Source organism: Cottoperca gobio, chromosome 5 (assembly GCF_900634415.1).
Source record: "Cottoperca gobio chromosome 5, fCotGob3.1, whole genome shotgun sequence".
In the NCBI taxonomy this organism is placed as follows: domain Eukaryota; kingdom Metazoa; phylum Chordata; class Actinopteri; order Perciformes; family Bovichtidae; genus Cottoperca; species Cottoperca gobio.
Window position 1 is genome coordinate 24945810 of NC_041359.1, and position 140480 is coordinate 25086289.

At 41.1% G+C, this 140480-nt stretch overlaps 16 protein-coding genes, 1 long non-coding RNA gene and 1 pseudogene across 25 annotated transcripts; 3 read left to right on the top strand and 15 right to left on the bottom strand.

Moving 5' to 3' along the window:
- Positions 1-54: 54 nt before the first annotated feature.
- Positions 55-3396, bottom strand: rpl22 (ribosomal protein L22). Its single transcript, XM_029431752.1, has 4 exons — positions 3265-3396; positions 2747-2866; positions 2319-2443; positions 55-240 (listed from the first exon to the last, which is right to left on the bottom strand). Exons 1-4 carry the CDS (start codon positions 3274-3276, stop codon positions 96-98), a joined length of 402 nt encoding a protein of 133 aa, XP_029287612.1. The 5' UTR covers positions 3277-3396; the 3' UTR covers positions 55-95.
- A 4225-nt stretch (positions 3397-7621) lies between these two features.
- Positions 7622-9412, bottom strand: zpr1 (ZPR1 zinc finger). The gene has a single exon (XM_029432819.1). The coding sequence runs from the start codon at positions 9201-9203 to the stop codon at positions 7860-7862; it is 1344 nt and encodes a 447-aa protein (XP_029288679.1). The 5' UTR covers positions 9204-9412; the 3' UTR covers positions 7622-7859.
- A 514-nt stretch (positions 9413-9926) lies between these two features.
- Positions 9927-10823, top strand: LOC115007753 (uncharacterized). Its single transcript, XR_003832227.1, has 3 exons — positions 9927-10064; positions 10320-10464; positions 10746-10823. It is a non-coding gene; the product is annotated as an uncharacterized LOC115007753 (long non-coding RNA).
- Positions 10824-18786: 7963 nt separating this feature from the next.
- On the bottom strand, positions 18787-26753 carry agtrap (angiotensin II receptor-associated protein). 2 transcript variants are annotated; one of them, XM_029430636.1, is made up of 5 exons: positions 26585-26747; positions 25611-25645; positions 25165-25273; positions 23519-23729; positions 18787-19646 (listed from the first exon to the last, which is right to left on the bottom strand). In XM_029430636.1, exons 1-5 carry the CDS (start codon positions 26666-26668, stop codon positions 19522-19524), a joined length of 564 nt encoding a protein of 187 aa, XP_029286496.1. In that variant the 5' UTR covers positions 26669-26747; the 3' UTR covers positions 18787-19521. The 2 variants fall into 2 exon arrangements, with proteins under 2 accessions (XP_029286496.1, XP_029286497.1); XM_029430637.1 differs by lacking the exon at positions 18787-19646 and adding an exon at positions 19806-20878 and having other exon boundaries at positions 26585-26753.
- A 4160-nt stretch (positions 26754-30913) lies between these two features.
- Positions 30914-47667, bottom strand: draxina (dorsal inhibitory axon guidance protein a). 2 transcript variants are annotated; one of them, XM_029430697.1, is made up of 7 exons: positions 47507-47667; positions 37426-37943; positions 36687-36904; positions 33860-33980; positions 32922-33008; positions 32236-32325; positions 30914-31902 (listed from the first exon to the last, which is right to left on the bottom strand). In XM_029430697.1, the coding sequence occupies exons 2-7, from the start codon at positions 37919-37921 to the stop codon at positions 31790-31792; spliced, it is 1125 nt and encodes a 374-aa protein (XP_029286557.1). In that variant the 5' UTR covers positions 37922-37943; positions 47507-47667; the 3' UTR covers positions 30914-31789. The 2 variants fall into 2 exon arrangements, with proteins under 2 accessions (XP_029286557.1, XP_029286556.1); XM_029430696.1 differs by having other exon boundaries at positions 37426-37946.
- Positions 47668-51913: 4246 nt separating this feature from the next.
- pank4 (pantothenate kinase 4 (inactive)) lies at positions 51914-62737 on the bottom strand. Of its 3 annotated transcripts, XR_003832332.1 has the most exons (21): positions 62540-62737; positions 62008-62090; positions 61573-61781; positions 60962-61145; positions 60181-60273; positions 59945-60098; positions 59317-59498; positions 59056-59137; positions 58426-58526; positions 58179-58184; positions 57305-57460; positions 56817-56929; positions 55357-55444; positions 55021-55172; positions 54566-54621; positions 54399-54448; positions 54111-54215; positions 53926-54026; positions 53679-53747; positions 53190-53498; positions 51914-53060 (listed from the first exon to the last, which is right to left on the bottom strand). XR_003832332.1 is itself a non-coding variant. In XM_029432513.1 (20 exons), the coding sequence occupies exons 1-20, from the start codon at positions 62661-62663 to the stop codon at positions 53255-53257; spliced, it is 2352 nt and encodes a 783-aa protein (XP_029288373.1). In that variant the 5' UTR covers positions 62664-62737; the 3' UTR covers positions 51914-53254. The 3 variants fall into 3 exon arrangements, 2 of the variants coding, with proteins under 2 accessions (XP_029288373.1, XP_029288374.1); XM_029432513.1 differs by having other exon boundaries at positions 51914-53498; XM_029432514.1 differs by lacking the exon at positions 58179-58184 and having other exon boundaries at positions 51914-53498; positions 62540-62735.
- A 1462-nt stretch (positions 62738-64199) lies between these two features.
- Positions 64200-75812, bottom strand: LOC115008717 (transcription factor HES-1-like). Its single transcript, XM_029432479.1, has 3 exons — positions 75636-75812; positions 75165-75521; positions 64200-64432 (listed from the first exon to the last, which is right to left on the bottom strand). The coding sequence occupies exons 1-2, from the start codon at positions 75756-75758 to the stop codon at positions 75189-75191; spliced, it is 456 nt and encodes a 151-aa protein (XP_029288339.1). The 5' UTR covers positions 75759-75812; the 3' UTR covers positions 64200-64432; positions 75165-75188.
- On the bottom strand, positions 64419-65174 carry LOC115008716 (transcription factor HES-5-like). Its single transcript, XM_029432478.1, has 2 exons — positions 64995-65174; positions 64419-64882 (listed from the first exon to the last, which is right to left on the bottom strand). Exons 1-2 carry the CDS (start codon positions 65115-65117, stop codon positions 64457-64459), a joined length of 549 nt encoding a protein of 182 aa, XP_029288338.1. The 5' UTR covers positions 65118-65174; the 3' UTR covers positions 64419-64456.
- Positions 68341-69640, top strand: LOC115008715 (transcription factor HES-5-like). Its single transcript, XM_029432477.1, has 2 exons — positions 68341-68512; positions 68625-69640. The coding sequence occupies exons 1-2, from the start codon at positions 68390-68392 to the stop codon at positions 69048-69050; spliced, it is 549 nt and encodes a 182-aa protein (XP_029288337.1). The 5' UTR covers positions 68341-68389; the 3' UTR covers positions 69051-69640.
- Positions 75813-79663: 3851 nt separating the features above from the next.
- LOC115007809 (transcription factor HES-1-like) lies at positions 79664-85883 on the bottom strand. 2 transcript variants are annotated; one of them, XR_003832231.1, is made up of 3 exons: positions 85081-85883; positions 84519-84967; positions 79664-80578 (listed from the first exon to the last, which is right to left on the bottom strand). XR_003832231.1 is itself a non-coding variant. In XM_029430783.1 (2 exons), the coding sequence occupies exons 1-2, from the start codon at positions 85201-85203 to the stop codon at positions 84635-84637; spliced, it is 456 nt and encodes a 151-aa protein (XP_029286643.1). In that variant the 5' UTR covers positions 85204-85883; the 3' UTR covers positions 84258-84634. The 2 variants fall into 2 exon arrangements, 1 of the variants encoding a protein (XP_029286643.1); XM_029430783.1 differs by lacking the exon at positions 79664-80578 and having other exon boundaries at positions 84258-84967.
- LOC115007807 (transcription factor HES-1-like) lies at positions 80597-81238 on the bottom strand. The gene is made up of 2 exons (XM_029430781.1): positions 81116-81238; positions 80597-81002 (listed from the first exon to the last, which is right to left on the bottom strand). Exons 1-2 carry the CDS (start codon positions 81236-81238, stop codon positions 80670-80672), a joined length of 456 nt encoding a protein of 151 aa, XP_029286641.1. The 3' UTR covers positions 80597-80669.
- Positions 85884-88657: 2774 nt separating the features above from the next.
- Positions 88658-89655, bottom strand: LOC115007806 (transcription factor HES-5-like; annotated as a pseudogene).
- Positions 89656-92960: 3305 nt separating this feature from the next.
- On the bottom strand, positions 92961-93859 carry LOC115007810 (transcription factor HES-1-like). The gene is given in 3 exon segments (XM_029430784.1): positions 92961-93369; positions 93371-93442; positions 93555-93859. Coding segments are annotated over 3 exon segments (456 nt in total). The 5' UTR covers positions 93678-93859; the 3' UTR covers positions 92961-93108.
- Positions 93860-96544: 2685 nt separating this feature from the next.
- Positions 96545-97769, bottom strand: LOC115007805 (transcription factor HES-5-like). Its single transcript, XM_029430780.1, has 2 exons — positions 97565-97769; positions 96545-97452 (listed from the first exon to the last, which is right to left on the bottom strand). The coding sequence occupies exons 1-2, from the start codon at positions 97685-97687 to the stop codon at positions 97027-97029; spliced, it is 549 nt and encodes a 182-aa protein (XP_029286640.1). The 5' UTR covers positions 97688-97769; the 3' UTR covers positions 96545-97026.
- Positions 97770-99493: 1724 nt separating this feature from the next.
- On the bottom strand, positions 99494-100847 carry LOC115007808 (transcription factor HES-1-like). Its single transcript, XM_029430782.1, has 2 exons — positions 100725-100847; positions 99494-100612 (listed from the first exon to the last, which is right to left on the bottom strand). The coding sequence occupies exons 1-2, from the start codon at positions 100845-100847 to the stop codon at positions 100280-100282; spliced, it is 456 nt and encodes a 151-aa protein (XP_029286642.1). The 3' UTR covers positions 99494-100279.
- A 1079-nt stretch (positions 100848-101926) lies between these two features.
- Positions 101927-113598, bottom strand: LOC115007767 (uncharacterized). The gene is made up of 6 exons (XM_029430731.1): positions 113041-113598; positions 110148-110371; positions 109776-109878; positions 109462-109557; positions 108560-109074; positions 101927-107864 (listed from the first exon to the last, which is right to left on the bottom strand). The coding sequence occupies exons 1-6, from the start codon at positions 113080-113082 to the stop codon at positions 106427-106429; spliced, it is 2418 nt and encodes an 805-aa protein (XP_029286591.1). The 5' UTR covers positions 113083-113598; the 3' UTR covers positions 101927-106426.
- Positions 113599-116729: 3131 nt separating this feature from the next.
- On the top strand, positions 116730-126878 carry atrip (ATR interacting protein). The gene is given in 19 exon segments (XM_029431647.1): positions 116730-117029; positions 117758-118095; positions 118611-118687; positions 119306-119476; positions 119649-119761; positions 120751-120877; positions 120879-120897; positions 121061-121159; positions 121467-121569; positions 122253-122423; positions 122784-123039; positions 123218-123271; positions 123477-123658; positions 124665-124801; positions 124943-125034; positions 125229-125315; positions 125408-125486; positions 125612-125833; positions 126209-126878. Coding segments are annotated over 18 exon segments (2394 nt in total). The 5' UTR covers positions 116730-117029; position 117758; the 3' UTR covers positions 126277-126878.
- On the bottom strand, positions 120976-133776 carry LOC115008213 (tribbles homolog 2-like). 4 transcript variants are annotated; one of them, XM_029431651.1, is made up of 5 exons: positions 133242-133776; positions 130314-130592; positions 129937-130229; positions 129355-129844; positions 120976-121016 (listed from the first exon to the last, which is right to left on the bottom strand). In XM_029431651.1, exons 2-4 carry the CDS (start codon positions 130590-130592, stop codon positions 129355-129357), a joined length of 1062 nt encoding a protein of 353 aa, XP_029287511.1. In that variant the 5' UTR covers positions 133242-133776; the 3' UTR covers positions 120976-121016. The 4 variants fall into 4 exon arrangements, with proteins under 4 accessions (XP_029287511.1, XP_029287509.1, XP_029287510.1 ...); XM_029431649.1 differs by lacking the exon at positions 120976-121016 and adding an exon at positions 121030-121057 and having other exon boundaries at positions 129334-129844; XM_029431650.1 differs by lacking the exon at positions 120976-121016 and adding an exon at positions 128030-128049 and having other exon boundaries at positions 129334-129844.
- Positions 133777-140480: the final 6704 nt, after the last annotated feature.

The following is a 140480-nucleotide window of genomic DNA, read 5'->3' on the forward strand; positions in this document are numbered from 1 at the left end:
ATAAAAAAAACAGCAATACTCTGCCATTTCTTTATAAATAAATATGACAACAAATTTTCTTCTCTTTAGAAATTTTATTTAAATTGGCATGAAGTTTAATCTTCATCCTCTTCCTCTTCCTCATCCTGGTTGATCTGGAAGTAGCGCAGCTCATAGCTCTCCTTGGTGTTGGCCACGACCCTCAGCCAGTCCCTGAGGTTGTTCTTCTTCAGGTACTTCTTTGTAAGGTACTTCAAGTACCTGCAAGAGATGAGGAGAAAAGGGAAACAGTCACAGACATTAGTCAAAATTAGATAATATTTATAATTTATTAATAATTACTTTGAATCTGCACCAGGAAGTCTGCAGTGTTTAAATGTGCTCAGAAAAACAGGTGTGGAATAAAAAATGACAAATACAACTTGAGAAATATCTGATAAACCTGTAGTAATAATAATTATAATAATAATAAAGATATAATTCAAGGGTGAATCAAGTGCTATGCATTTGTATTTTGCATTATTAACTGGTAATGTTTTCCAGTCATAATATTAAGTGCTCCATTTAAGAATAAAAGTGGTAGAGTCACCCTCTGGTGGTGGTGTTCATAGCTTTCTGATACAGAATGTTTGAAGTCTTCATGCAGAATTTATTAATCTGTTTAAGTTTATGCAAATTCATGTTCAGGTGTATCGTTATAGATACACACAACATTTCGGGTACATTGATTTTGGTGACCTCTTGACTTCTTTGTATATTTTTAAATCTCACAAGTTCATTGTTGACCATCAAAGTAGCAGAACATTGGGGTGATTTTTAGGCACACCAAGGCAGAAGTTTATTATAGTCCCGTTCCCCCCCCACCCCCTCTAATATTAGTAGTACAACCACATATACACGCATGCAGTTAAAAATAGATTTTGTTTGTGGTTGATCTTACTCAATAGCAACATATCTTTCCAAAAAACACCACTATCCCATAAACTCAGACATTTTGACAGGTCACTGTAGGAAAAGCAAAAGTGTAAATAATAAAAGTGCTGCTTTGGTTTCAGTGCATGCTGGCTCACTGTAGCTGTCACGGCTTACTAGGACACTTGAAAACAACAGAGCCGTCGTCAATGTTATTAGTAACACCTGCACTTTTTCTTTCTGGACAAATCAAAGTGTCTGCTGTGAAAAAAGCCTTTATATTTTCTCTTTCCCTTCAATATAGAGTAGCTCCTGATGAAAACATTGTTCAATGCTTAGGGCACCACAAACAAAATTCCACTTCCATCGATTCAAGCTGGTGACAAGCGTCTGAAGCAAAGATCTCAAAACACTTCTAGATGTACAACCAAAACCTGCAAGATACCACCAAGAAGGTACGACACTGTCGTGGGATTTTTAAAGTTTAAAAGTAAAATGTTTAGTGTATGCATTTCTTTTACTTCCATTTTTTCTTTACCGCCTCCTGTGGACAGGCGTTTTAAAATAGCGTTTTGCTACAAACGCCAGACAGTGCATAAACTAATTTTACAATTCTAATGCTACTGTGATTTCTATATCAAATAAACATTCAGAATAGTTGCTTCCCATGATTTATGGAAATCATGTTATAACATCTTCATTACATGTGGGGTACAGGCAAAGATGGAAGTAGATTAAGTTGAGGATGTTATGTTAAACATTTTTTTAAACATTTTAGGCTGTTTTTACCTCCTCACACAGAAAATAGCTAAACACAGCTTTCATGAAGAGCTAAACCTTTTACAGCACCATTTAAAGTCTGCATGGGTGCGTTCTCCGAAGATACATTTCAGGTAGAGTATCACTATAATATAATATGATAATAAAAGCTATAACTTTATGTTTTAGACTAGTTGTGTGTTCAGTAATATTAAATGAAATTCACAACATTTTTCAATGGGATTTTGCTTTCTCCTCTCTTCCAGTTAACTGTACATGGTGGACATTCTAATCATTAAGATGCTCTCGTAGACTTGGACAAACAACCCTTTAATTAGGCATGTATGTTTCTGTCACTAAGCATGTGTGAGGCACAGTGCAGCGTCCTTTTAGAGAAAATCTATTGAAAGCAAGGAATGCCGTTACACATCAAGATGCATGCTGCAGTGTCATTTTTAATAATTCTGCTCTAAAAGAGGCGTGTTCCTTATTTCGCTCTTTAGTAAGATTTAACACACTGAAGTTACAATTATGCATTAACTACATTAACTAGTTATATGGAGGCCCTGCGCTACAGGTTTGGGAATCACTGTATTAGAACATGTAAAAACACAAATTTCAGTCACTGTATATTACAAGTCTGGTAAGTGCAGCATTGCATTTTGTACCTCTTGGAGAAGGGAACTTCAGAGTTCACTGCAATTTTACTCTTGCTTCTTTCAATGGACACCACACCACCGCCAAGGCTTCCAGCTTTGCCGTTAACCTTGATGCGCTCCTGCAGGAACTGCTCCTGCAAGTGCAGAGGACACAACAAGAGTTGGTATACATAAACCTAAACAGAACTGAAAGAATTCAATAAAAAATCATAACAAATGGTTTGATGTACAGTTAAATGTCTTACAGTAGGAACAGGTGACACATTGTGGTTGACATCTCGCTAGCTTTCATTAATGACCACACTGGATAAGTGTCCTTTCCATTCCTCCACATTGACTTAATCATAACCCATAGAGATTTCGCTGATGTGAAAGCAGAGTTTAACACTCAGGCAGCTGCTGCACTTGACAATATGTCTTTAAACTGGCCTACTCACAAAGTTGGCGGCGTCCATGATGCCATCCTCAACAGGGTGAGTGCAATCCAGGGTGAACTTCAGGATCTGCTTCTTCCTCTTCCCACCCTGCTTCCTAACCACCTGCTTCTTTTTCTGGCTCTGGAAATGAGAGGGTTACTTAAACTTACAAACAACCATCATAGCGTATGTACGTTTAAAACCAACAAAATGAACATTAAAATAACTTCAAATATCATAAGTGACTGGCAAATATGTTTCCAAGGGGTGTACGTGACACATTTTAATGTAAAGACCTCAACAGGTTTTATTACCCATAAACCCTTAGTAACGTTACCGATTGTACCGTTAGCTACCATTAGCATTATCGCTAGCCAAACGTGGCTTTAGCATTACACCGTAAACAAAGCTACAAAAAAAGGCTAAAACATTCGTGGCTGTTGTATTTCTGTACAATGACCACATACACTTCCGTGAGTGCAAAAAAAAGTTGAAGTACATCGTCTCTATACAGTTTATTTGGTCATGTTACTACTCACAATCGGGGCCATGGCGCACACATTCAGCAAAAAGGAAGGAGCGAAGGCTGCGCAGGAGCTATAATACCCAGCCGCAAAATCGATCGCATCTATTTATCTGGAATCGATTAAGCAAAGTGCAAGTATAGTGCTCTAGCTTAAATTTAAAGCTACGTCGATGCTAATTATGCGTAACTAGATAAGTAAATATAACATTTAAATAAAACACGTTGTCAATAACTCATAAATGGGTCACCAACTGTTGAAAAAGGTCAAACTTTATCTTATTTACTGGCCAACTGCGACCAATCAAAACATGTTTAGTGTTGTATGTGTAGTTTAGCTGCTGTTTCAGCAGATTGTTTGATGGATAGTTGCTTTATTTATTTTGTATTCATACATACAATTTGAAGTTACAGGAACAGTGCACAATAATAGATAAACTGATAATATAACTGATATCAAACATCTCAGTCAATATTGGTATCGCTTCATTTTACATCTCAATTTACTAATAATTTCTAAAAATGTTTCTTGTCAAGGATTATGTTGACAGACATGTTCCCAACACTTCCAATAAATCACTTCCAATTCATTATTACTTTGACCTAGGATGTCAGCTGGAAATTAAAAATTATTTAAATGTTTCTGCAAGTAAGCATACATTTCAACATAGCCTATATGGAGTATAAACCTTCCCATAATAAGATAATAATGAATTGTTATCGATTTAAACTGAGCAGTTATTTCAAAGACACATCTATTTTCCCTAATAATTAACACCAAATTACATAATGATTGGAAATTAGGCTATTTGAAGACTTGAAGTTACCCCTTATCAAATGTACATGTTCTCACATTTTTACTCTTGAATTAGATTTGGATAACACCTCTATTTTTCTAGAATTATACTATTGCTTTTATGCAACATAACAAAACTAAGCTTCATAATGTAACAAAAAACAGAGTTTACAAAGTGCTAAGAAGGCATTAAATAATGTGTAATGTGTTGCAGCAGATGAAATCATTTGCAATGCTCTAATTTCCACCTCTTTCCCTCCGGTCACCCTACCTTAGAGTTCAAGACGTAACACTAGCGTGACATTAGAAATAGAACAACTGTATTTTTAATCTCTATGGCACAGCAATATTAAATATCCCTTTTGCACTTTGGCAACACTTGGAGGCTGGCATGAGGTTAGTGCTGCCAGCTGCCTGGCGGAGGGACCCCATCGGCCTACTATTGAAGAGTTTCTGCATTGCTGTCATTCCTACTGGGGGTGGCTGATAGCACCACTGAAAGGTAAGACAGTGGCTCTCTGCTTTCTGTAGACTAGTCTACTGCATTTACAATATGATTTGTTGGCTGGATATAATGTTGGTGCTGACAATGTCTTTGATGTTATATATTTGCCGTGTTTGAATCGTGTGTTGTCACTGAATCCCCGGGCAGTCATTACACATCTGACAAGGTAAGAGACGAAGAACAAAAACAGCTTGTTTGTTCCAATTAACATCTGACTCTCTTGATCAAAGTGTTGCATGACATGTGTCTTAGTCTCTCTTTTAATTAGTGGAATATTTGGCTCTTAACACATGCTAAAGCTTAGTGATGTGATGATGTAACTTTTTGAAACTTGTCAATCAAGTGATATTCTCACAGTGTTTCATTATTCACTCTGTTTGCAGATGGCAGGAGGAATCTTCACCAACTTGGATAACCTGTGTAATGTGGACTGTACTATTGTCCATCCCCTGATGTGTCACCTGTGCCATGAGCAGTACCAGTCCCCGTGTTTGTTGGACTGCTACCACATCTTCTGTGCCCGCTGCCTGCGAGGCCGGACTAATGACAACCGTCTCAGCTGCCCCCTCTGTGGGTAAGAGAAAGCACTGGGAGGTTGATCAGGGCCAATTTAGATTATCGATCTTGAAAGCAATGATAAACCTGGTTTTTCTCCACACTTTCCAAGGAAAACTTCCTGTTTTATATGTATGCAACAAGGGGGAGAAAAATCCCTCATAGATACGAAGGTTTAAACTAAAAACGGACACCGTGTTTCATCTGCGTCGGATACCCGAGCCTGGATATCACACTCAGCCATAAATCCCCAAACAAACCGGAGATATTGTGACGCTGAGTAATGAGCAGGTGATCTCAAGCTGCTCAAACACGATTAAGCTGTTTCAATTAGTGAATCCCCTGTAGGGTCAAACACTTGTGTATAAAAAAACAAATTCTTCCCACAGGCTCCAGTTTTGGGCAGCGTCGCTCAAAGGGATTCGTTCCACATAAGTTGATTAGTACATTGGTTTGGTTCGTGCAGGAGATTTGAGGCGAATCCCATTGGTTTCAGAGAGCATCAAGTCTCTCTGGTTTTAGGCGGCTGCTCAGTGGCCCATTGCTGGCCTGGTCTGGGCAGGGCAGGCCTGAGTGGCTGGAGCAGCTGCAGGGTCATCCCGGTCTCTCATTTAGTCCTCGTCCCCAGCGGTCAATAGGGCCAGCAAGTTCCTCTAAGACCAGTCACACAGCAAACAAAGCATACTGGTATTTGGCACCAGTGCCAGCAGCTTTGGGCAATCAAGAGCAGTCACATGATACCAATCCATTTCATCCCGTATTAGGAGTGACTCATGGTTACTAGTCACCTTCATGTCTGCAGTACTAACTTTCCCCCATCAAAGCACTCAGGGATGTATAGAAAAGGACGTTTACTGCAACGTGATTATAACAGCAATCTTTTCTACTGCGTCAGAAACAATGTGACCTAGATTATTTTTTTAGAGTCCTCTTGTGTGTGAATGCAGAGAATTAAACGAGGATGAGTTCTCTGTCTCTGCATTAGCCTCACCTGCTCGTCTCATGTCCCTTTATATACAGTTTTGTTGATTTGATTCATTCATTTGCATGCAAAATAAAAAAACATACACGTTAAAAAAAGAAAACTAAATCAAGGGGCAATCAGAGAGCACACACGGCGGACGCCCACAGTAAATGGTGCACAATACTACAGAGCAGAGTCAATGAGAAACTAATGTTAGTCACACTGAGAACCGCAACATCATCCCTGATGGGCAGCTCCTGGGTTGTGATTCTGCTCGGTCACAGCTAGATCCACCCGCTCCTAAAATAGGCTTTCTGTTGAGGCTATATATGTTTGAATTCAAAATCAGATTCTTTCCACATGTCGACACTATACTATGAGCTAATTGTTGTGAATTAACTAGAATTATAAAATGACCTAAAGAAGCTACGGCTGAACCTGAGGCACATTTATCAGCTGTTTGATATGAGCTGTTGAGGTAGATCATGTGACCTAGTCAGCTGTGCTTTATTTCATAGCACAAGGTCCTGAGAAAAGAAAATCCAGGCAATCATTGGTTTTCTATGTAAATAACCCCGTGGGCTCTGCTGTCTGGGCTCAGGCTACAGGGCTCTGCTGTCTGGGCTCAGGCTACAGGGCTCAGGCTACAGGGCTCTGCTGTCTGGGCTCAGGCTACAGGGCCGCAGCTATTTCCATCAGCAGTGTAACAGCTGCTCACTCAATAACCGTAATCTAAGAATTCACTACTCTGCTATTAGTAGAACACAATAGATCCCCGTTGCTATGAAAACGAGATAAAACATGCACAGCGGGAACATTAGCATCACAGCAGCTGAATCAAAATGAGGTAAACAGCCTTCTGGTTCAGTCAAACAGGCCTGTGCAAATGTTAATGCAGCAGAAACTGGTCACAGTTCTACCTGCTGATTAATGTGCAGGATTTAAAAACAAACAAACATTTTGGGTTAACAAGAATCAGGAAGAGAAAATGAGTTGGCAACGATTTAGAAAGTCAATTAATCATTTCTGTTTTTCAAGCCCACCTCTCAAATGTGAAGATTCATTTTTAATTAACTAAACAGTTTAGTTTTCCCCTCAAAACTTAATTATGTTGAATATTGTTTGTGTTTTGGATTGATGGTGGATAAAAGAAGGAATTTGAAGATGCCACCTTGAGCTTTGGGGAATTATACTGGCAACAAAATGATTAATTATTAACCGATGAAGGAAGTACACAGTTGTTGCAGAATAAATAATTATACTAAAATGATGGTGTATAAAGTGTCATGTAGAGAAGCAGCAGCCAGACTGTAATCTGTGTTCACAGCGCAGTATACATTCTGGCTGTTCCTCAGACCAGTGCAGAGAATCAGAAACGTTGCATCTGCCAAGTCAAAGAGCAAACTATCACTTTATATCACACTTTATTTAGATGATGTCATGCTTACAGGTGTATAAAAATAAGTGCGTAGTGCTCAGAGAGAAAAAAAAACATTTTCAGAGACAACAGAGCGCCATCTTCTGGAACGCCACAAGAATGCAATAAACATGAGTTAAAGGATATATATCTTTAATAACAGCATCCGTGTGATTTACAAATCATGATACTGACGTTTAGTTTATTTTCCCTGTACATTTAGACAACTTAGAACTTCTCCCACTGAATAATACACCGATGGAAACGACCAGTATATGGAGTATTTACTTAAAATGTATGAAATGACCTGTAAAGAAAATGGAAGAAAATATGTGAGCGATGTAATAACGCTGGGTCATTTAGTTGCTGGCGGTTCATTTGTCATCTTGATAGCTACCAGTCTTCATGTCATTCAGTCCGAGGTCGTCATTCTGCTCAAACGTGCGGGTGTACTTCTCAGTGGTTATTTCAGGATCTGGATCCGGGGCGTACACATTCTGCATGTAGCTGTTCCCTGCCGGGTCGTCCAGGACGATGTGGACGGTCATTTCTCCAGCTATAATTTGATCTATCTTCTCCCCAAACGCTTTCAGCTTCTGCAGCCGGTCTGAGGTGCTACTGTCGCCGCAGATGAAGGGGTTTTTGGAGACTATCAGGTTTTTGATGTCTGTAAGCAGCCCCTCCAGAGTGGTGAACTTCCCACCCACAGCCGCCATCCCCAGCTCGAACTCCAGCTCCGGGATGTTGACGAAGCACGTATCTGACTTGAGCACATCTCGGCTCATGTCTGAAGAGTCGGTGATGCGCAGGGTGATTCTGGTGCCCATCTCCTCTGTGGCTCCACCTGACTTCACCTCGTTGGTCCGATGGCCACAGCTGTCGCAGTTAGTAGCCATGATGATGACCTCCTTGAAGTGAGGGATCTCCACGATCTTCATGTTGGTTGAGGCCGGTGCGTTGCATTCAGGGCAGTTGGTTTTAAAAGCCAAAACCTCATTTTTCATGGTTTCTATGTCGTTACCAGCCGGTTCCTCCTCCTCATCATCATCAAAATCATCCTCGGCCCTCAGCCCCAGCTGCATGTCCTGCTGGATCGTCCGGTTGAACATGGACACAGTGAGCGCCTCATCTTTTTGAGGGGCAAATGGGTTTTCAACAAAACTGTTGCCAGATGGATCCTCAATCACCAGAGTGAATTCGCTTTCAATCTCTTTTAACTTCATCAGCTTCTGGATGAACTCTGCTATTTGCTCAGCCACCTCGGGGTTAGTCACTCGCCTGACAGGTTGGTCTTGCTCCAGCCCTGCAGCTGCTCGGTCCAAGAGACCCTCGATAGTAGAAAGTGCACCTTTCTGGGTGAAGGGAGGGATTTCAAAATCCAACTCAGGAATCCTGGTAGTCGCACTGTCTGCTTTCACAACCTCCCTGTCCAAGTCCTGCTTTGTTTTGACTTTCAGGGTGTAACAGATGCCTTGGTCCTGAATCCGGCCTGCAGACTGGATTTCCGTGTTTGACCAGCTGCAGTTATCGCAGCTGAAAGAGCTCACGATGATTTCTCTGAAGAATGGTATTTTGGTGAGAAGTAAACGTGTCATACCGTTCAGGTGGCAGTTCATACACATACTCTCGATCTCAGTGGGCAGCCAGTCTTCGCCGTCTGCGCTGATTTCCTTGAAAAGGTTCTCACCTCGCACTTTCTCCTCGGAAATAACAGACATGTTTAACGTCGATATGTTTCCCTCGGTGGAGAAACTCTTCGTTCAGTCGTGTATCTTGCTGGAATATTCTCTGACAGTCCGTAAAGCGTCACCCAAACAAGCGCATGTTAGATTGTATTACGAGTATTAGTTCTCTTCCGCATTCTCTTCTTCTACGGTGGATGTGCAGTTGAGCTCACTGCTGCCCCCTCAGGTTTTCTGCGGAACTGCACACAGGGCAATCATAGAGAGATGATAGATACTTTATTTATCCCGAGGGAAATTCAGGTGTTTCATTCAGGTGTTTACAATAATTAGGAAAAAACATTACTTCCTGTTAACATATATACGCTACACATTCATACATACATATACACATGAACACAAATATTTATATGTGCATATATTATCCTTGTTTCTACTTTATTCAATTGTAGCATATTTGTATCTTCTATTTTATTTTTCTACTTACATTTTATATATTTTCCTAACGCCATTATATATTTTATGTACAGATTTGAATTGTGAATTCAAACTTGCGTTGCCTTTTAAGAAGCAGAAAATATTTGTGTGCCCCTTTTCATACATATGTGGAAAATGTTCAGTTGGGATGCTCTATTGTTGGATGGATTTTGTTATACTTGAGGTTGCTTGTGTTTTTTGTTTAAATTCTTCATATTAAAATCTAATATTTAGTGATAAATGTCATGATATTTCTCAGATTGTCTGAATATCTCTCTTTGCCACAGTTATCCATCCTTATTAAAAGGGAATAGCTCCCTCCCGCCAGAGGACCGTCTGCTGAAGTTCCTGGTCGACAACAACGCGGACGCTGAGGAGCCGGTGCAGTGTGCCAACTGTGACCAGGAGAGTAACAAACAGGTACGAATTGACAGACAGATCCACATCAATATCACCCAGAAGCAGTGACATGATAACATGACAGACATTGAACACAGGCATGACACTGCTCTTCAAGTCAGAGTTACAACTGCACACATAGCTTTGAAACTAGTGTATTCTTTATCTGTATCAAATATTGCCTTGTGTTGCTTTAAACAATATAAAATGACGTAAGCATCTTTCCACTTTTTCTATCAATTGCATTTTTGCCTTTGCTTTCGTCTCTCCTTACAGGACGCAGGGGGGATGTACTACTGTAACACTTGTAGCCAGCCACTTTGCAGCACCTGCAGGGAGTTGACTCACAAGGCCAGAATGTTTTCCCACCATGAGATTGTATCCCTGGCCAAACGCTCCAGAGCCAAACACAGGAAGTGCTGTGAGTGCCACCTGTAATTTACTCCAGAAGAATAACAGGCCAACGCGGCTTTATTACTCCAGCGTAGAAGCATGTCGTCCCGTCTGTGCTCTGCTCGACTTCCCACAGTAGTATGAAAGGCACAAGGTTAACATTTAGTGATAGATTTGTATCAGCCAGCCTGTGTTTATATTCTCACACCTCTTGTATTTGTATTTCACAAACCTGCTCATTGGAAACACAGAATAGTTTGTTTCTCACACTCCCGTGTGCTGAAGTTAAAAGACGTCTTGTCTTCACAGCTCTCCACGAGGAGCCCTACATCCTGTTCTCAACTGAGAACAAGTCTATGCTCTGCATCAAGTGCTTCAGAGACATGCAAGTGTGAGTAAAGCAGAAGCTCCTCCTCTCCTCCTCTCCCTTTCTCTCCTCTCCTCTCCTCCTCCTCTCCTCTCCTCTCCTTTTCTCTCCTCTCCTCTTTTTTTCCTCTCCTCTCCTGTCCCCTCCTCCTCTCCGTTTCTCCCCTCCCCTCTCTCCTCCTCTCCTCTCCCCTTCTCTCCCCTCCTCTCCTCTCCTCTCCTGTTCTCTCCTCTCCTCTCCTCCTCTCTTTTTTTCCTCTCCTCTCCTGTCCCCTCCTCTCCCCCTCTCCTGTTCTCTCCTCTCATTTTCTCTCCTCTCCTCCTTTTTTCCTCTCCTCTCCTGTCACCTCCTCTCCTCTCCTCCTCTCCTTTTCTCCCCTCTACTCTCCTCTCTCATCCACTCCTCCTCTCCTTCTTTTTTCCTCTCCTCTCCTGTCCCCTCCTCTCCTCTCCTCCTCTCCTTTTCTCCCCTCTCCTCCACTCCTCCTCTCCTCCTTTCTTCCTCTCCTCTCCTCTACTGTCATGTCCTCTCCTCTCCTCCTCTCCTTTTCTCCCCTCTCCTCCTTTCTTCCTCTCCTCTCCTCTCCTCCTTTCTTCCTCTCCTCTCCTCTCCTGTCCTCTCCTCTCCTCCTTTCTTCCTCTCCTCTCCTCTCCTCCTCTCCTCCTCTCCTCCTCCCCTCCTCTCCTCCTCCCCTCCTCTCCTCTCCTCTCCTCTCCTCCTCCCCTCCTCTCCTCTCCTCTCCTCCCCTCTCCCCTCCCCTCTCCCCTCCTCCCCTCCTCCCCTCCTCTCCTCTCCTCTCCTCCCCTCTCCTCTCTTTTCCTGTCCTCCTCTCCTCCACTCCTCCTTTCTTCCTCTCCTGTCCTCCTCTCCTCCCCTCCCCTCCCCTCTCCTCTCTTCTCCTCCCCTCCTCTCCTCCTCCCCTCCTCTCCTCTCCTCTCTCTCTCTCTCCTCCTCCTCCCCTCCTCTCCTCCTCCACTCCTCTCATACTCTCCTCCTCCCCTCTCCTCCTCCCCTCCTCTCCTCCTCCTCTCCTCTCCTCTCCTTTCCTGTCCTCCTCCCCTCCCCTCCCCTCTCCTCTCTCCTCCTCCCCTCCTCTCCTCTCCTCTCCTCTCCTCCCCTCCCCTCCCCTCCCCTCTCTTCTCCTCCCCTCCTCCTCTCCTCTCCTCTCCTCCCCTCCTCCTCTCCTCCCCTCCCCTCTCCTCTCTCCTCCTCCCCTCCTCTCCTCTCCTCTCCTCTCCTCCCCTCTCCTCTCCTCTCCTCTCCTCCCCTCCCCTCCCCTCTTTAATTTCACTGCAAGGAGTCAAACTAATCTAATACTAAACTAAACAATTTCTGCCTAAACGTGTTTATTTATTCTGCTGCATCTCCTGCAATGAAATGTAACTACAATTTGAAATCATCACTGTTCACCGCCCCCCAGGAGGATGAGCAGGTTGCTAGTTCTTCCGTCTGTCTCCCAGTAACACAACATGGCAGCTTTAGTGCTTTTGGATCGCAGCTCATGTTTACATGTTTAAAAAAAGAGGTACTCTGAGGTGTTGAACGTGCAGCTGGTGCGGCACAATGTTGTGTTTATGCATATGAAAGTGTGCGAGATTGTCGCTGTTGCCGCAGCAGTAATAGAATTTCCATTCATGCTTTCTAAAGAGGCCCGCGAGGCGCTACTACACACTCAAACAAATGGCGAGGCTCTTACCTCAAGGACTCTCGGCTCCACCGCCTGCACAGTTGAGGACAATAGACCATTCAAGCTCACCGGAGTTACTGTTTCGCAATAATGTAATCCATCAGGGAGCAGGAACCTCGACTGCACGACTTCAATACTTTATGTAGATTACTGAGGAACACTTGTTTTCACTTTGGGTTTGGGTGAAATATGGAAATCAGGTGTTTTTACATTCCAGGTGCACGCAGCGTTATCACTCTCATTACTCCGTTATATGTTGCACGGAGACAAACATGGAGATGTGTCATGCTGCCAACATCTCTGTCGTTTCAAATGAAGTGCTGAGTTTTGGAAAGTTCTTCTCATTGAAGAGGATGAAGATGTTTGGCTCCGTGAATATGCTCAGTGGAGCGGAACATGTGGCATGTGGGAAGATGCATGCAATACATAAAAGATACATAGAAGAAGGAGGAGGAGGAGGAGGAGGAGGAGGAGGAGGAGGAGAAGAAGGAGGAGGAAGAAGAGTACATCTGGAGAAGACGAATTCTTTCCTCCGTCTTCCGGCCTAATAATTATGACTCCAGCCTACGACTCTTCTGATCCTTCTCCTACTCTCGTATCCGCTCTCATCTCATCTCTTCTCCTTCTTCTCTTTCTTCTTCTCCTCGCTTCTTCTTCTCCTATTCCTTCTCTTGCGCCTGACTTCCTCTCCGTCCCGTCCTGCCTACCTCCTTCTTCTCCTCCTTCTCCTCATTCTTCTTCTCCTATCTCCGCCTTACTTCTCCTTCGTCTCCTCTTCTTCTTCTCCTTCTCCTCCTTCTTCTCCTCCTTCTTCCCTTTCTTCTCCTCCCTTCTTCTTCCTTCCTCCTTCTTTCTCCTTTCTTCTCCTTTCTTCTTCCCTCCTCCTCCTTCCCTCCATCTTCTCCTTCTTCTCTCTCCTCCTTCCTTCTTCTCCCCTTCTCTTCTTCTTCTCCCTTCTTCGCCTTCTCCTCCTTCTTCTCTCCTCTCTCTCTCTTCTTCTCTCCTCTTCGCTCTCCTCCTTCTGCTCCTCCTTTTCTTCTTCTTCCTCCTTCTCTCTCCTCCTTCTCCTTCTTTCTCCTCCTTCTTCTTCTCCGTCCTCCTTCTTCTTCTTCCCTTCTCCTCCTCTCCTCCTTCTTCTCCTTCTTCTCCTTCTTCTCCTCCTTCTTCTTCTCTCCTCCTTCTTCCTCCTTCTACTCCTTCCCTCTTCGCTCCTTCTCTCTCTCCTCCCCTCCTTCTTCTCCTCCCTCCTCTCTCCTCTTCTCCTCTTCCCTCCTTCTACCTCTCTTCTCCCCTTCTTCTATCTCTTCTCCTCCTTCTTCTCTCCCTTCTTCTTCTTCTCCTTCTCCTCCTCTTCTTCTCCTTCTCTCCTTCCTCTCTCCTCTCCTCTTCTCCTCTTCTCTCTCCTTTTCCTCCTCCTCCTCTCTTCTCCTCTCCTTCTCCTTCTCCTCCTCTTCTTCTCCTCCTCTCCTCCTCTTCCTCCTCTCCTCCTCCTTCTTCTTCTCCTCCTTCTCATCTTTTTCTCCTCCTTCTTCTCTCCTCTTCTCTCCTCTTCTCTTCTTCCTCCTTCTTCTTCTTCTTCTTCTGCCTTCTTCTCCCTTCTCCTTTTCCCTCTCCTCCTCTTCTTCTCCTTCTTCCCTTCTCTCTTCTTCCTCCCCTCTCCTTCTCCGTCTCCTTCTCCTCTCCCTTCTTCTCCTCCTTCTTTCTCTTCCTTCTTCCTCCTTCTTTTCTCCCCTTCTCTTCTCTCCTCCTTCTCCTCCTTCTCCTCTCTCCTCCTTCTCTCTTCTCTCTCCCCCCTCTTTTCTCCTCTCTCCTCTGATCCTCCTTCCTCACTTCTCTCCTCCTTCCCCCCTGCTCTCCTCCTTCTTCTCCTCTCCTTCTCCTCCTCCTCCTTCTCCTCCTCCTCCCCCCTCTTCTTCTCCTCCTTCTCCTCCTCCTTCTCCTTCTTCATTCTCCTATCCTTACTCTCCTCCTTCTTATCCCCTTACGTCTCCTCCTCCTTGCTTCTCCTTCTCCTTCTCCCGTCTTCTCCGCCGCCTTCGCCTCCTTCTCCTTCTCCTCTTCTTCTCCTTCTCCTTCGTTCCTCTACTCCTGCCTTCTCCTTCTTCTCCCTTTTCTTCTCTCTCCTTCTTCTTCTCCTCGCTCCTTCCTCTCCTCCTTCTCCTTCTCAGTCTTCTTCCTCCTCCTTCTTCTCCTTCTCCATTCTCAGCTCCTTCTTCTCTCCTTCTTCTCCTCCTCCTTCTTCTTCTCCGTCTTCTTATCTTCTCCTCCTCCTTCTCCTTCGTTCTCCTCCTTCGTCTTCGCCTTTCGCTCCTTCTTCTTGTCTCCTTCTTCCATTCTCCTTCTTCTCCTTCGCCCTTTCTTCTTCTTCGTCCTTCTCCGCCTCCTTCTGTCTCCTTCTTCCTTCTCCTGCCTTACTTCTTCTCACTTCTTCTTCGCCTCCTTCTTCCTCTCCTTCATCCTTCTTCTCCTCCTTCGCCTCTCTCTCTTCTTCTTCTCCTCCTTCTTCTTCTACCTTCTTCTTCTCTCCTCCTTCATTCCTCTCCTTCTCCTCGACTTCTTTCGCTCCTCCTTCTTCTCCTCCTCTTCTTCTTCTCCCCCCTCTTTTCGCCTCCTCATTCTCCTCCTTCTCCTTCTTCTCCTCTTCCCCGCCTTCTCCCTTCTTCTCCTCCTCCTTCTCTCGCTGCCTCCCCCTCGTCTTCTCCTCCTCCTCGCAGTCTCCGTCTCTCTCCCTTCATCAGTCTTCTCTCCTCCTTCTTCTCCTCTTCTTCTTCTCCTCCTGCTTCTCTTCTCGCCTCTCTCTCCTTCATTCGCTTCTCCTGGCTGCCTTCCGGCCGCTTCTCCTGTCTTCCTTCCTCCTTCTTCTTCTCCAGCTCTTCTCCTCCTCCTCTTCTTATCCTTCGTCCTTCTCCTTCTTCTCCGCCTTCTTCTCCTACTCTTACTCCTATCCTTCTTCCCTCGCTTCTTCGTCCTTCTTCCTCCTTCTCCTTCTCGCCGTCTCCTTCTTGCATTCCCGCCTTCGGCGTCTCCGCCTTCTCCTTCTTCTTCTGTCATGCTCCTCCTCCTTCTTCTTCTCCTTCTCCTCCTTCTCCTTCTTCTCCTCCTCCTTCTTCCCTCCTTCTTCTTCTCCTCCTTCTTCTCTCTCCTCACTCCTCCTATCGTTCTCCGCCTCCTGCTCCTCCGTTCTGCTCCTCTTTCTCCTGTCTTCTGCGCCTCCCCCCTCTTCTTTTCCTCTCCTTCTCCTTACGCCTCCCTTCTCCTTCTTCTCCTCCTCCGTCTTCTCACTCCTCTTCTGCTCCTCTTCTTCTTCTCCTTCTTCTCCGCCTTCTTCTCCTCGTCTCCTTTTTCTCTTCTTCTCCTTCTTTCTCCGTTTCGTGTTTTCTTCTTCCGTCTCTTCTTCTCCTCCTTCTCCTCCTTCCCTCTCTTCCTCTCCTCCTTCTTCTCCCTTCTCCTCCTCCCCCTCCTCCTTCTTCTTCTTCTCCTCCCCCTCTCCTCCTCCTCCTCCTTCTCTCTCTCTTCTCTCGCTCCTTCTGCTCCTCCTCCTCTCCTCTTTGCCGATTCTTCTCCTTCTTTCTCGCTTCTCCTCCTTCTTCTCCTCCCCGTTCTTCTCCTCCCTCCTTCTCTCCCCTCTCCCTTCTTTCTCTCCTCCTCCTCCTCTTCGCTCTTCTCCGCCTTCTTCTTCTTCTCCTTCTCTCCGCCCCCCTCTCCTCCTCCCTTCTTCGTCTCTCCTTCTCCTCCTCCTTTCTCTCTCCTTTTCTTCTCCTTCTTCTTCTTCTTCCTCCTCTTCTCCTCCTCCTTCTTCTCTCCTCCTCCTGCTTCCCCTCTTCTCCTTCTTCTCCTCCTCCTTCTCCTCCTCCTTTATCCCGCTCCTCTTTCTTCTGTCGTCCTCTCCTTCTTCGCTCGTCTTCCCTTCTTCGCTCACTTCTTCTCCTTCTCCTTTCGTCTTCTGCCTCCTCGTCTTTCTCCTTCTCCTCCTCCCCTCCTTCGCTTCTTTTCCGTCCTCCGTTCTTCTCCTTCTTCTCCTCCTTCCTCTCTCCTCCTTCTCCTTCTCCTCCGTTCTCCTCTCTTCTCCTCTTCTTCTTCTCTACTTTCGCCTTCCTCTCCTGCTTCTCCTCTCTTTTTCTCCTCTCTTCTCACTTCCCTGTCTCTCTCTCTCCTCTCTTCTCTCTCTCTCTTCGTCTCCTCCTCCTCTGCGAGGCTTTTCATCGGCAAGTTTCTCGCCTCGTCTAAGCCGCCCCTATGTCCGCCGGCCGGCTTTCCCGAACTCTGTGGGTACTCTGCTCTCTCGTTACCCTTTTTCCTGCAAACCGTCTTTCCTTTCCGTTTCTCCATTTCCCCATCTCCACTTTCTTTTTTGTTAAGCAACATCCTTTTCTCGCACACCTTTGCCACCCAACACTCTTTCACTCGCACATCTTCCTCTTGTAATCTTAACTCGACGTCAGTAGCAGGAACAGTCTGTGTCTTTATAATGCATCAGAGCAGGAGACATTGAGTTGCCTTGTTCGAGGATATACCCACAGGACGAAGATGTTCTTGTTATGTTAGATATTTTATAACTTAACCTCTACCCGTGTACGGGCCCGCCGGCGGGCCCAGCAGGAGTTTTATTGCGCCTGTACATGTACATTTTATATTTTTTTTTGGAAAGCTTAGAATCTGTCTATTTTAATATGGAGATGAAAATCACAACAGCGGTACAATCAGCTCCTCAAACTAGCAAGTACACTCAAAATCAAAATCATAACTTTGAGCCCACTTACCTATAAAGCCTCATAAATATCCTCTTTTTAGCAATATGTTGAAAAGGACGCTCCTAAGGCATTGCCAGAGGTCCACACGTTCGTCTCCGGGAAAAAGATATCCACTGTGAACATCGTCACATCGATAAAAATCCATGAACAGGTGTTGCAATCTGTGAAATCAGCTGATCGATTTGTACATTGTGTGATCATAAACAGTCATAACTTAATATCTCGTGCTCTCATCACGATTCAGACACGTCCTGGTTTTAGCGCGGGCTCTCAGCGTTAGATTGACACTTCATTTGAGCCAATCGGAGCTTCGATGGGTCTTTTACAACCTTCATGAGCCAATGAGTGTCAACTTGATAAGAAAGTGCCCACCCACTTCTTTTGTTACAAACTGACCCTGGACCAGCTCAGCGTCCTGGTGGCGCGCGCATCGTAAAGAAAACGAGCGCCTCTTTCGTTAGATGTGTCACTTCCCATGGTTTGTTTTTTCAAAATAAAATGTATTATTTATTGTACAGAAAAAAAATACAAAAAAACATAAAATATTAGAAACAAATGTGTTTATACTTCACTTACTCTGTGTGATTACTACTAACAGGAATATGGGTATCTAATAGTTATTTATAAATAAATAAAAATAATATTTATTTATAAATATAATATGTACATGTACATGTACATGTACATATTGCACAGTTGGTGTACGCCTGGTGTTTTTATAATTTTTAACTGAAATTTGGTGGTGAACTTGATAACACTATGTTTCTATTGTGTATTTCAGCTCGGGACTACCAGCTATACCCATCTTCAGACATTTTTTTCAACAAAGAGTGTATTTTCTTCAAATTCAGTGTATTCAGACCACTATTACTCAGTGCCAGAAGCACTTGGAGTGATTCTTCACTGTTTTGCAAGAACAAAACGAGAGTTATCTTTTGAATGAGACCAAAATCATGCAGCTGGTGCAAATGGTTGAAGAGCAGCTTTCAATTTACTTTGGGTATGTCGTTTGTAGGTATTTTCAGCCAATCAAAATAAGAGAAATTGTTCAAGCTTTACTTTTTCATAGTAAAATATATTTCAGTAATCACAGGACACAGTTTGGTTTAATTTAAGATCCTTGTGAATTGTCATTTCACGCCCACAGTGTTCCTAACAGTGTTACTAACCACTTTCCGCTTATGTCATGTAAGTCATCATCATTTCAAAACAGGAACTCCAAATTGAAAAAAAAATAAAAAATCTAAATGATGCAATCAGTTCGGAAAATCCACCCTGCAGCCGCAGTGTCCGCCACGCTCTAACCGCCGTCACAACTGTGTAATTTACACACTTTATTCAGTGTTGAATGAATCTCTGTGCTGCTGCGTTCAACGTTTCAAACCCTTCATGTAACATTTGTGACGTCTCGTATCTGCCGTTAATCAGATCAACAGCATCACAGGCTGCAAACAAACAAGTCTTACACTCCCTTCACTTTCATGACAAGAACTTAAATGTCATGTTAAATGGTTTGAAACTTAAATTCTTACAAAAATCTTCATATTTCTTTTGTTTTTTCTCAAAGAAACTTTAGTTTTTTAATGAAATTGTTCCTAGTTACAGACATTAGTAGTCCTAATATGGACATTGCATAGATCAGCATCAAGATAAGTGTCCTTCTTGCTCAGTAACTTCACAGCTCTGTTGAGTTGTTCAAAAGGCACAAGGTGGCTTCTGCAGCACGACATTGAACATTCAGTTCTCTTGTGTTTGCCTTGTAGCAAAAGAGTAATTGGAAAACAATAATTACATACAAGGAGAATGTACTAATGTACAGATCACACAGAGAAACAGACTCTTCATGTCTGTACGCGAGACATTTGTAAAAATGACTCACTTGGAAAAAAGTAAACGGACAAAACTGCTGCAGACAACAGTTCCTTCCAACGCCTCTCTACTAAATATAGTAGGCAGTAACAGTAGCACAGCACGGGAGTGGTAGCAGTGTTTCCTCTATTTATTTAGCAGGGATGTGCCAGCTCAGCAAAACACATTACAACCTTTGAAGAAAACATTTAAAATGTGTTTTAATTACGCCACGTTTCATTCTGAAGCCCAAACAGAGCTGATGATTTACCATAATATAAATTATTCAATTTGATGTCAGTGCAATCTGCAGCAGACCGACTGTACAAAACACGGCAACAAAATGTGAAATCGATTGTAAAAGCCCCCCGGAGCGCCGTGCTGCTGCATGAAAAGGAGGAGAAACACTGCCGAGTTCACCGCCTGCTTCTCTCAGTACGTGCGGACTGCAGGTTTAATGTCCTGGGCCTGGTTGAAGGGGTTCGCCGAAGGGGGAGGATCATCCTGTTGGTCAATGGACTGGTAGGCCTCTCTGTTTCGTGATACAGAGGGGAAACCTGCAGAGACAAGCCAAAAGTCTTCAACACACACACACACACACACACACACACACCCCCCTGCCATGCAAATATTTTATTCATAATCACATCTGCTTAGAAACACTGCCCCTAATCATGTTGCAAGGAATCCTTAAAAAACTTTAACTTCTTTTGTTGATTTTTTTTCACACACACACACACACACCCACACACACACACACACACACACACACACACACACACACAGTCTAAAACCCTGTGTGAGTGTCGCCGTCTCCTCTTACATCCACTACTGTCTGACTATCTGCTTGTTCTGCGGCTGATTAAAGATGAATTGACCACAAGAACCGGCCGCCATCAATGATCTGAAAATGAGCCTTAAAAATAAATCTCTTCTAATACGTGTAGACAATGCAAAACCAGTGCATGCAAGTTCCTTGGTGCTTTACACTTCATGATGAATGAACTGAAGACTGAAAGGACTCCCTATGATCCTCTGAAGCAAACAGCCAGAATAACAAAGTGGAGGTTCAAAGACCGGCTCACCCACAGTCCTATAACTGTGACAAACACGCACATATTTATGCTAATCAAACAAGCACTTTCATTCCAGAGGGTGTGGATGATTTGCAAAATGATATATTAATTGTACTTATACTTCACAACTGTGGAGTTTATAATGTTATTTTATTTAAAAGCATAAAAATACTAAAAGAAGACCTTCAATAACTCACTCTGTGTGCATTTCAAAAACACATTCATTGTCTATTATAACTTTTTAATTAGGCTTATTTGTGCACCATCATGCAGCTCTGCTTTAAATATATGCAAACAGAATACACAAACACAAATGAGGCGTCTGGAGAGTAATATGAATAATACATGTGCAAACTTTCAGAAACATATAAACACATATAATACAACAGGATACAAACACACTGGAGTGACACACACAGATATGGGGGGGTGTGGGGGGGGGGGTACTGAGGAGGACTGACAGATGAATTAATATAAATAATTATAAATAGAGAAAGATGGACAACAGAACATTAACAAGATAATAATTGGGAAAGTGTTTTGTCCTGCAGCCTGATTTGTAAATCTTACTTCCTGTGTGGGAGAGGACGGAAGAGGATGATTGGAGAAGAGAATAAGTAAAAAGGAAGAAGCCGGGAATCAATAGCGGCGGCCAATAAAGGCACTGTCAGCACTATCCGTGGTGCATCGACTGTCCACAGAGGTCTCTAAGTCTGAGAGGTCAAAGGTCAGCAGTGGAGAAGAGAAGAGACACAAGACAAACAGTCATAACAGGAAATAATGACAACACAAAATGTTCACATGACAAGAAGTGTGACAGCAAGCGGACTGAGGGTGGGAATGACGACATGCGAGAACAGAACAGGGAAATGTGGCGTTGACTCATTCTTACACAAGGATTTCACTTTAGTTGGTTGTGTGACAACAAGCCAGCTGAGAGTATTTAGGGGAAATGCACTGTAGGAAATTAACAGTTTGCTAAGCCCCGCCCTCCCTCAGTTACCGCCTGTCGAGTTTGACCAACTATTGCATTTGAAACATCCATCTTCCTTTGTCTGAGTTAAGCCTTTACCAATCTACTACAATGCTAGTTTATATAAAGAACATAGGGATGACTGTGGGGGGAATACTACACAGTGAATGTGCTAACCCTAACCCCACAAAACAATGTGTTTAGCTAACGATGAGCTAACTAAAGTGGATAACGTTACTTTCTACTGTAGTTACTAAGCTAGTTAGCTGGGCATGCTAACGTGTGTAGCTTACATTAGAGCAGACAAACACACAGTTTAATTCATTATTTGTTGTTTGCTTGCTCTGAACACAGCTTCATGCACACTGCTTCAGCATGTGGAGGAATCGGCTGACAGACGTGACATGCAGACAATGTTCAGAGGAAGTATTTAATGAAATGTCAATTTAAAGTTAGTCTGACAGCCTCTATCGCATTGTATAAAATATAAATAATAAACCCCGAGTGATTTAAAGCAGCATAAGAGTGCCGCCAATCAACTAGTCACTCACATGCACATGATTGCCTGGTTCTCAGAGTGCTTGGTGCAGCGGGGAACCATGTTAATGCCAGCTATGCAATCAGACAGCAATTAAAACACACATTGTCTGAAACTGACAGTAGCAGCATTCATTAGTCACCACGCAGCCAATCACAGTCTAATGGATGTACCTGCTGTGTGTCTGTGACGTTAAAGTAAAACCACAGAGAGAGCAGATTCATCAACATTCAATTATCCTCCAAATCAGGAGACTGCAGTGTTGCTCGCAATGCAGGAGAAAATTCATTACTTTTCCCCGAGCGTCGAGTAATACATTACTATTTCAGTTGGTGGTATGACACTTAATATTAAATTAAACTGGTTTATTTTTGTTCTTCTTTTCTTTATGAAAGCAAGAAAAGCTCACGACCTCAAAGCTCTCGTATGAATCCATTTGCACTGCGAACATCGAATCATAAACTACAAGTGATGAATACAACCATGTTTGGTTAATCCATATAGATGAAGCCATGAGTACCATTTTCAAGGATTTAAGAGTCCAGCAGACGTCACAGCTCAGTGGGGTTTCTGATGGAAAAGCTCTCAGCAGAGCAAAGTCGCCAAATCAATGGCCACACACAGTTAATCACAGAACACATCTCGAGTATCTCCTGACCAGTCGATGGAAGAAGTGTACTTATCATTTGTTTGCCCACAAGAAGTTATATATATTTAATCAAATATATTTAATCAATATATATAGATAAGAGATAGATAGAATAGAGATATATTGATTAGGATAGATATATAGATCTAGAGGAGATAGATATAGAGATATATAGAGAAATAGAGATATTTAAAATATATAGATATAATCAAATATATATATATATATAAATATAGATTATTTATATTATATATATATATATATCTATATATAAAAATATGAGGATTTAAGGAAATATATATAAGTGAGTAAGTTTGTATCTGTAGTAACTTTTATATATATTTAATAAATAGACGATTATTTAATTAAATATATATATTTGATTAAATATATATATTTAATTAAATATGTATAATTAACTATATATATATATATATATATTTAATTAAATATATATATACACATATAAATATATTTATTTAATTATATATATTCACACACTCACTCAATGACAAAATATCTATTTCTGTGCACAAACATGGCGCTCTGGTACAGACTCTGGTGTAGATCATTAGTTCTTCTGCCTGCATGGCTTTAATATGTTCCTGCATGCAGCGTACACTGGTGGCCAGCATGACACACAAATGTTATAAACAACTCGTGGAGAAATGATTTCCTTGCCCGGGCCGAACTGCAGCTCAGATATTTTGCCGTATTTAAAGTCTTGTGACTGAAACTAATTAGTTTGACTGTGGGATCATCTGCCAGTGGTTTAGCACAATCTTCCCCCAGTGTGCTGCTCTTGACAGGCCTTTCATGACAAACGGCATAAAACAACATAGAGAGGATCTCAAAGCGCCTCTGGACACATCACACCATACCTCACACGCTGGGTGGGAAACCTCAGATATTTTTCAGTGGTTCTGAAATGATACTTGATACTTGATACTCGCTCAATGAGAGTTATTTTCTGTGTCATCTGCTCCTCAAAAGGGAATTATATCACATTTTGGTGACTTATTATATAATAAATTCAGTTTCTGCTGTAAGAATCTTAATTTTGGAAGTGTTTTAAATTCCTGTTGCCATCTTTATCAGGGCGTAACACCTGTGCATGCTCTTGGTTGCACGTCCTCAAATGTCTGCAAACTCGCAACTACGGACTTGTACTTGACTCATCTTGCAGCACTTACCAAAGTTAACGTTGTAATCTCCTCCACGCTCGCGGTACATTTGGTAGACGAAGAAGCAGGACGCAGGTTTGAGCAGCAGGCTGAGGATGGCCATTCCTGCGCTGAAGCGAAATACGTTTCTTCCTCCCTCTGCTGCGAAGTCATTCAGCGGGTAAAAGATCCCAAAATGGACGATGTCGGTCAATATCGTCACGACCATCCCCATCAGAAACTTGAGAAGAACAAAAGGATAAAGACGTCTTAATGGACATGGATGGAGCGTCGGGCTTTTGGACTTACTGTGAGTATGGAAGTGCCAACACACCACAGGGAAAGTTTCCATGCAGCATATTGTGTATGGAAAATGAAGTCAGAAATCTCAGAGGGGGAAATTAAGTGGTGCCAGGAAGTAAGAATGAAAAATGCGATAAATAAGATAGAAAACACAGCTTCTCTGTTGCCTTTATTTTACAGCCAAATCCATATTATGGGCTGAGACATCATTTCCCAAAAGCCATAAATGAGACATTGAAATGGCGACACTTGAGAAAGTGAAGCCTGGAGTTAATATTAATATTAATAATGTTGAACCACAAAGAATCCTGTGATTTCATTCTTTCCTTTCCCACTTTGGCCAGCATTTCCTGAAGGACCAGTGGACTAAAGTGGAGTAAAAGGCTCCCCTGTGGCTCCTTCCCAAAGGCAATGACAGTCAGAATCCATTACTGTCAAAGGTGTCATTGAAAGAGACAGTAGACAGCTATTTCTCTCTTGACCCTCCAGCTGCAGAGTGTTTGTTTGGCAGGTAACACCTTCAGAGCCGGCACGGCAGTCTGGGCCAGTTACACAAACACAGACTACGGTTCAGATTGAACTAATAGTGGACATCTTAATTCTTTCGTAGCACAAATCGTTTGTTCTGATCGGTCTTATGTCTTGAAATCTGGAAAGAATATATTATATTTATAGATCACATGCAAAACCACACTTTTATCAAAATCAGAAAAATGCTAATATTGCATCTTTAATATGAGATATTTTCTTTGTATACTGCATATGTGTGCATATATTTGATAATTAACTATTTTCAAAGGACTTGCCATGACTTCTGGGTAAAGTTTTTAAAACTAGACAACGTGGCTGACCGAGCTGCTCAACATTTTACTGGGATAAACCCAGCGGAGAGTGTAACAATGCAAACAAAACTACGAGGAGCATAAAGTCTCCTGTAGCAGAGCTGCGAGGCTGCAATGTGGCAGAGCTCAGTGTGTCTGCTGCCAACTCATCTTACTCATCTTACTCATTTCCCTCAAAGATGAGCCATGTTTTCCTCTTTTTTTGTCATTTGGTGCAGGAACTATTTTGCCTTAAAATAGTGAGTCTTTATTTTTGCATTAGATCAATTTAAAATCTAAATGAAGCTTGACCTAAAGCGACAGAGCAGTCTCAAACATGTGTGTGAAACAGGCACCATGAAAGCCACGGTTACTCTGCTCTGTGCCGAATCAAAAGGAAGCTTCTTTCTTGTCAAAGGGATGCTCACAGATGTCCTAGATTCCACAGACAAATAGGTTAGCACAGATACGCATGGCTGTGCCTATAGTTAGACTCCTGTACGCCTCACATGATGTTAGCTTTGCAGCCTGCGTGCAGGAATCAAGACTCACCATGAGCACGGCATCGATCGAGTCCCTCTGTGCGATGGCCCAGACTCCGACAGCTAAAACACCGAAGTTCCCCCAAGCAAAGGAGAGAGGCAGCCACGCCATGCAGCCCCTGCAGAACACACAGTTCATACCGACACACATCAAGAATAGTAACAATTTAAGCACTTTTAGAGTACAGAATAAAATGTACAGATGAAGGTACAAGTGCAACATAAAAGAGGAATACACACGTATGAGACGTGGAGGTGAAAGAGTAGGCCTGAATCAAGACTGTAAATCAATCTGTGTGTGTTCGTGTGTGTTCGTGTGTGTTCGTGTGTGTTCGTGTGTGTTCGTGTGTGTTCGTGTGTGTTTGTGTGTGTTCGTGTGTGTGTTTGTGTGTGTGTTTGTGCCAGAAGAGGAGAGAAATTCCTCGGGTTTGTGAAGAAACCTGTGCTCACACTCACCATACTGTAAGCAGCCAGTGCACCAGTACTATGGCCTGGGACAGACAACAAAAGACAAGAAAGAAACATAGGATTGTGAAGGATCTTTTTTTAATATGTGTTCTACTTGTGGTCGAGGACACTTCAGGCAATCCACGGACAATTACAAACGTTCAGTCGATTAATAATTTATCAACTAAAACTCCAAACATGCAGTTGCTCCAGCTTCTCCTCAGTTTCAGAGTAAATCAAATATCTTTGGGATTTGGAAGTGAGTCAGAAATCACAGTGCGAGTCCTTTACAGTTTCATATCTTCTTATTTATTACTTTCACATCACATGTTTAAGTCTTACGTTACTGAACTTTGAACAAGAGTTTTTCAAACTACTTTTAAACCTTTTACAAAAATAGTATCAAGGCATAATTTAATTTAATTTAATTTAATGTGGGCAACAGCTAACTTATGTTCCTTACAGAAAAGTCACCGCCTCTAATTAAATATTAAGTCTTAAACTGAATTTAAAAATTAATGACAGGATATTATTTGGTTCATGTGATGAAGTATTTTAACTTCCAGTGGCAAATTCACTGCATTAGTTTGTGTTTGATCTTTGTCAAAGCTGTACTCTGTATATGGAGTTCATTTATATTTTCTGAGCAGATTCATCACAATGTTTGTGTTTTATAACATCCAATAATGTGATTTACTGTCCCCAGGCCTCATCACTGACAGCATACCTGTGTGGTCTCAACATATTAACATATTTTTGGAGGATACATCTCCTAAATGACTCAATTAACACAAAATAAACAGCAACATTAATACATTTCACCAGTTCACTGTGACGTGTGTGTGTGGCACACTGAGGGGTTACCAAAGAGACTTGAGCAACAAAGTTGACATCATCACATCATTTAACACCCGGATGAAAATAAAAACACTGCACACAAACACACTTCCAACATAACAATGTAGTAATAACCGCAAACTCACCTTTAGATTTATGGCAGGGATTTCCATAACGGGCAGATCTTCTTTTATCCGCTTCACTGCTTCAACTTGTTGAGGAGGCTGCATGAAGAGCTGCTGCACGACTGTTTCTCACACAAACTTCTTCCAAAACTCCTCCTTCCTTCAGATCAGCCTGCAAACACAAACCATGTGACAGCAGCCTGACTGCCTCCCATGTGACTCGGCACTCGGCACCCTCCCCCCCCCCTGCACCATGCACTCTGCACCCCCCCCTCCCCCGCACCTCCCGCTCCCGCTTTTACCACATGGGCATCACAGCCAGTGGTTCACTATGAATGATCAGGAATGTAGCATGTCTACTTGAATATAAAAAAAATAAAAAAATAAACTGCTGAGTGTCTATAACAGATAACAAGATAGAAAATACAAAATGTATATTTAAAAGTTAGAGGATATTGTTATGTTTATTTCACTATTTTAACATGTCAGTTGAGTAAGCATAGCATAGCATAACTTAACACAGCATAACTTAACACAGCATAGCATAGCATAGCATAACATAGCATAGCATAACTTAACACAGCATAGCATAGCATAACTTAACACAGCATAACTTAACACAGCATAGCATAGCATAGCATAACATAGCATAGCATAACTTAACACAGCATAACTTAACACAGCATAGCATAGCATAGCATAACATAGCATAGCATAACTTAACACAGCATAACTTAACACAGCATAGCATAGCATAGCATAACATAGCATAGCATAACTTAACACAGCATAGCATAGCATAACTTAACACAGCATAGCATAGCATAACTTAACACAGCATAGCATAGCATAACTTAACACAGCATAACTTAACACAGCATAGCATAGCATAGCATAACATAGCATAGCATACACTTCAGCAGCAGTGTGATGATTTGAAGAGTCTCACTGTGACTCGTGGAGGCTTCTGATACAATCAAAGGCAGTTATTTGTATTTATATTAAATACCTTTAAATCTATGCAACCAGTCAGACATCATTTTTGATATTAACAAGTTAGAAAAGTCTCTAAAATAATATTTAGACCGTGTACCTCTTCATCATCTGTAATGTTAATTTCAAAAGAAACATTTAAATTGGTAAAGCAGTCAGCTCCATAAGGAAGATTAGCCCTTTAAATGAGGATATGATGCACCGTAACTAACAATGCTAACAAAGCAATGCTAACATGCTAGCAGGTGTAATGTTTATCACATGCACCTTCTTAGCTTAGCGTGTTAACATGCTAGCAGTTGCTAATTAAACATAAAGTACAGTTGATACAGAAGAAAATAACAGTTTATCATGTGTTTGGTCACAAACCAAAGTATTGGACATGTTACATATTTGAGTTAAAGGTAGAGCAGGCGATTTTAATCTTCACGGTCCGCTAGCCGTACGTCCCCCGGCTCAGTCATGGGAAACAAACAAAGTGTCTCCGACACAACACTATTCCAGCCGATCAGCAGCATGGGGTGTTTGTGATCGTGCACAGGGGGAAGGATGTATGAAGAGAAGTGTGGGTGAATCTGAAGGGGGGGATTTGTTTGAGTGTTGAGTTCATATATCAACAATCTTCTTCAGAATCGCTTACTGCGCCTTTAATGGAGCACCAAAGTCAGTCCACCTCTGGGGGACATGAATGTCTGTACACAACGTCATGTGGTCCATGCAGTAGTTGTTAAAGACTAGTACTTTTGCTTTGCTGTTCTGTTCCATCACACAGTATGCACTTTGTATGTCTCAACAGACATGAACTGTAGCACCATAAGTAGCTACAATATCAGTGTAAACTGGTAAAGTTGTAACTAAACAATGATTATTGCAGCAACGTCTCCTTCATCATCGCTGCATCCAAGGAAATCTCACTTTGTGGACAAATGTGTGTTTCCAGAGTCAATTCTGCACAGAAATAAGTTTTGTTTATGTCTTGGTTGGTAAAGAAGTTGATAACAAGCTGCTCTGAAGTCGTGCTGTGCTTTGGCAGCTTGTTTGTGACATTTAGAAATGTAATTAGATGTTTGCTCATCCAAAGATACTGTATCTATCCTTCTACTACTGCCCAGTTCACCGTGAAATCGAATATGGATTCATGGTCCCAGAGGATGGCTTCTACTGATTCATCGGGACCCCCTGCCTGGTCTTTTTGTCTTGTGCCACAGTGAAGTAAAACAAATGTATTCTTCGTGTCCTCAGGATAAACAAAGTGATCTTATCTTTTACTGTCTTGCTATCACTCATCTCTGACATTTCTTGCCGACCTCGTCGCCGCTGCGTGTTGGAAATGTGTTGTTTCATTCGACCCTTGAACTCCCTGGACGAGAGCAGGCCGATCTTTAAAATGTAAGACTCCCTTTGTGGTAATTATTTTCTCATTCCTCCCGTGCATCTTATACCTTAAAGCAGATGATTTATTGTGCGCCTCCAGCACGGCAGATGGCCCCTGCACTCCTACTTTGCAGTGTGAACCCTGACCTCCGACCCCTGACTCAAGATGCGTCTCTCTGATTGAAGTATTTCTGCTTTCAAACACCAAATGTAGCCGTTCTTGCACGCAGAGGCGAATGTGTATGCATGCATGTGTGTGTGTGTGTCACACATTTGCAAAGTGACAAATGTGTGACATGTTGTTTAATTTGAGGGGAAGTGTCTTTTACCATTAGAGGAAAAACAATTATTGGATGTAATTGCAAATAAATGATCTCATTTACATCTTAAGCAGCTGTGACAGACCTGACTCGTGAATGTAAAGCTCGAGCACATCACATTTAATTTGTATCTATTTTCAATACTTCATCACATGACGTATAGTCTGTTTTGTTTCCTGCAGCTTTGTTTACTCTCATGTAAATTGTTCTGACTGTTGTACCTGTGTTCCCTGATATGGAAAAGTTGGGTTAAGAAAGCAACTTTGGTAATTACTCCATGAAATCCTCGGGTAGAAGAGCCTTTGTGGTGGCGATGTGACGCTCGGGCGGGACGAGGCCGTGTGTAATCTATCACTCGGTTGGCTGGTGGCCAGGTCTCAACAGGGCGCTCCAGCAGAGCACTCTGTCGGAGGTAACTATTAAAAATACATCACCACTGCCTTTATGCTGTAGCCGTAAATCAGGATGGCACAATCACGGTCCGACTGAGCTGGTGGTTAGGAAAGAAAAACGAGTGTTACTTTCTCCCTATGATCAAATATTGATAGATTCTCACAGAGCCTGTGTGTTCGGATCGGAGACACGCGGAGTGTTATTGCTTGCACTTGCTCTAATGTGTCGTAAGCTTCGCGTTAAAAGCTTTTGACACAGTTCAGGCGAGTTTGGAGATAATGAGCTTCAAAGAATCTGGAGAAGGTTTAAAATCCTTCCTGGTTTTTATTCCTCTGAAGCTTCTCAAAGAATAATTTCTCTCTCTCAAAGGAAGCAAAGCATTGAATCTCTCTTCAGAACTTCCTGATGCTCATTTACCTGCTCGTAGAAAGTAACTGATTACATTTAGTGTGAAGGTACTTTAAGTATTTACATTTTCAACCCATATAAAGGTATTCTTTACTGTCCACACTGTAAATCTCACCTATAGTGTTTATATGTATTACTCCTGCGTGCTGCACATATACATTTATTTTACTTGCTGTTTATTATTATTTAATATTCATACTACCACTATTTGTACATCGCTCTGCACTCCACTGGTTTTGCACTTCTGATTAGATGCTTAACTAAATTTAATGAAGTTGAATCTTATATAAAATGTCTCCACTTTTCACTCCACTACATTATCAGACAGCTGTCGTTACTTTTCAGATTAAAATTTTACATCCAATATTTCACACGCATTTATAAACTCGCGACCTCGCAAAATGATCCTGTGACCTTTTAGAGAGGCCCGACCCAGAGGTTGGGCACCATTGGAGGATATAAACTAGTTTCCTTCGAGCGGCTGCAGCAGTAAAATGCTGCTTTCACATTGATGCATCAGTATTAACAATCTAATAATGTAATATATCAGTGACAGGCATTCTTCTGCACAAAACATTTACTTAAACATTTTTTTTTTATAGTATATTTTGCAGATAATGTTACTTTACTTTAACCCAAGGAGGATTTTGAATGCAGGACTTTTATTTGCATTAATTTTATTGCAACAGGATCACTTGTTTTTTATATGTAACCTATATTAAATTAAGAAATATTACAAATATTTGTGTTTTTAAGACCCGGAAATGTGCTTTTAGGACAAAAACAAACATTTGTAATACATAATAGTGTCTGATATAGATGGAGGTTAATGGTGCAAATAAAAGCAGGTTTACACAACATGTTTAACCTAGTAAGTGTTTAATCATGAAAACAAAAGACGGACAAACACAATATCTGGACAAACATGTTTACAGTATAAATAAAACATGTAAAGGGTCAAACAAGCATCTTTGTTTATCGTTCTACTGTTAAGTACATTTGAAGTGGTGTCAATTTAACAAAATGTTGTCGGCAATTCAAACACTTGCATATTTACAACACAGGACGGCAGACCGGGTTCAAACAGCTTCTACAAATCATTTTCAGCCTCAGAGCTCACACACAAATTTAAAAAGTCATGTTGAATCTAATTCCTCTGAGTGACAGCTTACTTGACTGAATTTGAACGACCCTGAACCAATAAAAGCATCTGTTTAGGACTCCGAGCAAAGAAATGCGACACTAAAAATGATTTGTAAACGTTGTTTGACTCGGATCAGAAGGACGGAGACTATCAGCTGCAGGAGAAACTCGTAAAATCCAAATGAAACCAACAGTCACCATAATTGAGATGAACATCAACACACACACTGAGATGTTTACATATTTCACTCAGCGATGTGTTGCCAGCCAAGTGAATCTTTTATACCAATTAAAAACCATTGCTCATCGTGGACTGAGTGTGTGTGGTGATGCTGGAGTGACGGCTGAATTAAAACTGATTTAGAAAAGTGCTGAAAGGTGGTGGTTTGCCATGTGGAAGTATATCCAGTCGAGTCACCTGTTGAGTTTTAAATGAACAGATGTTGTTTTAGATGTTTTACATCGATATGAAACACCAGCAGGCCGTCACCTTTCAGCACTTAGCGGCTTGTTAACATGTGATGTCTTTGAGAGGGGTCATGATGACATTTTTCCTGCTCCTCCTTCAAGCTCCTCCATCTTGTCCTCCACCTCCTCAGATAGTGATGAAGCCTCCTTGGTCACTGCTGACAGACTCTGGCACCACGCAGCGACCCCTCCTCCTGGTCACGCGCCGCTTACGGTGGAATTTAGCGTAACAACGAAGCCCTGAAAGACGATAAATAACCAGAGAAAGGTGGATAAATAGTTTTACATTCATTTAAGGATGACGTAAACAGCTGAATCTGCGATAAAAGGTAAGAATGTATTAATCCACATAAATGTGCTGACACGAAACTAAAAACTAACCCCGGAGTGAAATCAGCTCCAATAGCACATAAACAATCTTTCTGAACTCAAGTTATCTTAATATGTAAAGCTCTTTGAAAAGTCTTCTTCCCAGTCATGTTCTGTGTAGAAATATGAATGACTTAAGTGAACTGTAACCGTTTCTCTACTGACGCAGGACGAGTGCAGTCGGATCACGTTCTGCTGACTCACCTTCCTCACACATGCAGTCATCGTAGCATTTGTTGTTGAGGCCTCTGTTGTGAGGTTTACACTCGTGTTGTCTCAAGTCACAACACGAACCTTTAACGGAACAAACACATTATACATTCAATAACCACACTCGTGTGAAAGGTCGACAAAGACATTGCAAGTTCCTCAAGATCTTAAAGGCCCCTCAATCAGCTTCTTACTGTGAGCGATGATGTGCTGCACGAAAGCAAAATGATCTAACAATTTAGGTCAGAGGTGCAGGGGGTCGCGTAACCTTCGGTTGATAAAATAATAAAAATAATTATTCAAATTTTTTTTCTCACAAATTTAAATGTGTTTAAATTACACATTAACATGAATCCAACATATTGTAGCGAACGGATAAATGGAGGAAGACGACTTTCAGTCATCCGCTCCCGACACACGCGCACACACACACCTACAGTCAGAGACAGAGCGGAGGAAAGGAGGGTTGTTGGTGATGTAGCAAATCAGCTGAAAGTCTAAGGATGTTTTTGAAAATTGTTCACTGCCCTTAAATAAATAAACATTTACTGATGTCACATTATGATTCCTGGTTGTTGAAGTCACTATCTTGCAAAGTATAAAAATAGTGACTTGTGACTTGGATATTTGTGCAGTGGAGCATCTTCTGCATTATTGTTCCGTGTGATGCAGAGACCGACCTGGGAGACAGTCCAGGTGGTGGTCACATGGCTCGATGGCGTCTACAGTCACATTTCCACTGCTCAGGTTCTTACTCCGCCTCTTGTCTGCAGCAGGAAAATAAAAGAAAGAAAACAGTTTGATCCTGAAGGCGTCGGATCGATGCACAGCCTCAAACAAACACATTGATTTGTCGATCAGATACAAAATGATGCTTCATGCCAGATATTTACTGGTGAAGCCTTTTCTGTTTGTACAAGAACACATCTTTCACTGGAACAGAGATAATGTTATATGCTTAATGTTTACTATATATAATAAGGAGCAATGATCTTATGACAGATATGGAGAGAAATTAAGATTTTTCCTAAACCAGAAAGTCAAACTGGTCACATGTTCAGTCGTCATTTGCTACTTAGGTTCCTATAAAGTGGCATTGACGTGCGACTACAAAGCTAAAGAGTTTAATTGCTCACAGTTGCACTTAAAGTATTTTAGATATTGAACGGGTGTGTGTTTGGTTCAATTGAAGTGTCAATAATGTAGTTTAGAGCCGTGCTTGTATTACTCAAAGTTGGTCTGTCTTTACAAATTTCTCATAAACTATTGCACGTCTGCACAAACATTCATGATCCCCAGATGGTGAATCCCACAGACGCTGGTGATCTTTCCTCAAGCTCCACCAATATCTCAACAACTATTGGATGGATTGCTGTGAAATTCTGTCCAGACATTCACGGGCTCATGAGAACAAATCATAATAACTTTGATCTTTCATCTAGAGACACCATCAGGTCACACTATGACCTGCAAAACTAATGACATTCCCATCAGCCTCAGCTTCACTTCAGCACAGCAACAAGATGGTGATCAAGCTTTAAACCTGCTAAACATAAACATACCAGCGTTGTTATTATCGATAATGAGCTGCATAGTTACAGTTACAGCTGAAACTAACCTTTCTTCCTGGAGGACGGCCAGACGTCCACAGGTTTCATGTCCTCGTAGTCTGTCCAATCAAAGAGCGCCATGTCCAACGTTGGCATCACCTCTCCTTGTCCTTTTCCCCTTCCAGACCTCTGAAAAAGGAAACATAACTTGAAGTTTTTGGCTACGATTTGTTTTTTTTTTCTCTGATATTGTGACAGCTCTAAGTGACAACTTACATTTTAAACTGTTATTTAATCCACATTTCAGTGGGAGCATTTGCGTACCTGCTAAACTCACAACAAATCCAAACAGAACTGATGAAGATGTGTATTAAAGCGAATGTTACATTTGATGCTTTCCAGCATACGAGCTGATAAATGTTCAGTTGCTACAGCTCCAGCAGCAGATGACTCGGGTTTAATTAGTTGTTTTCAGTGCTGCGGGTAAACACTTACAGGAAGCTCTTAATGAAACATATTTCACTCGTGTTTTGACGAGCAGCAGTAATGTTTCATTGATTCATAAAAGGCCCGCACACACAGAGAGAAGCAGAGCTTTAAAAAACAATCGATTGTTAACAGAGAAAATGACACGACCTGGAATACAAATGTATACATCACATCATTTATATTGTTAAAAAACAACACACAGATGTATAGATTGAAGCTCATCACACACACAACCACAGTTTGTTTCTCAGCTGCAGGCGACTGATGCAGCTGCAAGTGATTTTAGTTTGGTGACATGTTTAAATATATGCAACTAAACCTCATTTTGGATTAATAACAAGTATTTTCTTCGCTTTTTATTATACAGATTTAAGTTACAGTAATATGTTTTTAGTCTCTCCTTGGGTATTTCTCCCCGGTTCTTATTATATTTTTGTTGTACCATCAGTTACCGTCCTTTAAAAGTAAATAGTTATACCTTATGTCTTATACATTGATTTCAGCATCGCCGTGCTCTCGTAGTGTTATTGATCCTGGTTATATCACGGTCTCATTCTATATATTTATATACGTTCCAAGAAAATCTATTTGCCATCCAAAGCAACCCAAACGACTCTTTCTGATCTTCAACCTAATTTGTCAAAGTTCCAGGCGACTAAAAGTACTTGATTAAAGTTAATAAAAGATCTCGTTCATGGTTTAAAGGATCCAACGTTGAGATACAAACTGACGTCTGTGATGTTAAAGTCGCTTGTGTCTAAAGCCAATCTTTGGAAAAATGTGAACAAAAGAAATCTTGTTCTGCACAACTGACCTTTCCTCTCGCCCAAATCCTTGATCCCAAAATGTCACATCATCAACAACCAGGCGGAGTGCTGACTGTATTCATGTTCCCGGGGGATACATCGTTTATTATACTGATACTGAATGTCGTATTTTCTCTTGTGAAAGCTTTGGACCGATCCATCAATTCACATCAAAGTAGCAGAGTCATAAAATATTGTCATTCAGATGAGTGTTTGATGACATTGCTATAAAACAAAACTCCTTTGTGGAGGCTCATGCATAACCTTCTGCAATAAAAACCATAAAAATGTTCCCACTGTCATGTTCCTCGTACTGCGGGAGCCAAATAGAAACGTCAGACAGTATAATTAAGTCAGCACGTCTCTTGAGGAATACCCTGTCCATGAAAGACATCCATCAAAAAAATAAGAATCCACCTCCTCGTGGAAACGGATCCATACTTGTTTCCTTTGGCTCTCAGGAAATATCAATTAGATTAATTGCAGGGGGCTACGTACGGGTGCTCAGCTGCTCATTAAACCATCAACACAAGATCGAACATTAATTAAGGAGCCTCGCCGCGTGCTCGCACCACTTCAAGGCTCTTCTGTGGTCATTATTGCTTCCTCGTTACTGGTGACTATTGTCCCTGAGCTCAAAATGTATTCTTCATCACTGGACTGGTGTTTTAATTGAAGACGCTTCCAAGCCCATCAAAAACAGTAATGGACCCATAATAATAATTAAACTCCTTTCAGAAGAACGTCGTCAATCAAAACTCCAGTCCAGTGATTCGGTCTCTTTCTTTTTGTTTATGTAATTTCCACTAATTAAACACGTCCGTTTAAACACAATCCATGAGTTTTATCTCTGGCAACATCTTCACTGTGTTGTCTTGAGCGGCACACAAAGCGACTGTCAATCAAACAGCGTCGGGGATCCTGTAACTAAGGCGGATATTTCCCATGGACGCCCTCCAAGCTGTCGGGTGTTTGTAACAGCAGCTGTGACAAGTGTTCACGCAGTGGCTCATATCTATTGACATCAGCTTCCATCTTGTCTTTAAAGAGCCTCGTTTGTAACGGCTCCATGATTGAAGGAGGCTTGAGAAAACATGTGTTATTGTTTCCCCTCTGTAAATGCTGTTTATGCATACTGTTGAAGCATCCTGCTGGGAGAGTGTGACAGGTGGTGAGCGGTGCCTCACGCGCTCCGGCAGATCTTTCAGCACATGTGGCCACAGTTGGATACAAAAAAAAAAGGCTCTCCGTGCTCACATACATTTTGTCCTGCCATGGTTTTAATAAAGGAACAGGAAGGTAGTAGAAAATGTGCTGCTGGACTCTGAACTGCGTGATTTTGATCCCAGAGGCGTCGTTGTATTATACAGAACGCGGCTCTATCTGTCATCCACACTGACCAGGAGCCGGTAGCTTTGGCCTGCTGGAGGATATGTTTCACATGCAGCACTTTCAGCTCCACGCTGTAGAAGGTGTCATTTCCAAGATGAGCTATGAGGTTTGCAGCATAAACCCCCCCCCCCCCACATCGCACTCTGGAGTCCCACTGAGGCACAACAGACGCAGCCTTTAATAAGCACTTGGGTTTCGTTTGGGTTACCTGGGGTTTGGTGGAGGCCGGGGGCAGCGTTGGGGGATGCTCGTTCATCACCGTGGTAACCATGGAGGAGCCGGAGCCAAAGACGGCGGCGATGGGGGAGGGGGCTTCACTGGGCGGGGTCATGCTGAGGGAGGGGGAGGCGGCGGAGGAGGAGGGAGGATCCTCCAACAGATCTCTGTCCTTAAACGCAGAGCTGAGCTCGGGCTCTGGAAGAAACCCTGGACACACAGAAAGAGAAAACATTAACACACTCAATGTGTGTAGCAACAAGCTCCCTTTAGTAGCCTAACTGGAGCTTTTGATTGTTTTAAATGATCTTCCTCAGATGGACTTTGCCTGCTTGTCATTGAAGGTCGTGGTGAGATTGTTGCTTTCTGTCTCTGACATGTCCGCCACCACTGCGGTACATTGGAGGCGGATGGAATTGAACTTGTGGCGCTCACAGCACAGTCTCAATAATCCACAGGCCTCGCTGTGTGACGCCTGCAGGACATTGTTTATGGATAGCATTGCATTAATGATGCGAGCGCCATCAGATCTATTCTAGTCCTGACAGCAAGCACAATCAAAACTTTCATCTTTGGTCACGTATACTGCTGTTGATATGGAAACAGGAAGTGTTTAATGAGTGCCGCCTCGTCATCGCCTTAATCATTAAAACAAAGATAATTGACGAACATATTAAGTCATAGTTTTCGTTAAGGAGCCGTACACTGCTCTGGATTAGTTGACAGCTCACCTTTTCCATGCCGCTCTTTGTCGCGCCTGCTCCCTTGTCTCCTGTGTTCAAAATGGTGTCCATGCCCATTCCCGTGTCCATGCCCCCTTCCCTTGCGTGTCCCCAGCAGCTGGTTTTCCCGGCCCTGGGACGGACTCTTCATACTCATTCGAACTCTGTCTCTGTCCCTGCCCGGGCCCATCTCCAGTCTCACTGGGCTCAAACTCTCCAGGCCCATGCCATCATCCTCGGGCCTGGCCAGGGGGTGCAGGGGTCTGTGGGAGAGCAGCCCGGCACCACTTTTGGCAGCGCGGGCCCCCTGGCCCCCGTGCCCGCCGCGCTCCCTGCTGTACCGGTGGCCCTGCGGACCTTGCAGAGGATGCTGAAGGGCGTTGCTGCCACCTGCTGAGGTCTGTGCCTGTCTCCTCTTGCCGTGAGGAGCTCCGGGCTCAGCGCTGTGCGACAGTGTCAGGGCGGCGAACAGGAACGCCAGGAGGAGACTCCAGGAGAGAGACATGGTCTGTACAGCCCAACGCCACCTGCTGGGAAGAGGAAACTCATCTCAATACTGCTCACAATATGCTCGTAGTTAGATTAACTGACAGGAAACCTTAGGTAGATTTGATCATACAGACATCTTTCATTCAGGAGGATTTGTTGCTTACTTCTTAAATTACATGAACTGTGTGTATTTTGTAATTTGTGCACGTTTGCATGATGAAATAAGCATTTAGCTCGAAACAACACGACGCCTTTCAGAGCATGGCTGTGAACTGTTTATGTACGGTGTGTATTCAGCGTTTTATCAGGAGAAGAACCTACAGCTGTTTACCCACGTGCTGACAGCAAGCCAGAAGCTTCATTCAAACAAGTAGAATCTTTTAATGAGATATTAAAGAACAACAAATTAGCAGAAGGCTGTACTCTTCTCCCTCCAAAGGGCGTCTGCAGCTAACTTTGACACTCAATGCAGAAGCCTTATCTGAAATCACAGAAGTCTCTGGTTTTGTGTTCACTCCGCTGCATTCATTCATCCCATCAACCTTCCCACACATTCACACTACATCACTCCCAGCTTCCTGAGTGGGCCCATTCATCTGGACTTGGTGGGTTTGAAGAAGCGATAAAGAGGTGGACAGACACTTTGCAGAAATGACTTCCATACCTTCCCTTTCACCTTCATGCCTTACTTAGTATGAGATACACATCCTTCATCGCTGCCTATTCAGTGGTCTCGAAAGCCCTCCAAGCGAACCTTTCATTACATAAGTCAACACATCTGTGAGCTGTGAAATATGAGGTTGTGTGTACACCTTGTACAAACGTGAATACAATGATGGTGCTGAGTGGAAGAAATGTTCCTTCTTTATTCCCATCTGAAGCTTCTTTACAGTCAAGGTTCAATTTAAAATTGATTTGATGTCTCTAAAGGTTTATTTGCATTCATAATGACATCAGATGTACATGTATTTTGAATGTTTTTAGCATTATGAAGACACAAAGAGAGAGATCTATCTTGTCTACGGTTATTTTTGGTTCCTTATATGAAGTCCATTGATCAGTCATGTGACTTATAGAACGCCATAATACTACACAAAACAATATTATCATCATTTTGTGTAAAGATAATCGATATTTACTATTATTTAGTAATTATCAACAGCTTACAATGCTGAAAAGAAGGTTAAAGGTTTAATGCAGAAGCTCACACAGTGTGCAATCTCAAAATCCCAATGTTCTGGCATTTGGTATTGACAACACTACGTACGAGATAAGGGAACACCAGTTCTTCTCATTCATGTCGTGTAAGATCACACGTTGTGCTGTTGTTGCTAAACATGATTTGCTTTGTTTAGTCCTCCACTTTAATATGCCGAGATAATCCATCGACACAGACACACACAACGGCATTATGGTGCCGTGGCAGGCGACTCCTTTCTTTTAAAAGACAAACGGCGGTGCGAGGAATACAGAAAATCAATGAGGGAGAAGTATTGAGCTGCTGGTGATGGTGTGTGTGTGTGTGTGTGTGTGTGTGTGTGTGTGTGTGTGTGTGTGTGTGTGTGTGTGTGTGTGTGTGTGTGTGTGTGTGTGTGTGTGCGCGCGCAGGGGGCTTGATAAGGTCTCAGCTCTTTCATCACAATGACACACACCAAGTTGAATCCACACATCTTTTGGGGTTTATAGTCGGTTATTTAGCTGTTTCTAAAAACAGGAGCGAGGCGGCAGGTTGTGTGTGTGTGTGTGTGTGTGTATGTGTGTGTGTGTGTGCGCGCTGGGTGGAGTGGATGCTGGTGATGTCGGGGGAAATTTGCAGTGCGAGTGCAGGCAGCGCCGTGAGGGATTTAGAGGCAGACAGTGTTGGCTGGCCTCTGGGAGTTCGACCAGCTGTGCAGTTTGCAAACAAAAGTGTGAGGCTGGCTGCTGAGGTGAGACCTTTATCTCCACACAGGCCTTGAGAGAGTCGGGAGGGGGGACGGGGGGGGAGGGCGGTCGGACGTGTCACGCACAAAAGTGTTTAGCCAGGATTACACTCTCTGTCTGTTTGACACATGAGGTGCTGCTACTGGACCCTGTACAGCCGAAAGGCTCATTTAATTTATGAAAACAAAGAAGATATCCAAACTTAAGTGAGGGGAGGGGCAGTGAAGATAGAGGATAGTCTGAGGGATCACATGACGTTCCTCTCCGATATATAGCTGAAGAATACGTCGACATTATGGGAGATACGCTTATTTGCTTGCCTGCACAGAGTTAGATGAGAAGATTGACTCCACTCTCAAGTCTGTTCTGTGAATATGAAGCTGGTTAGCTTAGCTTAGCATAAAGACTGGAAACAGGGGGAAACTGCTAGCCTGCCTCTTTTCAAATAAAATCCGCCTACCAACACCACTGAAGCTCAGTAATCAACGCGTTACATCTCCTTCCTCCATCTCCACAAAAGCGTAAAAGGTTTTCAGTGTACTCCGGTCAGAACTGCTAACTCCCCCAACATCTTGTAAAATATCACATTTGGGGAGATGTGTCAAACTTCTGAACATTCAGGCCCGCTTCATGCAGCTGTCAGGTGTGTGGAGGTGAGGCAGTTAGCTGTGTTTGGACTTCAGTCAACTGAGTGCAACACTATAAATGCCTTGCAGGAAAATGTGCATGTTATCCTGATATTTAAACGATATGACATCACACCCCTCTCGATCTATGACAGCCTGCGGTTCAGCCCGCCGTCTGTTGGGAGCAATTATTTAACACCTTTGCTTTCCAACGTGCATAAACACATCGAACACATTAGTTATGTTCTAACATAGCTTGTTTCTATACTTATGTTTCGCACACATTAAATAAGATAAAGTGTGTTAATCATTGAGCTTTAAACATGCTCGCTGTTTCCCTGTGTCTTTATGCTAAGCTAAGCTAACCAGCTAAGCTGTACTGACATGAGAGTGGTATTGTTCTTCTCATCTGACTCTGAATCTTGAACTATAATAGAAACACAAGATAAATAAATCTACCCTTTGAGTATGAAATACTGAGAGATTTTAATCTTTAATATTCCTTTCATGTCAGTTTATTGTAAGATTTGGGAGATGTTTCTTTAGTCAGAGGAAGAAAAAGCAGATCCATGTATTTCTTAACACTTGAAATGCAGAAATAGAATCAACAGAGGTGGAAGTTTCAAAAATTAAACTTTCCGATGTGACACCTCCATAGAAACAGAAGGCAGCATGTGTCACCCCCATCACATCTAAGGGCTGAATAGACCTGTGAAAGACAAGGCAGGGGGGGGGGGGGTGCCCTGGGGGGGGGTGCCCTGTTTTCCTCTCTCAGACTTTCATGCGCCGCTAACAGGTGGCCCTTTGAGGAGACGCAGGACGGGGACGATAAAGGAGCACTCTGGGTGGCATTCCGGGTTTTAAGCGCAGTCTCTTGTGTGTGATAAACAACCTCTGCGAACAACACAGCCTCCTGCCAGAGTGTGTATTATACACGGTGTGTTGTAGGGAGGGCACAGCAGGGCGAGCATCTGCTGCTGAGGCGATGCGAGGCCAATCCAGTAACTGACGAGTCTCATTCCCAAAGGAGATGATCGGCAACGTTGAAACTGTGACGCAAAGTGTTCCGAAAAACTGGACTTAAGCGTTCATGGCTTTAAGGGTGTAAGAATATATTATACACAAACACAATGTTGATGCCAAAGTTTGGGTTATTTCTGAACTCTTTCTAATATTTATTGTTGTAGAAAAATAAATCTAGATTTGTTTTAATAATAAGCTTTAATAATAATAATAATAATAATAATAAGCTTTAATAATAATAAGCTTTAATAATAATAATAAGATTTAATAATAATAAGCTTTAATAATAATAATAATAATAATCTTTAATAATAATAATAATAAGCTTTATTAATAATAATAATAATAATAATAATAATAATAATAATAATAATAATAATAACAAGCTTTAATAATAATAATAATAAGCTTTAATAATAATAATAATAATAATAATAATAAGCTTTAATAATAATAATAATAATAATAATAAGCTTTAATAATAATAATAAGCTTTAATAATAATAAGCTTTAATAATAATAATAAGATTTAATAATAATAAGCTTTAATAATAATAATAATAATAATCTTTAATAATAATAATAATAATAAGCTTTATTAATAATAATAATAATAATAATAATAATAATAACAAGCTTTAATAATAATAATAATAAGCTTTAATAATAATAATAATAATAATAATAATAATAAGCTTTAATAATAATAATAATAATAATAATAAGCTTTAATAATAATAATAAGCTTTAATAATAATAAGCTTTAATAATAATAATAATCTTTAATAATAAGCTATAATAATAATAATCTTTAGTAATAAGCTATAATAATAATAATAATAATCTTTAATAATAAGCTTTAATAATAATAATAATAATAATAATAACAAGCTTTAATAATAATAATAATCTTTAATAATAATAAGCTTTATTAATAATAATAATAATAATAATAATAATAATAATCTTTAATAATAATAATAATAATAATAATATTTAATAATAATAATAATCTTTCATAATAATAATAAGCTTTAATAATAATAAGCTTTAATAATAATAATAATAATAATAATAATAATCTTTAATAATAATAATAATAATAATAATAATAATCTTTAATAATAATAATCTTTAATAATAATAATAATCTTTAATAATAATAATCTTTAATAATAATAATAATAATCTTTAATAATAATAATAATAATAATAATAATAAGCTTTAATAATAATAATAAGCTTTATTTGTATAGCACCTTTCATACAAGAATTGCAGCCAAAGTGCTTCACATCAAAACATAAAAATGAGTACAAAATGATACATTTACAGTACAATCATAGTGTTGATATAAATGTGAAATAGCATTAAACATAATATTAAATAGCAGAATAAAAATAGTAAAAGTGGAAAAGGCTAATATATAGTAGATGAGATAAAATAGCAGCTTTAATAAAAGCATTTAATGAGTTTAAAGTGGCATAAAGTAGCAGATTGTATAACATATCACCATTAAAATGCTGAAGTAAAGAGATATGTTTTTAGAGAGCTTGCCTCCCTAATGTCTGCAGGTTTTTAATAATTAGATCTTTTAATTTGATATTTAGAAAAGAAAAGTTGAGACATTGTTTTTCCCCTGAAAAATTAATGTAGAGCCTTTTCAGATATAAATGTTTGACTTCAATATGATGCACTCTGAGGAACAATAAACTGTCAAGCAACATTAGCTGAGAGTCTCTTTCAATTCAGCCTAATTTTATCAATTGTTTTAAATAATCCATGTACTGAAAACATACAAAAATATTGTGACAACATTAATTAAACATGGATCAACCAATAATATGCAGTGAAACAAATACATCAAGATGCATAATGTTCATTTCAGCTTTTAACATCATAATTAATCCCATTATAGCAGCACCATCATGACTTTACAGCCACATACATGTCCGTACAGGCAAATGGAAGTAGTGGTTATATAATGAAATAAATATGTGCATGTGTGTGTGTTTAAGCGTGCACCCTCTGGTGTTTGCAGTGTATTTAGGCGTGTCTAGAATCACATTTTCTCTATGAAGTGGAGAGGATGCTTGTGATGTCAGGGGAAATTTACAGTGCAGAAGTAATTGAGTAAAAAACAAACAAATAAAGGTTTTTGAAAGTTCTTGGACAACTTTATATCTCACTTTGCCCTTGTAGGTCAGGATTGTTCTCAGATCTTGAGTTTGTAATGTTGAGTTCATGGATGTCTGAGCTCAGCAACGTAAGGAGAGAAAATACGAAGCGCAATATAAAATATAATTAAATCCTAAAAATCAATTCAAATTTGTTTTAGGAAAGCCGGAGCAGAGGAGCTAAAATTGTGTTACGGTAGTTTACATTTAGTTGGAAACACAGTATATGTGTGTCTGCCAGAAGCTTTTACAAGCACCGCTTATACAGTGTGAGACGGCCACCAGGGAGACATGAATCAGAGCCGAGTGTGATACGTATAAACTGATAGGTAATCTTGCAAGAAATTGCAAAGAGGGCTGGATGATTAAGATCTGATGAGATCAGAGACCTCTCCCCAGTCTGTGATCAATCGGCCCGTCCCTCTGTGGCACACTAGTTATAAAAATATACTTAACAGCGAGTGGACCCAGATCTGAGGAAGGTGAGAGAGGAAAAGCAGCGAGGCGACTCTGCTATTAAACTGCTGTGTGTGTGTGTGTGTGTGTGTGTGTGTGTGTGTGTGTGTGTGTGTGTGTGTGTGTGTGTGTGTGTGTGTGTGGGTGTGTGTGTGCATCCTTTAGCTTCACCTGCTGTGACACCAAACCTCCAGGAGCCATCTGCTCCTGTTGTTTTATCTCTCATAGCAACCAGCAGGGCCATAAGGATCCAGCAAACAAAGGCTCCAGGAACAGGCTGTTGAAGCAGAGCCGTCATGTCAGGCAGAGGCCACCTTCAACACTTTCTTCTTCTGCTGGCCACATACGGAGATCACACGTTTAAAGGAATAGCTCCAAATTTTTGGCAGCAGATATGAAGCCAGAAGCCAATTAGCGTAGCTTAGCATAAAGAAACAGGTGTGAAACAGCTCCGCCCAAAGGTGACAAACATCTACCTACCAGCTCCTGTAAAGTTCAATTAACACGCTTCATCTCATTTGTTTATTCTGCACAAATGCCATGTATGTGCCAGACTATTTCTCCAGGAAGTAACAGTTTAGCACGCAGGTCACTGTGGGAGTGTGAGGCTGCCGCTGCACAGGGACGAGCTAAAGATCTCCTTTCAGCCGCATGGTTCACCGAGCGGCAGCTTATATATCCGTTCTAAACGGACATGGCGGATAACGAGAAGAAAAAAACGCAGGATTTAATACAAGAGTCACAAAGAAAAATAAACTTGTTATGTGATGTGACACAAATGCAATCCAGCTTTGCTCCAAACAGAGGCATCCCTCTGTCTTAAAGTAATGATGCCGAATATCTGATGCATAAACACTTACTTTATATCTCTCAGCTGCGAGAAAATACTTTGTCGCACCACCAAATTATCATAAATATCATCTCAATAACAAGCACCCAAATTATAGCTCCAGTTAGTGCTTCTGCATAATAAACACCTCTGCCAGGCTGCAGTTAACGCCATAAAACTTCATTTCCTCAAGGGCCAATACCGCTGAATTCAGCAATAGAAAAGTGTTTTGTCTCCCACAATCCTCCACAAACAATATCGCTGGTATCCACACGTCAACTGGGAGGTTTGTTTTGCTTCTTTTTAGGTGTGTATTGGATGGCAAAGGCCCTTGGAAGCAACACGGAGTGATGAAAAAAACAAGAGCCATAAGGAAGGTCCATCTGTCAGCAAGTGAGCCGGAGCAAGAGAGCAGGGAGACACCAAATGATTCAGTGGGACTTTGGTTGCAGGTACAACAGATGTGGGGCGAGAGCAGAACATTGTCACTGATGCATGGTTACATCAGTGACATCCTGCGACGTGGGCCCCCTTATCTCCTGTTGAAGTGCACTGAGGCCTGCACACACACACACACACACACACACACACACACACACACACACACACACACACACACACACACACACACACACACTCAGAGGCAATCAATGCATGAACACAAATACGCACTCACAGCGGGGAAACCTCCTCCAGACACTCACATCCAGGCATCTTCCAAAAATGCTGTGAGACACAAACAGCACCAGAGGTGTCCCACAGAGAAGAGAGAGAATGAGAGAGACAAAAGGGAGAAGGAGGAGGAAGGGGGTGGCAGGAGAGGAGAAAATAAGATGTAATGTGGAGCGAGAGGAGAGGGAGAAAGAAAGGAGAGAAAGGAAAGCGGGAGAGAGAGAGAGAGAGGAAGGATTTATCCTGTCTTAATTGGAACAAAGTGTTGGTGGCATCTTTCATTTCGTGGCAGATAAGGACACCAGCGGAAACACACAACAATAAAACAACAAAGCTTTGGCTCCAGAAACCAACAACAAACTTGTTCTTTGCTAACCCATGAAATCTGGACACCTGGGTCTGTGTTTGGACGCTCCGCATGGGAACAGTTTGACCGGTCAGCGGGGGAAACACTCCTGTTTAGAGATGATCAAGTGAAGCATGTAAACGCATTATATGAACCCAAAGTTTCTCCCCCCTCCCTGCTCTCCTTTGGTGGAAGCGAGCGGCGTTGACTGCCTGCCAATGTTGAAAGAGTCTTGATCAAACAGATGCAGCCACGCTTGGCAGTGACGTTCAAGGCCAGTTTCACACCACAGTGGAGAGACTGGATGGATGTTCAGCCATGTAGCCTTTTGGCAGAAACTCAGAATAAAAAAAATTGATTTGCTTTGTGGAACTGACTGAAAATGAAACTTTGATTTTTTTAAAGGTGGTTTGAATCCTTATTTGACACTTTTATTCTGGAAATTCTATATTTTGTAGATGAATTATGAAAATTAAGATGATTTCATGCACTTTTTGCAGTGAAATACTCAATTAATTTCCACTTGAACATCAAATGATGTCCTTAGGATATCTTTTAATTTTCATATGAATCACTTATGAGTGAATCTGAGCTTTGTTTGGGCCCGAGGTCGACTCACTGTGAGGTCCCTGCACACTCCTGATCACTGTAATGCTTCCCTGCTGATTGACTTGCTATTAATTAACACAAACTCCTTAATGTGAGTCCACAAATATTGTTCCTTTGCAGCCCTCTTTCACTTTTAATTGCATGGTGTCACACTGAGACTCCCAACTTTAATCTCCCTCTTTCTCCCCCCCCTCCTTCCTTTATCTCTTTCTCATGCACACACACACACACACACACACACACACACACACACACAGTCTTTGGTGTGCAGTGAGCAACAATGAGCTGTCAAGAAGAGATAATGGCTGCAATCATTTCTGATTCTCCTCACCATTTATCCAGTAAATTCCTTGGTGATGTTGATTTGATGTTAAAGCTTGACAGCAGCAGGAAACACAAAAGTTCAATAGATTGTCGGGTTAACTCGGTTTTTCCGGTATCAAACCAAATCTAATGTTCCGCTTACGAACAGTCACTCTTGCTCTCAATCATTTGTGTTGATCGACACTCTCTGCAAAGTCAAACGCGCATTTTCTTTTATCAGTAACTGGGGACAAATCCATCTATATTAATTAAGTTATTAACTTTTGTGACATTATTAAGATTATGAGATTGATGCGTTTCCACACGCAGATGGAAATCATGGCAATTTTAACAAACCTATAATATTAATGAGGATTCTCGTCAATTGCAGCAGCAGGACTGAGAACTATAGACAATCTATTGTAAGAGTAACATAAAATAAGGTACTATGTGGTACAGACACCTATAATATGCCATCAATTAAAATAAAGTCACTGCAAACTAATTTGAGCATCACAGAAACACCCCAAACCCCTTCAGGGACAATAAAGAAACGATACTAGGGGGTTTTTTCGTCCGCACAAAACGCTAATAACCAACCCCGGCACTTGCAATTCGTGTATAAAGATAATTCCTTACCCGCGTTTGTTTGTTGTTGTTGCTTTCCTTTGTTGTTGCTTTATGTTTTTAATAGCAGCTCATATGGCTGCAGGCTGACAGCGGACAGGACCGACACACAGCAGCTCTCCTCCGCGTGCACCCCGGGATGTGCCGAGCATCCGGACTGTCTGCTGCTGCTTATGAGGAGGAGAGTCACCACCTGCTCCGAGTGCGCGCTCCCGAGGGCGCGTCCGTGTCAGGGCTGGCTGCTTGTCTCTCGGCGAGGTGTTGTGTTGCTATATTGCTGCAAGTATCAGGACTTTATGTTGATTTTTATGGAGGGAGAAACCAAGATAGCAGAGGCCGGAAGTGATCAGAATTGAGTTTTTTATAAGTGATCCATCGAGAGTTTCCACAGCCGGTCAACACTGTCACATGAGACGTCCACAGTATCTGCATGTCCACGATGTCCTGGTCCAAGAAGAACTTTACAGAATCAATTTCATTCTACAAACATTTGCTCTGAATGGGTAAAATCCATGTAGTTTTTTTTATCTAAATCTCTTTTTATTAAAGGTTAGGTCTGCATCATGTAGTTCTTTAAAGAGATTTAGCATCGGTCTAACATTGTTGGAGAGTTTTAGAAGAAAAAAAAGATCAAAATCGATGCTGCAGAACCAGACATATTGGCGATTTACTTTCTTTTTTTATTCCACGCATTTTCTTCCTTATCAAAACCTGGTGCCTACATTACCAACAATGCAACTCGACCGCTGTTAGTGCAGCGATGTCCTTACAGAAGTGTTTTTGTACCAGCCCTACCAGGATTTCTTTAGAGATACTAACAAACATTTCCACTTCCCAACCAAACCAGAAGGTTACTGAGTTACTGGGATTTATCTTGTTTTATTTATTCACTTCACAGTTCAATTGTGGGTTTTGTTTCCCAACATGAAGGTTTAAACCAGGGGTGTCAAACTCATTTTAGTTCAGGGGCCACATACAGCCCAATTTGATCTCAAGTGGGCCGGACCAGTAAAACCAGACCATAATAACCTATAAATACGAAAGAATTCAAAGTACATTCTGAAAATGTTCCCATTTAATGAACAACCTGTAATTTCAACAATATTAAGCCTCAGTTTATCCTTTCAGGTGTGCATTACAACGTACAGATCACAGTGTGTCTACAAAGAAAGGCTCACAACATTTAGTGTCTAGAACAATGTAGTATTTTATTTTATGATCAAAACTTGTCTAGAAATGATTTTAAATGTACACTCATTTCCACATCTGTGTAGTAATCCTGACACACCGTACAAAGTAAAGTGGGAACTATTAAGGAAGAAGGTCATTTTTACACTTTGCAAAGTCATCCTGCGGGCCGGATTGGACCCTCTGGTGGGCCGGTTTTGGCCCCCGGGCCGTATGTTTGACACCCCTGGTCTAAACGGTGTTTCAACACCTTCTCTACACGACCTGGAATACAATTCAAATTGCTAATATTCACAGTATGAATAAATAATTACCTCAGTCTCCTCAGTGGTACCTACGACCCTGAATACAAGACTTTTAGGATGAAGTAGGATGACAAACTGTATCACCCAACATCAGTGATGGACCTCACTAACGCGCTCTTTCACCCAACATCAGTGATGGACCTCACTAACGCGCTCTTTTATTGTCATTGCACATTTTCTGTGCAGCTCCTATCACTCTACACATGCTCGCACGCTCACACAACATACCTGCCACACAGATAAATAATAATAACTTTATAAAGATAGAATTGCATTTAAATACTATTGCAGTTTAAGTCGTGTGGTGTGATGTGTGGGGAGGATGTTAGGGGAGGATGGCGGTGGGGGAGGATAGTGTTTTGGGGGAGAAGCTGATTTTGAGCCTCCTTCCAGATGGCAGCAGAGAGAAGAGACGGGGAAGTCTTGTGGCTGAATGGGAGAAAAATCCCTGCAGCCAGATCCCAAAGTCTGGTGGAAAGCCTTCCTGGAGGGTGGAGGGCGCAGCAGGGTCACCGCAGCAGGTTAATGCCTTCAGCCTTGAAACGAGATGTTCCACAATCACATATAATGTCTGGGTGTCCACATACGTTTTACTTGTATGAGAGAAAAATAAATGTATTTAATGTGTTTATTCCTCCTCATGGCAACAGAAATAAAGGAAGACGCGTGGGTTGGGCTGTGTGGACGTCCTCTGCACTGAAGCCCTGTAGCTGCATTCTTCATGGCCTGTTCTGTCTTGATCTTACAGTCGGTTGGCTGCAGAGCGCCGGCAAGACTAATTCTAAATCTGCTCTATGAGCCTGTTGTGTGTCAACAGACTTAATGCTTTTATATTTGGAGAATAAAGAGTATGGATCACTCGAGGGAATTGGTTGACATTTAGAATTTTACTCTCTTTTTTTTGTTCTGTGTCCGCCTCTTGTTAGCATTATTGAACCAAATGAAAGAAGCTTTATACTCGTTTGGTTCACAAACAATGTTGACATGCCACTTAGTGAAGTGTGAGAGCAGCACAGTCTGCTGAAGGAAGATAACAGACGTTTAAAATGCCTTTTGAAATGTGAACAGTGTTCAAACATCATATGAATCATAATGAAGGAATTCAACTTGCACACTGACGGTTTATTTGAATAACAGACATAAAAGGTTTTATTGTTTATCTGTGTTTTTACGTTATAAAACTTCTAAAGGAGGTTATTTTGCACGCTGATGCTGGAGTGAGTATTCCTGGTACTCAGCAACACATTGAAGTTTCCACGTTTCTCTTCATGCTCGCTGTCTGTCGGGAGAATTTGAGCAAGATATCAACAGCTCTGTAAAGTACACGATGGCCTTTGAATAGGACCCCTGCAGCTCCTGTGAGACTGAAAAAGCCTTCTTTTCCCCCCCCCCAGAGATCATGATGGGAGTCGGTGTCAGTGGAACACATACTGGGAAGAAATTGAAACGTATCCTCACAGGTCTGGGTTCTGCAGCATCGCCAGGTACGATCAGGAGCTGCAGGTAACCCAGTTATTCTCCATTGGACAGGCAGACGGGGGGAGTTTGTTTCAATAGATCAGTGAATCCCAACCTTACGAGGAAACATTGTGGAGTAGCTCAATTAAAAACAAAAACATTACTTCAAATTCTGACATGGTACAAATAAATCCACATATTTAAGATAGAGGAAAATAAACAAAGCAGGATTATAAATTGGTGTGAGGATAATCGAAAGCCATCTGGAAGTGATGGAACATGCAGCAACCGGACCGAACCTGCTGAAACCCCGGGGTTGCTGCGTCTCGCGAGTTAATGTTAATAACATCAACCTCAGCACTGAAATAGATACTGCAGAAAGAGAGGAATGTGTATTTTTAAAGGCCGTTTAAGCATTTTGACTCTCACACCTGACATTATCTGAACGTCCCAGTGCAGTAAGCTCCACCCGTATAACACATTAAGAATAACATTTGTAAGGAGAAAGCTCCTACAAATGACCCAGGACAAGATTAACATATCGTATTTACATGTATCTAAAAAGAGGCGATACACACAAGTACCGTATTGTATGTTTCAGGTCACATGACCAATCAAATTGATGTTATTGTTACTCTGAATCCACAAAAGGTTCAGCTGGTGTTGAATTCAAAGCTCGAGGTGAAAAAAAACCCTCTTTTGAAATCATTGTTTACTGTAACTACAGTAATTAGTGTTATGCAAACAGTTACAGTCAATGCTGCACTGTTTTCTCAGGGCCGGGGGTATCACAGTGTTGTGAGACTTGCCTGTAATTGGAAAGTTATAGTGAAAAGCAATGCAAGGAGCGGTTTGTCCCACTGCAGCTGCAGAGAGAGTCTGTTGAACTGTAACTTTGTGCCTGCTCACGTGCTCTGTGCATTTAAAAGGGGAAGTATTTATGCAGAGTGTCAGTGTGGATGTGAACTGAATACTGACGTTCTTGTGCAGCACCTGAGACTTCTGGGAAACGCAAAACGACTGCAAACGTTTGTAATCGTCTTGCGTCTCTTCGGGGGTCCTTCGTCTCGTAATGAGTCCATGAGTGTGCTGAGAAACAGTAAGTAACAACACGCAGACACAAAACCAGGGCAGAGCTTACATGTTATACATAGATGTCGCTAAACCCATGAGGGTGCCATGCAGAACTGGTGTGTGTGTGTGTGTGTTTTGGCAGTCAGAGTGATGAGGAATAGGAAAAGCGGGAGGACCCCCTGCCAGGCCTCCTCATGCATTATCAGCCCACAGCTCCTCAGCAGGCATCAACCAGCACATTCCAGGGTGTCGAGCCTTTTTACCGCCAGGAGCAGGTTGGGGTTTTCTTTTTTTTATTTTATATACGAGACAACTTTCAGCTCCTCTTATTCTGCACGGCTGCAAACTCCCCCGACACATGCAGCCATAAACACACACACAAAAAGGAATAAAATACAGGTTTCCACCATTTAATTAAAATCGATTGTCAAGAGAGAACACAAAAGTGTGCTTGGTGTGTTTAACTGAAATGATGCAAATTTGTGTGACACACACACAGAGAGACAGACACACAAACGCATACACACACAGAGACACAGAGACAGACAGACACACACACAGAGACACAGACACACACACACAGAGACAGACAGACAGACACACACACACACACTTGTATATAACATATACAGTATGTACATATGACAAATACAATATTGCGATGTGAGTAACTTTAGGAAACATGTTCACACCAAGGCAAGGCTTTTAAAATCCTACAACGATGAAGTCACCAACAGTCTGCCACTTCACAATCACACAGTGTTTGATGTTTCCAACTCTGCTGCAGAATTATTGCATTTCTTTTCTTTCTTTAACAGCGTCTACAGGATTACAGTTTGCACATGCCAGGTGACTACGGTCACTCCCTGGCCGGCTGCGTGACAAGATGTGATGCTTTGACCATTAAAACCGTTTGAATCTATATTTAACCTGAAATATGCAGCGTTAACTGTGACACCAAGCACCTTCGTAAAGATTTGAGAAGTAATGGCTTTACAAACACAGTAGAATACTGCCACCTCGTGGAAGAACACGACTCATTCTCTTTGTGACAAAGTGCTCAAACATTTCCCCTGATGTCATCTTCACAAGGATTCATTTCTTAATCTCAATTCATTCACTGGCAGTAATAAAACATGAAAGAAAAAAGGGGTCTTTGACGTGAGACTGCTGGGAAAGAAAGTATATATTTGTGTTGTACTTTACCTCCGACGGGAATTAAAAGCAATGCGAGTGAATGATGCTTTCATCACATCGGCCTCAAGGCACATTAAATACACTTTGTGTAAAAAGTGTTTCAGCTCAAAGCTGTAATGAGTCCTGCGGCTCGAACACACACCAGCCGCAGGATCCTCGGCTCACGTCTGCACAGCGTTGGCAGCATGTCCACGACAGATGCTAAATTAAATGCAGGTTTTTCATTGATCTTGATCCGTTCACCGAACACGGCCGGCGATGACGTCACATGGAAACACTGGATAATGTCAGTCAGTGATGATTGCAGCAAATGAACTGATCTTACAGGGTTATTGGACAGAGACCTGAAACCAGCGTTAAAATCAACAATGTTTTAAAACGAAATGTAAAACCTCCCAATTAACGATCACCTCTATTTTATAATTAGTCATCCAATCAGTCGTTCACTTAGTGGCGGTCTACGACCATCTTACATTCAGAGCTAATCCGTTCCGGTTGCTCGATTTCCGACGTTCCGCTCCGACGCGGGTTCTGTCGCTCATGAGGGCGTCAGCGCCTCACAGTGGAGGTCGGGAGCCGGTACCTCGTACTTGAAGACCACGCTGAACAGCTTTCCTCCCAGACGGTCGGCCAGCCACGAGTTCTTTATGACGGCCATTTTGAGGCTCTCGCAGCTGAGCATGGCGTAGTAGTTGGTGTGAATGGCTCGGCCCATTCCTTCGATGATCACCAGGTCGATCTTCCGCTCCCGCACCACCATCGCCAGCACTTTGTCCAGACGGCTGGGAAAGGGCAGAGACGGAGAGCACAGTGTTTTTGCTTTTAACAGAGTACATCTTACAAACTCTTCCCCGGGGGGTTACATCTCCGGCTTTTAAACAGTGCAAATGTGCAGCCTAAACTCGACTCTTCCACTCCAGGGTGATAACTGCGAGCAGCAGCACTCCCTTTTAAAAACCAACCTCAGATCCAGGCAGGGTGAACTGGAGCCACTCTGAACCAACGTCAGCCTGTCCTCCGTCAGACCGGCGCTGCAACAAACACACCGCAGGTCACCAAACGTTCTAAAAGCTTTCTACGTGTGAAATCATGAAACCAGACAGAAAACTGCGTCTTAGAAAGCTACTCGGGAAAGAGAAGCTTTCTGTGTGATAGCAGATCATCAGCTGTGGTCTCATGTTGTACAGGTTACATCCCATGAATGCTCACTGAATCACTGGATCCATAGCAGCGATGCTTTCGGTCAATATCTGCAGTTCCCCGTTCGTTACGTCGTTTAAAGCCGGACCGGAGTTGCTGGCCAACACAACCTGAGGGCAGACGGAGAGAAGAGTCGCGTTAGCATTTTTAATCAAACAAGTTATTATTGAAATGATGGCGTTATAGTTCCTCACCTCTGTTCCTCGAGAGAGAAGCTCTCTGACAAAAGGCATCACCCCTAGAATGATGTCTACTCCACTATTATCTACGAAAAACAAGGCACACTTGTGAGGAGGACCCTGCAAGACAAAACCAGGAGGGATCGTAAGCACAAATCTTAAAGAGCACACACATCACAGACACATGATCGCGAGTAAAGGAGGTATTACAGAGCGCCAAGGAGCTGTGCTTTTCTCTTCGTGCTGACCGCTTTTGATAAAACCTCCCACCAACAATGCTACGATGAAGAGAAAGAGTCTGACCTTTAGTCTCTCGAACCACTGGTCGTAGGAATCAACAAGCCACGGCCGCTCTGAGGAGGAAAAGAAGAACAGAAAGAAATCAGTCTGAGGATCGACCGAGTCGTTCCAGAACCTCCCTCAATATCCAACGACAACGTTCAAGAAGGGAAAGAGAAATACTTGGAAACCTTCCAACTGTCGTTTAGCCTGCTCGAAGCCGAACTCGGGATCAGATTCGAGGACGCTGCACGACATCAAAACAAAAATAAGCAAAAGTAAGACAGTGTGAAAATCACAACACCAAACATGTTTCAATTCAGCAGACGATGCATTCCTGTGACTCTCTGAGAACGGGCTCGAAGCTTCAGAGAGCAACAGAAACATGTTACAGAATCCTTGGGATGAAGGTCCATCCTGCAGCGAGGTGAACTTATAGAACATGTGATACCACCACAGCAGGAGAAACTCCATGTTCAGCGCTGGAGAACATCCTCGACTTGTTTTGTATCAAATGAATTAACATTAAAAGGCTCATAACTAAATCTGTTCTTGGAAGCACGAGAGTACGAGACATGCAACCCGAGCCTCTCCCAGTCCCCACACTGCGCTGCTCACGGGGTATAAATCCATTTACTCTACTCACTCGGACACGGCCTTGGCTCCCCAGTCGAAGACGTTGCCAGCCAGGACGCCCCTGACCAGAGCAAACTGCCTCTGCTCCCAGCTCAACTCCTCCAAGGACTTCACTGCCTTCTGGTAGTACTTCAGAGCCATGTCATTCTCCGTCTGCTTGATCTTCACCAGAACACAGATATGATGCAGTAATCCGAAGCATTCAGAGACGTGAGAAAATGTGATTGTGAGAATATGTTTGGTGAGGTAAATAAATTGTGACTGAATGAAAACATAATGCGATCAGTGAGGGCCACAGCAGCTGGACGAAGACAAACACAGAATAAAAGGTTGATAGAGTTCAGACCTTGGAGTAGGGATCAGGAAAGTTGAACTCATTTAAACAGTGTTCCCTCGTGTCTAACAGACTTCTGACAGTGAGGGATCCATAAGCACTAGGTGAAAAGAGAAGCACTCTACATTAGCCGGAGAGAAAAACAAACACACAACGGGGCCGGTGCAGTCGATGCGTCGTACTTTACACATGCTTTCACACGAAAAACCTTTTCGAACTCTGTAGGACATGCAGATCTGGTTTCTAAAGGTCTTGCTCGGTTTGTTTGACAGCTTACATTGTTCTGATATCTAGGGTCGTAAAGGAATAACAGTATCACAGTCACAGGACAGCGCAGGAAGGAAGCAGATATCATATCGTGGATATTTGCTGATTTAAGGTAAAAAACCTGAAATAAGTGTGTGTGAGTTAAAGTTACAGACAGGAGCACATGTTAACTGTCAATAATGAAAGGACAATATTTGTTGTTTATTTTTCATGCAGTAGTTAATTTAACATGCTATAGTGCTGCCAACATGTTTGTTTTGTTTTTAAATAAAAGGTTTTAATTTTTGTTTAATAAAATGTTGATCTCATTCCTTTAAGGATCATTGTAACTAATAATAATGTATTCTTATTATTAATATAATTATTACTATTAATAATAATGTATTCTTATTATTAATACAATTATTATTACTATTAATAATAATGTATTCTTATTAATACAATTATTATTACTATTAATAATAATGTATTCTTATTATTAATATAATTATTATTACTGTTAATAATAATAATAATGTAGCATTAATAATAAAAATATTATTGTTATTAATAATAATACAATTATTCTTAATAATAATATAAATATTATTGTTATTAATAATAATAACCATAGTGTATTATTATTAACATTATTATTATTATTATTATTACTACTAATACAAATATTATTATTAATAATAATAATAATAAATGATCAATAATAATATAAATATTATTGTTAATAATAATAATGTATTCTTATTATTAATAAAAGTATTATTACTACTAATAATAATAAATTATTAATAATAATATCAATATTACTGTTATTCATAATAATAACCATAATTAATTATTATTTCTAATAAAATTATTATTATTATTATTATTAATAATAATATATTATTGTTATTATTATTATAATAATAATAATAATAATAATAATAATAATATATACAAATATATACCATATACTGTGATATTTCTATCATACCGTTACAACCCTACTGATATCTCTGCAGTTTGATCGACACACAGAACACTGCGCTGCACCCGACCCCTAAAAACTGAACCAGTAAAGAAACTTCCCTTTTGTATTACAGCAGGTGTGAAAACATGAAACTAAAGCAGACGTTGAAGAAAAGACTTGAGGTTGAATTTACTAAAAGCAACTTCTGGATCAAACAGAAACATGTTGTATGCAAAGAAACAAACGCAGTCCTCACAAAGGCTGGTGGCGGAGGGTCTGAAGCTTGTGTCTGTATTTCTGACGGAACTTCTCGGCTCGCTCGGCGGCCTCCGGCATGTCAGGCTGGCTCGCTACGGCTCTCTTAACCACCTGCTCCGAAGAAACAAGAGCATTAAAATCAGCCACGTTCACAACCTCTGCCACACAATTCATATGAAAAGCTGACTCGTAAAACACCAAATGTAGCGTTTCTGGTCTTATTTAGTGTCAGTGATGTCGGGGTTAACTGAACATAGATGACGTGAGGTGATATCAAACTTTTGTATGCCGCAAAATTAATGTAGCTTGATTGCAAAAACACTTTACTGTAAGCGATCAATCGTAAATGCAACATCTCATCTCAAAGAGCTTCTTCCTTAAGCCACCATGTCGTCCAGAGCAGGGGGCGGAGATTAAAGTTCAAACGACACGTTGTCATTTCAGACTCTGCTATTGTATTTTCCGAAACATGAACCGCCATCCTACCCCGTCTAGCGCCTCCTCGAAGCAGAAGAGCCAGTATTCGCGGGCCGGAGCGTCCTCTATGAGGTCCACGGTGTCGGGAATATAAGATGAAGCGTCCTGCAGCAGCGGCAGATTCACCAGCTTCCTCTCCAGGCGGTCCATCTCCAACATGTCAAACTAGAACACAACAAAGACACAGAGAAGATTCGTCTGTCTTGCACATGAACTCAGACTGCTCAAGTTCCAGCTCGTCAAAGCCTACTCCAGCTGACTGAATATTCACCCTGGTAGGTTTCACTCGTGTTCGGATTTTATTTATTTATTTGGACAACAAAATAAAGCAGAAAGGAAGAAACAGGGAATGTTCTAGCAAGATTTACAACTACAAGCTAGTGGAAGCCAGCAGATTCATTAATTGTGGGACACAATCAATAGTCCATTAGAGAACAAACGACATCGATAGAAGGATTCCTGAGTGCCAAGTCACCAAAGATGAGCTAATATTTCATTTGCGGTCCTGCATCACACTTTGCACTAATGAAAACTAAGCAGCAAACAAAAGGCAGGGATTTCAGTGGTGCGAGTGGATTCAAGTGCGTCTAATGTTAACAGAGGTTAACGGCTGCTGAAGCTCTACGGAGGCCTGCATGCTCAAAGCATCACACCGAGGAACCAAAAAGCAAAGTGGCTGTAAAACACTTCTTGATTTCACCCAAAACAGCAGCAAGATCTTAAGAAAAACCAGAGCTAAGCTAATAAAAACCTGCAGTGAACAGAGTGAATGACACTGAAACATGAAACACTGAAGCGTCTACAGCTAGAGGACACGGCGCTGTGAGCAGGAGCCACATGGCATCAAACCAGAGCACACAAGGGAAGCAGACGAGATACTTACGGAAAACTGAAGGAGAGGGTTAGGTAGACAGAGGAGTGTGTGGAGAGGAAATGAAAAGAAAGATTAATGAATGTCTTTGTATGTTCATGGATTCAACGAGGACAGCGGTGATGGTGCAACCAAAAGAAGATTTAAAAGTGAAATAAGGACCAATGAACCGGCAGCATAGTGAAAAGAGTTGCACGGTTTAAGTGGCACTTTGTGGTGCATGACACAGCTTCACCCGCTGCTTCCTCTGCAGACTCACCGTTCCACTACGTGCACGTTGCATGGGATTCATATCTGGAGAAACGCTCATCAGGCCGGAGCTTCCCGCATAATTCTCACCCCAACTGTACTGGTTTGGATCTAAAGGGGTACAAGATGCAATTATATATTTATGGTTTAAAATAATGTGCATAAGGTTAGTATTTTAAAATATATAGGGCCAAGTAGTAGTAGTAGTAGTAGTATAATATATATATATATATATATATATATATATATATATATATATTATATTATATATATATATATATATAATATTATATTATATATATATATATATATATATATATATATATATATATATATATATATATATATATATATATATATATATATATATACATATATATATATACATACACACACATATATACACACACATATATATATATATATATATATAAAAATTCTAAAATATATATAGAAATATATATTAAAAAAAATATATATATATATATGACTTAAATAATGTGTGAAAATTACAGTAATTAGTGAAATATTTTTTTCTTCATATACTGTCAGTCTAATATTTATCAATATATACAAAAATGATTGAGTATAACAGAATAACAATAATGAAATAAATAAGCATTTGTGTGTTTTTCCTTACTGTCCTCCTCTGCTCCTTTAAGAAATGCTCCAATGGCTCCGAGATAACCTTCATGTCTGAGGAACAAGGCCTGAACTTCACCCTGCAACAAAAATAAAAACAGAAATCTGGGTTGTAGGTGAAACACTTACAAGTTCAGCTGATAACAAAGTTCAGGACTAAACTGAGATACATCGGCGATAAGGAAACGGGAAAAGGAGGACCAAGACACTTTGTAAGGTGGATAGTTTGGTTTTGGGTGAGCAGAGGAAGAGGCCTTGCCTTGGTGAAGAAGTTAATGCTGTAGGTGATTGTGTGCATGGTGACCGGGTGTCCTCTAATGAAGAAGCCTCCAAAGTACACTCGGGACAGGTTGTGGAGCTTGGCATACAGACAGGCCAGCTGTCCGATGTCGTTGCTGATCATATGGAGTAAGCTCTTGGCCATGTCTTCTTTAGAAAACTCTACAATTCAGAAGAGTTATACAAAACATGCAACAGGTCAAATATCCACATCACAAAACCAAACGAGACATTTAGTTACTCAGAACTCTTTCAGTCGTCGAAATTAGATTTCAATTAGGAAGATATCAAAATCCTGTTCCATATTTATATTCATAACTTGCTTTACATTTGCTTTGAAGTGTCTGGTAATAAAAAAACACAGCACGTGGAGAGAGCGAAGCTGTTTCGGAACCGGGCCAGAGGTCATCAGCTCACGTCCAAATCAAGTGTTGCAATAAAACTGGAAAATATTAACACATCACAGAGACTATGAAACATGCTCTGGATATCTTTCTCATTTTATTTACACTTAAAGCGAAACTCAATCAATTGAATGAACTCTACAAACCCTTTCATAAAGTTTGTCTGTGCAGTCTTATTACACTAACTTTACATGTATGCGTCACCTTTGTCAGCAGTAGCAGACTTTCCAAAACTGCTCGCAATAAGATCTCCAGTCAAACCCAAACACCCGTAAGATCCTCCGTAGATATCTTTCACCAGCATGTCCACGCTTGTGTGCTGCCCTTTCGAGGCCATTTGTAGCAACTCGTCAAATCTCTACGGGAGAGAAAAGGGTACAATGAGAAGCCGACAGCGATTACAGTCCGACGGTTAAACTAGAGCAACTTATTTTGGATACCTTTGTTTTTGTGAGCAAGGCTCCGAGGCCCCAGAACGTCCCTCCGCCGATTGAGCTTCCTCCTATCCGCTCAAATGTGTCCTCCGATTCAACCTGTCGAAGAGGGAGAGAGCGAGAAGTTCACTGTCGTGTGAATCGAATGTAGTGAGAGCAGAAGACCCGGGTTAATACAAACGTCAGGCATTTTAACATAATACACACGACTCGCAGTCAAATGTAGACATTTCATTTAAAATGTGTGTGTCCTCTTTCTTTGTATTTAAAAACACAGAAAACACATTTGGGGGAGAACCCTCATTTTCAGAGGTGCAAATGCAGACACAATAAAATAGCAATAAAAGAAGAACACATGGGATACATCACTTAAAACAAAACACGACACAACAAGCACAAACTGTCTGTTGAGCCAAACTGATGACGGATCTTTGGAGCAAAGGATTAAAGAAATATTTGACAATTTTCTACGTTAATCATCAAAGAATTGCAACAAAGATATGCACCGACTGATGCACACTGTCGACTGTTTTGATTTGCTTTCCTGCCAACAAGATACATGTATATAAAATATATGAATATAAACAATGAAGTGTTGTGCACAGACTATGTAAAGATGTATTCAAGACAATATCTACGCTGATACAAATACATCTTTGATGAGCCGTCTTTGTATAAATGACTTAAACAATTAATGGATTATCAAAATAACAAATGGACTACTCGACATGTCAGCTGAGATCTACGTTTCTAAACCACTGACAAACCTTTATCCATCGGTTATTACCTTGACTATGGACACGCCAGAGCCGATGTTTACGAGCAGGTAGGGGAAGATGTCAGGCTGAGTCGTCTGAAAGCGGAACTCTGAGTCGGCGTGCTTGGCGAACACGAAAGCCTCGTGGGGTATGTTCCTCAGCACAAAGTTACAGCCCTTGATGAGGCAGGTCATCTCATCTTCTTTGTCCACTCTGCCACAACGCAGCACATAAAGAGTCCATTAGATTGAAACAATCGTTCCCCCTTTGAGGGGATTTATCAGACTAACGTTTAGCTGGAAAGACAGCATATGGTTCTTAATGTGCAGAACACAGGAAGTCAACCGTGATGTCAAAGCTCTGTTGCTCTCACTCGATGATGGTTAGCAAACAAAGTGCTGCAATAGATATTTTCCAGAACAGTCTTTATCACAGTAAAGTGGGTAGTGGTCACAGGAAGAGGACAGGATATTGCTTTGTGTGTGTCAATCAGTTACATCAAGGGCAGAGTTCATTTCAACTGAAGTCATTGGAGATGTGCCAGATACTTGCCTCCCTTTCCTCTTTTAGTTTGTACATGCATTGTCTACAGTAGAGCAACAACAGATACCTTTCACAGCTGGTCTGCATGTATACTCACTTGAGTCCGAGTTTCCTCTCAATGAGTTCTTTGAACTTGTGCGCCCCTCCACCTGTGGCTTTGATAACTTTGGTGTCCGTGTTGACCAGGTGGTCTTTGATGAAGTCCAAGCATGTTTCAATGTAGGCATTTTCAAACTTGATAAAGTGCAGGCGTGCAGTGACCTCTTCCTGCACGGATATTTCATAGAGATTGTCACTGGTAGCCTCCTGGGGACACAGATGAGATGGAAACTCAAAAGAAAAAAGGGTGAATGCTTCATTATGTCCCGTTATTGACATTGTTGTCTTGTTGATTTAGCTAGCATATGTTGGTGGAGGTATTGTGGCATAAACAAAAGCAGGCTAGAATGCAGTTTTATGGGATGTGGTAAAACATGGCACGATATGAGGACACCACAGCTTGTACAGAAACTAGTGTAAAACAAGTCATTACCTTTGTGGTGTGGTCGAAAGATCGTACTTTGGCCACCTTGTGTTGCACAGTTGAGTAGTAGGCGAGCTTTGTGAGAGATCCACCTGTTCAAGCCAAACAGCATGGACAATGTCCGATAACAAACCCGTCACACAGCAGAAGCTAGCAGTCAAACCTATGCGTTAAACAAGTGGCAAAAGCTAGATATCTAAACAGAGACGACAGAAACCTTAACACAGGTTAGCTAGCTAGCAGCTAACATCAACGCTGCTGCACTTGAAAAGTTGGCCAGATTTGTTTGGCAGACATCCCTTTTGTCAGATAAAGATAATCCTGAAGCCTCATGAGACTTCCACCTTCAAGGCAAACAGACTTCCTGGCAAACAAACTCAATTTAGACATGAATTCAAGCGGCTAACGTTAGCTTTGTCTTGTTTACTTTCACTTAAAGTCATGTGTTTTCATAGAATCAGGCTGCGGCAAAGCTGGAGATTAGCTACATTTGCGCAAAAGTGACAGAAAAGAAGAAGATTAAAATGATATTCCCAGGTACCTATGTCTATTGCAAATCGCTTTGCGTTTTCCAAATTGCGGAATATTTCGTCTGGCGGAAGAGTAATGCTTTTATCCATCGTATGAGTACTTGAGCTGCTGTCAAGTCGAGCAAATTCCGCCATGGTTGGGAACGATCTGACGCTGCGTGCGTACGTGCGTACGTGCGCGCCCCTCGACGTCCTATCAGCATCCACGTTCACTGTGAGGCGCGTGAGTTTCCTGTAAACAATATTAGAAACTGCAATATTGTGGGTATTTGAGGTGTAGGCCCTAGTAGGTGCAGTATATAAAAACATTTGTACATTTATTCTCTTATTGTTGTCAATGTGCTCATACTATTATAAATGCAAAGCATATAACCTTTTCTTAGATAGAAAACAAACTGTTTTCAATAAACCACTTCAGTTTAGTTTAAGTTTATTTGCTCAATGTAAAAATACACAAACATAATAAATATAATAAATAATATACAGTGCAGGAAGAGGCATAAACCACCTGGGCTTATTTGAAGCCTCCACCTAAACAATGTTATAGACTTATTTAGGTTTTGGCTTCTGAAACAGGACTTAGAGAGTATTAGAGAGAATTAGTATTATTGTAGCTGAGTTGTTTTGACTCTTAAACATTAACTCTTTCACAAGCAGTAGCTCATTTCATGTCAGAACGTCTGCTGTGCAGCCACACTTGAAGCCTGCTGAACTTGATTGTTTAATTCCAGCAGCGTTCCCAAAGTTTACAGAAGTACTGAATATGTCAGGTTGTTTGTTTGTAGAAATGATGCACACGATCTGTAACATATTTGATTGAAAAATATAAAGTCTTGGGTTTAAATTGCCTATTTCACCCAACATAAAGCTTCAATAAAAAATATGTGATACTGAAATAAGATGTTTGTTTTACTAACCTTAAAGCTACTAAAGGGGAAAACAAAATAGAAAACTTTATTTTAATTTAAATTAAATAAATAGAGTAAATCAGCTATGCATGTGTTCAATGGCCCTTACATAAACTAAGCACTAGAGGGTAGTGCTTTGCCATAATAGAAAGATAAAGTGCCCTCTGTGTTGACGACACACTGAGGGATGGAGACACTATCAACAGCCATACAACACATTGCAATCTTGTTACATTTGCCCAATAAATAATGTAATCCCTGCATTGTCGTTGCATTCAGATGAGGTTGTTCACTTGTAGTGTAAAGGAAGAAATGACACGGCTCAAGAATTAGTTGATGTTTTTTATTCAAGACTATTGAATGGGTCACATCATAGAGGCACTCGTGGTGATGATGCGTCACGGTAAACACTTGTAGTCCAAGACGATGTACTCAAATAGAGTAGAGTTAACAGCTTCATAGTCTTTTCTTTACAAAACACAGGATATCGTTTAGTACAAGCTAAACATGGCAAAGCAACTCTCTAGCAATGAGAGGAAATAACTTTCAGATAAACATTTGCACTGTTGACACAACAGAACATGTTGATGACAGAACAGATGACTTCAAACCCAACATGGGTCGATAATCCTTCACATAGTAAAGAGTAAATCAAGCGCATCAAAAAAGGAAACAGTGCTGTCACTGGCTCAATGTTGGTACAGAAGACGTACAGGACTTTAAGGCAGGTGTCATAATGCTGCCCAATATTTGACAACATTTGATTGTATTGATAAATCAATAAGATAATATATGGTATTCATAGAATACACATTTATGCAACTCAATGTTTTCCAAAAACAATATTTCATTTTCTTTGAAAATCGATTCCCAAAGGTTTATGGAAATGTCCTATACGGTCTTTGTACTGCACTTTGTACAGACACCTCCTATTACATTACAGAAACATATGTCTGATAAAAACTTTTGACCAATATGATCATCTCAGTTTGTCTGGTAGTAACTCTGGTGTGTAGGTCTCTACCACGGCCTCCAGGGGGCGCTGTTGACTGCACTCTTCTCTTTGGTGATGCTGGTCTGGACTGTGGAGCTCAGAAGAGAGAAGTCAGCCTCTCTCAGGTTCTTCTCAGAGGAAGCCTGCAGCTTGTTGAAGTGGTTCAGCAGTCTTCTCTGGGACTGTGTCTTCACCTGCTCTTTGGACAGGAAGTGTGTCACCTCTTGGACACACCTGGAGTAGCCCTGATTGACGGCTGCTGAGTCCACAGCTTGATGCTGCTGCTGCTGCAGTCGTCTGAGCACACAAACGGTCATCTCCAGGATGTCTGCTTTCTCCAGCTTGTTGTCTGGCTGCTGTTTGAGGAACTCTGGACCCAGCAGAGACTTGAGCTGCTCAATGCTGCTGTTGATTCTCTCTCTGCGTAACTTCTCCACCACAGGCTTTCTGAGCTGCAGAAAGAAGAAGAAAGTCATTAATAACTTATTCTGGAGTCTAGTGTTAGCGTGAGCAAAGACAACGTCTCATTAACAATATTTAAATCTTCTTGAATCTTCAGTTTACCTTGTGGGTCAGAGTGAGATGCTCCTGAGAACTGGTCATTGCTGCAGTGGTTGTAGGTGCCATGTCTGGATCTCTGTGCTGTAGAGGTCTCTGTAGAGAGAATCTGATCTCTGCTGGCTTCATCCCTCCTATTTATAGTCCCACATCTCCATATGAATGTGTGGGTCTGGGTCTGACTGCACTTTCTCACAGTCTCAGCCAATCAGAGAGCTCATTGAGACAATAAGAGATGCAGCACACTTAATGCTGTTATTGCCTGGGGGACAATGTTTAAATCCCAGGGGAACAGGTGGAGGACAGGGGGGGGTGATGGAGAGACCCACAGAGCTCTGTGTGAATCTGGGAAAGTGGTGACCCTGTAGAGAACAGATCTGCTGCCTGATGCTGGGATCAATGACTGACTGAGCACACGCTCATCATCCCATCACACACGTTGGACACTGACAGGGAAATTGTCCTCAATATTAAAAACACCTTTATACTTTTAAGTATTGTTGCATTTGCGCCATTAAATAGAAAATCAGACCTTAATAAGTTGACCGTGTTAAAAAAAAGACCTAAAAACATCAAGCTTTAAATAGTTAAAGCCAACATTATTAGGAACAGGTACCACGTGATTTTTAAGCAAACGCAATCTTAATTTCTTCATTCAAGAAATCACAATTGTGACTAGTTCATACAAGCTTAGTTCATATATTGTGATGAGAAGATCACAAGTCTTTCAGCTGACCGTCGTCCAGAGGAAATAGATGTGCCTTCTGTCCTGGGACAAGTTGTTCCAGGGAGTGAGGAGTTAGTCAGGGTTTCCCACACACTGTGATCAGTTTGAATGCCTCACTGGCGGCTATCGGCCCTTTGTTGAGAAAAAAGGCAGAACTTGGCGGCAAAAACCATCTGGAGGAACACAACGACAGCGGCTAAGTTGTACGTCCAAAAAGTGAAGGGGGATTTGAATGGAAAGTTGGTCGTAGGTAAAAGGTTCAAGGAACACCAAATAAAACTCAACAACAAAAAGGTCTTCCTTGTCTTTTGTCAGTTAGTTCAAATTAGTCCATTTAGAGGTTTCTTAAAACACATGGAATTCAAACAAAGGTGTATGTATGTCCAAACATGAAGCAAGTCTTTATAGCTCGTGTTGTAAGGGCAACACTGCGCTGGGAGCTTGGCATCCATCAATAGAATAAATGAAATGGCTTTGACATTGATATAATGACCTGATAAGCAGAGGGGAAATTAAGTTGGCAAAAGTGAGAGAGTTTGGACCAGAAAGAGACTGTGAAAGAAAATACAGAAGAAGAAAAAGATAGTAAGGAGGGGAAAAGTGTGCCAACTCCCCTTGGAGAATAGTCAGGTGCTGGTGGGGTTGAGGATGCTAATCACACTGAACTGTGACTCTGCTCTCGCGGCTTTCCCACACTCTGTCCATTGACGGAGCTCCCACTCAACAATAGACATGTGCCTTGTTAAATGCTAATTCATCCCCACACAAGCAGCTCCCAGCACTCCCCCGAGGCTGAAGTTTGTTGTTTAGACACTCTCTTCAATTAGGAGAGACGAGAGCAGGAGAAACAGACACAAACATTTAGACGGGGAATGTAATCTAACAACCAATCAACTAAATGTGTCTGTGTGCAGATTTAGGGCTTTAAACCACATATTTTAAATAAGCAGTATATAAGCATTTAATAACTGGTTTTAACATACTATAATGTAATTGTAAGCTGATCAAATGAAATATTTGAGTGTTTATTAATGTACAGTATTTGTCACCAATTATAATTTCTCCTGTAAAGACAGATTTTACGTGATTACAACCATCCATCCATCGTCTACCGCTGATCTGGGGTCGGGTCGCGATTACAACCTTGTTACTATTTTATTTCTCTATTATCTGTTTATTGTGCAGCCTCCATAGTTGTACACACATATATTAATAAACACTTACATATGCCATTTATTAAATGTTTATATGCTACTTATAAATGCTAAATAGGGGAGGGGGGGGGGGGGGCATAAAGTGTTATCATATCTTCTTTTTTCAAAGATCGAGGTGCTTTTTTTTTTTATGTTTTAATTTTACATTTCAAAAATGATAACTATAATACTGTAGCACTATAATTCAATATATAAAACCGATTTGATAACTTGGCACCTTTGTATTTTAATCAAAATGTTGTTGGATTTATTTTACTTAAAGATAAACCTCTACATTTTCATTTCCACAGTGGCTCATTTTTCAAACTGTGTAAATACATAAACATTGAAAATAGAATTGAAATGCACGTATTGTAAAGTTTAGTGAGTAAACATGTAAAATTCAGTAGTAAAGAAGTCCTGCCCCCCCTCAGACGTCTTTGTCTGATCTACCTCTATTGTCCCTCTGGGGCTCTGTGAGTGAGTTTTCCCTGCTTTCCCACACTCTGTCCATTCACTGCTTTGAAGAACAAAGGAAGTGTGTCTGGTTGCACATCACATTAATTATGGAGTCAGTTTACGAGCGGTGTCTCGCTGCTTCTCAATGGACATTCCTGTCATCAAGACTCGTCATTACCAGGCTTTTGTAAAATGTCTATCAGGAATGCAGACATGCTAAGGATTAATGAACATTCAAAAGCTATCCCCCCCCCCCCCCCCCCCCCGCACCCCCCACCCCCCTCCTTTACATTCAAATTGTTCCTCTGCATTCCAGGCTGTTTATTTTGACGGGAAGGATAAATAGGGTGTCTATTCCTGAATTGATCATGTGCTGGTTAGGCTGCGAAAAGACTATGAATTTGAAGTTAAAGCTTATTTTTTAATAGCCAGCAATTAAATTGTATTTGAAACATGATCAAACCAACTTCATCCAGCTGCTGATAAGGAGATTTGTATTTGAAACATATAGTTCCACTGCATCCAGGATAGGGTTATCGTCTTACAGTTTATTATGACTACAACTACAGATTCAGCAACATTAACAGACCCCCCAGTTAAGACCAAGCAAGCAAGATACATACTGTTTATGCAATATATAGTGTTATATATGATACATTAGTTTTATATAAAACATAATGCATGTTCAGTTTTAGACAAATGTAACATGATTTCATGTGTGATGGGATGATGAGCGTGTGCTCAGTCAGTCATTGATCCCAGCATCAGGCAGCAGATCTGTTCTCTACAGGGTCACCACTTTCCCAGATTCACACAGAGCTCTGTGAGTCTCTCCATCACCCCCCCTGTCCTCCACCTGTTCCCCTGGGATCTAACCATTGTCCTCCAGGCAATAAAACCATTCAGCGTGCTGCATCTCTCATTGTCTCACCAAGCTCTCTGATTGGCTGAGAGTGTGAGAAAGTGCAGTCAGACCCAGACCCACACATTCATATGGAGATGTGGGACTATAAATAGGAGGGATGAAGCCAGCAGAGATCAGATTCTCTCTACAGAGACCTCTACAGCACAGAGATCCAGACATGGCACCTACAACCACTGCAGCAATGACCAGTTCTCAGGAGCATCTCACTCTGACCCACAAGGTAAACTGAAGATTCAAGAAGATTTAAATATTGTTAATGAGACGTTGTCTTTGCTCATGCTAACACTAGACTCCAGAATAAGTTATTAATGACTTTCTTCTTCTTTCTGCAGCTCAGAAAGCCTGTGGTGGAGAAGTTACGCAGAGAGAGAATCAACAGCAGCATTGAGCAGCTCAAGTCTCTCCTGGGTCCAGAGTTCCTCAAACAGCAGCCAGACTCCAAGCTGGAGAAAGCAGACATCCTGGAGATGACCGTTTGTGTCCTCAGACGACTGCAGCAGCAGCAGCATCAAGCTCTGGACTCAGCAGCCGTCAATCAGGGCTACTCCAGGTGTGTCCAAGAGGTGACACACTTCCTGTCCAAAGAGCAGGTGAAGACACCGTCCCAGAGAAGACTGCTGAACCACTTCAACAAGCTGCAGGCTTCCTCTGAGAAGAACCTGAGAGAGGCTGACTTCTCTCTTCTGAGCTCCACAGTCCAGACCAGCATCACCAAAGAGAAGAGTGCAGTCAACAGCTCCGTCTGGAGGCCATGGTAGAGACCCAAGGACTTGTACAAAACTGAAGATCATGAGTGAAACGAGCAATTGTACTTGTACTCTTGGACTTTTAACCTCGTCCTCATTCGACGGTACTCTCATTTTGAAGAGTTATTGCGTAATACTGCAAAGTTTTATTACCTTTTGCAAAGGTCACATTCTGTGTTTCTGTGATATTTGCAGGTTGGCTACTGTTTAGTATTTCACAGGTAGTCACTTATTCAGGTGTTACCCTGTGAAGAAAACATTATTGTTCCCAAAGGGAATGCCTCTATAATGTCAGTAACACTGACATATGTCTCTACCTTTTCTCCAATCAGGAGACAGTAAATCATGGTGAGCATGTTTCTGATTTATATGTGATGTTCACATACTCTGTTTATTGAAATGTCCTTTCTGATATATCTGTAAACGTTTGAATTGTCTGCATTTTTATCAGATGGATTTTGTGTAATCACTAAGACAAATGTGCTGCTTATTAACTCTGTGAGTGACAGCACTCATACCTTCAATGAAGGTCTAAATGTTTGGAAAATGTCTCGATCTGAATGTATCTCTTCAAGCCAAGTGAAGCATTAAAACAATCACAAAAACAATGAAACAGTTGTTTTCTCATGTTTTTGTCACCTACTCATGTAAATGACTGAAAAGCAGCAGACACTGAAGCCACTACATATTTAAACTGTATTTTAAAACACGTATAGATAGCTGAGTAACATCACCTGTTGGTTCAACGTACGTTTGCTCTTTGTTACACAGTGATTCCACATCTTGAAACATATGATGGACAATGAGCCAGATCAGGAAAACCCTTCAGCTCAGGGTTCATGTTTCACACCAACATAATGTCACCACGCCTGTAACTATGTGAATGAACACAAAGATATCAGCTGTCTGACACGTCAGGTGGTGATGCACTGGAGATGTGAGGAATGCAAAGACCATAGAATACGATTCCCTTTATGTTCACACACGTCATTCAGTGAACTGTCCTTTATGCAAACATCTGAATTCATTATGTTCATCTGCTCACGTTCACGTTCTCCTTTGATTTGTCTCCTGCCTGAACACGTGTGGTGGTCAGTGGTGGAACAAGATAGATAGATGGATACTTTAGGCATCCAGTAGCTTAGAAGATATATAACATATAACATTACACATCTGCCCCCCCCCCCCCCCCCTCCCTCCATTAAAAAGTAAGTAAAAATACAAATAAGCAATACAGGCTTTTATAAATAATTAGAAAAGTCCACTGCAATATTGATCACTGTTTATGTTTTATGGTTTGCAAGTTTGAAGTGTTTGAAGTGTTTAGATCTAAGGAACAATACCACAGTGTTATAAAATAAATGTCCTGCATTTCAAATGTTGCTTCAGTAAAACTTCCAAAGTATGAGCATCAAATCTGCGTAAAGTACCAAAAGTAAAAGTATGATTTCAGAATAATATAGCACATATTATATTACTGGATTATAATTAGTGATGCAATCATGTGTTGCAGCTGGTAGGCGGAGCTTATTTGAACTAATGTATATATCGAATGGTTACTTAAACTACTATACTATAATATTAAATCACATTTGTTTTGTTATTAATCTGAATCTGCAAAGTAACTAAAGTTGTTAGTGAAAAGCACAACAATTCAAAAATTGTACTGGAGTAAATGTACTTAGTTACATCTCACCGCTGGGGGGTGGTGACAGTTCACTGCTCAGTGTAATTACCCTACAGAGCAGCACTGAGCTGATGAAGTTCTGAACATGAAGAGTGTTGAAGATGTATTCCCCAAAGATCATTTCAATGAGACATGAATTGAATTTCTTACATATTTATTTTTCTTGAAGTCTGCAAAAGCAACAAAACAAATTTCAATCCACTTTGGATGAGTAAAAATAAAAATGGTGAATAAAACAAAATATGCATACATGGCATACACAAAACAATAACAAATCCCTTTTCAGAAGAAAGGCTGGTGTTTGATACATTATACCTTGAAACAAGGCAGTAAGACACTGTATGCAAACTGCAATCACACAATATTGGCCTGTACAACATGTTCACGGGAAGAATAGGTGAATATCGCTTTGTTTGGCTTAAAGTGTTTAGCAGATTTCACTGCAGTTAATCAATATATATATTTGAAGATTAAATTAAATCCTTTAAAACTTTTTGGTCCTAACTAAATCCTGCATAGTTAAAAGACCGGATTTACATTCTGTGGTCTTGTTCAAACAACAACTTTAAACCACGAGAATCATAAATCTCACAAATAGCAGCACGACATGTTTTAACGAGTGAGCTACGGACTCTTGTTCTGAGAGAGTGACCTCTTCACCTCTGAATCCAATGCTTTCTTTCTTCCTCTGGCTTCTGTTGCAGCTCCAATGAAACCACATCATACAAATGTTCTGCTCATCACAATGCAAAGAAATGCATTTCTCTACAATCAACAGATGGACACAGAGATGCAGCACCAGACATCTGTGCTTCACAAATCAATAAACTGCATTCTTTTAATGCAATTTTGGTGATTTCCTAAAGTCCATTCCTCCTTGTCTTTAAAAGCACAGAGGAGCCAAGTCTTCCTCTTCATCGGGAAACAGACGCAAAATGTCCCTTGAATATTTGGAGTAGCCGTTGTGTGACAGCAGGGCTTTTCTCAATGTGAGCAGGGACTTTGTTTTCTCCACGATGTCTGAGACGGGGATCCCATTCTGCAGGTGTTCTCCAATCAGAGCCTTCAGCTTCTCCACTCCGGTGCTGCATTTCCTCTCCAGCATGTGGAGTTTACACCTGAGAGAAACAAAGTCATCGAGTTTAGTCAAATGAACTTAATGAAATAAAAGCTTTTTACAGAACAACTTCAGAATTTAGTTTGTGGAAATGAAGCTTTTGCTTACCTAAAGAGCTGCTCCTTCACGCTGTCTTGGAGAGCGAGGTCTGCGTAGAGAGCCATTTCAAGGTTTGCTTCTTGCTGTGGGAAGTTCTGTCGTTGCTTGAGAAGGTTCGGAGGAAGTCTCTGATGACATCTGCGTCTGCTGCTCTGCATTTATGCGGTTCGTCCTGCGCTCTTTTGGCTTTTTCAGCCAATCAGAAGGCTCAGAGTTCATGACAATAGAGTGGATTTAATGCCTGTCACACAGAACAGGTGGGATGCTTTATCTTTATGCAATACATCAGTGAGGTCAGTGGGAAAAGGTTTTTCCTGAGGTGTACACGGGATAGTTTGGAATTTGTGATGCTTAGAGTTGGACACTGATTATAATTTGAAATAGCAAAGATCTTTTAATGACACCAATCTAGTGAAAAAGATAAAAGAATAACACTTTTCTAGTTAAAGTAAACAACATTGTAATTGTAATCTGACAAATGTCCTGTCTTGCATTGAAACATATTTAAAATTGAACTGTTAATGTTAATTTTACTTGACAAAAAACGTCTAATAACCTCTCTAAATAAAACAATAATATACCATATAACTATAGACATTCTTTTTATTAATTTATAATAAAATCTGTAGTCATGTTTTTCAGTTTTATTGGGACTGTGTGTGTCTCAGCAGTGAGTTACAGCTAAAGCAGATGGTTTGTCTGTGAAGTGGCTTTGGGCCTGAGAACAGTCCTGAGGCTTTGTGGGAGCAGACACACTTCTATTGTGTGCGCAGCTGAGCAGCCTGCATTCAGAAGTGTGGGAAGCCGTGTGTCGCTGTGGCTCCAAGCTCCAGAGAGAGAGGAGGGCGTGTGACCGGGGCACGTTCAGCCTTGTGCAGGGAGCTGTGGGAGCTCAGAGGAGGGGACCCGGGAAACCTGAGCCCCCTACACAGACAGCCGACAGACACACAGACAGATGGAGGAGATAAGCAGGAAGGTAAACCCACCTGAACTTGATTACAGCTTGCAGTTGTTTTAGTGTGCTAGAATAATGAACAAACACAGCATTTAAAAAACATTTACCACAGACGATAAAACTAAATGTATACACCTCTCAGCTGTTGGCCTTACACTTAGATCTTCCCCTTCCATTGATACCTTCAAGACCTAAAGACTTTCTTTAACCTTCTTACTTTTCATCATGAAATAAGATAAGATGAGAACTTTATTCATCCCATACCAGGAAATTCAATTCACAGCCCAAGAGTCAAAGAAGTAAATGGAAAAAAGTGATTAAATCAAAATAAAACACGCTAAAATAAATGTTGTTTGTGTTATTATCTTATTTATGTCTGTGTTATTATGTGATTGTTTTTGTATTTTAATCTCTTTGTAAAGTCCTTTGGTCAACATTTGTTGCTCTAAAAATAAACTTGACTTATTTAAATCAAAAGGATTAAGTAAAGGTAAAAAGAGAAATGACATGTCAGTGATCATAATGTAAGAATGTTTATGATTCTGCTCGGTTGTTTCCCCGACTCGGACTGCAAGGAATCTGTGTGTGACACTGTGCAGAGTGTGTCTGCATCGCTGCAACAGCAATGCAGACACTCTCTGCACAACATCAGGAGGATACGTCCTCCACTGACTCAGAAGGCGACAAAGGTTCTGGTCCAGGCTCTTGTCATCTCACTGACGACTGCAACTCCCTCCTGGCTGAACTACATGTGCCATCCGACCTTCATTTCTATATGTTGCACTTACATAGTTTTGGTTTATTTGAAGCTGTTGTTCTGCACTTAAATGATTTCACCTATTTGAAGCTGATGTACTTGCAAGATTCTTGCTGTTCGGAGTTGTATCCTCGTGATTGTTTGCACTTATTGTGGCTTTGGACAAAAGCGTCGGCTAAATGAACTGTGATAGTGGAGAAGAACTTGGCTGATACTCCATTAGCTTTGGATTGATGGTGGTTGACACTAATTCACTTGTTAATACTCATTCCCATTCTCATTCTCATGGCTAATTGGATTTACCAATACATAACTAGTAAGTTTGTGTGTTCTCTTCATAACTCAATTACAAATGTATATATTAGTATTATTAATTACTTTTATTGTATGCACTATATCTTTATGTAAATGAGGCAAGCATGTTTAAAGGATGTTAGAAACAGTTATCTGCATCTCTTGTTGTGTTTCACAGATGTTGTATCAGCAGTGGGTGGGTTGAGGGTTCTTATAATAAGGAATGTATTGTAATGGGGCCAATATGTAATCGCAGCAAACATGTCATTCAGAGTGGAGAGGGAAAGTTCGACTCTAACTTTTATCATAAATTATTTCAACATTATTAAAAGGCTTTGAGACAAAACAACGTGAGAAGACAACATGTGTAACTGGCAGTGTTTGTTTATTTGAAAAGTCACAATGAAGCATGAAAGCTCCAACTAGAGGTGATGATTCATCACAACAACAACTTGTAGATTTCTACAGGACACACTGTACTCAGAGAGTAGAGGAACAACTGTCTTTATAAAAGACAAACGTTTTTTAAAAACTGACCTTAAAACAGATCAGAAAGTTAAGATCACAGTGGGACGAAAGCAGGTTAATAACTGCTAAATACATGCATGTTCATTAAAGAACAAGATAGTCACTGGAAATAGTGACAGTGTGACATTAAGCAAACCTTTTAGAAAAAAGAAGAAGAAACGTTTAGATCTTACAACAGATCAGTTTTGAGGAATCACATAGATTAAAGTCCATTAGAACATGCAGTGAGGAATAAAAGTGTCACAGGACAATTGTGACATTAAGCAAAACTTTTAGAAACAACAGAATAAACATTTGGATCTAACAACAGATCAGTTTTGAGTCGTTTTCATCAAAATGAGGTAAAGTCCTCTTTGACAATATGTCCATAAAAAGAACAGTTAAAGTTTCTGATCAAAACGATCAATAACAATGAAAAGATTACAAATGTAACCACAGCACTGTATTCTGACAGTACATGAAATACACTGAGGTATAATAATAACTGCTGATGCAATCAGATTTGGTTCATGCAACATGCATGACATGATGTTCTCTTTCTTAACCTGAGAGATATTGTTGCTGATGTTTCCTCAGGAAAACAACACAAAACACAACCTTCTGTACAAACAGAAGAACAAGTTCATAAAGAATTCAGAAGAATTCACTTCCAGTAATCTTTGACCAATATGATCATCTCAGTTTGTCTGGTAGTAACTCTGGTGTGTAGGTCTCTACCACGGCCTCCAGGGGGCGCTGTTGACTGCACTCTTCTCTTTGGTGATGCTGGTCTGGACTGTGGAGCTCAGAAGAGAGAAGTCAGCCTCTCTCAGGTTCTTCTCAGATGAAGCCTGCAGCTTGTTGAAGTGGTTCAGCAGTCTTCTCTGCTTTTGATTCTGCTGCTGCAGCTGTGTCAGGACACAGACGGTCATCTCCAGGATGTCTGCTTTCTCCAGCTTGTTGTCTGGCTGCTGTTTGAGGAACTCTGGACCCAGGAGAGACTTGAGCTGCTCAATGCTGCTGTTGATTCTCTCTCTGCGTAACTTCTCCACCACAGGCTTTCTGAGCTGCAGAAAGAAGAAGAAAGTCATTAATAAACTTATTCTGGAGTCTAGTGTTAGCAGTGAGCAAAGACAACGTCTCATTAACAATATTTAAATCTTCTTGAATCTTCAGTTTACCTTGTGGGTCAGAGTGAGATGCTCCTGAGAACTGGTCATTGCTGCAGTGGTTGTAGGTGCCATGTCTGGATCTCTGTGCTGTAGAGGTCTCTGTAGAGAGAATCTGATCTCTGCTGGCTTCATCCCTCCTATTTATAGTCCCACATCTCCATATGAATGTGTGGGTCTGGGTCTGACTGCACTTTCTCACAGTCTCAGCCAATCACGAGAGCTCGGTGGCACAATAGGGGATGCAGCCCACTTACTGCTGTTATTGCCTGGGGGACAATGTTTAAATCCCAGGGGAACAGGTGGAGGACAGGGGGGGTGATGGAGAGACCCACAGAGCTCTGTGTGATTCTGGGAAAGTGGTGACCCTGTAGAGAGCAGATCTGCTGCCTGATGCTGGGATCAATGACTGACTGAGCACACGCTCATCATCCCATCATCACATTGTGATGTAATGTTTTAATTTCAAATATGATAAAAATAGGTCTTGCAAAAGTAGCACATCATATCTCTCTATTTTGAATAGATCATTTAGTTAGATGTCTTTTCATTTTCAAACTCTTATCTTTTCACACATTTAAAAATAATGTAATGATCATTTATGGCAAAAACATGTATAGAAACACAGTAAACACAACAATCATGCTGCTGTCCAGATGTAGAAGAGTCTTTTGACACGTGCCTTGTCGTCAGTGTGAGTAACAAGTTGAGCTCAGTTTCCCACACTGACTCCATGTATGGTGTGGTCAATGAACCACAAAGGGACTTCTCTGACAGATGCTGGCTGTGTGTCGTTATAGTTACTGAGTCTGACATCACCGACCATCTGGAGGGAAAGGACACCATTGGCTGTTTCTGTGTTTGTAATGCTTGACTTGTTGGTAAACAATCTGGCATCAAGTGTTAGTAAAATAATGTATCATCTTATTTTTTTAGTTTCCAATCATTATCATACATTGTGAACCTCCAGTAATAATCTCGTCTCATTATTGATCATCAATTGGACCAAACTTCAGCTCCTCACATGAGGGTGGGAGGTGTCCTGGAGGGCAGCTGTTTCCTGAAGTGTGCCAAATCCCTTTGGAGAATTATTTAGCTGCTGGTGGGGTGGATGGATGTCATTCACACTCAACTCTGCCCTCCAGAGTTTTCCCACACTCTGTCCATTAGCAGAAAGTAGGCATGTGCCCCTCCACAAATGGACCTTTTGGAGGATCCTTTGCATAAGCAGTGTGCTCCACCAACAGTAGAGGGTGGGGCCCCCAAAATAAAAACAATTATCCATTATAGAGAAAAGTGGGTCCTTAAGCAATATGTTAAAAACATGTTTAAATTAAATTACTTAACACTTAAGAGACATTAATAACTACATAAAATTGTAATAAGCCAAAATCTTAGTGTAACTTGATCGGGAACTGAACATTAATTAGTCTTTTTGTCTATTCAGGTCATAATTAATGTGACAGGAAGTGGACACTTGTGCCAAGTTGTCTAATTAGAGTCAACAATTTAAGATAGAAGATGGTTCTTCAAAACTTGTAGTGACTTAAAGTAGTAGGGGGCTAGATAGAACAGCACCTGAGGAAAAATTAGGCGACGAGACAAATGTACATTTAGCCACGACGGCAGCGACGCTAACCCATCATCGGTTAACAGTTTACCGTTAACGGTGAACTTTGCTCAGGTGTAACGTTAGCCATTAGTCTGGCTGCTCCACCCCCACAGACCGGATCCTCTGCCACCATACATGTGATTTATAGACTAACAAATGGAAGCGAGTATATCTAAACATTTCCTCTGTTTCTTTAATTAACGCAAAACGTAGACAAACAGAGACTGATTCGCATCTCTAAAAACGTGTTTTACCGTTAACGTTAGCTTAACGTTAAAGGGATTTAAAAAAATAAAAATAAGATGACATAGCTGGTAAAATAAAACACCAAAAGATGGTCTTTAAAACTTTTGTGACCAAACTTTTATACCAGTATTAGGGAGGATAGGTAAAGTTTGGTAAACCAAATTATTAGAGGACGAGCAAATGTAAATAATGAAGACTTTTGGCCGAAGATGAACAGTCAACGGCTAACAGTCAACCCCGTCAACGGCTAACACAGTCAACCCCGTCAACGGCTAACACAGTCAACGCCGTCAACGGCTAACACAGTCAACGCCGTCAACGGCTAACACAGTCAACGCAGTCAACGGCTAACACAGTCAACGCCGTCAACGGCTAACACAGTCAACGCAGTCAACGGCTAACACAGTCAACGCAGTCAACGGCTAACACAGTCAACCCCGTCAACGGCTAACACAGTCAACGCAGTCAACGGCTAACACAGTCAACGCCGTCAACGGCTAACACAGTCAACGCAGTCAACGGCTAACACAGTCAACGCCGTCAACGGCTAACACAGTCAACGCAGTCAACGGCTAACACAGTCAACGCCGTCAACGGCTAACACAGTCAACGCAGTCAACGGCTAACGTTTGTACAGTGCAGTCCGTCAGCACGGCTCCTCCATCCTTAAAGACTGGGTCTGCTGCTCTGTTTGGACTCCTACCACCATACCGATCATTTTTGGACCAACCAACTAAAGCAAGTCTATCTAATGTATATAAATCTAATGTTTATACAAAAGACCGACGGACTGTTTCTACTGTTAATGGATTCAACGAACATCTTCACTGAACGTTGAAGAACCAAACCGGCCAGACTGCAGTAGCTGTTCTCCCGCCACGGTTCATCATCGAGCCTCCTTCCCTTCAAGTTTCAGTGGTGAGCATCAATTTGGTAATTGTTTCCCGCTAGATTGTCATCCTACACTATGGCATTAGATTATTATTGTTTTACATTGCACCCAACTGTCGCTGTCCGTGGTTTTGAATAATGAATTATAAATAGTGTTGGGAAAAGTATTCAGATGTTTAAGGAAGGTAAGGGTATGAACAATTGTAATCTGAAGAGTAACTAAAGCTATTAGACGAGTGTAGTAAAAGTATAACCTGTATAAAGTGAAAATACTAGGGTATAGTCAATTTAATTGGTACTTGAGTACAGTACTTTATTAAATGTACTTTGTTACATTCCAACACTGCTAATAAGACCTTAATGAGTTGTGAATGCTGGCAAGAAGTGTTTTGTTTTCTGAAGTATGTCGGAGTTTAATTTAGTTGTCTAGTGTTATTTAGTAAGACTATTAGTAGTTCTGCTTTGCTCTGTGACAGTTCTGGCCTACTGGTCTAGATATTTCTGCCTTAAACAGGCTGTTAGAATATAAACTATATGGGCTGAGTCAGTTATCTGTTTCAAGTGTTCAAAGCCCAAGAATCATGTGGTGGTAATTCTGAGGAACAGCAGTAAGTGAAATGAACCAACTCCTTCGGTTAACGTGCAGGAAGTAATCGACAGAAACTTTGTCACAAACTGTACTAAAAGTTTCGGCTTTCTCTAGATTAAATACACATATAAGTAGTAATGCTGATGGTTACAATCAGAGGAACAGTTGCAACCATAGGCGTAAGTCAAAACAAGTTAAAATGTTAAGAGGCAGAGGTTCTTTTAATCTCTGTCCCTTCAGGGCAAAGGTCTGGATCTATTGTCCCACAGGACTCTGTGAGTGAGGTTCCTCTGGTTTCCCACACTCTGCTCTTTCACTGGAGGAACAATAGAAGTGTGTATCATTATGCATCACTTTAGATACAATATCTGACCTCTTTTAAAGCGGGACATTGTTAACTTTAAAGTCTTTACATTGAAAATGATGTCAAAATAATGATGCAGGAAAAGTGTCTTTAAAATGTAGTTTGATAACTTGACTTTCTCCGTACAGAGTGACATAACATTGTAGGTTCCTCTTTGTTAAGTATTGTAATTGAACCACTTTAGTTTTACACAACAGGTATGTTATGGATTAACTATTACCTGTGTGCTGATTTGTATCATGAGTTGTTCATTAAAGTTAGGAAAGATGATGGAGACCTATATATTAATGTAAAATGAGAACATGAGAACAACATTTTCAGTTTGCAGTGTTTGTTTATTCAACAAGGCACAATGAGCCACATGAAAGCTCCAACTAGAGGTGATGATTCATCACAACAACAACTTGTAGATCTCTACAAGACACACTGTACTCAGAGAGTAGAGGAACAACTGTCTTTATAAAAGACAAAAGATTTACAATATTTGAGGACACAGTACTCACTGTCCTTTTGAGATTAGTTTTCCCAAATGGATTAAAACATTTTCAATTAATGAACAAACACAACAGTAAAAACTGACCTTACAACAGGTCACATCATTCTTAATAAGCATTCAATTCAATTGATTCTAAACATATAAGAATTACATTGTCACTGGAAAAGCGTGAAAGCGTGACATTTAACAAACCTTTTACAGTAAAGGATACACATATTGATCTTAAAACAGATCATCTTTCAATAATCACATGAAGTGAAGGGAAGTCAACTGTGGCAACATGTCCGTACAAAGAACAGTTAAGTTTCTGATCAAAATGATCAATTCTAATTAAGAGGTAACAAATCTCCCCATTACATAATATTTACCAACACATGACTTACAGTGAGGAATAAAAGTGTCACAGGACAATTGTGACATTAAGCAAAACTTTTAGAAACAACAGAATAAACATTTGGATCTAACAACAGATCAGTTTTGAGTCGTTTTCATCAAAATGAGGTAAAGTCCTCTTTGACAATATGTCCATAAAAAGAACAGTTAAAGTTTCTGATCAAAACGATCAATAACAATGAAAAGATTACAAATGTAACCACAGCACTGTATTCTGACAGTACATGAAATACACTGAGGTATAATAATAACTGCTGATGCAATCAGATTTGGTTCATGCAACATGCATGACATGATGTTCTCTTTCTTAACCTGAAAGATATTGTTGCTGATGTTTCCTCAGGAAAACAACACAAAACACAACCTTCTGTACAAACAGAAGAATTCACTTCCAGTAATCTTTGACCAATATGATCATCTCAGTTTGTCTGGTAGTAACTCTGGTGTGTAGGTCTCTACCACGGCCTCCAGGGGGCGCTGTTGACTGCACTCTTCTCTTTGGTGATGCTGGTCTGGACTGTGGAGCTCAGAAGAGAGAAGTCAGCCTCTCTCAGGTTCTTCTCAGAGGAAGCCTGCAGCTTGTTGAAGTGGTTCAGCAGTCTTCTCTGCTTTTGATTCTGCTGTTGCAGCTGTGTCAGGACACAGACGGTCATCTCCAGGATGTCTGCTTTCTCCAGCTTGTTGTCTGGCTGCTGTTTGAGGAACTCTGGACCCAGGAGAGACTTGAGCTGCTCAATGCTGCTGTTGATTCTCTCTCTGCGTAACTTCTCCACCACAGGCTTTCTGAGCTGCAGAAAGAAGAAGAAAGTCATTAATAAACTTATTCTGGAGTCTAGTGTTAGCATGAGCAAAGACAACGTCTCATTAACAATATTTAAATCTTCTTGAATCTTCAGTTTACCTTGTGGGTCAGAGTGAGATGCTCCTGAGAACTGGTCATTGCTGCAGTGGTTGTAGGTGCCATGTCTGGATCTCTGTGCTGTAGAGGTCTCTGTAGAGAGAATCTGATCTCTGCTGGCTTCATCCCTCCTATTTATAGTCCCACATCTCCATATGAATGTGTGGGTCTGGGTCTAGTTGCACTTTCTCACAGTCTCAGCCAATCAGAGAGCTTGGTGGCACAATAAGGCATGTGGAGCAGGCGAGCTGCAACATGCTGTTATTGCCTTGGGGACAATGGTTAGATCTCAGGGGAACAGGTGGAGGACAGGGGGGGTGATGGAGAGACTCACAGAGCTCTGTGTGATTCTGGGAAAGTGGTGACCCTGTAGAGAACAGATCTGCTGCCTGATGCTGGGATCAATGACTGACTGAGCACACGCTCATCATCCCTTTACAGACGTTGGACACTGGCAATTAATTGCATCTTGGGTAAAAAGTACTGTATAACTCGCATTTAACTACACAAAATAATCAGTGGAAATAGATATTTGCATCTAAATGCTTTCGGCATGTGGCATTCATATAATTTTCCAAACTAGTTTATTTTTGATTAATTCCGATACAATTTTACTTTTTACTAAAAAATGTATCATAATTAAAATATTCTTTATTTAGAAAGTCAATTATTTCATGTTTTAATAAGACTTTAATGCTATAATTAAACATTTGAGGACCAGAATCATTCTGCTGTCCAGCTGCAGCACATTCTTGTGACTTGTGTCTTGTCGTCAGTGTGGGTAGAAAGTTGGTCTCAGTTTCCCACACTGACTTGAATGCGGTGGTCAGTGAACAACAAAGGGACTTTGAATGGAGCCTTTGTGACTGATACTGGACGTGTGTTGTAGTAGAAACAGAGCCTGACGTCACCAACCATCTGGAGGGAAAGGACACCATTGGTTGACTCTGACTTTATAATAACGGGCCGGCTAAATTTATTTGGCAAGTTTTTTTCACCAGCAAGTCAAGATCTCAGCTCTATAGATGAGGGTGGGAGGTTAAGGCAGCTGTTTCCTGAAGTGTGCCAAATCCCTTTAGAGAATAATCTGCTGCTCGTGGGGTTGAGGATCATAATCATGCTAAACTGTGTTCTCCAGAGTTTTCCCACACTGTCCATTAAAAAGAATTAAGCTGTGTGCCTAAATCCAAGCTCTTGAATAACCGATTTTAACATATGGTGACCAATAAACTGTTTTTAATTTCTTATCTGTAGAATTCAAAACATTTATTTATTAATTATATATGAAGTAAACATTGGTTGTGTTGGAAACCAGCGCAGAAATAATGTATTGTATGTTATTTAAAATGAGAAAAACCTGTATTGTTAATATCACAATATACACTGAGGTCAACATGTGACCTATGACAACATATGACAACTTGGCTGTTGTCATATTCTGTCTGCAAAACACTGACCTGTGTGGTATCAACACTGAACAATGTTCTCCTTCCCACTGTCTTGTTTTCTGCCGCAAAGTATCATAAGATTGTAATCTTGAAACAATTCCCAATAACATTTTAGTTTTACATTTCACCTAACTGACAGAAACTCATATGTAGAACGACTTTGCGGGGCAATGGTTTTCATCACCGCAAGAAAGCTTTATAAAACATTTATCCATGAATTGAAACGGATTAAGAACTTTGCATTTTTGGGAGCCAGTCTCCTTTAATCTCTGTCTCTTCAGGGCAAAGGTCTGGATCTATTGTCCCACAGGGCTCTGTGAGTGAGGTTCCTCTGGTTTCCCACACTGCTCCTTTCACTGGAGGAACAATAGAAGTGTGCCTCATTATGCATCACTTTAGATACAATATCTGACCTCTTTAAAGTGGATTTCTTTTTCTTTTTTCTTTTTTTACATTAAAACATTTGCACCTGACAGTTATACCAAAACCCAAAAAATATTTTGAAATGTATATTTTATGACTTGATTTAATGCAAATATGTCACAGAATTTCATGAAAATTCAGAATGAAACCACCTAAAAAAAAAAGTATTTCATATTGATTCCCAGTGAAGTGGTACAGTATGTTGTATGACAGCTCTGTGGTGCAGTCGTTAGTAGTGTTGCTTCATAGTGAGGGGTTCTATGTTTGAGCCTGCTGGAGCCTTTATGTGTGTAGTTTGGTTGTTCTCCCTGTGCCTGCGGGAGTTTTCTCAGGATGCTTCTACTTCCTCCCACAGTTCAAAGATATGCAGGTTCAGTAAACTGGTGACTCTAAATTACCCAAACATGGTAATAGTTTTCTATCCACGAGAACCTCTATAACAAGCGCTTATAGCTGATGGATGGTGTTTTATAGATAGACAAATACAGTCATACAAATGTGGAATGGTTATAGAGAACTCTTATCAATGAAGTGAAAAAACTCACGTTATTATCGTCATGACGAGTTTAGGTATAAGGAGAAATAACCCATGAGAACAACATTTTCAGTTTGCAGTGTTTGTTTATTCAACAAGGCACAATGAGCCACATGAAAGCTCCAACTAGAGGTGATGATTCATCACAACAACAACTTGTAGATTTCTACAAGACACACTGTACTCAGAGAGTAGAGGAACAACTGTCTTTATAAAAGACAAAAGATTTACAATATTTGAGGACACAGTACTCGCTGTCCTTTTGAGATTAGTTTTCCCAAATGGATTAAAACATTTTCAATTATTGAACAAAAAACAAAATGGTAAAAACTGACCTTACAACAGGTCACATCATTCTTAATAAGCATTCAATTCAATTGATTCTAAACATATAAGAATTACATTGTCACTGGAAAAGCGTGACATTTAACAAACCTTTTACAGTAAAGGATACACATATTGATCTTAAAACAGATCATCTTTCAATAATCACATGAAGTGAAGGGAAGTCAACTGTGGCAACATGTCCGTACAAAGAACAGTTAAGTTTGTGATCAAAATGATCAATTCTAATTAAGAGGTAACAAATCTCCCCATTACATAATATTTACCAACACATGACTTACAGTGAGGAATAAAAGTGTCACAGGACAATTGTGACATTAAGCAAAACTTTTAGAAACAACAGAATAAACATTTGGATCTAACAACAGATCAGTTTTGAGTTGTTTTCATCAAAATGAGGTAAAGTCCTCTTTGACAATATGTCCATAAAAAGAACAGTTAAAGTTTCTGATCAAAACGATCAATAACAATGAAAAGATTACAAATGTAACCACAGCACTGTATTCTGACAGTACATGAAATACACTGAGCTATAATAATAACTGCTGATGCAATCAGATTTGGTTCATGCAACATGCATGACATGATGTTCTCTTTCTTAACCTGAAAGATATTGTTGCTGATGTTTCCTCAGGAAAACAACACAAAACACAACCTTCTGTACAAACAGAAGAACAAGTTCATAAAGAATTCAGAAGAATTCACTTCCAGTAATCTTTGACCAATATGATCATCTCAGTTTGTCTGGTAGTAACTCTGGTGTGTAGGTCTCTACCACGGCCTCCAGGGGGCGCTGTTGACTGCACTCTTCTCTTTGGTGATGCTGGTCTGGACTGTGGAGCTCAGAAGAGAGAAGTCAGCCTCTCTCAGGTTCTTCTCAGAGGAAGCCTGCAGCTTGTTGAAGTGGTTCAGCAGTCTTCTCTGCTTTTGATTCTGCTGCTGCAGCTGTGTCAGGACACAAACGGTCATCTCCAGGATGTCTGCTTTCTCCAGCTTGTTGTCTGGCTGCTGTTTGAGGAACTCTGGACCCAGCAGAGACTTGAGCTGCTCAATGCTGCTGTTGATTCTCTCTCTGCGTAACTTCTCCACCACAGGCTTTCTGAGCTGCAGAAAGAAGAAGAAAGTCATTAATAAACTTATTCTGGAGTCTAGTGTTAGCATGAGCAAAGACAACGTCTCATTAACAATATTTAAATCTTCTTGAATCTTCAGTTTACCTTGTGGGTCAGAGTGAGATGCTCCTGAGAACTGGTCATTGCTGCAGTGGTTGTAGGTGCCATGTCTGGATCTCTGTGCTGTAGAGGTCTCTGTAGAGAGAATCTGATCTCTGCTGGCTTCATCCCTCCTATTTATAGTCCCACATCTCCATATGAATGTGTGGGTCTGGGTCTGACTGCACTTTCTCACAGTCTCAGCCAATCAGAGAGCTCGGTGGCACAATAGGGGATGCAGCCCACTTACTGCTGTTATTGCCTGGGGGACAATGTTTAAATCCCAGGGGAACAGGTGGAGGACAGGGGGGGTGATGGAGAGACCCACAGAGCTCTGTGTGATTCTGGGAAAGTGGTGACCCTGTAGAGAACAGATCTGCTGCCTGATGCTGGGATCAATGACTGACTGAGCACACGCTCATCATCCCATCATCACATTGTGATGTAATGTTTTAATTTCAAATATGATAAAAATAGGTCTTGCAAAAGTAGCACATCATATCTCTCTATTTTGAATAGATCATTTAGTTAGATGTCTTTTCATTTTCAAACTCTTATCTTTTCACACATTTAAAAATAATGTAATGATCATTTATGGCAAAAACATGTATAGAAACACATAAACACAACAATCATGCTGCTGTCCAGATGTAGAAGAGTCTTTTGACACGTGCCTTGTCGTCAGTGTGAGTAACAAGTTGAGCTCAGTTTCCCACACTGACTCCATGTATGGTGTGGTCAATGAACCACAAAGGGACTTCTCTGACAGATGCTGGCTGTGTGTCGTTATAGTTACTGAGTCTGACATCACCGACCATCTGGAGGGAAAGGACACCATTGGCTGTTTCTGTGTTTGTAATATTTGACTTGTTGGTAAACAATCTGGCATCAAGTGTTAGTAAAATAATGTATCATCTTATTTTTTTAGTTTCCAATCATTATCATACATTGTGAACCTCCAGTAATAATCTCGTCTCATTATTGATCATCAATTGGACCAAACTTCAGCTCCTCACATGAGGGTGGGAGGTGTCCTGGAGGGCAGCTGTTTCCTGAAGTGTGCCAAATCCCTTTGGAGAATTATTTAGCTGCTGGTGGGGTGGATGGATGTCATTCACACTCAACTCTGCCCTCCAGAGTTTTCCCACACTCTGTCCATTAGCAGAAAGTAGGCATGTGCCCCTCCACAAATAGACCCTATGAGGATTTGGTGCCCAATCAGTGTGCTCCACCAACGGTAGAGGACGCCCCCCCCCCCAATAAATGTATGTGATAAAGAGCCAAGTGTCCAGACCGGTTTAGAGTTTGAAAAGTCAAGTGTATATAGTATTAAGGATATGAACACTAAAAGTAGTAACACATAAAGTTCATACCTTGAAAAATGTGGAACTGTAATAAACTGCTGTATAAATGCAGCCAAAAGTACAAGTTAAAGTACTAAAAAGTAAAAGGTTTCTATCAAAAGTAAAAGGTACAGTACATTATGATAGATCTTTATGCTTTTTGGACCCAGAAACCGCACTGAACGTCAACATTATAGGTTCCAGTAAGATTTGATGCCATTATGCAATATTTTCATTTGATCAGAAATAATAGACTGACAGACGCAAAATGCCACAATCTACATCATTTAATCATTGTTCATTCTCCTTTTGGAATCAAACAAGCCAGTTACCTCATTTCTAAGTAAGGTTAAATTCTCGCTTAAATTAAATTCGTATAATCCTATTTATCATCGAGCAGGCACACGAGAACATTTTCTGGAACGTGTGTTCATCAGTTTAAGGTACTTGATATTTTAAACATTTTTGTATGACAGCTTTCTCTTGAATAGATTAATTTGATTCAGGCTATACCTGCGGAGGAGATATGCTTCTCTTTGTTTGGTTGTTTGCTAATTATAGTCACCAGTGGTGTTCTTTGTTTCAGCCTTGCGTCTGAGTAAAGACCCATTTCAGTCAGTTTATCACAATTTGCTGAAAGGTAAAGTTTTTTGTGTACATCTAATACCTTCATAGCTCGTTAACAACCTCTGTTTTAGTTGCAATTAAATGCAACGCATCACTAAGTATCAGACATTTCTCTCTATAATAATTGTATGCACTCTCCTTTTCTTATGGGGATACTACTGCCCATGCTTAATAGGGGTTTGCCACTGTAGCAGATGTTAAGTTGCAGACAAACAAACAAAAGCGACATAACAATAATAATAATAATAATAATAATAATAAAGAGCCGGAAGAACATTGTTTGTGAATGCTGCCAGTGTCCACAACATTTAACCAAATTATTCGGTTAACTTACGTAGTGTAATTAAAATAAAAAAAATGAAACTACATGCTAAAAAATGTATGCCAATGCTGATTTATTTCAGAGGAACAGTTACAACCATAGGCGTAAGTCAAAACAAGTTAAAATGTTAAGAGGCAGAGGTTCTTTTAATCTCTGTCCCTTCAGGGCAAAGGTCTGGATCTATTGTCCCACAGGACTCTGTGAGTGAGGTTCCTCTGGTTTCCCACACTCTGCTCTTTCACTGGAGGAACAATAGAAGTGTGTATCATTATGCATCACTTTAGATACAATATCTGACCTCTTTTAAAGCGGGACATTGTTAACTTTAAAGTTTTTACATTAAAACCCCTGAAACTAAAATTATGCCAAAATAATGATGCAGGAAATGGTCTTTAAAATGTATTTTTTCTTATGTAGTTGGATGACTTAACTTTCTCCATGTAAACAAAGGGACGGAATTATTAATGAAACTTCATCAAAAATATGAATTGAAAGACATTCCTATGCTATGTTTAAAACTAATAGATGTATGGATAAACGATTATTGTGTGAGCTCAATTGTATCATAATCCGTCAATCAAAGGTAGAAATAATAATGGATGTAGCTGTATGAATTAAGTTAAAATGAAAAAAACAATGACATGAAAACACAACATTTTCAGTTTGATTTGTTTATTCAACAAGGCACAATGAGCCACATGAAAGCTCCAACTAGAGGTGATGATTCATCACAACAACAACTTGTAGATTTCTACAAGACACACTGTACTCAGAGAGTAGAGGAACAACTGTCTTTATAAAAGACAAAAGATTTACAATATTTGAGGACACAGTACTCACTGTCCTTTTGCACTTAATATACAAAAAGATAGTAAAAAACTGACCTTACAACAGGTCATATGTTTATGAATAACCATTAAATACACTCTAAAAATGTTAGAATTACATTGTCACTGTAAAACTGTAACAATGGGACATTTAACAAACCTTTTACAGTAAAGGATACACATATTGATCTTAAAACAGATCATCTTTCAATAATCACATGAAGTGAAGGGAAGTCAACTGTGGCAACATGTCCGTACAAAGAACAGTTAAGTTTCTGATCAAAATGATCAATTCTAATTAAGAGGTAACAAATCTCCCCATTACATAATATTTACCAACACATGACTTACAGTGAGGAATAAAAGTGTCACAGGACAATTGTGACATTAAGCAAAACTTTTAGAAACAACAGAATAAACATTTGGATCTAACAACAGATCAGTTTTGAGTTGTTTTCATCAAAATGAGGTAAAGTCCTCTTTGACAATATGTCCATAAAAAGAACAGTTAAAGTTTCTGATCAAAACGATCAATAACAATGAAAAGATTACAAATGTAACCACAGCACTGTATTCTGACAGTACATGAAATACACTGAGCTATAATAATAACTGCTGATGCAATCAGATTTGGTTCATGCAACATGCATGACATGATGTTCTCTTTCTTAACCTGAAAGATATTGTTGCTGATGTTTCCTCAGGAAAACAACACAAAACACAACCTTCTGTACAAACAGAAGAACAAGTTCATAAAGAATTCAGAAGAATTCACTTCCAGTAATCTTTGACCAATATGATCATCTCAGTTTGTCTGGTAGTAACTCTGGTGTGTAGGTCTCTACCACGGCCTCCAGGGGGCGCTGTTGACTGCACTCTTCTCTTTGGTGATGCTGGTCTGGACTGTGGAGCTCAGAAGAGAGAAGTCAGCCTCTCTCAGGTTCTTCTCAGAGGAAGCCTGCAGCTTGTTGAAGTGGTTCAGCAGTCTTCTCTGGGACGGTGTCTTCACCTGCTCTTTGGACAGGAAGTGTGTCACCTCTTGGACACACCTGGAGTAGCCCTGATTGACGGCTGCTGAGTCCACAGCTTGATGCTGCTGCTGCTGCAGTCGTCTGAGCACACAAACGGTCATCTCCAGGATGTCTGCTTTCTCCAGCTTGTTGTCTGGCTGCTGTTTGAGGAACTCTGGACCCAGGAGAGACTTGAGCTGCTCAATGCTGCTGTTGATTCTCTCTCTGCGTAACTTCTCCACCACAGGCTTTCTGAGCTGCAGAAAGAAGAAGAACTGGTCATTGCTGCAGTGGTTGTAGGTGCCATGTCTGGATCTCTGTGCTGTAGAGGTCTCTGTAGAGAGAATCTGATCTCTGCTGGCTTCATCCCTCCTATTTATAGTCCCACATCTCCATATGAATGTGTGGGTCTGGGTCTGACTGCACTTTCTCACAGTCTCAGCCAATCAGAGAGCTCGGTGAGGACAATAAGGGATGCCACACGCCGAATGATTTTATTGATATGAGGGCAATGGTTAGATCTCAGGGGAACAGGTGGAGGACAGGGGGGGGTGATGGAGAGACTCACAGAGCTCTGTGTGCATCTGGGAAAGTGGTGACCCTGTAGAGAGCAGATCTGCTGCCTGATGCTGGGATCAATGACTGACTGAGCACACGCTCATCATCCCATCACACATGTTGGACACTGGACAATTATTTTAATACTATTGTAGAAAGTACCGTATAACTTACATGTTGCAAAATTAAATAATCGTTGGAAATATATTTTTAGTCTTAATTATTTTATTTGTGTTGCAACCTAAAATATTGCAAGTACCATTGCATCATTCATCATTTATTTTATTTTAATAATTAATTTAAAGTTTTCTTAAAATAAAATTAGTCCTATATCTTAACTTTAAATGATCAAATAATGTTTGTTTTTTTAATGTAATTATATTCTTTAGGTATTAAAGAGTGATGACCATGATGTTTTTAAAAACGTATAATAATCGCTTGGCCGTCCAGCTGCAGCACATTCTTGTGACTTGTGTCTTGTCGTCAGTGTGGGTAGAAAGTTGGTCTCAGTTTCCCACACTGACTTGAATGCGGTGGTCAGTGAACAACAAAGGGACTTTGAATGGAGCCTTTGTGACTGATACTGGACGTGTGTTGTAGTAGAAACAGAGCCTGACGTCACCAACCATCTGGAGGGAAAGGACACCATTGGTTGACTCTGACTTTATAATAACGGGCCGGCTAAATTTATTTGGCAAGTTTTTTTTCACCAGCAAGTCAAGATCTCAAGCTCTATAGATGAGGGTGGGAGGTTGAGGCAGCTGTTTCCTGAAGTGTGCCAAATCCCTTTAGAGAATAATCTGCTGCTCGTGGGGTTGAGGATCATAATCATGCTAAACTGTGTTCTCCAGAGTTTTCCCACACTGTCCATTAAAAAGAATTAAGCTGTGTGCCTAAATCCAAGCTCTTGAATAACCGATTTTAACATATGGTGACCAATAAACTGTTTTTAATTTCTTATCTGTACAAATTAAAACATTTAAATTATTATCCGTACAAATCAAACATTTAATATCAAACTCTTCATCAAGTAAAAATGTGCTGTATTGGAAAGCAGCGCAGAATTGACATGTCATTCAAATATCTGAAAGTCCTGTATTGTTAATATGAGATCAACACTGAGGTCAGCATGTGATACTTGCTGTTGTCATATTCTGTCTGCAGTTAAACACTGACCTGTGTGGTGTCAACACTGAACAATGTTTTATTTTGCTTTGACTTGTTTTCAGTCAAAACATTTTGTAAGCCTATAATCTTGAAATAAACCAAATATTTAACATTTTAAACTCCCGATAACAATCTAGCTTTACAGTTTATCCTCATAGAAACTTATAATACTACTTTTTCAGAACATTTTTAAAAATCAAAATAAGAAAACTTAAAAAAGAATGTCTATGATTTGAAACAGATTAAGGACTTCTGCACGTTTGGGAGCCAGTCTCCTTTAATCTCTGTCCCTTCAGGGCAAAGGTCTGGATCTATTGTCCCACAGGACTCTGTGAGTGAGGTTCCTCTGGTTTCCCACACTCTGCTCTTTCACTGGAGGAACAATAGAAGTGTGTATCATTATGCATCACTTTAGATACAATAGTCTGACCTCTTTAAAGAGGAAAATTATTTACTCAAAAACAATTCCACATCAAAACATCTGAAACTGACCTTTACACCTAAATCATGCTGCCAAGTAAAATATTTTTTAAACTTATAATTTTGATATGATTTGATGACTTAACTTAATGCAAATAAGTTACCCAATTTCATGAAAGCTCTGAATGAAACTACATCAAAATGTACCACATTTAGATTGACAGTAAGCTGACATGTTAAGTGGAAGCGCGGTGGTGCAGTTAGCCCTGTCGCCTCACGGCAAAAAGGTTCTGCGTTTGACCCTGGCTAGAACCTTTCTCTGTGTTTGCATGTTTTTTCCAGGTGCTCTGGCTCCCAGCCTTTCTAACAGTTTGAAGACTTTCAGGTTAAGTTAACTGGTGACTCTAAATGACCCAGACTTAGTAATGGTTGTCTGTCTCTACGTGTCAGCCCTGTGATTGATTGGCGACCCGTGCAGAGGGTGTACGGTACCTGTCTCTCGCAAAGCATGCTGGGATCGGATCCAGCCCGCTGCGACCTCTAGGACAAGCGGTTAAAGCTAATGGACAGATGGTATTTCAAAGATAGAAATGTACTGTGTCATACAAAGGTGGGATGGCTATTAGAACTTTATCAAGAAATTGAGAAAGATAAAGACTTTCCATCATCATGAGGTCAGGTATCAGGAAAAATAACGTGAGAGCAATTTACAGTTTGGTTTGTTTGTTTATTCAACAAGGCACAATGAGCCACATGAAAGCTCCAACTAGAGGTGATGATTCATCACAACAACAACTTGTAGATCTCTACAAGACACACTGTACTCAGAGAGTAGAGGAACAACTGTCTTTATAAAAGACAAAAGATTTACAATATTTGAGGACACAGTACTCACTGTCCTTTTGAGATTAGTTTTCCCAAATGGATTAAAACATTTTCAATTAATGAACAAACACAACAGTAAAAACTGACCTTACAACAGGTCACATCATTCTTAATAAGCATTCAATTCAATTGATTCTAAACATATAAGAATTACATTGTCACTGGAAAAGCGTGAAAGCGTGACATTTAACAAACCTTTTACAGTAAAGGATACACATATTGATCTTAAAACAGATCATCTTTCAATAATCACATGAAGTGAAGGGAAGTCAACTGTGGCAACATGTCCGTACAAAGAACAGTTAAGTTTGTGATCAAAATGATCAATTCTAATTAAGAGGTAACAAATCTCCCCATTACATAATATTTACCAACACATGACTTACAGTGAGGAATAAAAGTGTCACAGGACAATTGTGACATTAAGCAAAACTTTTAGAAACAACAGAATAAACATTTGGATCTAACAACAGATCAGTTTTGAGTCGTTTTCATCAAAATGAGGTAAAGTCCTCTTTGACAATATGTCCATAAAAAGAACAGTTAAAGTTTCTGATCAAAACGATCAATAACAATGAAAAGATTACAAATGTAACCACAGCACTGTATTCTGACAGTACATGAAATACACTGAGGTATAATAATAACTGCTGATGCAATCAGATTTGGTTCATGCAACATGCATGACATGATGTTCTCTTTCTTAACCTGAAGATATTGTTGCTGATGTTTCCTCAGGAAAACAACACAAAACACAACCTTCTGTACAAACAGAAGAACAAGTTCATAAAGAATTCAGAAGAATTCACTTCCAGTAATCTTTGACCAATATGATCATCTCAGTTTGTCTGGTAGTAACTCTGGTGTGTAGGTCTCTACCACGGCCTCCAGGGGGCGCTGTTGACTGCACTCTTCTCTTTGGTGATGCTGGTCTGGACTGTGGAGCTCAGAAGAGAGAAGTCAGCCTCTCTCAGGTTCTTCTCAGATGAAGCCTGCAGCTTGTTGAAGTGGTTCAGAAGTCTTCTCTGCTTTTGATTCTGCTGTTGCAGCTGTGTCAGGACACAGACGGTCATCTCCAGGATGTCTGCTTTCTCCAGCTTGTTGTCTGGCTGCTGTTTGAGGAACTCTGGACCCAGGCAGAGACTTGAGCTGCTCAATGCTGCTGTTGATTCTCTCTCTGCGTAACTTCTCCACCACAGGCTTTCTGAGCTGCAGAAAGAAGAAGAAAGTCATTAATAACTTATTCTGGAGTCTAGTGTTAGCATGAGCAAAGACAACGTCTCATTAACAATATTTAAATCTTCTTGAATCTTCAGTTTACCTTGTGGGTCAGAGTGAGATGCTCCTGAGAACTGGTCATTGCTGCAGTGGTTGTAGGTGCCATGTCTGGATCTCTGTGCTGTAGAGGTCTCTGTAGAGAGAATCTGATCTCTGCTGGCTTCATCCCTCCTATTTATAGTCCCACATCTCCATATGAATGTGTGGGTCTGGGTCTGACTGCACTTTCTCACAGTCTCAGCCAATCAGAGAGCTCGGTGGCACAATAGGGGATGCAGCCCACTTACTGCTGTTATTGCCTGGGGGACAATGTTTAAATCCCAGGGGAACAGGTGGAGGACAGGGGGGGTGATGGAGAGACCCACATAGCTCTGTGTGAATCTGGGAAAGTGGTGACCCTGTAGAGAACAGATCTGCTGCCTGATGCTGGGATCAATGACTGACTGAGCACACGCTCATCATCCCATCACACACGTTGGACACTAACAATTATTTAATACATTGTAGAAAGTACCGTATAACTGACCTATTATTACATTTCCTAATTGTTGGAAATAGATTTTTTTTTGTCTAAATGATTTTGTTGTGTTGCAACCTAAAATCTAGTAAATGCCATTTATGATCTATTTTTTCTTAATAATTTAAATAATTTTTAAAAATTCAAATCAAGTCTTTTTTCCAGATTTTTTTTTTTTAAATGTTCTTTTAGAAATGTAATTATATTCTTTAGGTATTAAAGAGTGATGACCATGATGTTTTTAAAAACGTATAATAATCGCTTGGCCGTCCAGCTGCAGCACATTCTTGTGACTTGTGTCTTGTCGTCAGTGTGGGTAGAAAGTTGGTCTCAGTTTCCCACACTGACTTGAATGCGGTGGTCAGTGAACAACAAAGGGACTTTGAATGGAGCCTTTGTGACTGATACTGGACGTGTGTTGTAGTAGAAACAGAGCCTGACGTCACCAACCATCTGGAGGGAAAGGACACCATTGGTTGACTCTGACTTTATAATAACGGGCCGGCTAAATTTATTTGGCAAGTTTTTTTTCACCAGCAAGTCAAGATCTCAGCTCTATAGATGAGGGTGGGAGGTTGAGGCAGCTGTTTCCTGAAGTGTGCCAAATCCCTTTAGAGAATAATCTGCTGCTCGTGGGGTTGAGGATCATAATCATGCTAAACTGTGTTCTCCAGAGTTTTCCCACACTGTCCATTAAAAAGAATTAAGCTGTCGTGCCTAAATCCAAGCTCTTGAATAACCGATTTTAACATATGGTGACCAATAAACTGTTTTTAATTTCTTATCTGTAGAATTCAAAACATTTATTTATTAATTATATATGAAGTAAACATTGGTTGTGTTGGAAACCAGCGCAGAAATAATGTATTGTATGTTATTTAAAATGAGAAAAACCTGTATTGTTAATATCACAATATACACTGAGGTCAACATGTGACCTATGACAACATATGACAACTTGGCTGTTGTCATATTCTGTCTGCAAAACACTGACCTGTGTGGTATCAACACTGAACAATGTTCTCCTTCCCACTGTTCTTGTTTTCTGCCGCAAAGTATCATAAGATTGTAATCTTGAAACAATTCCCAATAACATTTTAGTTTTACATTTCACCTAACTGACAGAAACTCATATGTAGAACGACTTTGCGGGGCAATGGTTTTCATCACCGCAAGAAAGCTTTATAAAACATTTATCCATGAATTGAAACGGATTAAGAACTTTGCATTTTTGGGAGCCAGTCTCCTTTAATCTCTGTCTCTTCAGGGCAAAGGTCTGGATCTATTGTCCCACAGGGCTCTGTGAGTGAGGTTCCTCTGGTTTCCCACACTGCTCCTTTCACTGGAGGAACAATAGAAGTGTGCCTCATTATGCATCACTTTAGATACAATATCTGACCTCTTTAAAGTGGATTTCTTTTTCTTTAACATTTTACATTAAACCACCTGCACGTGACAGTTGTACCAAAAGTGTTTTGCCTCAAAGAAACATCTTGAAATATACATTTTCTCATTTGATGTTATGACTTGACTTCATGCAAATAAGTGACCTAACTTCCTGAAAGATTTCAATGAATCCACCTACAAAATGATTGCAGTTAGATTGAAAGTAAACTTGTTTGCTAATTAGCAGCATGGTGGTTCAGTGGTTAGAATTCACAGCAACAGGGTTACTTGTTTAAACCTGCTGGGACCTTTGGGAGTGAATGGACTCCGGCCCCTTGTGACCCTCTGGATAAGTGATTATAGCTGATGAAAGGATGGATGATATTTCAAGGACAGATAATTACTGCCGTGGCTTAATTTATTCTTGATATTAGTCATTTTAAGGTGGATGAAGATGGAGAACTCTATCAAATATGTTAGAAACAAATTATGAAAATATATATTTTTTCATCATAACGAGGGTCGGTATATGTAAAGAACCTCAAGAGAACAACATTTTCAGTTTGCAGTGTTTGTTTATTCAACAAGGCACAATGAGCCACATGAAAGCTCCAACTAGAGGTGATGATTCATCACAACAACAACTTGTAGATTTCTACAAGACACACTGTACTCAGAGAGTAGAGGAACAACTGTCTTTATAAAAGACAAAAGATTTACAATATTTGAGGACACAGTACTCACTGTCCTTTTGAGATTAAGTTTTCCCAAATGGATTAAAACATTTTCAATTAATGAACAAACACAACAGTAAAAACTGACCTTACAACAGGTCACATCATTCTTAATAAGCATTCAATTCAATTGATTCTAAACATATAAGAATTACATTGTCACTGGAAAAGCGTGAAAGCGTGACATTTAACAAACCTTTTACAGTAAAGGATACACATATTGATCTTAAAACAGATCATCTTTCAATAATCACATGAAGTGAAGGGAAGTCAACTGTGGCAACATGTCCGTACAAAGAACAGTTAAGTTTGTGATCAAAATGATCAATTCTAATTAAGAGGTAACAAATCTCCCCATTACATAATATTTACCAACACATGACTTACAGTAGAGGAATAAAAGTGTCACAGGACAATTGTGACATTAAGCAAAACTTTTAGAAACAACAGAATAAACATTTGGATCTAACAACAGATCAGTTTTGAGTCGTTTTCATCAAAATGAGGTAAAGTCCTCTTTGACAATATGTCCATAAAAAGAACAGTTAAAGTTTCTGATCAAAACGATCAATAACAATGAAAAGATTACAAATGTAACCACAGCACTGTATTCTGACAGTACATGAAATACACTGAGGTATAATAATAACTGCTGATGCAATCAGATTTGGTTCATGCAACATGCATGACATGATGTTCTCTTTCTTAACCTGAAAGATATTGTTGCTGATGTTTCCTCAGGAAAACAACACAAAACACAACCTTCTGTACAAACAGAAGAACAAGTTCATAAAGAATTCAGAAGAATTCACTTCCAGTAATCTTTGACCAATATGATCATCTCAGTTTGTCTGGTAGTAACTCTGGTGTGTAGGTCTCTACCACGGCCTCCAGGGGGCGCTGTTGACTGCACTCTTCTCTTTGGTGATGCTGGTCTGGACTGTGGAGCTCAGAAGAGAGAAGTCAGCCTCTCTCAGGTTCTTCTCAGAGGAAGCCTGCAGCTTGTTGAAGTGGTTCAGCAGTCTTCTCTGGGACGGTGTCTTCACCTGCTCTTTGGACAGGAAGTGTGTCACCTCTTGGACACACCTGGAGTAGCCCTGATTGACGGCTGCTGAGTCCACAGCTTGATGCTGCTGCTGCTGCAGTCGTCTGAGCACACAAACGGTCATCTCCAGGATGTCTGCTTTCTCCAGCTTGTTGTCTGGCTGCTGTTTGAGGAACTCTGGACCCAGGAGAGACTTGAGCTGCTCAATGCTGCTGTTGATTCTCTCTCTGCGTAACTTCTCCACCACAGGCTTTCTGAGCTGCAGAAAGAAGAAGAAAGTCATTAATAACTTATTCTGGAGTCTAGTGTTAGCATGAGCAAAGACAACGTCTCATTAACAATATTTAAATCTTCTTGAATCTTCAGTTTACCTTGTGGGTCAGAGTGAGATGCTCCTGAGAACTGGTCATTGCTGCAGTGGTTGTAGGTGCCATGTCTGGATCTCTGTGCTGTAGAGGTCTCTGTAGAGAGAATCTGATCTCTGCTGGCTTCATCCCTCCTATTTATAGTCCCACATCTCCATATGAATGTGTGGGTCTGGGTCTGACTGCACTTTCTCACAGTCTCAGCCAATCAGAGAGCTCGGTGGCACAATAGAGGATGCCACACGCCAAATGGTTTTATTGATATGGGGGCAATGGTTAGATCTCAGGGGAACAGGTGGAGGACAGGGGGGGGTGATGGAGAGACTCACAGAGCTCTGTGTGAATCTGGGAAAGTGGTGACCCTGTAGAGAACAGATCTGCTGCCTGATGCTGGGATCAATGACTGACTGAGCACACGCTCATCATATTTACCCTTTAACCCAAATGATTCAGTCTAATTTTACACATCCAACTATTACATTACATTTCACTATCATCTAATAATGAGTTCAAAGTATTCTTTCTACAGGGTTGTACTGTACACACATTTATACAAATGTCTTCTTCTAACAGACTTTTATCAGTGCTGTAATTCCAAACAACATTAGATTTTATTTTTATCATTTATGTTTAAACTGAGACAAAGTAATCCTGAGGTCCAGATGTAGCAGGTGGCTGGTCGTTGGTGTGAGTAGAAAGTTGGTCTCAGCTTCCCACACTAAGTCTTTGCATGATGTGGTCAGTACACAACAAAAAGTACTCTGAAAGGAGCTTTTGTGACAGACGCTGGTTGTGTGTTATAATAGCCGCAGAGCCTGACTTCACCAGCCATCTGGTGGGAAAGAACCCCGTTGGTTGTCTCCAAGGTTTCCATTTTAATTTTTTATAAATACAATACAATACAAGTGTACGCAATCATACTGAATTCTACTGACAATTTCAACTTGTAACTGCACACATGTTGAATATCCAGTGAAATTAGAGTCTTTATATCATTTACTGGATCAAACGCTCGGCTCTTAATCTGAGTGTGGGGGGGTTTAGACAGATGTTTTCTGAAGTGTGCCAAATCCCTCTGGACAATAGTCGGCTACCAATCAAAGTGTTCTGTGACTCAGTTCTCCAGAGCATTCCCACACTCAGTCCACTGTCGAATGTTCACTGGAAGTGCCATGTTACAACAGGACTTTCTTTGGCTCGAGCAGAAGACATGCTTCTTTTTATTCCCGTTTATATTTTTATCTAACATGTTGCAATATGTAACGTTCCAACCGTTTGTGATCTCTTATTTTAAACCATAACAATTCCTGTTCCACTTGATCAACTGTCAGTATGTTCACAGTATTCACAGTGGACATACTTTATGAGCATTGTTTGAAACAAATAAGCATGTTAATATTTTAATACCACCATAATTCCCTCTTAACTTCTGTCTCTATAGGACAGAGGTCGCCATCTATTGTCCCGGTGGGGCTCTGTGAGTGAGTGTCCTCTGGTTTCCCACACTCTGTCTTTACACTGCTTTCACTTTCGGATCAATACCAGTGTGTCTCAGCACGTATCACATCACACACTACCTACAAGTGTGACCTCTCGTTGGAGGGAACATTTCACTTTAAACGTGTCAAATTCCAACAGCTTGAACTGACAATTGCTCCAAAATCATGACTCAGCAGAAGTTTTTATCACTGAAACATAATAAGAAGTGCATGTCTCCACTTGGTTTGGTGACTTGTGATTCCACACTGCATTTGATGTCAGTTCATTAAAATGTCAACTTTACTTGGCTTTGGTTTTAAATTCAAATATATTTATGTGTACTTGATGGTCCTCTATCAATGACAAAATGCTTGTGGAATTTATTCTTCATCACAATTTAGCTATACATTCCAACAAATAAAACATGGATAGAAACGCAGCTGTTTTGATGATGTTTTTTATTATTTATTATAACAAATTCAATGAAAAAGTATAAACTTTTCCACTGGAGGCAGGTAAATGTGATGACACATCACAACAATCACTTGGTAACATGCACACTGGATCAGTCGTCTTTACAAAAGACACACACAGTATGACATTTATCATCACTCAGTCCTAAATAAGACATGATTCAAAATGGAAATGATCTGCACTTTATAACAAAAGTGAAGGCGAAAAAACAGACCTTTGGAACAGATCAGGTTAATAGAATCACAAACTGATTCAAGTAGATTAAAACCCAAGTAAGTCAAATATATATTTCACAAAGAAATATAGCACAGCAATCAGAAGCAAACCTTTACACACAAGGATCAATCATACACATTGATCCAATAACCGATCAATGTTGAGTGATCAATTATTATATCAGGTCCATTTTGACAAAAACATCCACACAGTGGACAATTGGAATATCAACATGATCACTGGCAATGAATTAGTTTACACATACCACCACACAGTGATGTACACTTGTGCACACTAGTTACATTTTATTTGAGTCATGAAACATATAGTGATGATGCTCTTTCTAAATGTGAAAGAGTGTTTCCATATTTCACTTTTCCTTAGGAAATGTTGTTCTCAAAAATAAAGTTCAAAATACACCTACAAGTATTTAAACAGGCTTCTGTTCATACAGAAGAACAAGTCCTCAAATTCAGAAGAATTCACTTCCAGTAATCTTTGACCAATATGATCATCTCAGTTTGTCTGGTAGTAACTCTGGTGTGTAGGTCTCTACCACGGCCTCCAGGGGGCGCTGTTGACTGCACTCTTCTCTTTGGTGATGCTGGTCTGGACTGTGGAGCTCAGAAGAGAGAAGTCAGCCTCTCTCAGGTTCTTCTCAGAGGAAGCCTGCAGCTTGTTGAAGTGGTTCAGCAGTCTTCTCTGCTTTTGATTCTGCTGTTGCAGCTGTGTCAGGACACAGACGGTCATCTCCAGGATGTCTGCTTTCTCCAGCTTGTTGTCTGGCTGCTGTTTGAGGAACTCTGGACCCAGGAGAGACTTGAGCTGCTCAATGCTGCTGTTGATTCTCTCTCTGCGTAACTTCTCCACCACAGGCTTTCTGAGCTGCAGAAAGAAGAAGAAAGTCATTAATAACTTATTCTGGAGTCTAGTGTTAGCGTGAGCAAAGACAACGTCTCATTAACAATATTTAAATCTTCTTGAATCTTCAGTTTACCTTGTGGGTCAGAGTGAGATGCTCCTGAGAACTGGTCATTGCTGCAGTGGTTGTAGGTGCCATGTCTGGATCTCTGTGCTGAAGAGGTCTCTGTAGAGAGAATCTGATCTCTGCTGGCTTCATCCCTCCTATTTATAGTCCCACATCTCCATATGAATGTGTGGGTCTGGGTCTGACTGCACTTTCTCACAGTTTTTAGCCAATCACAGCAGAAGAAAAGGGAACGCTGATCTGCCACTTGCTCAATAGTCATGTTAGAAGGGGACAATAGTGAGATCTCAGGGGAACAGATGGAGGTTAGGATCAATGAGTAATGCATCACACATGTGCAGTGAACCATAGACTTTATATACAGTAACTGCATGACTTACAAGTAACTAAATAAATCAGTGGACAATTGATTGGTCAGCAGTATGTCCCTGTAGGATACAATACTATTGAAAATGAAGGTGGTATCACTTAGTTGATTGAAAGTGTAATGACTAAACGTATATCAGCAGAAATATAAACCACATTTTTCTATGAACATAAAGTATCATGTGGACAAGTGTTTTGTAATAATTACTCTGAAACAGATGAGGCCGGGTTTCCTTTCGATACCACAACATTCCTTCTCGTCCCCCGCCTCTTCAGGGCAGAGGTCTTGATCTTTTGTCCCTTTGGGGGTCTCTGTGAGCCCCTTTTCCCAGGTTTCCCACACTCTTGTCTATTCCCTGCTTTCAGGAGGATCAATACAAGTGTGTCTCGTTGTGTGAGGCCAAATGTGTGGCCCTCTGAACCCCCCCCCCCCCCCCCCACTGAGTTTGTTGACTACTTATGACCCACTGCATTTAAAAATGTCATAAATCAATTAAATACAAGTACTTAATGAAAAGACAATCATCACCATGTAAAGTTTCTACTGCATCTCTATTAACGGAGTTTTCTCAGCCATCTCATGACTTATTTAATGAATGGTTAATACATGAATGATCCAATGTGTGTTAACGTATGATGAACTCCTGCAGGTTCAGACTATAGAACTCTTCATATACTGTAAATAATTTGGCCTCAATTTATAATTTATTACTGCAATAAATTAATTTGACTACTCAAAACATTTATGAATAAATTAAATACCCTGAAGTTTACTGCAAATATATGAACATGAAGATGTCAGCAATGTCTTGTTAACTTATCAATGAAAACACAAAACCACCATGTCATAGCTAATTAAAATCTCTTTATTACAATCACATGTACATCATCATATTCCAAAAAGCTTGCTGTTGTGAAACGTACCCTTGCACAGACAGATGGAGGTGGTTTTGCAGGCTGGATGGAGGGATTGTCAGATGGAGTGAAACAAGTGTTCCTCAGCAGCAAGTGTCTCCGCTCCAGTGTGCTTTTAATTTCACATCCCATGAGGACAGCAGCGCTATTTTCAGCCCTCAGTGTCCTTGTGTAACGTCAGCAAAGAGAGTGAAGGCGGGGGCGGGTGGGAAAGAAAAATTCTTTCTTCGTCATCCATTATTCAGACTGTTTGAGTCACAGCCGGGAGAGAGGGAAAACGTGGAAACAAACCCATTCCACCTATTTTCTCTCTGACTCTGAGTGTTTAAAGTGTTTTAAACAAACAGTTTTACATTTCTGTAAATCATCTTGTTCTCTGCCTTCAGCCGGGTCACATGAGAAGATGGATATCAGTTTCCAAGGCCCAGGACTAGCTTAGCTCGGCACAAAGACTGGAGGCAATAGGGAAACTGCTAGCCTAGCTCAATCTTTTAGCAACTCCTAAACAGTCTGATGAAACTAATCAATTGCTTAGGTCTGGCAACTCCACTATGAGGACAGAACTTTTAGATCATGCACAGCTTAGCCTGGTTCAAGAATCAATTCTCACATCTCCGATTGTTCAGAGAATATGGCGGGTTTTGTGAGGGACTGCTATTTCCATGGTTAAAAAAATAAATAACAGAGCTCATCAGAGTTTTGAAAATTAACAATTAAATTAAGCGATGTTTGTAGCTGTCCAGGTTAACTCAAATTAATTAAAAAGAAAAAGGCCTTTTGTGTTTGACAGAGAGACTTGGACTTTGGACTCCATCTTTACGCAGTTAGCAAATTATTGGATCGATGACTAGCTTGTTAGCTAGCAGGATAACATATACATCAGACAGCTTTGGAGCTGTTTGTTTTCTTTTTCTTGATACACTGACTTTTTATGTAGTTTTGTCATCAGGTCAAAAACTTAATTTGGCCAATACTTCATACTTAGATGTTTACCAATACCTGCTAAACATCAGCATGCTAATGTTGTCATTATGAGCATGTTACCATATTGACATTAGCATGTAGCTCAGAGCACTGCTAACTCCTGCTTCCACTCTTTGTGGAACTAAGCAAACACAAATACTGTATCACAACTTGTCCTTTTAAACCTTCTACACCGGTTCAATAATTGAGCTTAAACATTGAACAACCGTTGTTCAATGTTTTGTATTCTTGCTAAGCTATGCAAAAGAAGTCATGTTCTCTGTGCTGGACACAGAGATGAAACTGATCATCTGAAACATCGGACTCTCGGGGCAGACGGAGAACAAGAAGATTCATCTAAAATGTTGTAGTGCTCCTTTAAGCATTAGAGCGTCAATGAGCCTACTCATATTTAATGGATGCCACATTTAACATTCAGAACAAACTGAACTACTTTCCATGAATTTTGACAATATTGTGAGTGTTGAACATACTAATACTACAATGTTAATCTCTGTGCTGTATATACAGCCTCCATAACTCACCTATAAACCTACAGAACAAACCACTGGAGGTGTCTGATGGCATCAGCATGTTCTGCTAACTCCAACCATCTGCACTTTCTGACAAAATCAATATGTACATGTCATAGTGACACAAAACAACAGTAAAATTCAATTTAGCCATTTAAAGAGACAATAATATTCACATTTTGTTCACTCTTTGAAAATGGTAAATCAAAGTTTCACCAGCTTTTAAGTAAATTAAGTAGATTTTAAAGATCATAAAACTGTTCACATTGGTTTTGTAACCACAACAAGAAAAATATTGAAATATGTCCAACACAATGACAATAAACTTATTTTTTCCTCCATAAATCACTATGATAGTTTCTAAAGAAAACATCAACACAGTCGTTCTATCTACAGTCGTTCCACTGACCTCGGTCCCTGGTACAGAAAGGTAGGGAAAACGTTTCGTATAAAAACGATGTGCAAAAAGTTGTTTTCTTAGGTCCCTCTCATGGAAAACAATGTAAAGAAATAATGTAAATATCTACATAACCGTTGCTCTTGCCATTTTAGATTCTAGGATTACTGTGCACTTGCGGTGACTCGTCACATTTGTGCATCTGTTTGATTTAAAACGAGTTACTGCATTCGATGGACACCTGACAGGAAGTGCACACACCACTGTCATTGTAAAACTAGCTTGAGGTATTATTGCACATTTTCCCGAACTACAGATCTGGAATCAGGAGATTTCAGATTTACTCACACTTTTGGTGGAATGTCAAAGCTGACTTGAGCGCTGTCTGTCCTGACTGTACAGACACTGCAGCAGTCTGGACAACCTAAAGTTGACTTGTGGTTTATCTTCTTTTCTTTGAAATTGTCTCCACACAGTCAACGCATCACTGTAGATTTCAGTAAACATGCATAAGCTGTTACCTGGGAAGGTAGATCTGTAAACATCCTGCCAACAGTAAAGACACCAGCAGGAACAGGGAGCCATGGACCACGAAGGGCCAAAAATGCTATGCTGCATTCACGCCATGTCAGCAGAACAGTAACAATGGGAGAAAAAACCCCTTGTTGTTAGGACTTCACGCATTATGGTGCTTTCTTTTCAAAGAGCTGTAGAATGCATGGTACTCATGCCCATGAGCAAGATGTATTAGATGGATTGTTCTGTGTGGTTGTGGTTTCACAGCTCCAGCCGTGTTTACAGTGTCAACCAGCTGTTTGTCATCTGTTGTTACCTCAATCAATTATATCAGTGTTAATAGTGGATCTTATTTAGTTGTAACTGACATTGCAAACATTTTGCGACTGTTTGTCTTTTCACCATCAGAAATCTGAAATGCCTGATCCCTCCGATTTAGAATTACAACTAAGAGTTTGGCGTGAGCGTGTTTTCTAAGTACGCTCTGAAAAATATGACGTGATTGCGGCATAAACTCCACGCAAAACACAACAGTAGCTGATCTTTACATGAAGCCGTGGTCACAAACCTCCGCGGCACATGGTTCCCCCTCCCTGATCAACACGGTTTCACTAGTGTTTCACAACCAAGTAAATCAGGTCGCGTTTTTCATTTTCCGTTACAAAAGCTCCCACCGACTGATATTTTAATTGTAAACAGAGTTTCTATAAAAACCATTCAGGATTTGGTATCAAATCTCAGTTGTCATTGTCTGCATTGCTACAGTTGATGTGTTCGGTGGCCCTGATGTCAAAGTCGTATGTGATTTATCATTAGTGCACAGCCAGGTTCATCAAGCAGAACAGTATTGCTCCCCGAAATCTCATGGTCTGTTTGAAGATTTGAGTCTGAACCCAAATGTTTGTAATTTTGTAAAAGATTCTGTGAAGTAAATGTAGCATAAGATGTAGCATGAAACACATGATGCAAACATACACGCTCATCTGACCTTGTTCGGTTGTTTGTCTTCACAAGCGTCATGCACTGACACACATTTTGTCCGGCGTGCTGTACAGTGGTCACACACCCACACATAAAGCTATCAGTTGAGGTGATGTACAGCAATGACAGTGAGGTTCCCTTTCTCGCACACATTCATTAAAGGAACAGTCCGACATTTCCGTCTTTCCCAGAGTCATATGAGAAGATGGATATCAGTTTCATCTTTGTGCTTCATGGACCGAGATGAAGAGGACCCTGTTCTGGTAAAAAGAGTCTCAAAGAGGACAGAGACAGCAGGATGGAAGACAGACAGTGCACACCGTGTACTTACAGTCTGTACGTTGGTTTGACATGAATTAAACCAATCAAAGCCAGGTGTGCCTGCACTGTGTGCATTGCTATTCAGATTGCGTAATCTACAATTATAATAATCAAAACTCTATTGTTTTCCGATGCAATCCACTGGGGGCTCGCTCTAAAAGAGAACTGACTGGAAACCTCCAGAGGCTGCAGCCTGCCGGTGAGGCGTAATGCAGCTGCAGAAACGCTGCCGTTAAAAACAACACTTGTGTACTCATCATGACACAATTAGTGCTATTTACACAGCATGGGCGCTGGGAGTGAAAATGACAACTGTGTCGGTCTGAAACTTACAATGACAGTTGCGCTTTGCTGTGTGTCGCTTTGCGCCAGGTGTAAGATAGGGCCCTACATAACTAAGACCCTTACAGACCAAAGCAGCTACGCAGATGCATCAAGTAGAATCCAACTGTTCGTTTGGTCAGACAATTTGGAAGTTATTGTAAGTGTATTTTTAGTTATAGATTAAGATGTACTAGCATTTACCCCCTGCTTCCAGTCTTTGTGCTTAGCTTGGCTAAACATGTCCTGGATCTCTGTACTGGACACACAAAGATGAAACTGATATTCATATTTTCATTGTCTTTAGAAAATACAGAGGAATCATTAATATGTCGTATTGTTAGCTTAACATCACACACACTCATACAGAGTTACAGTAAGACATGGTGCCCATGCAATTAGACGGTGGTGACCGTCAGCAGGGAGCTGGTACACAGCATGTCCTCCTGGTTGTTCAGCCTGGTCCCATGAGTCAGGAGCTCCTCTACTGTCGTCCAGTCATCCAACAGCTTCCTGTTCCTCAGACGACTCAGCTTCCTCTGACTCATCTCCAGGACCGTGTTGCACCTCCCTTCTGCAAAAGCTCCACCTCTGCTGTCCAGCACACCTCTGTCTCCAACAGAGACTCCTCCTCCTCCAGCAATGGCTCCTCCCCTGATAATGGCGTCTCGTATTGTCGCTCCTCTGGCCTGCAGCTGCTGCTGCCTCTGCTCACGGGCCAATAGGAAGTGTTCCCTTCTCTCCATTCTACTCCAGTAACGACCCATCAGCATGTCAGTATTGGTCTCCTCATCTGTGCTCATTCCACTGCGTTCATCCGCCAGCTGAGACGCCCGGTCTCTCAGGAGCTGGTTCCTGGAGATCCGTGAGGTTGTGTTGGATTTGGAGTTTGGGTTAAGTTTTGGCTGAAAACCAGAACTGGGATTTGGGCTTGAACTTGCATTTATGTGTCCTATCTTTGCATCCCATCCAAAAGCACAGCCAGCCCCTGTGTGGCCCTCCAGGGTACTGTAGAGACCTCTGCCTCCCCCACCACCCAGGGACTGACGGATGGCTGGTTTTGGCCAGGTGTCGTTGACATCTCCAGTCTGAGGAGGGTGGACCAAACTCTGGAGGTGCTGCTGCTCCCTGGCTCGGCTCCTCCCCAGCTCCTGCTGCCTCTCTCGGTCCATCTCTTCTTGAATTTGTGCCTCCCTCTCCCTCTCCAGCTCTTTCTCATGCATTTGCCTTTTTTGTTCCAGTTCCCTCTCAATCTCTCTGTCCATTTCTGTCACCAGTTGCTCAGGCATCAAGCTTCTTTCTTGCGAGTGCCACCAGTCATGGGGAGCGAGCTGAGCATTAGTGTTGTTGTCGTAGCATCGCTCATGGGTGTTGGCACCCCTGATATGCCCCAGAGCGGTGGGGTGTTGTTGTGGTGGGAGGGCCAGGCCTCCTGGGTGAGAAGCCAACACAGCAGCCACTAGCTCAGCTTCCTCTGGCAGGCCGGATGGCAGGACGTTATGTGGCGGCACACCTCCGCAGTGGTGCAGGGTTTCTGCGCAGTAGGAGGGGGAAGCTGGGTGGCTTGCCCGACGGCGGTACTCCTGCTGAGGAGTGCGATGGTGCAGAGTTCGGCTTCTCCTCAGCATCCCCATTGAACTGGAGCCCTCGTGGTGCTGCTGCATGGGTACTAGTGCTCTCCGGTGGCTGGAGGGGGTGCTGCAGGTGGAGAGGACCGGGGCAGTCATTCGTGATACTGCAGCATGGGCGTGGGAGGGGTTGAACAGGGCTCCACTGCTGGAGCTGTGACGGTTCAGACAGGGCCGGTCAGCTTTATGGAACTGGACCGATGAAACCCTGAAAATAAAAACGGTAAAGTCAACAAACAAACAGCAATGACGCATGTTTGAAGACATAGATCAGAGCAGAAATGTTCCATCTATCAAACACATCAACTTCAGATAGATATACAAGTTCCTCCATAGCACAAAGCTATGACATTCTTTACTCATGTGTTAGGTGTTCTTGTTAAAGCCCCACACATTTTAGCTTCAAACATTTGTTGTTTGCTTGTGTTAACATCTTTTTAAAATGTGTTTAAACCATAGAAAAACTGTTTGAGGCTGGTGTAAATTGGGAATGTAGTGATGTTTTAAATTGGTTTAAATGAGGGACTAAACTGTACTTAAACTTTAAGAGTTACAGGGCTGTTACTTTGGGACAAATAATATTCATTTATAAGTGAAACAGATGCAGAAAACATTTGATACATTTCCCAGTGTAACTGCCGTCTTATTTCTCCTCAACGTTGTTACTAAACCACTGACTGAGCCATATTTTCTCAACAGGTGTCATTGATTGTTACCATGGAAACATGGTGTTGGGTGGCTAAATCTTTAGGCTTTTACTAAGTATTTTTATTTGTGTGCAACCAATACTCATATTAGACAAGTCTAACGGCAGAACTGTGTCTGTACAGCCTCAGATGATGTTGCTATGAAATATCTTCTAACTACTATTTTTGCCGGGGCAGTTATTCTACCAGCTCCTACCTGAAAAGTCCACGTGGTGGGAGATCCATGATGGGCCCAGTGCCCTCGTCCATCTCGAGCTGCAGGCGCTGACACTGAGGCTGCATGGTCAGCGCCTCAGGGATGGCCTCCAGCAGCTCACGGTGGCTCTTGGGGCAGCTGTCACGCCGCTCCCGCCTCTCGCAGGGTTCGCCCTGATGTTGCAGTCTGGCGTTGTACAGCCGCATTCGCTTCTCCAGCAGCCTCTGGAAGTGCCTGAATTCCCCGGTGCTCACGCTGTAGAAGCCCGAGTCGCTGAGCTCCGAGGAAATAAAGGACTCAGAGGAAGGAGAGCCGCCGCCTCCGAAGCCCCCACAACCCCCCGGGGCGAGGGCCCCATGTGAATGACAGTCCTCCAGGCCTCCTTCCTCAGTCTCCAGCCCCGAGAGGTCCCCCTGGTGGAGGGAGCCGTCAGTCCAGCCCAAACCGCTGTCTAGCTCATGGTGGAGGGGCAGGAAGCCCAGCGGCTTCTCCAACATGAAGTCCTCGTCATCCGTCTGCAACAAGAGGCATCTTCAGTACCAGGGTCATTCACACACTAACACACTAAATAACTGCAACACAACGCACTGCCACACCCTCTGCACATTAAGCCAGCTGCACTTCAGTTAATCATAAGATTAATATCTGCAGGATAACTGAAATTAAAGTCTTCTTGTACAAGGAACATTTGAATTAAGCTAATAAATGTTTGTTTCAATGTATATTGATATTGATGTTTGCTTTCTAAAGAGTAATAGAACAATTGCAAACACTCTCCATCTCAGTTTCTGTCATTTCTACTCAGAACGGGAAAGGCATTATTTGGAATAAGTACTGAAACTTCAGTATCTTAATTGGTACAATTATTGAAACTATTGGACACACAGCACAGTTTTGATTACCTGACTGTGGCAGCCGTTAGGTTCTTCTAAGTTTGCATTGCAGCATCCCATCAGGCAGTTCTGTCCCTTTGGTCCACGACCAGTCAGTTCTGGATCCTGAGGGATGAAAAACAACACGAAGCTTCTGTATGTTAATGAAATGTTTATTTCTCACTAATTGCAGGAATTCTTTGTCAATCTGCACCAAACTGACACTGACGCTGAGGCCAGACTGACATCCCATTTTGTTTTGCAGATTGAAGCAATCTGAACGTATTAACATTTATATTCAATGTGTGTGTGTGTGTGTGGGGGGGGGGCGTTCTTAATGTCACCTGATGGCCCATGTCCACAGTGTCCCGTGGGGAGCTGGACAGGTAGCTGTACCGTCCTCCTTCACAGTGATCTTGTGGCAGAGACAGATGGCTGTAATAATGTCTGGGACAGACGACAAGAACACATAATTAAGACCTCTTAATAAACTCCTTTTGTCCATCATTTCTATTGATCACGATAACTTCATGCTCACTAACTTCATTGCTGATTTCTAAGGCATCAGATTTTTCTTTAAAAACGTTTTGTAGTTTGTGTAAAGGACACAGTTTTAACAGCAAAACTCAAAAACAAGAACCAGGTTGTGAAAATGTTAAACAGCAGCTCTTTAAGATGTACACATCCACATCACATTGTCTTTTATGTGTGTGTACCTGTCCTGGTAGGAGGGGCTGGAGGCGTTGTGCCCCGCCCCCATCAGTGGGAGTGGCAGGTTAAGATGCTGCAGGTTGAGGGGGAGGGGCTCCCAGATTCCCCTGTCTGCCTCGGTGCCACACCCCCTCTGACCCTTGATCTGCATGGTGATTGGACGCTGACTGGCTGCCAGGATCCGCAGAGCATCCCGCTGGCTCAGGTTTGCAAGACTCCGCCCACTCAACTGAGACGAGCAGAGAGAGTAAGAGAAGCGATGTCATGTTAGAAAACACCTGCCTCTACCCACATTCAGCAGACACAGAGCGAGATGATCATCCCACTCGAGTCGTGTGTGTCCACCTGATGAATTTAAGTTCTGGTTGGTCTCCACCAAGATGCACAGATAACGCTTCTGATACACCAATCACAAGTCTGTGTAATAGATGCATTCCTTTGATTATAAATGTGTTTATAGAAATATGTTATGGTTAGTTGTTGCTGCAGTGGTGCTAACGTCAGTTAAGTTCAGCAGGTGTCTCTCACCTTGAGCATGAAAGTATGAGCTTAAAGATGCTAAAGAAAGCTCCTGAGAGTTGCAGAGACACTTTACCCATCAATTTGATGTTAATCATTTAAAGCTGGGGTAGGCAATTTATCCAACTGTAAAAAAATGACAGGCCTCCCTTCAAAACCACTCCCCCAAAACACATGTGTACTGCTGGAGGGCGAGTCGACGAGATAGCAATGGGGCGCACAGCACATTATTGTCAAGGCTAACTGTATCCAACTACCTCATGTCTCATTCACATGTAAGAATAATTATAATGAACGTAAACTAGTCAAGCTAGCATGTTAGTATCTGAACATTTTGTCTGCCTGTCGTTGGGGAAGACTGCAATGAATGCTTGTCAGAGCATTTGATTTATTGAAAATAAAAATTAACAAAATGGTCAACAATTATGTTTCTGACAAAGAGCTGCAGCAGCACTCCGCCTGCTGAATATGCATCATTAGTATTAGTGTCGGCTAGAGTAGGTAAACACAAGATATGTACAGTTGTTGATAAACTTATAAATCATTGAGCAGGATGGTTTATAACAATATTGAAATTGTTATATGATTTTTGCATCAGTTTAATTAATTGAATCCTAAATTAACTCCAGAGACGGTATGCCAGAAAAGTGAAGCCAATATGGAAGCGCCTTAAACCTGCATTCCCTCTAACGGCCAGCAGGGGCAACTCCTCCGGGTGCAAAAAGAAGTCCAGTTTTAAAGAACTCTATGAACTCTTCTCACTTGATTTATTACCTCAGTAAACATTTACAAGATGAGTTTATGGTCTCAATTGTAGTTTCAAGTGTAATTCAATACAGTATGATGTTCATTTAGTAAAGTATGCTCCCGTTTAGAGTAAAATAGACGATTAAGCAGGGTGTGCTTTTGGGCGTGGCTACCTTGTGATTGACTGGTCGCTCCCACAGAGTTGTTTTCGTCTTACAACTTCAACTCTTTCACAGTGTGCTTTCAGTTCATGAAATTTAATTGTGGTCCCCTAAAAATGACATGTTTAGCTTTCAGTTGTACTTTGCTCCACCCTCTCGTGTCACTTCTGGTTGCAAAAAACCAAGATGGCGACAGTAACCCCAATGCTGTCATAGTAATTTCATGAGGGTTGTCTGAGTTTGGGCTTGAGGACGTATAACAGAAAGGCTGCGGTGGAGTTTTAAAGATATGGCTGTTTACCAGGCAAGGAGGGTCTAAATATTAAGATACTATCCAGTTGCATTATGGGAAATTTGAGATCAATTGCTGTGGGAGTTTGACTGATACTAAGGACTAAAAGTCGACATATCTCAGCCTCTGCTGCACCACTGCCTTCTAAATCTGTCCCTCACAAGGCCAACAACTTTATGGAAGTAACAGAGTGAATCACTAAAGGAATGTCCTAATCCAGCCATGCATTGTGGGAAAACAGCAGCAATGATACTACGATTAAATTTTAGTTTGCGCGCTGCCATTTTAACTGCACTTCTAGTCTTTTTTGTGTGTGTGTGTGTGTGTGTGTTCGTTCGTGTGTGTGTGTGTGTGTGTGTGTGTGTGAACACACTACAGACTGAAAACTCTGAATTAGTCGACATTATGCAACTGGGTCACAAGACACAGCTCCGTCTGCACACAGATGGTGGATTTATTCCAATATGACAACAGTCGAATTTTGAGCCATTCAAATAAAATATGACGAATGTGAACATGGTGTCCATGTTTCCACTAAAGGGTTAACACCTACGAGCTAGCATCAGTCTCATCCTGCTTCACAGGCGCACACACACACACACAAATATACACACACACACACACACACACACACACACACACACACACACACAGCTCAGCAGCATTCAAATAAGACGCATGAACAGTATTGTTAACTCCAGCACATCATAACCATGAGTCACCTTCCGCTACATTCAACCAGACACACACAGAAACACACACACACAAAGATAGCATGAGCTGAGAAGCACAAAATGGCACCTGTGTGTGGATACAGAGGACGGCAGCTGAACGACTGAGCTGTCAGCAGATGGAGATGACGAAAATGAACCATATTCTTGCACCCAGCATGAAAATTCAACATATTAACCAAAATAAATGGACATAAAATGTTTGAGATTTAAACACACAGAAATTAGGTTTGTCATTCACACACACACACACACACACACACAAATGCAGAGTCGTGCAGAAATAATGAAATTATACCATTTTCCGTCTACATCGATACACACACACACACACACACACATACCTGAATGCCTCCTACAGAGCTCAGTTCTATCTTCTTTAAAAGAGACGTCATGAAACAGTCATAGCATCGTTTATAACATTGTGGAAAGGTCTTTGGACACTTACCGTTTGGTCACCCATCCACGGTCCAGAGAGCCAGCAGCCCATCGTCACGGCAACAGAGGACAGCTGCCTTGGTTCCTGTAAAAATCAACGATGCTGCTGCTTCCTCCAGCAGATCGTCTCCTCCTCCTCCTCCTCCTCACTCTCCGTCAATCTCTCCTCAGCGTGCCTTTCACTATCACTCTCTCCTCAGCATCTGTCCTCTCCCCACTATCCTCCACCCTTTTTCTTCTCTTCTATATTTGCGTCTTTCTTTCTTTTTTCATATATTTCTTTAGCGTCTCTGTCCTTGCCCCTCCCCCCCCTTCACAGCTCCAGGTTTTAACATCCTGCACTAACGCACACGCACACTCATGCATGCATGCAGCTCTACAAACATAAAAATATGCGCAGGCTGACGTTCAGAGACAGAGAGGGAAACACACGCAGTCACACAGTGATGATGGTGTCTCATTGGTGGCCTGTTCAGGGTCATCAGCCAATCAGATGCAGTGGTCACCCTCTGGATGTCTTCCTCTCTGACTGAAGCTCCTCATGAAGCCTCGACGTGTGCAGGAGGGGAGCCTGTGCTGCAGTGATACACACAGTAACAGAGGGAACACACCATCCAACTATCTATTTTTTAGCTATTCATCCAGGATCCTCCAGCAGATGCTGCTCAAGGCATGCTGGGAGATGTAGTCCCTCATTTCTACAAGAGGTCTTCTCCTTCAGATATGGTCCAGAATCTTTGAGAATTTCAGTCTGCACAAATTAATTAAAAGAGAAAGAGTGATCCGATCTGGAAAGGACCAGAGGACAGTTAGACCTGATCTACACAGACCTGAGGAGACCTGGTGCTTTCACACTGGCAGTTTAGTCCAGATCCATTGAAACGGCCGGAGCTATATGAAGCTTTCGGACTTTCTTTCTGTGTTTCCCGAAAAAGAAACCTTGGGCATTGAACTCAGCAAGCACAGTGATAGAGCATCTGGTGGTTTGTAGGAGTTATAGCAGCTGATAATAACTGAGGCCAAAGCCCTTTAACTAATCACTGCTTTTAAAGGTTCGGTCCCATGAGTTGGCAATAAAAGTCTTAATAAAACTACTTAGCTAATTTCTATCTACAATTGTGCTGCAGGAAAATTCACATTATATTGTGCAATTTGCTGGAATGTTCACAGAGCCTACATTGCCAGTATTTTTGTCGATATGAAACACTAACATACAATAGTGGTCCTATGTCAACTGTAGGCTCGTGTATTTTGGTCGTTGGCTAGAAGGGAGAAGCTGCTTTTGTCTTATTATTGTCCAAATTGGCTTATTGTTTCAGCCACGCCCCCTTTATGGCAATCTGCAATTCTGAATTGAATGCCATCAGGTTAATGTAAAGGTTGCCGTAACGAGGTTAAACATAAAATGCACGTCTAAGACTACTTTAATAAATGTATTATTCTAACCATCTCTAATGCACAAATAAAGAAAATCAGTTTCATAAAAGCATGTTGAGGTATGTCCCCTTGCAGTGGGACAAAGGTGTGGTAAAAGAGGTTTGTCAGAATAGGACCACTCTCTCTCTCTGTCTCTCTCATCTCTCATCTCTCATCTCTCACTCTCTCTGTTACAGGCATAGCAACAGTAAATGAAGGAGGGCGGGGCTTAGGTGTGAATGGTTAATTGAGCGGATTGCGTTGTCAACTCGGGAGTTTGAACTCAAGTTTAACTTGCCATGTTTCAACTTGGTGACTCCCAATTGAAAAAGGGTAATATCTGTATGTGAGTATCACATCACAGGAGACATCCTGTCTACCTTAATGCAGACGTGCGTGATGATCGCGTGTGTCTTGTGGCTGATGAAGATGATGATGATGATGATGATGATGGGTGCATCTGGATGCCTGTCGCTGAGCTCTGCCATTTCTGTTCTGAAGTATGGAGGCGGAGAGAGAGTGAGCATGTGTTACACACACACACACACACACACACAGACACACACAGACACACTCAGCTGCGACACACAGACCTGTCTGTCTAAAAATGGAAAGCACTCTTGCTGTTGCTGAGAAGCCACAAGACGCTTCTATATGTGGAGAGTGTTCATACAGGGAATCATATTAACATCCATCAGCTCATGACATGACGCAGATAAAAACAGCGGCCGCTGATGTCAGATTACATGACTGATGATTTAAGTGCACGATGAATTAACTTCCTTTTTTCTTTTCACGCGGGACATGTCCCCCTTACTTTTCAAAATCCAACGGTTGTATGGGGCATGGCCTTGTGGCTATGTAGTGTGACCATGTTGCTATGGAGGTCTAACACAAAGTGGGCTAAGAATAAGGTGGGTATAGGAGTTTTTAGTGTGAGGTTGCCAGGCAACCAGCAGAGACCCCAAGAAGGTACTGCACCTGGCAAAACAATAGTCCCGCACATAACCCCCTGTAAAACCACAACGTGTCATTCTTACACAAACAGCATATAATGTGTTAATAATTAGAGATGATGCTAGGTGGGCTTTCTGCATCGCTCTATACTTCCTATTGTAAACCTTTGCACATTCCTGCACAAAACTCTACTTTTATTTTCTCTCACTATGTTTATTGTTATGCACCAAAATAACAGAGCAGATTCTGTGTATGTGAATACTTCCACTTGGCAATAAAAGACTTTCCCCTTTTCAGTCTTTGTGCTAAGAAAAGATAACCAGCTGCTGTATTTATCATACAAGTGATGAGATACACACATTCACACTCAAGAAATCTTGTTTATAAACTCCATTTTTCACACGCTGCCTGTGGCTCAGAGTTGGGGGGTCCTTCTTTGAATCATTTCCTTGTGATTTGCTGCTAATAAGACTTTAATGAAATATCTGTCTCGGTGTTGTATATGTTCCTGCATCAGATTACCTAAATATAGCACAAGGCTATGGTCCTAATCACCCCCTGCAGAGGGGTTTTGAGCTCCTATCTTCAGGTCGTAGATACAGAGTGCCTGCTCAGAAGATGTGATCTCTTGCATATGTACTGTTTGTCTCTGTCATTTGTCTAGAATGTTGCATTATGTGATTATGTTTATTTATAATGAATGTGTTTGCATACCTGGCTGCAACCAAATTTTGCCTGGTGGGATTATAACATTTGACTTGACTTGACAACACGTTTTGGCTTTTACCCATACTATTTTTTTTGACATTCCCAAAGTACATGAGTGTGTTCCACATTTGTGTAGATGAAAATGTACTTTTAGTCTTAGGAGAATTAAAGAATCTGACTATATTCCTCCCACATAATCTTTTGAATTCCACATTCTGGAGCATGTGGTTGCTTGTTGCAGGCCCTACTTTACATGTATTATACCAGTCATTTTAGGATATTTCCATCTTGGGATCTGTCTCATATTTATATCTAATATACAGAGTAGATATTCCTCTGCATATTAACAAATGTGTAACACAGTGTCACAATCATTCCATCTGGAAATTGTATCTCTTTCCCAAATGTTATATCTTGCAGAAATGTTGGTTTGTATCATATTCTTTATTTACTTTGTGAAGACTTTTGATTTTGCCCATGTGTAAATCTCCTCTAAGCCTTGAGCTCTTTTTACCCCGTTTCTCCGCGCGTTTAGTACAGTTTGTCTCTAACAGGGACCTGTACAGCAACCAGCCCAGCTCATGGTCGCCTATGATTGGTCGGACTGTCAGAGCTACACTCTGATTGGTCAGAATGTCAGCGGCACCGAAGCGTGCGGAACAACACACTTTAATCCTGACAACTTCGTGTTGTTTAGCTGTTGGCTACCGTTTAACCCATTTAACTGTTTAATTTAGCGCTGAGGCACAGTTTGAAGGAACACCTCTAACGTTATTTTCATGAAGTGTTAACTGACATTTAAACATATTGTGACGGAGGGAGCTGTGCTAGCTTAAAAGGTACATTCTCCATTGGAATCACAGCTAACGCTATCGTTTTAGCTAACGGCTAACAAGAGCAACACCACCAGGAGACAAGGTAACAGATGACCCAGAGGAGTTAACGTTGGACACTTAACGTCTAGTTAACTATTCAATGGCTTGTTTACGTTTTGCAAGAAAACTGCAGTCACTTTGGTCTCATCAGAGCTGGACCAAACTACAAACCATCACTGTTTCCATTCCTGCTGAGTATTTACCAAAGTCCTCATCCATGTTAATGTTGAGTTCCTTCCTTCCAGCCATTAGCCGCCTTATTATTATTATTATTATTATTATTATTATTATTAAAATTAACTTGCAGAGATCCGAAACTAAATTTTGAATTGCCTTTGGTTAAAGTGATCTCCTGGCTCTCTGATATTCAACTTGTTATGAGTTCATATTAACTAACTACTTGATTGTTTCTGAATTAAAGCCATTTTTTTATACTACATTTAGTCTTTGGCCACTGTTTTTTAAGACAAAGTAGTCCCATGTGCCCAAAGATGATATGGTTAGTGTAATCACAGTAACATGTGAGTATTGTATTTTTGCTGAATCCATCATTTTATGATTTAAGAAAAAAGTATTCCTGTGACTGACCTTATATCTTTATCATCTCATGGACTTCCAAATAAGCATACAAACAATTAAGTTGCATAACGCTGAGAATTTTTTGCCAACTAGAACTGATTTCCTGTTCTGACACGCTTGATAAATACAAATTCTGATGCTAAGCAGTTGTTTGTAGTTAGTTACCTGTCTGTCTCTCTTACTCCCCCAAAGCATGAACTGCCCCCCCACCAAGCGCCTTCGAGGCCAGGATGTAGTGTCGACGATGGCCTTTGATGACCCGTTTGGGGATGATGAGGACTTCACCCAGGACGACTTGAATGAGATTGATACCATCGCCTCGCAGGCCATCACTTCAGCTGTCACACCTGGGCTTGGGTCTAAACCAGGGACCAAAGCCATGGAGCTGGCCCGCGGGTCGGCCCGGCCGCCGTCTACAGGACAGAGCAAACCTGTGTGCAGAGACACAACCAATCAGAGCAGAGAGAACACGTTTGGGTTCAGCGGCAGCAACAGAGGGAATTTTGGGATACCAGGCAGAGAGCCTCTCGGTGAGTTCAGCGCAGAACTGATTGCTGAAAGTTTAACTGCGTTTATCTTTTGTCCTTTAAATACCGCTGATCATTTTAGAATCATTCATCAGTCAGTGTTTACGAAGCTACAGTTTTCTGTAGAAATATTGTTACCGTTGCAGACTTGAGCAGCGGAGAAAATAAGCCACATAATCACATTAGGAAAAGAACAATGTTTTGGCTCAGCGTCTGTTACAATGCGTTTGTTCCTCTGTATGTGACAAAGAGCCAATTTGGGTTTGAAGCATGCAAATTGTAATAGCCGCAAATAAGTGTTGTGTCCTTTGAGAATTCACAAACATAGATGCTGATATATTTCAGTTCCTAATACAAAATACTTGACAAGAATGTCTTCATAAAGATAAAGAACAAAGATCAGTGGCTGTGTGTTGTCACAGTAAACTCGTACGCTGTCAGCTCGGGAACTTGTGCATCATTCTGCATTTCTTTTGTGTTGAACGTGTTGACAAAGTTCTGTTGTTTTGTGTGTTCAGGTAACAGGCAGCAGCGGTTTGGGTCGGACACAGACGACAGTCTCCTGGAGGCTCAGCATGCAGAGCTGAAGAGGAAGGTGAGACCCAATGGTTTCTCAATTTATAAAACTTTAAAGAAATGTAATTTAATATTGCATTTGCATATTTATTTTAAATACATTTTCATGTTTTAAGTTTTCTGGGACTTCATGTTTCTTTTGTTGTGCAGGGGTCTTAGTTCAGATAAGATACAACTGTATTTATCTCGAGGGAAACAAAACACTTTGTATTAAATTAAAAAAGAAACAGTTTAATAGTATTATATTTTCACTTAATGTGTTAGTATATCTATTCTAACTATATAATTTTCCCTTTTTGATATTGCTCTGCATGCTTAGAAACAATTTAGATAACTTGACTGATGACTGTTCCACTGCTTGTTACAGTAATTTAACTATTTACAACACATAAAAATGTGCATATTGATATGAAAACGTCTGAATCTAACCATACATCTGTTGTCAGCTTTTAGTACTTGACAGTGTTTGTCGGTTACGGACACATTTCAGTCTGAACCAAATGAGTGTTGAAGTTTGATGCCCAGACCTAGAAGGTCAATGTAAAGATGGAAGCTGTAAAGCAGAGGAGACTTGGACTTGTACCAGCTGAGAATAGACTCCGGATGAACAGGTCCTGATGAATGTGTATGTTATTAGCTGAAGGAGGTGGAGGAGGAGATTGTGTTGAAGAGCGGGGAGATCCGGGTCCTCAGGGACTCTCTGAAAGGAGCTCAGCAGGAGAAGGAGACCCAGAGGCAAAACCAGATCCTGCTGGAGACCCAGAAACGGAAAGAGCATAGCGACAGGGAGAAGGAGCTCAACAGGAAGGTGAGGAGCTGAAACACAAACCCACACGTAGATATTTAAATGCTATAGTACATAGGTCTTCACCCCTCCCACCCTACCCCTGTCGCACAGACCTCTTCAAGCCTCTTCTATACAATATATACAGGAGGGGGTCCTCAGAATAACACTATAATGTCACGTTCTCCGTGTTCAGGTTCAATCTCTGCAGTCAGAGCTGCAGTTTAAAGAAGCTGAGATCAATGAGATGAAAACCAAGCTGCTCAGTTCAGACAAAAACAAGACCGCCTCTCCTCTGCCTCGCAGCAGGTCAGTCATCATCAGAGTTACTCAAAACTCATTTGATAATCAATGAAATGTTTTGTATTCTTTATATTTTTCTCTGTTTTATATCATTGTAAACTGCATGTCCCTGGGCATCTCTTGGTCGGGCAAAACAACATTTGAAAACGATAAGATTTTGTGGAGTGTATAGTTTAGAGCAGGAGCGGGGGGGGACCTTTTTCATGTCAAGGGCCATTTTATTTTAAACATTAAACACTTTTTTATTTCACTTTTCTTTTATGCTAAATGCAAAATAGCAACTTTTGTATCCTGTATCTTCTGTTTTATCAGAAATCCTTTATTAGTCCCACAACGGGGACATTTATCTTGTTACAGCAAAAGAACATATGAAGTAAAAAGGCAGAACACAATAATTAAATAGAATAAAACATAAGTACCAAGTGGTTAATATAAAATAAAGTGAGTATTGCACATGGCAGTGATAACTGCACAGCAGTCTGTTCTTGGTGTGGGGGTCTACCTCTCTATCTCTCCATGTTTGTATGTTCCGCTCTGCAGAGAGCTGCTTGTTGGGCCAAACTTTATCCAAACACTCGTCCTCTCAGCTCGTGCAGTTTGACATGTTTCGTGATGTAATGACGCTCGAGATAATTTCTCCTGGAAAGTGCAACATCCCACATCCAGCTTTCTCTGTTTCACACTCGCCACGCTGCGTTCACTGATGTCAACGACAGTCTCGCTTAAAATTGAAGTTTTTTGACATGACATGACCACGTGATGACACGTTCCGCTCGTGTTGTGTATAGGCCATGCCATGCTTGGAATATGAAACCTTCAATAACCGGTGGCATAACATGCATCCCTGTTGGACCGCAATTGTTCTAAACATACCCTTTGTGTATCTTTACAACCATTCAATGAAAGATCCAGGCCGATCCAAACCTTAGTCATAATGTACCATCTTACGAATACGTTCTGTGTCTCAGACTAGCTCACCTCTAATCTCTCAACAGTCCTAAAGTGTTGAGCTTTCTCGGCCAGTTGCATCATGGGAGCGGTGGCGGGTCCTCCTCTCCAATGGGAAACGGCTTCATCACCAAGGAGACGTTTGGAGCCCACGTCCCATCCAAAATGACACCAAGTGAAGACACGGAGAGACGGTGTGTCACGTGATGAAGATGATTGCAATTGTGGTGGTGGAACAGGTGTGTTGAGGATCCACCACATTTTTTATTAACGTGTGTGTGTGTGTGTGTGTGTGTGTGTGTGTGTGTGTGTGTGTGTGTGTGTGTGTGTGTGTGTGTGTGTGTGTGTGTGTGTCAGCAGACCGAGGGTCATCCAGCAGCAGATCTGGTGACAGGCAGGACGTGTCCCGCCCAGACCCCTTCCTGTCCGTCAGACCTGCACACCTGCAGCACCGAGGTCAGTCTGCAGTGCTGCTTCATAAGAGTTAGTGGAAAGTTTACAGTTTAACTGTAATGTCTTTGGCATAAGGGAACATTTTAACTTTCCCCCCCATAGAGTTTCTTTGTGGTATTATTGTTGGCGCCGCTGTCGCAAAGACGACCAGAACCAGTAATCACAGTACACGCCACCCACAGGCAGTCTCTCCCTGCGGCAACCGACACTTTTGCTTTATGCCAATGAATGTACAAAGATGTCACCAATAGGAAATAAGCCTTTGACGTCATGTGACGACTTTTAGAGCTGTGTGTGTGTTGTCCCTCAGGTGGCGTCCTGCTTGGATTGTTGCTACAGCAGCCTTTGTCTCCCAGCAGCCTCGGCCTGTCTCACCTGCTGTCTATGAGTCTGACTGACATCCACCTGACAAGGTAAACGACCGGCACTGTAGCCATGACAATATGGGCGCTAATGGAGTGTGTAATATGTGTAATACAGCACTGTTGTAGTTCGAGGGAAGGTATTTACAGAAGTAACATCAAAGAGAAACAGAAATATTTCTATGTCTGTTGTGGCAGAATAAATGTGGGCCAGGTAGTGCTCCCTCCTCCCTCATCACCCCTGAGCAAGGTATGTAGGGTGGTGATCGCCTAGTGGTCTCGTGGTCTGGCTTCCAAATACAATATTGTGAGTTCAATACGAGGGCTGCCACCAGTGTGCCCCTGAGCAACACACTTACCCCTCTGGACCTGTAATGTAATGTGTAACCCCCCAGCTACGACAGTAAAGCAGCACAGTGGCCAACAAATCAAACAAAAGAGGATTCATGCTCATTTAAAATCTACATCACCAACAATAACACACCAGAGCTTTAATCAAATGTTCTGGTGTAATGATCACATCAGCATCTTCTGTCTCTTGGAAGTGTTGAAGTTACTTAATGCGACCACCTCACCTCAGTTGCCACTTGGGGCCCCCAAATCCACTGAAGCAACGACAGTAGAGACGGTTGTTCTTGTAGCAGCACTAGAAGTTGCTATTGCAGCTCCATCACAAGCTGAACTGTTCTAAGAGACGAACTGATGTGGGGTTGTTTTGTGTGTTATGATTCCAGCGGGCTGTCTGCAGGTTTTCTGCTCCGCTCTACTCCTGCAGCCAGCGTCAGTGGCGTTGGAAGCGGAGCTCCCAGAGCTGTTTTGAGTCCGGTCCAGAGTCTGGCTGTAACTGGGCTCAACAAGCTGAGTCAGCACCGACCTGCAGCTGCAGCCAGCAGCAGAAACAAAAGGTAGACCGTCTGTCTGAGACTTAACTGCTGCTCTGATGAAAACCAGAACATCCAAACACAGTTGTGTGGACAGCAGAGCCCTCTTGTGGCCACATGATTAACCTGCAGCACTGACATGACCACATGAATAAACACCAGTGTGTGTGTGTGAAAGTAGATGAAGATGAACAGAATCCGTCCGTAAGGCCTGTACACCACGGAGAATCAGTTTCAAGCAAGACCTTAAAAACAACAGACAACACACGAGACATAAACCAGTGGGTGTTTGAAGAACGGGCCAAGAATGCATTACATGTTTTATTTTATACTCAAGTGAGTAGAAATAAGAACGCAACATTTCTTTCGTGCGTGTGTCTGCAGGTCGTGTCCCGGAGCTGTCCTCCTCCTCCCTCTGCTGGACCTTCACCTGTCTCGGCTCTGTCGGGCTCTGGACTCACTCCGCTCCACCTCCGCTGGGAGCAGTGGTTCCAACTCTACTGCTGCCAGCTCGCTCCCAGCAGGCAATGCTGCTGGACTGGGGAGACTGGAGGAGGCTGGGTTGACTGGTTTTGGCGTGGAGGACACTGGTTTGGCTGCTCTGAGGCTCCTCTACCTGGTGCTGGCCCACAGTGACGAGGTGATGACACAACAGTAACACATCAGACACCTGTAATGACCCAGCAGACACCATGTTAATTACAACACTATGGAATTCATAAGCTGTTGCATCTGTAGCTTCTTCTTCTTCTTCTTCTTCTTCTTCTTCTTCTCTAATTTAGGCTTTCTTGACTTGACTGCTTTCTTTTCACTCCCAGGTGGTGGAGGCTGTGTTGTCAAACGAGAGTCAGAGCAGAGTTACAGACATAAAGGTACAAACAGAAACACATGTTTCCACTTTATTGTGTTGTATTTAACTTAATTAACCTCCCCTTCATTAAAGTAGAGGTTCCAAAATATCATCTTTGTGATGTGAACCCACAGGAGGCTTAATGTCATCATGTTGTTATGCTGAACAGAGATCCTTCCTCTCACAGAACAATATTTAAATAAATCCTCTCCTCCCTCTGTTCTTAGAATGAAGACTCTGCTGCAGGTGTGGGTCTGTGCTCCCAGAATGCCTTGCTGCGATCAGTGTTGCGGCTGTGTGAAGCGGGGCTAGGCGGCGACGCCGGCGCTCAGAATGAGGAACTTGTCCTCAATGCCATGAAAACCCTGTGTGTCCTCATTGAGAGGACGCCACACACACACGCCGACAGGTACACACACACACACACACACACAATGCAAACCATTAGCAACAACTAGCAGTCAGGGAGGTCGACGGGGGCTCTAACCTTCTCTGTGTTTCGCTTCTTTATTGTTTGGTCATGGACGACTTTGTGATTGTGTTTCAGATGAGTAAATGGGTCATAATGTGGTGCCGACATCGAACTCCTCAAAGCCGAAGAGTTTCCAAACGGCTTAATTGCTTTTACTTTTCTTGTTCTCTCTTTCCGTCATCTTGTCTCGAGCTGAACTAAACATGCCACAGCCTGGCTGAGAGGGAGTTTGGGCGAAGTTGCACCGCTGTAATGGAGTGCGCTGGATTTATAACACAACACAAGAACATTTAGCTTAATCGCTTTATCTTGATTCTTTTCTTTTCATAATCGTTGGATTTCCAAATCGTGATTCCCTACCAGCCCAGACAACACAAATGTTTCCAGTCCATAAAACAGTCATGACGAAGGTGATGATGACGAGAAGCAGACGAGACTGATGGACTTGTTTAGTCTGGAATATTTCAGTTGATGATGAATTCACAAGTTTGCCGCATTTTCATACTGATGCCAACAAAAGAAGAATGTTTACGTCTGAATGAATACAGAGTTTATGAACACTGAATTGTGAAACACTCTTTCGCACACATTCGTTTTTTTCCATTGCAATGTATTCAGGATCACACACACATATGATGCAACACACACCTGGGAGGAATACTACTGGAGGTAGAGGAATGCCTGAGCAGGGAGTGTGTGTGGGTTTACAACTTTCTTCCACTGACTGATGTAATATCTGACTGTGAACTACCTGCAGTGATTTACAGTCACTGTGATGACGTAACAGAGAAACAACTGATGAAATATGAATTCTTCAGTCTGACCAACAGTCCAGAAACTGGAAGGAGACACTTCTGCATGTTTAGTTGTTACTGAAGAAAGGATTAATATCATGAATCCTTTCTGTGTTGGTGATGTGTCTCTGTCTCTGTTTCTCTCTCAGGTTGCAATGTGTGTTGCAGGTGGTGTGTGTGTGTTTGTCAGCAGACTGCAGGTGGCAGACGGTGTCGGGGAGTGTGTCTGTCCTCGCGTCCATGTCCGACCACCAGACACTGGCTCAGCAGCTGTGCTCTCAGCACGGTGAGTCTCCACCCACTGATACAGCACCGACTGCATTGACTCTTACTTTGATGTTTTATGTTCACTCCCTTGTTGAAGTTCCTGCTCCTCATGATTTCAGTAAACCTCACTGCAGTGTTTCCTCTTTTGTTGCTCCTTTAGACCCATGTAACTTTCTGAAGTTGTTCCAGTTCATCAGAACCAGACCGGACAACCAGGCAACACACACAGACTGGATTCTGCTTGACCTACAGGTAACACACACACACACACACACACACACACACACACACACACGTCGGTGGAGGGTCATCAGTTGTTTATTCTCTCTTTGTTTAGCTGGCGTCCACTCTGCTTTATTTATCGTACTTAAGCCGCCGACGCAGGAGTATATTTTAATTTGCTGTTGATGGAAACTCAAAGGTTCCTTCATGGTTTTGTGCCTCAGGTGGTTCGTTTGCTGAGCAGACTGATGACTCAGAGAGCAGAGAGCTGGTCGACCAACCAGCACAGCACCTGTCAATGTTACACTGAGGTAAGACTCTCGCACCCTCTGCTCTCTTTCTGTAGTGGCACTAAACGTTTTGTTGCTCCTTTCAATGCGAGCCTCTTATCTCGCTCTCTCAGGTGGTTCAGACGATGGTGATTGTTTTCCATCGTCAGTGGTTGGATCTTCGTGGTTCTCACGATGCGACGGACTCAACAGGTCCGTCACATTTGAGATGTAAAACCTAAGGCTGCAAATATTTCCCCTTCCGTCTTTAAAACTGTTCATGACACACAACTATCTGTCTCTTAAATCATTGATAAATCACTGTTTACTTTTTACAGTCCTGGCCCCGCCCCCGCAGCAGTGCCCCTCCCCCTCGTTGCCATGGTGGCGCGGCCCCGCGGCGTCTCTGCTCAGAGAGTGTGTGCTGCTGCTGCACTGGCTGCTGCTGCATCACGGCAGCTTCTCAGAGAGCTGCAGGCCGCTGCTGCACATGTACGACCAGGTGATCCCCGCTGTACGAGACACGCTGAGGAAGATCCCCGAGCTGAGCGAGAGCGAGGGTACACACACACACACACACACACACACACACACACACACACACACACACACACACACACACACACACACACACACACACACACACAGTCACATCACGGCTGATACTTAATACATTTAATCAGGTCAGTATCAGTGTGTGTGGTGCTGCTGTATGTAATCATGGCGTCACAATATTGGTAATATTATGGTATATGATTCATACGTGTAGTATCATGAAGGGCATTATATGGCAGCCCTTGTTTCATCACTGTGGTGTAATAAAGAAATACATTTCACACCTTACATAAAATGTTCAGGTGTCCACATGCTTTAGGCCACACAGAACTCTGAAGTAAACACACTCATGTTTCCATTTCCTGTTTCCTGTCCGTCAGAGCTGGCGTTGGAGGAGATCTGCCGCTCTGAGGGCGACGACACCGATGACATGGACACTGACTCCTGATTGGCTGCTGCCACTGACGAGGCACAGTTTACTGACTGTTGATTGGATATTTCAAACGGAGACAGAACACAGACTGAAGTGGGTTTTGGACAATGAAATGAAGAGAAAAGTCTGCGTTGTGACTGAAGTGACAGTGAAATAGATTTTATTCTGCCGTCTGATGAGATTTAACAATAAAACATGAAGGTGAGGAAAAACGGCTGCTGTCAGAGTTCCTGTTCTGTATGTTGCTTCTTCTTGTCTTTTAAGTTTGGGCCGCTGTCACTTCTCCCTGTGATTCAAACCTTTATGCACAAACACTGAGACTCTTTGCTTTCTTATGGGTGTTTTCTGCAGCACTATTTCCTCCCTCTGAGCAGAAGGGACTTTAGGAAGTTACTAGTGCCAAGTATAGAAATGGTCCGGTACATAACATCCTGCACAGAAAGTAGTTTTTACACTTTGTTTTTTGAGATGACAGTTGAAGACGTGTCTTCAGAGGTTTCTGAACAACAGCTCGTAGTGTTTTCCTCACTGGAGAGCCAGATGGTCATGGTTTAAATAAGATACATTTATTAATATGGTGGACAATTTGACAAACGATTGCTTTTAACGACACCACAAAGAACAAAAGGAGGGCTCTTAACAGCCAGCCAATCAAGGGGCGGCGGTCACACATCCAAATCTGCATACCTAAATAGGGAAAAGAAGGTGCATGCATCCACAAAGTAATCCCCCGCAGATAAACAAGGCCGTGGCCGTAACGTTGCTCTTGAGTGGAGAGTAAAACGTAATGTTTTTATTCTCTGCTGTGACCTCAGCTCTGAAGTTTAGTGTCCATTAGTTGATACTCAGTAGTCCAGAAACATCGTCCTGTAACGTAAAGTTACAGGTTTCACCCCCCCCTGCTGACTACACATCTTCAGATTAAAGAGACCATGAAGTAAACTTTAAAATTAAATGTGATTGAGAAACATTTGTACGCTAAATAAATCCAAAGCCACTTTAACATGAATTTTGTGATTCACTTATTATTATTTCCCCGTCACATTTATATCCATCATTAATATAACTAATTAAACTTATTAATGACGCAACGAGCTAATATAATTACTAATGGTTTATTTCTTCACCATTTTAAGGCATCATTTAAATGCATTTTAAGTTCATCAATTTATAATTATATAACATTAGATTACATTAGATTACAGATTTCCCTCTGTAGCGACTGCAGTTCATCCTGGTGGAGATTTAATGTGCTCCAATAAAAACTACCTCGTTAGTTAACTGTTGTGTGATTGGACGAGAGACTGGCGTCCAAAACCTCCCAAACCTGTAAACGCTTCAGACGCTTCAGACATGTTGCCACACAGTGAGACACACACACACAGTGAGACACACACACACACACACACACAGTGAGACACACACACACACACACACAGTGAGACACACACACACACACAGTGAGACCACACACAGTGAGACACACACACACACACAGTGAGACACACACACACAGTGAGACACACACATACACAGTGAGACACAACACACACAGTGAGACCACAGTGAGACACAACACACAGTGAGACACACAGTGAGACAAACGCACACACACACACACAGAGAGACACAACAGTGAGACACACACAGGCTTTTTACTGACTGTGTGTGTTTCTCACTGTGTGTGTGTGTGTGTCTCACTGTGTGGGTATGTGTCTCACTGTGTGTTTGTGTGTCTCACTGTGTGTGTTTGTCTCACTGTGTGTCTCACTGTGTGTGTGTGTGTGTCTCACTGTTGTGTGTGTGTCTCACTGTGTGTGTGTCCTGCACTGTGTGGGTATGTTGTCTCACTCGTGTGTTTGTGTGTCTCACTGTGTGTGTGTTTGTCTCACTGTGTGTCTCACTGTGTGTGTGTGTGTCTCACTGTGTGTGTGTGTCTCACTGGTGTGTGTGTGTCTCACTGTGTGTGTGTGTGTCTCACTGTGTGGGTAGTGTGTCTCACTGTGTGTGTTTGTCTCACTGTGTGTGTCTCACTTGTGTGTGTGGTGTGTGTGTCTCACTGTGTGTGTCTCACTGTGTGTGTGTGTCTCACTGTGTGTGTACTGTTGGTGATGGAGGTTCTTCTTCTTTCACTAAATCCTAAACAAAAACCAGTTTGGGACCAGAACAGTTTGTGAAACATCTTTTATTTATTGTCGTGCTGTAACTGAGGTGTGACACCTTCAGAAGAAGGCATCCTATTGGCTGGCTGCAGGTCTGTCGTGATCGGTCAGTCAAAGCAAACACAAGACTTCTTCTCATGATTCAACACTCGCTGCTTATATTAGATCCTTTTATACTGAGATGTATTTATAATGTCCCCTTGACACAGATCACAAATTGTTTTCTGATCACAAATGTACTGTGCTTTTATTTTGGGATGTCTGTTGATCCTCGAGAACAAGAGGCGTCCCAGAATAAACCTGCTTGTAATTATTATTGTTGCAGTGGTGAAAATGTTTGACGTCCTTGGAGAATCAGATGTCATGTCTAAAGAAAACATAAATCATTTGATATCTAATTATATGATTAAATACCTTTTTTCTTAATAACCATTTTTATGATCGTCACAAAAAACAGAATTCTTATGAAATTTAAAGAATGAAGTTTTGATCCTGAGAGGAAACAGACGGGCCTGAAACATATTCTCAGCTTCCCTTAAACCATGATCACGAGAGAAGGATGGGACACTTTTCAACACTGACCTCGTCTTATGATTCTAGGGAGCAACCAGGAAGTGTAAACACTGAGAGAAAGTAGCTGTGTCCCATTTCAGGCTCTGCCTCCTTCAAAGTCCACTTTAAAACCAATGCTGTGTTCAGTTGATCAACTTCCTAAATCAGGAATGATCATGTGACCAGGCGTTGAAGAGGCTGAAACAGATCGGCCATGCAGGAAGTCCATGAGTCCGTTGTTTAACACCGGGATGTAAAGAAGATGTTCGTTCTGGTTCGTGGTACTGATGGCTGTTATTGAGCCGGCGGAGCTTGAATTGAGAAAGAAGGCACACTGAGGGTCGGGTCAAGTAATCCAGTGTGTGTGTGTGTGTGTGTGTTAGTGTTTTTCTGTCCATGTCGGCACCACCTGGTCGTCGTCCTCTTGTTTATTCTGTAGTGTTTTGTGCGAGCTGTGATGCGTCTTGTGCGTGCTGTGGTGTGTTGTGCGGGGATTGTTCAGCCACGGGTGCATCAGCAGCTCCGACGCCGTGAGTCTCTCTGCGGGCGACTTCCTCAGCATGCAGCCAATCAGACACTTGGCCCGCGGTGACAGCCAATCAGGCAGGCTGAAGGCCCCGTGGCGGATCTTGGTGAACAGCGCGGCGGGCTGTGTGTCCTGAAACGGGTATCGTCCGATCAACATGGTGTACAGAGACACGCCAAGGCTCCAGATGTCTGCGGCGCGGCCCGAGTAAGGACTGCTACCATTGGTCAGCAGCTCGGGGCTGACGTAAGCAGGGCAGCCGTGTCTGTCAGTCAGAGAGTCGTCGTCGTGGTTACCACGCAGGAGGACGCAGTCGTTGAGGCCGAGCAGAGCGAGACGCGTCCTGCAGAAAGAAAACCACGTAAATAACGCATCATCAACAGTAGGCCTGTGTAGTGCTGGTGACGGGTGGTGTTATCTGAGTACTTGTCTCACCTGCACTTGTCTATGAAGACGAACCTGCGGAGCTTCAGGTCTCTCAGGACGACGCCGTGGTGATGACAGTGTGTGACGGCGTGCAGCATCTGAGCGAACAGAAGCCCCGCCTCCTGCTCGCCGAGACGCTTCCTGCTTCGCAAGTACACGTGCATATCGCCGTGGTGAGCGGGCAGGAAGACGTACACCCTGTCCTGGCCAATCACCACATCCAGCAGGCCGCAGATGTTGTCATGGTGACCGACGCGGGCGTAGGCAGCCAACCGCTCCTGGTAACCACGCAGAGTAAGCACCTGTAAAAACGTCACAGTTTAAAACGGCGTTGTTGCATGTGCATGCTTTTCATTTTACAGTAGTAGTATCATTAGTAGCTCTACCTGGCAGGTGTATTGCTGCTTTGTGTGTGCGTGCTCGGCCCTGTAAGTCTTATCCCCCTCGCAGCGTTCCAGCAGGAAGTATGATCCGACTCTGGTTGGGGATTGGCTCTCGTTGGACTTAGGGGCGGGGCTTCTGGGCCTGAGGCGGTGTGATAGTCCGGTGGCGGGAGGGTCCGGATCCAGACGAGCTACTTTCCATTTCGGTAAATTGTCCTGGGGTTTGTCCAACAGCCTCTTCAGACACCACTGCGAACTGGCTGCAGTCATGCCGATGCTCATCTGTGATTGGAGGAGACAAATAACATGAGGTCAATATCAAGCTTTGTTGTTACCGTGAAGCAGCGGCAGGAGGCATTTCAAACAACACATTAGGAGACACTGGATCAAAGATGCTGAATATTCTTCCGGTTGAGGCAAAGAGTCGTGTTTCTGTCCATGTGTGTTCACCAGCGTGTCTGTTTCTTTTAGAGGACACACATGTGGCTATAGAAGGCGTCCCAACTGAATTGCAGATGGTTTATCGTGGACAGTTTAAGTTTTAAAACTTAATTTAATGAAGAAGAATTAAGAATGGTTCTAGTAGAAACTAGTAGAACGGTTTAATGTCTGCACTGCAGCGCCCTCTGCTGGTCACATCGCAGCTCTGCCTCCTCCCTCCACTAAAACACTCCCCAGGTACATTCCCACGTACAGTAAGAATAATTACTTCAGCATCACATCTCGCTGTGTGCGGAGTCTCTGCTGCTCACATGTTTCACTGTTAACATGTCTATAGGCTTCATGATGAAACGTCCTGTAAGCTGACAGACGCTTCAGCTTTCAGATCGTTGCATCAGAGCACAACAGTTTATAGTTTAAACAGCCTTTAAATACAGTCAACACCTACCGCACACACACACACACACACACACACACACACACACACACACACACACACACACACAGTCATTTTCTATAAAGTTTGTTGAAGCCTGCGGTTGCCGTGGTGATGCTGTGTGGCAACCTGCTGTTGGCCAACTCCGCTTTCACTCTGGTGAAACACCCTGAGTCACAGCGTCACCTTCTCTCTCTCTCTCACACACACACACACACACACACACACACACACACACACACACACACACACACACACACACACACACACACACAGTGAGTCTGCGATGTTTGATGTCTCATTGGACTGATGAAACAACACATTTTTAATACATTTTATAGATGTTATAATGAATATCATTTGTTTCAGCTCCAGTTCTCTCGTCTGTCCGACTATTATTTATTAGACACGTCTGAGCTCCACGCGACCCTTTCATCCGCCCGTGGACTCGCCTTTTTTGTTGAGGCTTTATGGGAAATTGTAAATCAAAGGTCGTGTTTAGTAAGGTTATGCTCCACGGTAGTTAATTAAGTTATTACAAATGAGGTTTTCTTACTTTTTGAACAGAACCGGAAAGTCTAACTTTCACTTTCACTCTGTACTGAACTCTGCTGGTCTCTATGTATTCTGACTCAGACTGAAACTGTAATGATTGTTTCCATCTGAAGTCTTCTCTCCGTCCTGCAGGTCGACATTAAGACTGACACAAAACATAACTTCTGTTTGGTTCAAGAGGAAACCTGACATCTTAACAAACTCCTCTTAAAACTCACAAGGGCTGCAATTAACAATTACTTTCATTGTGGATTAAACTGCTGAATATTTTCTCCTTTAATCAATGAATCGTTTGATCTATAGCATGTTATATGCATATAGCACATGTCCAGACTAACCCCTAACCCAAGGTGATGTCTTACCTAACCCAGAGATCTGTAGTGTACGTTACATAAGTCTGTAACCTCTGTATGTTCAGCTATATAACGTCAAGAAGCGTCTTAAACTACTAATCAATTATCAAACTTGTTGCTGATTATTTGATAGTGTTTCAGCGCTAAACTCGCTTTCATACGAGAGCCTTTCTTTCACCTACCGTCCTCAACCTTTTAACTTATTTTTATAATATTCTCCATGTTGTCTTCTTTGTTGGTACCTGGTAAACATGCACTGACCAGCCGACTCTCTCACTTTTATTAACACTGTATATATGTATATTTTTTACTCCTAATCCTTCACTTTGGATATCTGTCATTGCTGATTCTTAATTCAATCTTATTTTAAAATATATATATTTGTGTTTAACGTATACAAAAAGCTAAAAACTTTAACTTTAACTGAGCTCACATGTCAACAACAGACTCATCTCAATGTCAGCTGATGAAGACCATACATAAGCTCTGCTCTCAGGCAGTAACACGAGTACAGTATGTTTACTCAAGGACTGTACTTCACTTCAGGTATTTTCTACTAACTTGTACTCGTTACTTTTTAACCTACTGCATTTGAAAATATGAACCTAAAAGATATTAGGGCTGGGGGATACTGAGAACATTAAATATCACAATATTTAAATGCTTTAATCAATGATATTGTAGGGTTGAGATTGTTTAGATGGTCATCAGCAGATAATGACTAATGCTGCACGTAAACAATAGAGCAGCTAGAACAGTCTGGGAAGTTCAGAGTATTACATCACTTTACTGTAATGCAGCCTTTAAAACCAGGAAAAGAAAACACTTATGCAATATTACGATATCCAAAATGTAAGATGTTACTAGTCTCATATCAGGATTTAGATCACCCAGCAGTATTAGGAATCATCATTTCTATAGGTGGAACTATATTAAATAGTTTCAGTGGGCTCCACCTGGTACAACAGGATGCTGTTTACACGTGAACGCATCATCCATACATATTAATAAAACAATCTGAAAGAGTAGGCGACTTAAAGTACATTTCTCTGATGAATTATTACTTGAATGAACTGGATTGACTTGGAATTGAATATGTTTTACTTTTACTTTCACTAAAGTAAAAGATCGACTTCAGTTTCTTACCTTGTGCTCTTCAGACAGACGGACCGCAAGTCAACAGGAAACCGGTAGAAACCCGGTAGAGTCCGGGTGGAGATGTCTGTCCGTGTGCAGCAGCAGTTGTTGAAGACATACAAAGTAAAAGGTTTCCTTGTGAAGTGTGAACTGGGGAAACGGCAGCGGACTGTCCGGTGATGACGTCTTTGTCTCGTTGTTATTATTGTCCCGGTTGCGCAACGTGTCGTCAGTCAGCTGTTAGTGGAGTTTCTTCTTTAGTCTGAATGAGATGAAACATTAACGTGAAAAAAACATTTAGATTTTTAAAGAACCGAAATTGTTTTTAAAAAATAAAAATGAAACTATTTTTTTTTTTTTTGTATCCTGAGTTGAAGCGAACAAAGCCGAGTGAACCCGAGTCCTTCCGTCCGGCCGTCTGCGTTTAAATTAAATGAATGTCCGTGTGTTGCTCTGCTTTATATCCAGCCTGGTCCTCCCGGACTCTGGTCTGCTCTGACCCTGTTCTCCAGAACTTTCAGCCGGACTGAGGACCCGGGCTACGGGGTGTGTTTGTTTCATCCAGCGGGGAGGGGCGGAGCCTCGATGTTGCAATCCTGAGCCGATCAGTCGTCAGAAAACAGACACGAGACTCCACAGAGCAGTTTCGTTATGTCTCCGGTGCAGGAAGTACTCGGATGTTGTACAATAGTAAAAGTATTATTATTTTAAAATATATATTAGGCATGGGACAATATGGAAATGTCATGTCAGGATTGTCCATGCCAAAATAAGTGATTCACGATATTATCATTAAAAATGCTTAAAACTATAAAATGTTGTAAAGAAACAATTATATGTATTGCATCATAGATAGTAGAATTGTCAATTTTGCACATTACTGTACAAAACTACCATTTTTCATTTCAGATATACTGTTCATATCTTTTTTCACAGTCATTTGTCATAGTCTTATTGTATTTCCTTATTTGTTGTATATGTATGTTTCTTGTACACATAATCTGATTGGCCATATGATTGCGGCCATATTTGACTCAAACCTCTTGATCAATCCTAAACCTCAAGTAAACTATAACTCTTTTGAAAGCCTTGTTCTTACGCTCTCAAACCCAACATGGAAAACAATAAAGCCAATTTTATGTGTTACTGTGTACCGCCCTCCTGGTCCGTATTCTGAATTTCTATCAAGTTTAGTCCTTAAAACAGATAAAGTAATTATTGTAGGTGACTTTAATATTTATGTGGATGTTGATAGTGACAGCCTTAATAATGCATTTATCTCAATATTAGATTCAATTGGGTTCAGTCAGAATGTACATGAACCAACTCACTGTTTAAACCACACTCTGGACCTTGTTCTGGTATATGGTGTTGAAATTGAAAGTTTATCAGTGTGTCCACATAATCCTCTTTTATCAGACCATTTTTTAATAACTTTTGAAGTCCTGTTACTGGACTACAAGCCAGCTAATATCCTACTGCTCGATGTTTATCTGAAAGTGCTGTGACTAAATTTAAGGAAGTGATTCCATCAGCACTTAATTCAATACCAGGACTCAATATCAATATAATGGAGGACTCCAATGCTAACTTTAGTCCCTCCCAAATTAATCATCTTGTTGATAGCGCTGCAGCCTCACTGCGAATAACACTCGACTCTGTCGCTCCTCTAAAGAAGAAGATCATAAAACAGAAAAAGAAAGCTCCATGGCTTCATTTACAAATCCGCAAACTAAAACAAAAGTCGAGAAATCTTGAAAGTAAATGGCGTTCCACTAAATTGGAAGAATTTCGTTTAGTCTGGTTAGATCATCTTAAAACGTATAAGAAGGCTCTCCGTAATGCCAGAGCAGCTTATTACTCTTCCTTAATAGAAGAAAATAAGAACAACCCCAGGTTTCTTTTCAGCACTGTAGCCAGGCTGACAGAGAGCCACAGCTCTACAGAGCCTTCTGTTCCTATATCTCTCAGTAGTGACGACTTCATGAGCTTCTTTAACGATAAAATTATAATTATTAGAGACAAAATTAATCTCCTCCTGACCTCAATTGGTAATGACTTAACTTCAACCTCCGGAATTTCAAAAACATCTGTAACTCCTGAAATATATCTAGACTGTTTTACTCCAATCAACCTTAACCAACGAACTTCAACAATCTCATCGTCTAAACCATCAACCTGTCTTTTAGACCCGATTCCAACTAAACTGTTTAAAGAGGTTTTACCCTTAATTAACACCTTCGTTATTAAATATGATCAACCTGTCTCTATTATCTGGCTACGTACCAAAATCCTTTAAAGTAGCTGTAATAAAACCACTTCTTAAAAAGCCTGGTCTTGATCCAGAGATTTTAGCTATAGTCTGATATCTAACCTTCCCTTTCTCGCTAAGATCCTTGAGAAAGCAGTTGCAAAACAGTTGTGTGACTTTTTACATAATAATAGTTTATTTGAGGTTTTTCAATCTGGATTTAGAGTTCATCATAGCACAGAGACGGCACTGGTGAAAGTTACCAATGACCTTCTATTGGCATCAGACAAAGGACTCGTCTCTGTTCTTGTCTTGTTAGACCTCAGTGCTGCTTTCCACACTGTTGATCAGGACATTCTACTACAGAGACTGGAACATTGTGTTGGCATAAAAGGAACCGCACTAAGCTGGTTCAAGTCCTATTTATCTGAGCGATCTCAGTTTGTATGTGTTAACGATAAATCCTCCATGACAGCCAAAGTCAGTCTTGGAGTTCCGCAGGGTTCTGTACTTGGACCGATTCTATTCACCTTATATATGCTTCCTTTGGGCAATATTATAAGGAACCACTCTATAAACTTTCATTGTTATGCGGATGATACCCAATTATATCTATCAATTAAACCAGACGAAACCAATCAATTGGCTAAACTTCAAGCCTTAAGGACATAAAAACTTGGATGTCTAGCAACTTTTTGATGTTAAACACAGACAAAACTGAAGTTATTATACTTGGCCCTAAACGCCTCCGAAACGCATTTTCTAATGACATAGAAGCTCTGGATGGCATTAACTTGGCCTCCAGCACCACTGTAAGGAATCTTGGCGTCATCTTTGATCATGATCTGTCGTTTAACTCCCACATAAAACAAATCTCAAGGACTGCCTTCTTTCATCTACTGTAACATTGCAAAAATAAGACACATCCTGTCTCAAAATGATGCAGAAAAACTAGTCCATGCATTTGTTACTTCAAGGCTGGATTACTGCAACTCATTGTTATCAGGTTGTCCCAAAAAGTCGCTTAAGACTCTTCAGTTGATCCAAAATGCAGCGGCACGTGGATTGACAAGAACAAGGAAAGGGGATCATATTACTCCTGTATTAGCTGCTCTGCACTGGCTCCCGGTAAAATACAGAATAGAATTCAAAATCCTTCTCCTGACTTACAAATCAATTAATGGTCAGGCTCCAGCATATCTTAAAGATCTCATAGTACCTTATAAACCAACTAGAGCATTACGCTCCCAGACTGCAGGGTTACTTGTGGTTCCTAGAGTCTCTAAGAGTACAATGGGAGCCAGAGCCTTCAGCTATCAAGCTCCTCTCCGGTGGAACCAGCTTCCAGTTTGTGTTCAGGGAGGCAGACACACTCTCCACATTTAAGAGCAGGCTAAAGACTTTCCTTTTTGATAAAGCTTATAGTTAGGGCTGGCTCAGGTTTACCTTGGATCAGCCCCTAGTTATGCTGCTATAGGCTTAGACTGCCGGGGGACACCTCCCTGCTCTCCTCCTTCTCTTCCTCTCTCCTCCCCTCCCTCTCTTCTTCTCCCTCTCTATCTGTATGCATTTATGTAAATGTATGTTACTAACTCATCATCCGGGGTATCATCCCCGGAGTTTCTGTGTCTCATGTGGCAGGTTGCCACTGATAAAGTTTACATCAGGATTATGAATCATGGCTGCGCCTGCTGCCCTGGTCCTGCTGGACACCAGGAAGCCTTTTTGACATTTTCCTGGATTCATCCAAACTTTCTCTTTTTCAACACAACATAATTTCTGTCAAATGTTGTATTTGTACTATGTTGTTTATCCTGTACACACGACATCTATTGTACGTCTGTCCGTCCTGGGAGAGGGATCCCTCCTCAGTTGCTCTCCCTGAGGTTTCTTCCATGTTTCCCCCTTTAATTATGGGGTTTTCTTTTAGGATTTTTTTCCTTGTGCGATGCGAGGGTCTAAGGACAGAGGATAGAGGGTCTGAGGACAGAGGGTCTAAGGACAGAGTGTGTAAGGACAGAGGGTGTCGTAACCTGTACAGTCTGTAAAGCACACTGAGACAAATGTATAATTTGTGATATTGGGCTATATAAATAAATTTGATTTGATTTTGTAATAGTTTTTATTAAAAAAAAAAAAATGTAATATATCAATATTTTTTCTTTCAATATTTGCTTTTAATTCTACATTTTAATTTATTTTACTGTAAAGCTGAAAACTTACTTGGCAATGAACCAAATTCTGATTCTGACACGCATCTTATTTAGTTAATACCCTGTTTAGTGAACGACAAACAATCCAACTAATAGATTAGTTGATTTAATCGATAGATCTGTAAAAACTAAGTTTCATGCAAGAGCACCACTTCAAATCTTGTGCTTACCAGAAATTTACTCATAAATTGCTTGGAAATAAGTAATTCACCATGAAAAAAGCTTAAAAGAATGACTAATCGACTAAAGTAATCTGGGTAAAGACCAACATTACTAATTTTAATTTTAACTAATTAATTTTGTTAATAGCTTACTGTACGTTAAATGCAATGAACACAGCCTGTGTGTAAAGATACAGACGGAGCACAATCACCTTCTGCTTACAAAACAAATGATATATTTTTGACATTGAAATATCACCACTTTCTACATTCATATAATTTAAGTCAGTTATATGTAAGAGCTTTCTGAAAGAAACTAAATATTTGGAGGGGTAATCTTTTGTATGACACCTCTTTGTTATTACCAAAAAGGTTCCCGTACAAGACCAACAAATATTGTTCCAGTTGCAAGTTATGTTAAGCACAGACATCTCTGAAAATGCGAGGAGGAGATATGCTAAAAGTAATCTTAGAGACAGCAGGGGAAAATGTCAGCAGCTGCGATATTTAATTTTAAACAACACCTGCTTGTTTTAAATACATTAAAGATTATTACAATATAAAGTGAAACGCTGGGTAATGTTTAAAAGCCAAAATAACAAACTTAGGTGGATGACTTTAGTTTGCCATTAAAATTGTGTCTACGTTTGAAAGGTGATGTGCAAGTGATGTGAGAATGTTATACAGTAACTACAGTATAACACTGTAGATGTGATGTTATTATACAGTAACTACAGTATAACACTGTAGATGTGATGGTATTATACAGTAACTACAGTATAACACTGTAGATGTGATGTTATTATACAGTAACTACAGTATAACACTGTAGATGTGATGGTATTATACAGTAACTACAGTATAACACTGTAGATGTGATGTTATTATACAGTAACTACAGTATAACACTGTAGATGTGATGTTATTATACAGTAACTATAGTATAACACTGTAGATGTGATGTTATTATACAGTAACTATAGTATAACACTGTAGATGTGATGTTATTATACAGTAACTACATTATAACACTGTAGATGTGATGTTATTATACAGTAACTACAGTATAACACTGTAGATGTGATGTTATCATACAGTAACTACAGTATAACACTGTAGATGTGATGTTATTATACAGTAACTACATTATAACACTGTAGATGTGATGTTATTATACAGTAACTACAGTATAATACTGTAGATGTGATGTTATTATACAGTAACTACAGTATAATACTGTAGATGTGATGTTATTATACAGTAACTACATTATAACACTGTAGATGTGATGTTATTATACAGTAACTACATTATAACACTGTAGTTGTGATGTTTTTATACAGTAACTACAGTATAACACTGTAGATGTGATGGTATTATACAGTAACTACATTATAACACTGTAGATGTGATGGTATTATACAGTAACTACATTATAATACTGTAGATGTGATGTTATTATACAGTAACTACAGTATAACACTGTAGATGTGATGTTTTTATACAGTAACTACAGTATAACACTGTGGATGTGATGTTATTATACAGTAACTACATTATAATACTGTAGATGTGATGTTATATACAGTAACTACATTATAACACTGTAGATGTGATGGTATTATACAGTAACTACAGTATAATACTGTAGATGTGATAGTATTATACAGTAACTACAGTATAACGCTGTAGATGTGATGTTATTATACAGTAACTACAGTATAATGCTGTAGATGTGATGTTATTATACAGTAACTACAGTATAACACTGTAGATGTGATGTTATCATACAGTAACTACAGTATAACACTGTAGATGTGATGTTATTATACAGTAACTACAGTATAATACTGTAGATGTGATGGTATTATACAGTAACTACAGTATAACACTGTAGATGTGATGTTATTATACAGTAACTACAGTATAATACTGTAGATGTGATGGTATTATACAGTAACGACATTATAACACTGTAGATGTGATGTTATTATACAGTAACTACAGTATAACACTGTAGATGTGATGTTATTATACAGTAACTACAGTATAATACTGTAGATGTGATGTTATTATACAGTAACTACAGTATAACACTGTAGATGTGATGTTATTATACAGTAACTACAGTATAACACTGTAGATGTGATGTTATTATACAGTAACTACAGTATAATACTGTAGATGTGATGTTATTATACAGTAACTACAGTATAATACTGTAGATGTGATGTTATTATACAGTAACTACATTATAACACTGTAGATGTGATGTTATTATACAGTAACTACATTATAACACTGTAGATGTTATCATACAGTAACTACAGTATAACACTGTAGATGTGATGTTATTATACAGTAACTACAGTATAACACTGTAGATGTGATGTTATTATACAGTAACTACAGTATAATACTGTAGATGTGATGGTATTATACAGTAACTACAGTATAACACTGTAGATGTGATGTTATTATACAGTAACTACAGTATAATACTGTAGATGTGATGGTATTATACAGTAACGACATTATAACACTGTAGATGTGATGTTATTATACAGTAACTACAGTATAACACTGTAGATGTGATGTTATTATACAGTAACTACAGTATAAT

Excerpts from the sequence above, each read along its gene's own strand:
- rpl22 (XM_029431752.1), bottom strand. Across the intron at positions 2,444-2,746 it reads TCATGGACGCCGCCAACTTT|GAGCAGTTCCTGCAGGAGCG; the intron begins GTGAGTAGGCCA and ends CTGCACTTGCAG. Across the intron at positions 241-2,318 it reads GAAGTTCCCTTCTCCAAGAG|GTACTTGAAGTACCTTACAA; the intron begins GTACAAAATGCA and ends CATCTCTTGCAG.
- zpr1 (XM_029432819.1), bottom strand. The coding sequence starts at position 9,203 with ATGTCTGTTATTTCCGAGGAGAAAGTGCGAGGTGAGAACCTTTTCAAG.
- agtrap (XM_029430636.1), bottom strand. The coding sequence starts at position 26,668 with ATGCAGCCTCCTCAACAAGTTGAAGCAGTGAAGCGGATAAAAGAAGAT. Across the intron at positions 25,274-25,610 it reads CACTGGCTGCTTACAGTATG|GGGCTGCATGGCGTGGCTGC; the intron begins GTGAGTGTGAGC and ends TGTGTTCTGCAG. Across the intron at positions 19,647-23,518 it reads AGATTACAACGTTAACTTTG|GTTTCCCCTCTGTATCACGA; the intron begins GTAAGTGCTGCA and ends TTGTCTCTGCAG.
- draxina (XM_029430697.1), bottom strand. The coding sequence starts at position 37,921 with ATGTCTCTCTCCTGGAGTCTCCTCCTGGCGTTCCTGTTCGCCGCCCTG. Across the intron at positions 33,981-36,686 it reads CGGCCTCCACCAAACCCCAG|AGGTCTGGAAGGGGAAAAGG; the intron begins GTAACCCAAACG and ends TTCCTTTTTCAG. Across the intron at positions 32,326-32,921 it reads CCACCTGGACTGTCTCCCAG|GTTCGTGTTGTGACTTGAGA; the intron begins GTCGGTCTCTGC and ends GTTCCGTTAAAG.
- pank4 (XM_029432513.1), bottom strand. The coding sequence starts at position 62,663 with ATGGCGGAATTTGCTCGACTTGACAGCAGCTCAAGTACTCATACGATG. Across the intron at positions 55,173-55,356 it reads TTCCTGATCCCTACTCCAAG|ATCAAGCAGACGGAGAATGA; the intron begins GTCTGAACTCTA and ends GTTCTGGTGAAG. Across the intron at positions 54,027-54,110 it reads TTCTCTCTCGAGGAACAGAG|GTTGTGTTGGCCAGCAACTC; the intron begins GTGAGGAACTAT and ends GTCTGCCCTCAG.
- LOC115008716 (XM_029432478.1), bottom strand. The coding sequence starts at position 65,117 with ATGAAGCCAGCAGAGATCAGATTCTCTCTACAGAGACCTCTACAGCAC. Across the intron at positions 64,883-64,994 it reads ATCTCACTCTGACCCACAAG|CTCAGAAAGCCTGTGGTGGA; the intron begins GTAAACTGAAGA and ends TTCTTTCTGCAG.
- LOC115008715 (XM_029432477.1), top strand. The coding sequence starts at position 68,390 with ATGAAGCCAGCAGAGATCAGATTCTCTCTACAGAGACCTCTACAGCAC. Across the intron at positions 68,513-68,624 it reads ATCTCACTCTGACCCACAAG|CTCAGAAAGCCTGTGGTGGA; the intron begins GTAAACTGAAGA and ends TTCTTTCTGCAG.
- LOC115008717 (XM_029432479.1), bottom strand. The coding sequence starts at position 75,758 with ATGAAGCCAGCAGAGATCAGATTCTCTCTACAGAGACCTCTACAGCAC. Across the intron at positions 75,522-75,635 it reads ATCTCACTCTGACCCACAAG|CTCAGAAAGCCTGTGGTGGA; the intron begins GTAAACTGAAGA and ends TTCTTTCTGCAG.
- LOC115007807 (XM_029430781.1), bottom strand. The coding sequence starts at position 81,238 with ATGAAGCCAGCAGAGATCAGATTCTCTCTACAGAGACCTCTACAGCAC. Across the intron at positions 81,003-81,115 it reads ATCTCACTCTGACCCACAAG|CTCAGAAAGCCTGTGGTGGA; the intron begins GTAAACTGAAGA and ends TTCTTTCTGCAG.
- LOC115007809 (XM_029430783.1), bottom strand. The coding sequence starts at position 85,203 with ATGAAGCCAGCAGAGATCAGATTCTCTCTACAGAGACCTCTACAGCAC. Across the intron at positions 84,968-85,080 it reads ATCTCACTCTGACCCACAAG|CTCAGAAAGCCTGTGGTGGA; the intron begins GTAAACTGAAGA and ends TTCTTTCTGCAG.
- LOC115007805 (XM_029430780.1), bottom strand. The coding sequence starts at position 97,687 with ATGAAGCCAGCAGAGATCAGATTCTCTCTACAGAGACCTCTACAGCAC. Across the intron at positions 97,453-97,564 it reads ATCTCACTCTGACCCACAAG|CTCAGAAAGCCTGTGGTGGA; the intron begins GTAAACTGAAGA and ends TTCTTTCTGCAG.
- LOC115007808 (XM_029430782.1), bottom strand. The coding sequence starts at position 100,847 with ATGAAGCCAGCAGAGATCAGATTCTCTCTACAGAGACCTCTTCAGCAC. Across the intron at positions 100,613-100,724 it reads ATCTCACTCTGACCCACAAG|CTCAGAAAGCCTGTGGTGGA; the intron begins GTAAACTGAAGA and ends TTCTTTCTGCAG.
- LOC115007767 (XM_029430731.1), bottom strand. The coding sequence starts at position 113,082 with ATGGGCTGCTGGCTCTCTGGACCGTGGATGGGTGACCAAACG. Across the intron at positions 109,879-110,147 it reads AGCCCCTCCTACCAGGACAG|ACATTATTACAGCCATCTGT; the intron begins GTACACACACAT and ends CGTCTGTCCCAG. Across the intron at positions 109,558-109,775 it reads CTGTGGACATGGGCCATCAG|GATCCAGAACTGACTGGTCG; the intron begins GTGACATTAAGA and ends TTCATCCCTCAG.
- LOC115008213 (XM_029431651.1), bottom strand. The coding sequence starts at position 130,592 with ATGAGCATCGGCATGACTGCAGCCAGTTCGCAGTGGTGTCTGAAGAGG. Across the intron at positions 130,230-130,313 it reads AGCAGCAATACACCTGCCAG|GTGCTTACTCTGCGTGGTTA; the intron begins GTAGAGCTACTA and ends ACGTTTTTACAG. Across the intron at positions 129,845-129,936 it reads GTCTTCATAGACAAGTGCAG|GACGCGTCTCGCTCTGCTCG; the intron begins GTGAGACAAGTA and ends TTCTTTCTGCAG.